The following is a 140755-nucleotide window of genomic DNA, read 5'->3' as shown; positions in this document are numbered from 1 at the left end:
GAACAGAACTTAAAAATCATATCAACTTACTAAGGGTAACGCGCTTTGCATGAATTGCGCAGAGCATTCCATCTTCAAACATAGTAACAAGATAGTCCTCCGCTGCCTGCAGGATTGTAAAATAAAACATCATGTCATATGCGAAATATGTTATGAATCATAACTCTTAAAGCAGCTACAATCATATTAAAATAATAAGAAAATCAGCAACACTGCTGACAAGGAGTCTACACGACATCCGGAATAACCAGCAGAGAAGTAGATATAGATGGTGGTCTTTTGGATGAGAGCTAACTTTGGGAGGAGGAGGAACGGCAGTGAAGTATGGGACGAGAGTAACTTCCCCAGCTCGGAGTTCAAAACTTATATTGTGGAAGGGAAGGTCATGTGAGGGGAACCATTTCTCCATGAACTCACTTTGTCCCCCTCCAACGTGGGAGTTAGTTAAGGGAAATAGATTTTATTTAAAAATTGCCATTTGCTATTTTACCTCATATACTTGTTTGCTTTAAAATGTTATGAGGGTTAGATTGAGAATTCAAAGTTATACCCCTCCTTTCCTCCCTCAATAATATTCCAAACACAGGGATAACAGCTCTTTTTCATTCCATCCTTTCCATTTTGATTTTATTCCATTTCCATTCAAAACATGGCCAAAGTTGTAGAAACAGATTCTCAAATAGATTATGTGAGTGGAATGATAGGAGAACAGAAGCCTTAGCTGCTATGTAAAGAAGCACACATAAATGTACTGCTCAACCCAATAGGTAGCAATAATAAAGTTCACTATCTTTATTATGGTTAAACAAATATAAACATTCTGAATTCAGTTTTTGATCTGACGTAATTTAAGTTCCCGTTAGGGTTCAGGGACATGCATGGAAAGTGCACAGTTTCAGCCTAGAATGCACTCCGGTCCTCATTCCCACTCTCCCTTCCTGTGGGATTCCCCCTTAGCCCAAAAAAAGTACTGATGAGTATGCTTATTTAAGGGTGGATATAAATTAGGTCTCAAGCTTTCTAAGGCTTGAGTGTATCATGTTTACCTAGAGACATTTTTTAATGCCTAACCTGACCTTTTGAAAAGTCTGTCCAAAAAGCCTATTTTATAAAAAAAATTAAAAAGATCATAAGTACATCACAAGCTTATAGGCTCAAATCTTTTTGTAGGTCAACACGCTTAAAATTTTTAAAAAGCCAATACCATAGTAGTCCATCTTGGATAGCAGCTGACCCCAAAAAATGCTATAGTGGTATAGTGTCCACTATTCTGAGTATTTTATACAGAGTACATAATTTGACTATACAGATATATAAATGCTCAAAACTGATACAAACTACTCAAAATTCATGGTACTCATTATTAAGAATAAAAAGTAATAGGTGTCTTAAACAAAACATACAGGAAGAGAAGTCAATGTAGCCCAGAAGTTTAAGCCTCTAATGCTTACTAAACTGCCTGAGAACATGAAAATTCAAATTAAAGTTTCCTAAACAAGAACCACCAATCATCCTCGTCTGAATCCAACTCTTCCTCTTTATCAACTACTATCACAGTTCTAGATGACTTCCTCAAACTGTACAAATTCAGTATGTTTCCGAAGCAAAGACCCTAAAATACCCCCCCCCCCCCCCCAACAATGCCTTATTTTAACTTTAAGAGGGCATTTTTTGGGGGATTTTATCAGTTCCACCAAATAGCGCTCTGCTATAGCGGCCGCAACAGCCGCTACTCTGAATTGCACCGCTACGCTCCAACAAGGAGCAAAAAAAGGCCGCTACGGCGCTATAGTGCACTATTAACAACTCTGGCCAATACGTAAATAATTTCAAGACCTTATAACCTAACATAATAGCAATAGTAATAGCGATTATGACTACAATGGTTAAAATGAATTTACTTTTCAATACAAATTCCCTTTGAACAAAAAAAGAAGAAGAAGAAGCATTTGCATGATAACCAAGACTATGGCCATTTGCAAGTTGCAAGCACACAAGTGATTACTAAAATGAACATGGAAAAAAGTTCATATACCTCCTGCAGAGCCACCACAGCTTCAGCTGTCCAGCGAGAAACCTCAAAAGATAACTGACGTGTAGTCTCTCTAACCTGCAGACAAAATTTAAAAAGAAAAAAAATGCACAACACAACACAACAGCAGTAAGAACAAACTTCCCACGAGATCTAATTCAGTCAAATCTTGGTTAATACAAAAAAAAACCACAATTCCACAAAGAGCATGATCTTAAAAACTAACAAAGGGTATGTGATATTGATGATCATTAAAAAGTTGTCGCCGACGCCACTATAGAAGTAAACAACTTACCAATCTCAGAAAGGGGGCAGCAGGGATAAGCAAGTCTACACTCTTCTGATAACGCCTGATCTCACGAAGCGCCACCGTTCCCGGCCTATTGCGCCTCTTCTTCTTCCCCTGAGTCCCAGGTGCTGCAATTTCCATTCCATTTTTCCAAAATCAACAAATGATAAAAAAAAATCAACTCAACACCACAAATCACCCTAATTCCACGAAACAACTTGAACACTCACACTGCGGTTCCCGTTGTTGTTCTCTACTCCTCTCTCGACGACCAGGCTTCACAAAATTGAAAACCCATCATTAAAATCTCTTAAAGATAAAAACTTTGGAAATAAATGCTGATGAAAACGGTTAATTGAACCCTCATTGCAGTGATTTAAACAAATTAATTCATGAAAAAACAAACTAAATCGATGATTATGAAACTCTTCCAAAGAGAGAAGAGAGAATGTGTTACTGATTGGGTTTGTTGTGGTGTTGCAGATGTGGATGGTGCTGCTGCGGTTGGTGCTTTCTTTCGAGCTGTGAAAGGGAAGAAGTGAGGGTTTTGCGAAAACGAAGAAGAATTGAAGAGAAAGAAGGGGTGAGAGTGGAAGTTACCGGTTCTACGAGCAGCAGGAACGTGCTTGATTCTCGCCATGGAAACGCTTGCAGAGAAGAAACGGCTTCGAATTTTGATTTTCCAATTTGCCTCCTTTTCGACCAAAACCGCACATATTTTATTATATATATATATATATATATATATCCAATTTTTGCTCCACTTTAGTTTTTGCTTCATAAAAAAACACTATTAGAAAAATAAATATAGGTTGTGATTATATGATCAAAGAGATAAAAAAAAAAAAACTACGAAAATCCACTAATTGAAAAGCTTTACATAAATCCAAACTCATAAATTCGACAGTAAATCTAACAAAAGCAACAACGACAACAAATTCGAAAATCTAAGTGCAGGAATTGTAAACGGCTGGTTCGGCAACATACTCCTCCATGATCACGTTAGGCTCGTTGAGTCTCTTTGATGCGGACATGAGAGCTTTGTAGTGATTTTTAAAGCTGAGTTGGGAACCTTTTTTCTGAATTGGATTCTCCTATTTATAGAGCTCCATGTCCCGTGTGTCCTTGGCGGTTTTCTTCCTTGCTGGATGGGTTAGCGGGTCTGATTCCCCCACGATCTGATGCTTGCCCCGGAAGTTCCATGCGTAGTGGTGAGGGTCGTGTTCTTCAACTGCTTCTTGGCCACGTAATGAGCCATCGTGGTGGGAAACACATGCTCTCCTAACTGACTCAGTCAATGCTGCACGTGTTAAATATGCCCGTGTTTGTAGCAACGGTTACCAGTGTACCTTTGTCGAATTCGACTACCTCTTTAACTTGGCGTTTTTTCGACTGCCTCATACGTTTTGGGCCAAACATTTTGGGCCAACAGATGCCCCCTAAAAATGTTGATTCTCGACTACCAGGCCTTGGAGGGATCAATCATTTTTTGAACTTGAATTTCGAACGGGACTGTCATTCGTCTGCAACCTCTGCCCTTTTGACTTCATGTCCAATCAGAAACCATAGCGTCTGACTTCACTCCAATCAGAAGCTTTAGCGTCTGACTTCGCCTGCCCATCCGCCGTCTCTACCCTAGAGTAATCATGGCTCCTTTTTAGCCTACATGTTAGGGCTCTACGGTTATATAATAAAATAACCGTTGGATTTCAAATTTTATGCAACATTACATAATGTGGCTTCACGTCCGTTTCTTTGTTTGCCTATAAATACGCCATTGTTGCTTCTTTGCAAGCTTTACAACCTCTGAATCGTCCAAGCTTCGTCTGGTTTTGCCCGTGGTCATCTGCAATCGACTGGTTTATGCTTCTTCCTTTCTCTCTGGTGAATTCTCTGACCGCTTTCATGGCTTCTGATTCTGACAATATCATTCCATTGGCTGCTGCTTTTGAAATGAATGAAGCCAAACAGGTCCCTATTCCAGACCCACCGTATGAAGCGGAGAAGAGGGCTATCTGGAAATCTCAGGTACTCATCCCTATCTCTGTTAATGGTACCTTACGTGCCATCTTAGGTCCTTTGAAGAAAGCGAAAAAGGATAGGCTTACTAGTCTTCCTGATGGTTATGAACAATTTCACCCCAGTATTCGTGGGGAAGAGCTTATTCTTGCTTTTCGACCTTCCTATCGCTTGCCCTTTCTGAAAGATCCCAAAAGGGCTTTTAGATCTGCCCCGCCCAATCCGACTGCTGGTGACGGAGCCTATTTGAAATGGCTTGATAGGGTGGAAGCCAGTAAGTCTGGGCATTGGAAGGTCACTGGGATTTTCGACCTAATTCAGTTGTCGAGGTCGCCAATCTCTTATAATCCTGCTATGCTCTTAAGCTCACTCTTCTTTTGGGAAAGGTCTACCAACAGCTTCCATGTTCCCTTTGGCATGATCACTCCCACTCTTCTCGATGTTGCTGCCATCACTGGCCTTTGGGTTGTGGGTGATGATTATCATTCCTCTGCTGTCCCAACGAAACCCATCGCCATTTCGACAGACAACATAGCTTTCAACAGATTCATTAAGGATCATTATGTCGAAGACGGTGAAGTTTCTGACGCTGAGCATGTCGCGTTTCTCTTATATTGGCTTTCTGCTTATGTATTCTGTACCAAGTCTTTGAGGATTCCAGCCAAACTTCTTCCTTTGGCTAACTTGTTGCATGAGGGTCGAAAAATTGCTATGGCTAGACTTGTGCTTGGTAACCTTTATCAGATGATTAATGAAGCAGTAGCCGATATCCGAGATCCCAAAGTTGTGTCTCTGAACGCAGCCGGTCCATTGTGGTTGCTTCAGCTTTGGATGAATGCGGTTTTCGAGTCGTTTCTTCTAGCCAAGAAACCTCCTTCCATGGTGTCCAACACAAGGATTGATGCTCACAGGCTTGAAACCCTAACCCCTCATTATGATGCTTCTACCTTTGAAGCCGATTTCAAAAAGTATTTCACCATGTTCTTCGAACTGAAGCGCTACTGTTCCAGTTTTGCACCATATAGTAAACCCTCTTATGGCCCTCGGTGGCTAAGAAACTCCTACCCCAACCTTCCTGGCTCAGAGGATCTCTCTCAACATCAGATCGAACTCTGGCAAACCATACTATCCCTTAGGGTGCTGACTATCAATTTTGCCAGTAACGACTTCACCTTGTGCGGTTATAATCCTCAGCTTGTTTCTCGACAATTTGGGCTGAGTCAAGATTTGCCCAACACATTGTTCGATCAATCTCTTGTCCTTTATCCTGGCGCCATCACCAAACGCAGTGCCTTTGACACCACCATCAACTACTACAATGAGGAGCTGTTTGGCCTTAGCCCTTTTAACTTTGCTCCATCCTTTTATGTCACCAAGGCGTTTAAAACATGGTGGTCTACTTATTGGAGCGACATTTCGATGCCGATTGAAGATTGTTTCCAGCGCATAACAGATGTTTTTCTTTTGCAGAAACAAGCTCCTAAGAAGACCAAAGGTATGCATACGTCTGAGATCAACGCCTTCAAGCAATTCTTCGGTGTAGTATATTTTCCGGGTCCTCGACTTCAAGAGACTGTTGCCAAAGCAGCTCAAGTTCTCAGGCAAATGTGGGAATCTAAAGCCAAGAAAACTCGATTGATCATCCCTTCTGATGAGGATGGTCTTTCTTTCATTATTCGAAAAACAGGCTTTAAATTCCCACCATTGCCTACTTGTAAGTATGCTTTGGCCCTTCCATTGGTCCTTCCTAAGTGGGTTGACCATGTAAGTATCAAGAACTTTTATCATAGCGCGTTGCCTCCTCGGAAGCGGGTGACCTGGACTAAGTGTTACTTATGGAATTTTCCTTTCCATGTGCCGGTCGAAATCTTCAACCACATATCGATAAGAACGCTTATTGGTCAAGGTAACTATTTCGACCTGACATTTTTGCGATATTTATGGCTTAACTCTTCTTTGCTCTTTTCTTGCAGCTGAGCCAATTCCTCGATCAACTTCTCAAGCCTCTCCCCGCGTGACTTCTGCTACTATTGAGATTGATGATGATGATGATGATGTTAGTCTGGCTGATAAGCTCAAAGTGCCCAAGGTAATATCTAGGCTGTGGAGCTTTGTTCTTTTTTTGATATATACCCTTTATGACCTTTTGCTTTTATCTCAGAGTCGAAAACGAGGGGCCACACCTACCACTTCTGCAAGCCAGAAGAGGGCCAAAGGTGCTGGTGGGTCTGCTGTGAGCAATCCTTCCTCGGTTAAGTCGGCTAGCTGTCATGAAGAGATCCAGCAAGGTGATGATCAACAGGTTTCCAGCCCTCCTCCTCAAGACACTACACCTATTATTGTCGAGATGGCTTCGGCCAAGAAGACCTACAGGAAGAAGTCTGGTCACAAATCTGGCAGCTCCTCTCCTCGCCATTCTAAGAGTTCGACGAGCTCCAGTCCTCTCAAAGAGTCTGCCCCTAAGGGAAGTTGTCGTGATTCACATCTCAACTCGATTTGTTTTCTTTTCTTCCCCCTCAACTATTTCCACTTTTTATTCTTCAGAGGGTTGGCATGTCTAAAATGGCTGTGCCTCGAGCCACATGGTTTTCTCCTAATCCCCCACCAGTTGTTCTGTCTAGCTCTTTGAGCAGTTTGGAATCCTCGAGCTCGAGTTTAGACTCTAATGAGTCGGACCCTGTGTGGGACAAGTTGACATTCTATTTTAACTCGAAACCAATCGCTTGGCAGCATCCTGGTTGCGAACCTTATTATACCAAAGAATGTCGAGATAATTTTTCTAATTTTCCTCCGCAGGATACCCAGAACGCGTCTTCCCCAGTTCGTGAAGGAAATATGCCACATGTCGGAGTACAGAGTGGCGAAGGTCAAGTGACCCCAGTCACTTAGCCTGACCGGGTGATTGGTGTCATGCCTCCCCCAAAGGCTGATGCTCTAGCCTCGACACAATCCGATCCTTCTCCCCAGCTTCAACGGGATGCTAGAGCCGCTTTGCTTTCTCTTCATGCCAAAGGAGGTTCGGCTTCTTCCAAGACAGCAGCTTCTTCTCACACTTCTGGTGAGAGGCTTAATGCCCTTTTGGTCCAAGACCCACTCGCCACCTTTCAAAGTTTCTTTGATGGCACTCTGGATCTCGATTCTCCGCCACATCACTGAGATCACTGAGATTGCTCAATCTAGCGGGGTAGTTAGTGCCGGCCAGATTGAAGAAGCTTAAGTAAGCTGAAGGGGTTAATCTTCGACGAGGGTTTCATCGACAGTGTCCGGGCTAACCCTCAACCAGGTCATGACGTCAAGGAGTTGCTTACTTTCCTGTTGGGCCAGCGGCTCGACCAAGTTCAGGCAGATGCTCTTGTCGAGCTTCAGACTTTCTTGGTTGACCTTTTGGCCACACTTGACAAGGCCAATACTGTGGAGCAGCTCATCAAGACTAAAAAGGCACAAGTGGCTTCTAACACCAATGGGCTCTTGCCTGCAAAAGATGAAATCCTCAAGCTGACTGCCAGGAAGACTCTTATAACAACTGATCTGTCAAGTGTTGATGCTCGACTGGATGAGCTTCAAAGGGAAATGGCAAGACTTGAGAAGGAGAAAGCAATGCTGATCGAAGAAGATCCAGTCGTGAATGCCCGGCTGAATACTCTAGCTGCTGAATGTGCAAGTGTGATGTTGTCGACATCTCAACTCTCCAAGGAGGTTGCAGCAGAGCAGGGTGTTAAGCAGAGCTTGGATGCCAGGATCGCTGCTGCCGATGTTCAACTTGAAGCCTTCAAATCGAGGACTTATGACTCTTTATTTTCCATTCATTGCCTTTGAGGTTGTAATGGCCATGTGTTTGTATGGCCTTTGTTGCCAATGTTTGTAATGCCCATACTTTATGATGTTGTTTGACAATGAATTTGCATTACTGATATCGACATGATTTGTCTTCTCATTGAGCTTTTATTGTCGAGTTCTCGTTATCTTGTTAAAATACTCTTTGCGTAGTATTTCTGAGTTTCATACCATTTAGCTTGGCACGTAATCTAACTTTTCATCTTCCAAACCATTAACCAACTTCTTGGAAAGTAGGGTAATTTATGACGCTCTTTTACCACGTTCTTGTTCAATGACGAAAGAACTTCCTCCACTCATGGTAGTGGCTGACGTGGCTAACTGTGCTTGGTTGACGATTTGGCAACTGCATGCCATGCATTAATGCGGCTGTTTATTTCATTTCTATTATAAATAAAGCCGTTTTTTACCCTTTCTCATCAGTAACTTCTCCTCTCCATTCTCATCTTCTTCCTGCCACTACAACTTTCATTTTTTATTATGGATAACAGACTTATCCTTCACCGCATTAGAGACATGGCCTTCCGCCATAACCTCTTTCATGGCCTGTATGAATCTTCTTCTCGCCTCGATGAGCTTTTAGGGCTCATTGATCAACTGCTCCAAAGGCCTATCGTTGCACGCGTTAGGATCCCTCTTCAGGAGTTCCGGGGGCTACTCTTAGAAGCCAAGCCTCTGTTTGAAGAATTCAGGGAGCTTTCAGTGATGGTGTTTTTCCAGGAGTATCAAATAGATGAGTTGAATGAGAAGTTCAATTTTCTCCAAGCCTCCTTGGACCAGCAAGACCCGGAAGGTCTCGTTCGATTGGCTGTCGAGATATCTGCGGTCTTTCTTGAAGATCTAGCTGCTCGTCAAAAGAAGGCTCGACTTGAGGGCCAGATGGCAGCGCTGGTGGATCGACTGGAACCTATGCAAGCTAGATATGATGGATATAAATCCAGTATTCCGTTCTAGGCTTTTATTTCTTTTATATATCGCCATACTTGTAATGTCTTATTTTGATTAATGAAACATTTTAATTTGGCAATTTTGACACTTTCTTTTATTCGATTGTGACTTCATGCAGCATTTGCTTATACGCTTTTAGGTACTTGTCATTTATTGTAACAAATTGACGTTGACCGCTTAATTCTTTAATCACGTAGGCATTATTAGATAGTACTTTCTTGACTTTAAACGGCCCTTCCCAATTGGGGGCCCATTTTCCGTAGGCCCTATCTTTCTTGTCAGTTGGGAGGATAACTTTCCACACGTAGTCCCCTGTGACAAAAGATCGATTTTTAACCTTCTTGTTGTATGCTTTAGCTATGCGATCCTTTTGCCTCGTTAAGACATCTAACGCCAAGACTCTTTCTTCGTCGAGATTTACCAATTCGTCTAGCATCATGTTCCAATAGACTTCGCTTGGGATATCTTCTTGTCTTTGAATTCTGAACGATTGCAAGTATACTTCTGCGGGTAGCACAGCTTCTTGGCCATAGGCCAGTCGAAAAGGTGTTGTTCCTGTCGCTTCCCTTGGTGAATTCCTGTAAGCCCACAGGACTTGGCTTAACGACTCATGCCAGCTTTTCGGCTTTCGACCCACGTGTTTTTTAATCAAGCTTATTAGAATTTTATTGGCGGCCTCTACTTGGCCGTTTGCCTGAGCATAGTAGGGGATCGAGGTTAGAAGCTTTATACCCCAGGATTCTGCAAAGGCTGCCACTTTTCGTCCTACGAACATTGTACCTTGGTCTGTTGTGAGTGACTCCGGCAATCCAAAACGATACACGATGTGATTCTGTATGAATTCGATTACCGTCTCTTGCGTCACGCTCTGTAGTGGAATGGCTTCGACCCATTTAATAAAATAGTCAATTGCTACAATTATATACTTGTGCTGCCTTGACAAGGCTGGGTGAATCTCGCCAATTAAATCTATTGCCCATCCCCTAAAGGGCCATGACTTGATAATAGAGTGTAACTCGCTAGCTGGCACGTGTTGGATTCCTGAATGTTTCTGACAATCTTGACAACCTTTTGCGTATTCGATGCAATCTTTCATGATAGTTGGCCAATACATCCCTTGCCTAAATAGAATCCATTTCATCTTTGCCCCTGCTTGGTGAGCGCCACATAGGCCGCCGTGAGCGGCTGATACAGCTATGAACGCATCGACCTCGCTTAAGCACTTCAACAACGTGCCGTCGACATTCTTTTTGAACAATTCATTGCCTATGATGGTATAATTTAGAGCCCTATACTTGACTTTTATGTCGGTTGACCCTACAGGGTTTTGCAAGTATTCGACGATTGGCTTTCTCCAATCATTGGGAGTAAGGTTATCGATAACCATAACTTCGAGATCCAAAGGACTCAATTTCTCCTTGATCCTAATCAACTCTTTCAATTTTTGTTTATCTATCATGTACCCAGAAGCAATTTGTGCTAACTCGTTAGCCTCTTGATTGCTTACCCTAGGTATGTAGCTAACTCCTGCTTGGTCAAAATTGGCTAGTAAACTCATGGCCTTTACGTAGTATTTTGCCAAATTTTTACTTATGCACTTATATTCCTTGGTAAGTTGCTTTACAACCAATTCTGAGTCACCTTTAACTTCGACGTTCTTTGCCCCCAAGGCCAACAGTATTTCGAGGCCTGAGACTAAAGCCTCATATTCAGATTCGTTATTGGAGCAACTTTCTCGAATGCGAAACATGAATTTGGTTGGGATGCCTTGTGGGGACACTATGAACATACCGATTCCTGATCCTTCCTTATGGCTTGAGTCGTCGAAGAACAACTTCCAAGGCTGTAATCCTACATAAGCTATCTCTTCAGGCAAAGTGTGATCTGCCAAGAAATCAGCTACTGCTTGCCCCTTAATTGTCTTTAAAGGGGCATAAGTGAGCGAATATTCGGTTAATGCTAAAGACCATTTACCAATTCGACTATGCAAAATAGGCTTGGACAACATGTGTTTTATTATATCAAAGTGAGAAAAAACCATTACATCAATTGGCTTTATATAATATTTCAGCTTGGTACAAGAAAAGTACAAACACAAACATAGTTTCTCGATCATAGTGTATCGAGTTTTAGCATCGTTTAACACACGACTCAAATAAAATACGGCTCTTTCGATGCCATCTTCATCTTCTTGTGCCAACATGCTGCCAATGGTTTCATCTGTAGCCGAAATATATAACCTCATTGGCTTCCCTTTTATAGGAGGAATCATCACCGGAGGGATTGCCAAATAGTTTTTGAGCTCATCAAATGCTTTTTGGTGCTATGCTTCCCAGCGAAAAATGTCTTCTCTCTTTAGTCGAAGAAGGGATGAGAACGGCTTAGTTTTGTCACTAAGGTTATCAATAAACCTTCTGAGGAAATTGACTTTGCCCAAAAGCGACTGGAGCTGCTTCTTGCTAGTTGGTGGGCTTGTGTCGAGAATGGCTTTGGCCTTGTTCTTGTTGATTTCGATGCCTTTCTTGTGCACCACAAAACCCAAAAAGTCACCTGCAATTACACCAAATGCACATTTAAGAGGGTTCATTTTTAAGCCATGTATCCTCATTCTCTCGAATGACTTCCTCAAATGCGACAAGTGTTCATCCCTGGATGGGGACTTGACCACTAAGTCATCAATGTAAACCTGCATAAAAGTTTCAATAAAGTCATGGAAGATAGTATTCATTACCCTCTGGTAGGTCGCGCCAGCGTTTTTCAAACCAAATGGCATGACCACCCACTCATATGTCCCTAAAGCACCAGAACATCGAAATGCTGTTTTCGACACATCCTCCTTGGCAATGAAAATCTGGTTGTAGCCAGAATATCCGTCTAAGAGACTTAAATATTCATGGCCTGCCGCTGAATCTACCATCATCTCGGCTATGGGCATGTGGTATTCATCCTTGGGTGTGGCAGCATTCAGATCTCGAAAATCTATGCAAACCCTCATCTTACCATTTTTCTTGATTACCGGGACTACATTGGCCAGCCACTCAACATATTTGGCAGCTCTGATGAACTTGCACCTTAGCAATCTTTCGATTTCTTCCTTGATCTTTACTAGAACGTCTGGGTGGAATCTCCTGGGTAGTTGTTTTACTAGCTTCTTGTCCTCTTTGATTGGCAGTTGTAATTCCACCAAGTCTCGACTCAAACCAGGCATCTCATCATTGTCCTAGGCAAAACAATCTTTGAATTCTTTCAACAACTCTATCATCCTACCTCTAAGCTCTGGGTCGATCAAGGAACTTATATAGGTTGGTCTTTTCTTCGAGCCATCTCCCAAGTCTACTTTCTCCAAGGGGTCCTGAGCCTCCATTTTCGTGGCGTCCACTAAAGGCTTTTCGAATCCCAACGGACCATCATCATAAATGCAATCCATCCTCAGATCATACATATCTTCTTTGGCCTCTTCACTTGGCTCATTTCCACGTGCACTATCCTTTTCATTCTGAGATAGCATCTCGACAGGTGAAACTGCAATTTTAATCTTTCCTTTAATGGCCATGTTTTTAGCCATTTTGTCGGCCTCTAGAGCCGTTTTCATCTTGTTTTCGGCCACGTAAGCCGAAATCCGAGCCAAGCTCGAATTAATCATCATTGTGCTGTGTTGCCACATTGGTGGCAGCCTCATCACTTGTCACTTCTTTAGCGGCAACTTCTTCTTCGTCACTGTGCCATCCACTCATAGCATCCGCCTTGCATGATTCATTGAGGTGCAATCCTCGAATTGGGTCTAGTGTCACTGAGTATTCTGAGTAAGGGTTGAAGTACTGATTGGCCACTGTTTCAAGTGGAGCAATTGTAGCCAAACTCTTCTCAAAATTCTTCTTGTCGACATAGCCCGCTTCTGCCAAATAGTAACTTTGGTCAGCTTGCACATTCTCGACAACTCCATCTGGTTTCCATATGGAGATTCTCTGATGTAGGGTAGAAGGCACTGCCCCTACTCCATGGATCCATTCTCTGCCCAATAAAAGGTTGTAGTTGGCCTTTGAAGGCACAACAATGAACAAGGTCGATCTACTTACTGTCCCCGCTGTTATATTCAGCATGATCGCACCCATGGAGGTGCTGGTCTTGCCTTCATAGTCTGATAAGACCATGTCATGGGGAATCAAATCTGTCTCTGTCTTGCCCAACCTCTTCATCATGAACCTGGGCATTAGGTTGATAGCAGCACCACCGTCGACAAGTATCTTATTGACCCCTTTGTCTTCCACTTTAGCCCACACAAACAAGGGCTTCAAGTGACTCTTCATATGCTCTGAAGGCCTTTGAAAAATGGCCTTGTCATCTTCGACAGCTCCCCTCTGCATGACATAATAGCATAAAGGGTTATCATCAGCCTCTTCCTCGACATAGTAATCTTCGTCGCCTTCAATGACCTCGGATACTCGGTCGAAATCAGCAGGGAGTATGGATACTATGCAGATGATGTTGAGGTCTTCCCCATCACTTTCGTCGAAGTCTTCTAGCATGTCTTCATCTTCATCTCTAGCAGCTACCTTTACCTTCTCTTGTGTGGGGTTTGGCAGGGTCATTCCTTGCTTGATGGCTTGGTCCAGATGATTGATGATGGACGCCACGCTTGACTTGTTTTCTGGGGCATCTAAAGGCTTGACATCCCACAGGGATCGAAATTTGCCACCTCTTTCCCGCTCCGCCTTTCTTTTCCTTAGGAAGCGTCGAAATTGGGTCCTGGTCATCTGCTCTGGCCCATAATAGTTCCTTGAGCCATAGGAGTAGTTTCTCGATACCTGAGAGTTATTAACGTACGAAGACCCTTGGCCCAAGTCGATTTTCTGCCACCTCTGCCTTGGCTTTGGTTTCGGCGGTGCTGACCTGAACCATTGGTTTTTTGGCGCCTCAGCATTGGGGAGATAGGTTTTGCTCTTCCCCTTTCGATCCTGACCCATATGGCTGTAGTGCTCTTGGGTGGCTATCTCTTCATGAGGGTAAGTCAATCTTTTGGCCACAGGCGCTTTCTGTTGATAGTGCCTCTTCATTTCAGAGTCTTAGTAAGCCTTTGCTGCTGACTTGTCGAAGACAGCACTGCATTTAGGGCACAACATGACTTCCTTTTCTCCATCTTGGCTTCGAGATAGGAACTCGACAAGAGTTTCTCCAGCTTTGGGGTAGACCTCCTCCAAGCTAGCTTCTCCACCTGGTGCTTCGACTGCCGCTTCTTTAGTTTCTGTTTCTCCCAGAACCAAACCCGAGTCGAGCTTCTCAGTGATGTCTACCATGCAAATGTGGAGGGGCTCCACATAATTGGCTTCGGCTTTCTGGAGTGGATCTGAGTCGACCTTTGCTTGGCCTTTAGTCTTTTCGCCGTACTTGAGCCTACTAGAATCCAGTGCTCCTTGAACAAGGTCCCTGAAACGAACACATTGTGAGGTCCAGTGGCCAAAAAAGTTGTGATACTTACAGTATTTTTTGCCTTTCTTCTGTTCAGGAGAAGGCAATTTTTGGTCTTTCGGTACCACAATTAAACCATCAGAGACAAGTATGTCATAAATTGCATCACATTTGGTCACATCAAAAGTATAAGTTTTGACAGTAGGAATACTATCTTTGGGAGATTCTTTTCCCAACTTGTTTTCATAAGGCTTTAGTGCCTTGCACACATAAGGGTCTCCTGGCTGGAGCTCAGCCAGATTGATGTCATTAATGTCGACTTCGGGGGTGACCTCGTGGTACGCGTACTGAGTTGGGCACACCAACTCTGTATCTATGTAGGTCACTTTCTCTTTTTTAGACCACTTGTGAGTTGTCTTAGCTTTCTCATTGTTCTTCTCCACTTTGAGTAATTCGACATGCCTTACTCTATCAGCGAGCTGAGACATATCTCGAATATACTGCGTGTCGAGTTTCTTCCTAATCGAATACTCTAAACCACCTGCGGCCAAAACAACCAATTCATGTTCTGGGACATGAGTAAAGGATCGAGATTTCAACATCCTGAATCTATTCAGGTAGTCATCAATAGATTCGGCATTCTTTCTTTTGACGCTAGCCAAATCCTTTAGACTCACTTTGCACTCCCCTGTAAAGAACTGCTCATGGAAAATTCTTTCCAATTGTGTCCAAGTGTGGACTGACTTAGGAGCAAGGGTTGTGAACCATGTGAACGCGTTCTTAGTTAAAGAACTTGGAAAATACTTCATTTTCAAATTTTCGTTAATGGCAAGGTCTCTAGCTTCAATCTAGTATCTCGCCACGTGTTCCACAGTAGACTCCACTGAGTCCCTAGAGAACTTAGTGAACTTTGGGACTTTCCAACCTCTAGGGAGTTCCACTTCGAGAACCTCTTCAGTGAAAGCTGAAACAAAATGGGGTCTATTCGCAAAACCCACATTAAAACCGTGTTGATTTAGCAATTGTTCGACAACAGCAGCAACATTTTGTTGCCCCCCAGCGTTTTGGTGTCGAATTCTGTCCAACACTCCATCAGCGTGCTCATTCCTATTTACCATGTATACGTTATGTGGCCCTGGTTGTCCCCCTTCATTTTCTTCGAATAAAGGGTTTTGTCCTACGTGTTGGTAGGGTTGTACGAGCCCGCGAGCTGGGATTGCGACCGGTGGGATTGGTTCAATCCTCGGCAGAGGTGCTATCTCGTTTTGTGCTCCTAACACTGTTGCCAGACGCCCCATCTGATGGGCTAACTCTTGGTTATTGGCATTGGTGTTCTGGATCAAGGGATTGAAGATCTCCCCCATTTGTCGAGATAACATATTCACCATCTCGTGCTGGCTATCGTCAAACTGTTGCCTGATAGCCTGAAGTGACCCTGAGTTCATGCCCGTGGGCAAGTACATTTGCCAACTTTGCCCCGTGGCAAAGCCGGGAGGGCTCACTCGATTTCCTAAGTTCATCATTGTGCCATTGGCCCCGAATGGGGGCATCCCAAAAGGGGGCACATTCTCGGAGAATGTCGAATGATTGCCCTGCAAGCCATGCATCAATGATGTAGGCATGCCAAAAGGCATATCTCTCACAGGCGGAGGAAGGTTCGGCATGAAGGATGTTTGGGCCACGTTGGCCACTCCCCTCGTCACAGTTGGCATCGTGACGGCCTGAGCCGTGGTAGAGATAGGTATCTCAGCCACGGCTGACATCATTACCCCCTGGGGTGGTGATATGACGCCAAGATTCGTCCCAGGAGGCAACTCCTCCTCATTGTTACTAATGCTCCCACCAGGGCTATTTTGATTCACCACGTTGGATCCCTGCGGGGAGGTTCTACCTCGACTGTTCGCCATACTTACTGTCCTACCGCTTCTCAAGTGCATAGAACTAACTCACGCAAGCAAGGACGAAAAACAAGTAGCAAAAACAATAAAACTTCACACAAAACGCTTCTGTAAAACTTGGTTTTCACAAAAACGGTCCCACTGGGCGTGCCAATTTGTTTACCGTGATATTTGGTAAACAAACATCTTCCGAGTTCGACTGGAAAAAGTTTAAGAGTTTTGCGAATTAAGGGTTCTTTTGGGAAAACGTCTTGCCAAAGCGCGTGTGAAATCGTGTTTTTCGACAACCGTGTGTCAAAGGATAAAATGAAATAAAAATTCGAAGACAAAACACAAGACAATCAAAAGTGCTTGAAGATAAAATTCACTAATTGAAAAGCTTTACATAAATCCAAACTCATAAATTCGACAGTAAATCTAACAAAAGCAACAACGACAACAAATTCGAAAATCTAAGTGCAGGAATTGCAAACGGCTGGTTCGGCAACATACTCCTCCATGATCACGTTAGGCTCGTTGAGTCTCTTTGATGCGGACATAAGAGCTTTGTAGTGATTTTTAGAGCTGAGTTGGGAACCTTTTTTCTGAATTGGATTCTCCTATTTATAGAGCTCCATGTCCCGCGTGTCCTTGGCGGTTCCTTGCTGGATGGGTTAGCGGGTCTGATTCCCCCACGATCTGATGCTTGCCCCGGAAGTTCCATGCGTAGTGGTGAGGGTCGTGTTCTTCAACTGCTTCAACTGCTTCTTGGCCACGTAATGAGCCATCGTGGTGGGAAACACATGCTCTCCTAACTGACTCAGTCAATGCTGCACGTGTTAAATATGCCCGTGTTTGTAGCAACGGTTACCAGTGTACCTTTGTCGAATTCGACTACCTCTTTAACTTGGCGTTTTTTCTTAATTCCTTTGGTCCATTTTCGACTGCCTCATACGTTTTGGGCCAAACATTTTGGGCCAACACAAGTTAACTGCAACATTGATTCAGTTGGGATATATTTAAAGTGCCAGATCATTCTTTGTTTGTCAAGAAGGTTAATAAAGCTTGCACTGAACTCTGTGATTATGTTGAGGATACAGTGCTAACTGGGAATGATCTACATTGTTGTTAAAAATATTTTGAATCATATTTTTAAGATCAAGGATCTGGGAGTTCTTAAGTATTTCTTAGAATTAGAGATTTTGCACCATCTTGCAAGGGTTTAATCATTAATGAAGTATTGTCTTGATCTAGTAAATGGGTGTGGTCCTTTTGAATGTAAACCTGTGACCTCACTTGTGTATTCTCTGTCATGATCTCCATGCTACTATGATAATGAGTCTCACATTCATTGCCCTCATGAAAGGACAAAACACATTGAAGTGGATTGCCATTTCATTAAGAAAAGCTTCAAATTGGGATTTTTCATTTTTTTTTTATGTCTCTTATACAAACCAGTTTGCAGATGTTTTGATAAAGGCCTTGCTCCTTAGCTAGCTAAAAGTTGGGTCTTGTTAACATTCATGCCCCAAATAGTTTTATGTTATGGGCTAGACATACATAAAGCTGTGTTCTTCATTTCCTAGTTTTCTATCCTTTCTATCAAACAGCAAGTTTCATTCCTAACCTTTTGGTTCCTTTAACCCAATTATGGATCTCCCTTAATCAAAATCAAACATGTGGATAATCACTCCAATAGTTAACCCAAACTCTTGCTAGGCTGGCTCACCAATTGAACTAGTAAGCTTAAGCCAAATCCACGTTTACTTGTTGGAAGATAGGAACATGTCCTTCACATCACACTTAATGTATAGACAATCAAATCAAGGGGAAATTAAGAAGATGTTTCTGATATTAATTAAAGAAATTAAATTATGGCATGAGAGCCAGGTAGCCCCATTATGCTATGAAGCACAGTGGATGTGAACGTTCAACAACAATGACAAAACAACTTGAAAGAATGTAACAACATTTTAAATGACCACTTCATAACACACCATAAAACTCATTAGGAAGGCCATTAGTTCAATGTAATTTTTCTGTTCTCAAACTCTTGGACCCAGATTTTAATTTCATTTGCCGGTGGATCCTGAAGACACTGGTCTTAAACCATGTTTGAGTGCTGCTTTCCACACAACATCAATCCTATCAACATCGATCGCTCCAACTTCGTGATGAGTCCATCCCTCAAGACTATGTACTACTCCTCCGGCGTGGCACGCGTGAACCACTCCTCTCTCCATCGTGTACTATATCAAACAAACAAAAATACATCAAGAAAAATACACCTACAATACCACATTGCATATTTTATCTAATTAGAGTGAAAGAGATTTATTGATGACTGCTCACCTCACAGGAACCAAGGCCTTCAACATCTTCTGGTAACCTCATAGCTGCAAGTTCACCATAAGTGCAGTCCCTTCTAAAGGGCAAGATTGGTGGGACAACAAATTGGTGGAAATGTGTTCCACGCGGAGCCCAGCTTTGCTCCCTTGGCGTGATCCACTTGCCAACAATCCAAGTCTGGATCACAAGTAATCACAATTGACTTATATGTTGTTTATGTGCTGGCCTTATTAAAGGCACATCATCATTGAAATTGAACTTATTGTAACATAGTTTATCTGGTTAAGGTTTTAATTTTTGTAGAAACTATATTAAGAATGAAGCCATGTGAACATTGGGAAAAAATGTTAGCATTTCTAGCATTTTGACTTTTGAGTTGTGAATAAAGAACCAATAACAAATGATTCCAGCATTTCTAGGGTGTTTGTTAAAAGCATGCATGGTATATACCTTGCAGTGTTGTGCAGCTTGGTATTTGGTCACTTGAACAAGGTAGCTTTGGTATTCTTGGGGGGCTTCCTTTTGAATCCTCTTAAATCTATCAGCTGAAAGAGTTAACATCTGCAGAGCAGTTTGTTGCATTAAGCTAATGGCATCATGATTCATCAAAATTATATGCATATTTGGAAATTTGTACAAAAATCACGGTGAAATCAAAATTATTGGACTAGCTTACGTCTGCCCACCATGATTTTAACTTAACTATGAAATTTCAATTTCAACCATGTGTATATGACGTCACTATAAATGGTTATGTAAATTGAGAATATGTGACACATTATAAGAGTCAGTGTTGCTCGGTGCATGTTTGGAAATCCGACTATTGTTGATTCTAAGACAAAAATCAATTCTGAAAAGAAACTTCTTTGAATAGCTTGTGGGGCAGGTGGAAGACTTACCAGTACTTTGACTTTCTTTTGGCAAAGGTAGAGAGCAATTGCTCTTCCAAGCTTGGAAGTTGCTCCTGTTAGGAACACTTCTTCAACATCTTTTGGGATTTCATCAATAATAACAGCAGCAGTTAAGGTGTTCCCATGAACAACCCTGACTCTGAGGTTTGGATGTTTGTCCACAAAGAGTTTTCCACCCCCATTTAGAGCTTCATTCTGTCCACAGTGTACATCAAGAATTGCAAACAATCAATTTTTCAACCAAACCCTGACATGGTACATTAAATTGACCCACTATGTAGTAAACTAATGATAATTGGACATCCTTTATGAACCACTAGAAAATATCATGAAATCCCATTACAATTCTATTTGATTTATCAAAATTCTACTAGTAACATGCACAAGTGCAGCCACATATGCTAATGTCTAGAGCTTGCCACAAAGATATTTGACATTCACCACGGACTCCGCGGATTGAAATTGCGAGAGCAGTTTATCACAAAAAAAAACATAAAATCTGATTTAATTTAATAAAAAATGGTTGAAAAATCGATGGAATTCAATGAAAATTAACTTTTTTTCTTCTTCCCATTTTACAGTTTTTAACTTTTTATTACCTTCTTCTTTAACAACCCCATAGTTAAAATCCTTAATGATCATGGAAAGTAACAAATATGTCTTTTCTGTTTATCATTTCTTTAGAACACCTTCTATTTAAACACAGCAAATGCTGGTTGAATGGAAAGTGCACTGTTTGTATAACCTCTTGAAGAATCTATGAAGCTAATGGGCCACCGTTGGTTTAGTTGAAATTGTGTCGTATGAGGCAATCATGACGTACCACCCTTTCTATGATTTTGTCAGGTATCAGAGATTCAGCCTCACCAGGCATTAAAACTCTCAACAACCATGTTCAGGTTCAGACAATACCACAGTTCAATAAATTGACCTTCATTTTTTTCCATTCAAATAATACTAGTACTATATTTGAATCAGTTTTTTTTTTTTACAGAATCAACTTTGGCACAGACAATACCTCTTTCTATGATAAAATTTAACTTTAGAATCAATAGAAAAGGATTCATTTTCATTAATGCTATAGAGACAAGTGGAAAAAAAAGTTCATCATGCCAAACCTTATTCAATGCTGCCAAGCTTATGACTTTAACACCAATTTTGTCAGCTGTGAGGATAGCCTCCTCGATTTTCTTATTGATGCCCTCAGCAGCAAATGGCAAGAAATACTGTCAAAACAACATAAAAAATACATGTTCAATACTTATTACTTTAATCACTTTGTCAATCGTGGAAAAAAATGGTTCATAAGTTCAAAGACTTCTCTGTAAATTAATTTTAATACATAAGAAACATAATATACCTAACATGTACTAAATGTTGGTTATAAAAACATGTTCCATGGGTGTACATTTTTTTAACATGATTCACTTATAGAATTGTCCTATGTGAAAACTCCAAAATACACTTTACCATTTCACTATGGAGCTTTAGAACCAAACATGCTCTAAATGGCATTCTTGGCATAGAAAAATATGAAGCAAAAAATTCTTAATACTATCATAGAGACTCACCTGAAAGCCACACCTGGGGACAACCCAGGTTTGGTGCAGTCTATCCCTGAGGTAGTAGAATGAAAATAAAAAGGCCTTGGACCTAACCCACATTGCTAGCAAAGTTGTTATGGCGATTGGCCAGAATGGTATCAAGAAGAACCTTGTTCTGAATGGCAAGGAAGCGAATGATCTGAGACAGAATTGAGCATGCATGGAGGATGTCACATCCACTATATGGGCCAGGAAAACAAAATCAGGTACCCTGCTGCATTTTCCTGCATAACAAAAAAATACAAAATTTCATCATAAATGTTGCTTGAATTAATAGACCAACATCACAGGGTTTGTAAAACTAGTGGTTACAAAGACATTACAAGTCCTTATATAAATTAATGCAAGTGTCTGTTGGCAGCTTAATTTTGGTAAGTGTCAACTCCCCCCTGATTAATTATGTCGATTTTAAGCATTATTTTAAGGCTTCATCTACCGCGGAACAAGACAATCTTGGTTCTCAAGTTAAGTTAAGAGGGTTTCTATGTATAACTTACTTCTATCGCATAAGAAGCATACTGTAAATAACATATACTAAATGTCATTAGTAAAAACATGGTTCATGAGTGAAACAGTTTTTACCTGAGCTGAATGATTCGTGTAATTCCCAGGATTTGGTGTTAAGCGTGTGGCCAAGGGCGTCAAAGAGTGGCATGAATAGGCAAAAGTTGGTATCCTTATTATCAGTGTGGTGTAGGCTGTGGTATCTGCAGAGAAAGAAATTAAGCAAGTGATCAATATATACAAAACACAACTACTTTATCGGAAATGAATGATAGCAAACCAAGTTTTGGCCAAGCATTTGAACTAGAAGATGGACCACTATCCATAAAATGCATATTTCCACACGTACCGTTTCCTAAGTAGATGCACTTTCTAAAGAAAATGAACCTAATAAATTGGAAATAAAAAGACTTCAAACCAAAACTTTTGGTGTGGTCCAGACTAACACAAGTTCAATTCATGTGAGTCATTTGTTAAAACTTAAATTGATTATAATATCTTAGGGTGTGGTTAATTATCTATGCAAACTAACGTTCAAACGAATGAATATTTGTTCACATTACACTTAACTGACATTGAAAAACACATTTAGAACATGTTTGTTTAAGGGATTTGTCTAGGAATGGTGTACCAGTACACTGATTATAACTTGTAAACATGAGATTTGTGACCATGTGAAATAAGGTTTATAACTTATAAAAATGACAGTAATATAATTGTCAAAAAATTAGTGTGAAATAGCTGTGAATTTGTCATTCACGCTAATTCACAGCAATTTAATAACAGTATCTACATCCACTATATAAACATATGGTGGACTTAAAGAGTCACCGAATAATTATTTCTTTTTTCTTTTCTACAAACATATATAGGCATTTTTTTCCTCTATGAACAATAGTCAAAGACATAACTCTCTTTAATGCCCTTATTTCCCCTTATATGTTTGGATGTTTTGAGAAAAAAACAAAATCGAAAAATTCAAAGAAAATTAAAGTAGATGGTGAAGCTATAAGATGTTCAAGAAAAGAGTAATTTTAAAGGACCATCACTCATTTCATAAAACTCTCAAAAGAATATTCAATTAACTAAGATATAGTCCATTTCTATTTTATTTACATCTTTGTTCAACAAAATCTGAATAAGAATTTTCAGATATGAAAATTTCACCTAATAAGACTACATGAAAATTTAGATTTTTTTGTTCTAAATATCAAACAAGTTTCCCCTGCAATTTATTGAGTGAACTTTACGATACTTGCCAATTAAACTCTATGCTGCATTTCTATTTTTGTTGGATGGTAAATGCTTTCACCAAAAAAGCAGAATGAAATCAATGCTTGGTTCTTCCTTTTGATTCATGTCAAGTCTGATAATTAATTGGGCATGCAATGACAGTAAAAGTGCTTTTGTATTAAGGACTCGTAGCAGCATAAAATTAACTCACGTTGGTGTGTAGAGAAGATATTTCATAAATGGGAATGTCTTGAACAGTCCGTGTGGAACAACCTCAACATTGCAATGCCCCAAACACCTCAGAAAATCAAAACCCAAAACGTATCCGTATACCAAGCTTGCTGATCCATATCCCATCACTGATGCTCCAAGGATAGGGATCCCAATTACTACACTAATAAATGCATGCTCCACAATTGTTGCGTGTCCCACTGCATCATCAAAGAAGCAACATTAGTAGCTTCAAATCAAATCATAGTAATTATTAAGTGTATCAATGCATAATGCGTGTATATATTTGTCCCCACAACTTAAAATTTCTGGATCCGTCACTTGCCTAAATGCGCGATGATGAGAGTATCTCCATCATTTGTGTTAAAACCATAATAAAATCTGAAATGGGTATTGGTGGTCCTTACTCACCAGTCAATGACTCTGGTACTGGAGATGAATGGTGAAGTGAGTGGTAATTGGTGAAAAGATAGTCTCCATGAAACTTTCTGTGCACCCAATAATAAAGTGGTTCTGAGATTCCCACATGCAGTACCAAGGCTACAATAACACCTTTAACATTCCAGGAAGGAAGGTTTTGAAGGAAGGGTAGCATGTAATAGGCCATGGAAGCAATTATTGTTTGAAGAATTAGGAAGTTGTCCCTGTTAATAAAAAACCAAGGAAAAAAATGAAACAGAACAATCATCAAACACATAAAGAAGCAATTTTATTTACTAAGTTAAGAAAAAAAATTCATTTCTTTACCAGTCCCATTCTTTGTCAATCTGCTTGAAATCTACCCCTTGTTGAAGAATCCTTCTGTTTCTTGTGAGAAAAAGCATGTTGCTGAAAGAGTTCCATAGGACATGAAGAAATCCTCTGAGACCACAGAGTAGGAGCAAATGAAAGCACCAGCTGAATTTGAGGTTGGAATCTTCAACATAAAACACTTCATACAGCACTTTCCACACAAAGGGACCATATAAAAGATACTATATATCCATAAAAAACAATTTTAAGATCACAAAACCCCATGTTAGTATCATCAAAATTACCACAATAATTAAAATATTGGAACAAGAAGCAAGAAGATGCATGTCAAACTATATAATAGCTAGTACCTTGAATAACCCCAAATTCTCCCATGGCCATGTTGATAATGGAGCACCCATTTTTCACTGGCCTAGATAGTAGATACTAGTAAACTTAAAATATTCTTCTATGTTCCAACACTTCTATAGGCTCTTGTACTAACTTGTATCAAGAAAAACACACAAAACCCAATAGAGTCCTATAGAATGGGAGCCCAAAATAGTAACCTGGAAGGATCCAAATACCCAAAAGGAGGGAACCAATCCCAGAATGAAAGTATAAATCTCTTTATACTAGAAACTCTGTTGCTGAGTTTGAGCCACCATTATTAAGCTGCCATGAAGCCATCTTCCCCATCACCTATTTATAGGGTCAATGAGCCAAGCGTTATTGCCAATGCGGTTAGTTTTCCTCTGTCAACCTCCAATGGTCTCTCTCTCTTTCACTGTGAAATGGAATTGACTAATTAATTAATTTCTGATTTGATATCAACCCACGATTCTTGTATTTTCAAATTTGGTAAGAGATGTTATCTTGAGTTAGTTAAGTGGTAGATGCTTTATTTATGTAGGGAATCTATTATTTTAAAAGTTCAAGTTTTTGCGTTAAATACATTTTTTTGGGTACAATTTTGCGTTAAATACATATGATTATCTTATATTATATTTTTAAAATGTTACTGTGGATATTTTTGACTCAAATTTTAATATCAAGGCACAATTTTTGTATTTTGAAATTTGGTAAGAGGTGCCGGTTAAGTGGTAGATGCTTAGTTAAATAGTTACCCAAAAGCTTAAATTATAACAGATAATTGTATATTATATTTCTAACTCAGTTTGTTTAAAAAAAAATAAAAAAATCTAACTCACTTGTAAGAAGTCACTTAGGCTTTGAAGCGTGGGCTATCATTGCTGAAATATAACTATTCCATTAGTTTTTAATTATAAGATTTAGACAATTACACTTATTAAGAAAACATATCTACTTAAGTTAATTGATGTATTGATTCTAAAATTTTTGATGCAATCAACCACATCCATCCTTAATTAATTATTGGGTAGTGTTGAAGAGAATTAATATCGCTAGTAATCACAGTTTTGAAATTACAAATTTTTAATAAATGCAAGAGCATATATGGAAAAGAGTGGTGAATTTTTCTAAAATATATAGTAGGTAGTCTTACATAGAAGGATATCGGAATTCCTGTAGCGGTCTTAATTAGGAACAGAGAGAGTAGTTTTTATTAGGATAATGCATCAGTAATTGTCGAAATTCATTTGGTCAGAGACTCTAATACATGTCATGCATGAATCAATTATCACAAAAACTTAAATTATTGATGTGCGTGAACCATTTAATTATCACAAATAAGATTTCGATGTTTGAGTCTTATCCATGAAAAAACCACAATGAGCTAGAAAGCTATATTATGATGTAAATATTTTCAACTTAAACAAAATTATCGTTCTCCAGAGCAATGGCGGAACTATGTAGAGACAGGGGAGCCCTCCCAAACTTTATACCTGTTATTATATATGTACTATTAATATGCTTCCTATAACAAGATACTCAATGTGCCCTAGTGGTTAGTGCTATTCCCTCTAACCTCAAGAAACCGGGTTCGAATCTTGGCTTGTTATTCTTTTTAATTATTTAAGATTTAACCAGTATATTTTTTGATCTAGTATTTGACAGCTTAGACAAGAGTATAGAAATTTAAAACTTGTTCATATACTTTTCTTTAAATATTTATTTTAAATTTCATACACATCTTTTTACTTGTCATTAATTTTGATTATAATTTTTATACTATTAGCTATTAGTACATCTATCATACCAATTTAAAATGGACTGCATTGACATTTTTTTCTTTTCATAAAAAGTTTAGAAATTTGAAATATTCCAATTTTAGAATTGAGAATTATATATTAATGCAATATGTTTAATTTTTACCAGAAAATAAATCATGAGAAGTAAAAGAATAATTTTCAAAAAAAATGTAAAAGAAATTTATTTCTTTCAAAAAAAGTCTTGTCAAAATAATTAAAAATGATGTTTAAAGGTAAAAAGAAAAAATCTGATGAATTTCTCTGAAAAATTAATAACTAAGAGTAAAAAATACATTCCGTTTTCAAATAAAAGAAGACTTGTGAGAACAGTTATAAAAATGTTATGTAAAGGTACAAGAATATAATTAAAATCACTATATTGTAATGAAAAAAACCTAAATATTCATGTATAATCTTTATTTTTATGTTATATATGAATAAATAAATAAATAAATAAATAAAAATATAAATAAATGAATTGGAATCTTATTTATTTTGGCCCCCTCAATTTTTATATCTAGTTCCGCCACTGCTCTAGGGCATTCGTGTATCAGATCAAATAAATTTGGTAAGTGATGGACCACCAGTGCTGTATGGCACAGGAAAACCAAATTTCAAAACAGTACACACACATTATAATTGGATTCTATGGCTCTAGCTGGAGCAATGAACCTAAATCCAAGTTAAAGTTAATGCGTTATATGGTTGGGAGGTTGCACGGTACGGCTTTCGTGTGGCTATTTCATCATGTCGGTTCAATGAGTACATCCCTATAACTGTCCTTATTTATGTCTCAGAATAACCCAAGGGAAATATATAGAGTTTTCTATATGATAGTAACAACAGCTAGCAATTTTAAAATTTAGTTTTTATCTTCATCACCTAACAATTGGTTCAGTATCCTTAAATGTTCTGTACCAAAAGCCAAAAAAAAGAAGTATCCTTAAATGTTCTAAAACAATCACATATTTCTATATTTATGTACATATATATATGAAGATAATAAAGTATTGTAAAAAAAAAAAGATAATAAAGTATTTTAAAGTTGTGGAATTGCGTTGGAGAGGAGGGGGGTTGGTTTGAAGAGAATATTTATAGGTAAATAAGAGATGGTGGTAGCACAATGTTCTGGGAGGATAAGTGGCTGGGAGAGGAACATATATAATTTGAAACAGCAGTTCAAAAGCTAGACTTAATGATATCTGTGTGTTTAGCAAAATACCAATATTCTAGAGTTGGGGGAAAGGAGAGATGGAAGGTAGGTATGGAGACTTAGGTGGAGGAGGAAGTTATTCTTATGGGAAAGCCATGCCTTGGATAGTATGATGCAGATTATTAATCCCTTTCGGCCAAGGATAGGAGTAAAAATGTTTTAAAATAAAGGATAGGAGTAAAGGATAATAAAAAACACCAATAAAATAAGTGGTGTAATTATACACCAAATAATTAGCTAGATAATAACTATAGTTAATTAGTTTTTGTTGTCGACAGCTAACTATAGATTATAGTTAGGAATTGGAAATGAAAATATTTCCATTAATAAATTCATAGCTAATTAGCCAATTAGGGATTTATCATATAGCCTAGTGTATCTAGACATAGTCAAGAAAAAAAAATATTATATGAGTAAAGTTTTTAGCATAAAATGAAATATCCAAAATTTAAAATTAATGATTCAAAGAGATATATTAATAAATTCACAATTATTGTGGATGTAGAGTTAGTTGGTGATTGTTTAAGGCGTTTTATTTTTTATTTTTTTTAAACTGTGTTTAAGGCGTTTTATAAGTTTAGTTTAAGTTCATTTAGTTTAGTAGTTGAGTAAAATTCATGTTTTGTTCTTTTATTCACTTGTTGCATCAATTTCTAAGAAGTTCATTCTAAATCTAAATCATCATAAATTAGTCTTTTTTTTACATAAAAACATCATAAATCTATATACTTTAGAAAAGAGGAAGGCTATGAGCCCCACCTCCATGACATGGCACTCCAAGACCCACTCTCCACCACCCCCTCTTTACGTGACAAGTGTCACCTCCTAATTATTTTGGACCTGAATTGTAAAAGCCCAATTACATATTTCAGTTTTTAGCCCATTAATCAAAGAATGAGATTTTTCATTTAATTGTTCAATGACTCTTAATTTGTTTCCAAGCTTCTGATGCAAAAACAATAAAAACGTAATAATTTTCACCTGTGCGTTTTAAATCAAATTGAATGCAAATTCTGTAAATGTATTGACCAAAACTTAATCAAAATAATAATTAAATGGTGTTGATTTGAACTATTTCCGTCAATTACATGGGCCCATATTATTTTAACTTCAAAAACTGAAATTGTTTTGCTACTCCCCATTTTTACGTTACTATTGATTTGGTAATAAATGCTTGACCTCACAATTCAATTCGGCCCATCTAATTTCATATAGTAATTTTTGCAATCATGAAAGTGTATATGGCCAATTCCATTCGGACCATTAAATTTCCTAAAATAAGTTTTGCAATCATTAAATTTTGAACCAATCAACGTGGGAATCATGGCCAGTGATTTATATTTTGAAAACGCTGATTTTATGTTGGTCTTTACAAACACATACCACCGGTGTAAAAGTGATATATAGTAGTAGAAATTGAAGGAATATTGAGTAAATCATTAAATGCATCCACGGTATTTGAATTGAAAACAAAACTGGTATTTACCTTAACTAGCTCATCAAAATTAAATTCCATTAAAGGACCATGCTATTATGAATCATAACAAATAATAGTGAGATTGACCAATATGATTTAAAAACAACTGATTTTGAATTTCTCCGTGTGTTGATTCAGGCCGCAGCAAATATGGAGGTGGACTGCCATTATTTTTTTTTCTTCCATTTTTAGAATGGAGTAACCCTAATTCTCAATTTCCAATATAAATAACCTCATGTTCATTCTTCAAATTCATCTTTTATTCCCACCAACCATTACCTTTGAAGATTTCTTTGTTCTAATGGCAATCGACGATCTCTCAACCATCGATGCCTCTAAAGAGAACTGGTGTATTGTCGCAAAGGTGAACCGGTTGTGGCTTAGTCCAAGCCTATATGGATCCAAGCTTCCATTTTCCATGGACATGATACTCATGGATGAGAAGGTAAATCACTTTTCACATAAACTATCTTTTTTTACGTCATTTTTGTTTAAATTATAAATTCTTACGTTATCCTTTAATTGAATTTCAGGGTTGTAAAATACATGCTTCCGTTCGGAAGACTCTGATATACCGATTCCAATCTTTACTAAGTGAGGGTCGTGTATATCAGATTTCGTTCTTCGGCGTTGGAGAAAGCGGTCGTGATTTCCGACCGACCTCGCATCCTTTCAAAATTAACTTTGATATTCATACATCTGTGCGCTTGGTTCCCAACAAGACCATTGACTTGAGCCCGTACAATTTTGTACCAATATCTGATATAATGTTCAAGGATCTTGATACGTCTTTTTTGATAGGTATGTGAGATTAATTTAGATTTAAATGCAAGACCATTGACTAGAACCCGTACAATTATTTTAGATTTAAATGTGAGATTTGCTTCCACGTTAGTCTAAAAAAAACCAAGATTTGCTTCATTAAACACCAATTTCGTATTATTTATATTAAATTTGTTTAATCACAGTTTGGCCTAGATATATTTTACGTTTAAAAATATACGGTTTGGTGTAATTTATGATTAAAAAAATAAACAAGCCTAAATTGGGACAATCTTAAGCCTCTTTTTTTTTCCATTTGTTTTTCAAAATTACTAATATGTTATTTGGATTAATGTTTCTATGATTGTACATATGTGATTGGAATTCTCACTGGTGCAAGTGCTGAACAAGAATTCGAAAAAGATGGTGGGAAGCAAAAAAGAATTACGATTGAACTTGATCAAGATGGGTACACCCAATATCATTCCTTATTCAAAGTTTCCGCGTGTTTAATTATTAAGTTTTTAAAAATTTATAATTTCTCATTTGTTTTGGTAGGGCTCGGGTTGAATGCGCCTTTTTTGGAAAGTATGTCGATGAGGTCGTTGGTTACCTTGGATCTGCTGATGCAACCAATGTCGTTGTTGTTGTGAGTTGTGTCAAAGTCAAGCCCTTTAAAGGTATTTTAAGGTTTCATCTGGTGTCAAATAATTAAAGTACATGACAAATTTGTAAATGCAAACATTCATAATTTGGATGCTACAGGTAAGACAAGTCTCCAAAATGTTTACGGAGCTACCAAGGTGATTTTTAATCCTCTCATAGAAGAAGCTGCCCCCCTCCGAACTAGGTCAGTTAAGCTCTGAAGGGTTTTAATTTACTCCCCTTTTTTCTATTTAGATAAAATAAATTAATCGTCTATCTGTTAGGTTTTTGGAATCACATGATAGTGCAGTGCATGTCATTAGTCCGCTGCAAGATTCTGCAAGAAAAACTGCCCCTGAAGATGATTTTTTAAAGCAGAATGATGGGAAAACCATTGAGCAACTAAAAGATCTTGCAGAGGTATGTATATGGGTTCAAATGTGTTTATTTTAAAAATTAGATTTTGCCCGTATCCAGTGCCTGCAATAAGAACCCACTCTAATTTGAAAGGGTTCATGTAATTTTGAAATAAATAAAATCTTTACATCTTGAAAAAGGAATAAGATATCATGTCCACTGATCGTTACATTAAAAACCGTTATTTGACTTCAGAAAATAAAATTATCATTACAGTGTAAAGAACTGAATCAGGGATGCCAATTTCAGAAAACCGTTATTTGACATGTAAGTTTTTATTTATCTTATAAGTAATTTCAATTTAAATGGTAGAAATATAAAAACTGATATGGGTATTATATTTATTGTTATACAGCAAAAAAGGATATCAAGCAAGTTATTGATCATCTAATTTGAAGGTATAATGACGTTTCTATATGGTTAGTTTACCACTTTCAAATTATACACAGTTTATATATTTGTATTAGTTACTGATTATTACACTAATAATTTTTTCTTCCTTTCTAGGTTCTATAGCACAAATTGACAACAAGCTCCGTTATGATGTCTTTAACATTAATCATGGACTACAAAGGCTATAGGGTTCATGTTGTTGTCATTGTTATGTTTATCTTATTTCAATTGTCATGTAATGCATTACTTAAAAATGTGTTTTTTATTACTATTCAAGTAATGACACTTTGAGGTATCTACAAACCTCATCGAATAAATATTTTTACTGTGGTCAATTCATCTACATGTTTGTGACATATGTTTTATCCCATATCTTTGATAATTACTCAAAAGAGACTAAACTAAGTTAAAAACACATTACTACTGATTTATCTTTATAATAAATTTAATCGCCGTGCAACGCACGGGTAAATAACACTAGTTAGTCTTAATTGAACAACGATTTGGAGCTCAATTAGGTGAAGTCTTATGAATTATGATGCTAAGAAGATTAATGAGATTAATCCCATGGAAATTTAACTAAAAAATGTATTGAAGACAAGCTTAGAAGTGGAGTAATTGAGTACAAACATGCCTATATTTACTGTAAGATCAAGATTTGGTCATGTGGTACAACTCTATGTTTTGATGATAACAAGTATTTATTTGTGGATGAACAACTATGATACTCTAATGTTTGTCTTGAGTGTTTTGACAAACAGGTTCTGATTCTGACACCAGAAGATATATTCGTCAGAAGTTCTGAAGATCAGAAGATCTGAAGATCAGAGGATCTGAGGATCAGAGGATCTGAAGATCAGAGGATCTGAGGATCAGAAGCTCTGAAGGTCCAGAAGCTCTGAAGGTCCAGAAGCAGAAGTTACGAAGGTCAGAGGATCCAAGCATCCCTCTGACTTTGATCACCAAGCTTCACAAGTTCCAATATGAAGCATTCCCCTGATCAGAAGTCTCCTAGGTTTAAAGGTCAAGTCGCTATCCAAGTACAAAAGCAACTGTACCTTCCTGACGACCTACCTAACAGTCTCAGACACAGCAGAAGCTGGATTTTCCAGAACTGCCCTCCAACGGTAGCATTTTCCATGCAACGCTCAACCCTAATCCTTGGAGTATATAAAGAGGCTGAAGACTGAAAGAAACGGCTAGAAGCATTCACATACGCGCAAGACAAACTTAAATTCTTCTAAACTTTCTTTCATCTGAAATTCATTGAGTTTACTATTAGCTTTTTAGAAGCAAATCTCTTGTAAACAATTCTTTGATAAACAGTTTGTTTAGTTCCTTTAGGAGATCAAGGTTGATCGGATCCTAGAGAAGACTAAGAGAGTGAATCTTAGTGATAGCTAAGTCAGTGTATTGTTAGTCACTTGTAGGTTTCAAGTGCAGTTGTAACAATTATCTGATTAGTGGATTGCCTTCATTCTAAGAAGGAAGAAATCACCTTAACGGGTGGACTGGATTAGCTTGAGGAATTTATCAAGTGAACCAGGATAAAATACTTGTGTGCTTTTCTATCTCTTATCTTTAGCACTTAAGTTCTCGAAAGATTTGTCAAAATCTTTAAGGTGGAAGTTTTATACTAAAAACGTTATTCAAACCCCCCCCCCTTTCTACCGTTTTTCATACCTTCAATTGGTATCAGAGCGCAAGTTCTGATTACCACACCTAACAGTGTTCAGTGATCCGGGCCGGTGTGAAAAACAATGGCTGCCACCACCAGTGAAACTCAAAGAGATGGTTACAATGCAAAGCCTCCTATGTTCGACGGTCAAAGGTTCGAATATTGGAAAGATAGACTGGAAAGTTTCTTTCTGGGTTTCGATGCAAATCTCTGGGATATTATTGTGGATGGCTACGAGCGTCCAGTTGATGCAGATGGCAAGAAAATCCCAAGGTCAGAGATGACTGCAGATCAAAAGAAGCTGTACTCACAACATCACAAAGCAAGAGCAATTCTTCTAAGTGCTATTTCCTATGAAGAGTACCAGAATATTACAGATCGTGAGTTTGCGAAAGGCATTTTCGAATCTCTGAAGATGTCTCATGAAGGAAACAAGAAAGTCAAAGAATCAAAGGCATTGTCTTTGATCCAAAAGTATGAATCCTTCATCATGGAGCCAAATGAGTCCATTGAAGAAATGTTCTCCAGATTTCAGTTGCTTGTAGCTGGCATACGACCTCTCAACAAGAGCTACACAACAAAAGATCATGTCATAAGGGTCATCAGGTGTCTTCCTGAAAGTTGGATGCCTTTAGTGACTTCAATAGAGCTCACGAGAGACGTTGAGAATATGAGTTTAGAAGAACTCATCAGCATTTTGAAATGCCATGAGCTGAAGCGCTCAGAGATGCAAGATCTGAGGAAAAAGTCCATAGCCTTGAAATCTAAATCTGAAAAGGCTAAGGTTGAGAAGTCAAAAGCTCTTCAAGCTGAAGAAGAGGAATCTGAAGAAGCATCAGAAGATTCTGATGAAGATGAGCTGACTCTGATCTCCAAGAGACTCAATCGCATCTGGAAGCACAGGCAGAGCAAATACAAAGGCTCTGGAAAGGCAAAAGGAAAGTCTGAATCCTCAGGTCAGAAGAAGTCCTCACTTAAGGAAGTCACATGCTTTGAGTGCAAAGAATCAGGGCACTACAAAAGTGACTGTCCAAAATTGAAGAAGGACAAGAAGCCAAAGAAGCACTTCAAGACAAAGAAGAGTCTGATGGTGACATTTGATGAATCAGAGTCAGAGGATGTTGACTCTGATGGTGAAGTCCAAGGACTCATGGCTATTGTCAAAGACAAGGAAGCAGAGTCAAAGGGAGCTGTTGACTCTGACTCAGAATCAGAAGGAAATCCTAACTCAGACGATGAAAATGAGGTATTCGCTTCTTTCTCTACCTCTGAACTGAAACATGCATTGTCTGATATTATGGATAAGTATAACTCCTTATTGTCTAAGCATAAAAAGCTGAAAAAGAACTTATCTGCTGTTTCTAAAACCCCTTCTGAAGATGAGAAAATCATATCTGATTTGAAAAATGATAACCATGCTTTAGTTAATTCTAACTCTGTGCTTAAGAACCAGATTGCTAAGTTAGAAGAAATAGTTGCTTGTGATGCCTCTGATTGTAGAAATGAATCTAAGTATGAAAAGTATTTTCAAAGATTCCTGGCTAAAAGCGTGGATAGAAGCTTAATGGCTTCAATGATCTATGGCGTAAGTAGAAATGGAATGCATGGCATTGGCTATTCTAAACCAATTAGAAATGAGCCCTCTGTGTCTAAAGCTAAATCCTTGTATGAATGCTTTGTTCCCTCTGGTACCATATTGCCTGATCCTTTACCTGCTGAAGTTGCTAAACCTCCTCTTAAAAAGGGATCTTTCTCTATGTCTAAATATCATGCAAAAATTCCTTTACATTATCATGTTGAGAAACCCAAAGTTGTCAGAACTTCTGGGTTAACTAACAAGAAAGGACCCAGAAAGTGGGTACCTAGGGATAAGATTATATATGTTGCAGATATCTTCAATAGGTCCATCGAAACTCCAACCATGGAACCTGGACAGTGGATGCAGGCAACACATGACGGGAGAAAGGCATATGTCCCAAGATCCAAAACTTGAATCTGAAGGTGAAGTTAATCTTGGAGGCATCGGTAGAGTAAGATTTGGTCAAGTCAAGCTAGCTGAAAAAGCTTGCAGAGATGAGCATGACCGTTTCAGAAAGAAACAAAGACTCAGAACTTGACAAACCAGAAGCAACAACATCAGAAGATGCTACTACAACTTCTGACTTGCGTCATCAGAAGAAGAGTAGGTTCATAGCTTCTCATTCTGAAGTATCTGAAGATGAAATTTTGTCCAGAACGGAGATGTCACCATAACCACACTTCTGCTCTCATAAGAAGATATACTAATCAGCAGCCAAGTATCCCTTGGTATTCCTTCTGAGGGGGAGTATTTCGTTTTATGCTCTTACTATTTTTTTTCCACCTTCATTCTTTTTGCTTATGACAAAAAGGGGGAGAACTTATAGTATCTTGACAACTCCTATATTATTTAGCTCAGAATCTAGATATTACTAACGTTGATATTAAGTATTAGATTCAGGGGGAGCTTAGCTCAGAATCAAGCACGAGTCTTGGATTCAGAAGGAGCAAGATAAACTATACACATCAGGATAAGTTTTAACTCTGATACCTTATACTCTGAGTGTATTCAGTTTATTTGTTTAGAGTTGTTCATCAAAATACATGGTTTTGTCATCATCAAAAAGGGGGAGATTGTAAGATCAAGATTTGGTCATGTGGTACAACTCTATGTTTTGATGATAACAAGTATTTATTTGTGGATGAACAACTATGATACTCTAATGTTTGTCTTGAGTGTTTTGACAAACAGGTTCTGATTCTGACACCAGAAGATATATTCGTCAGAAGTTCTGAAGATCAGAAGATCTGAAGATCAGAGGATCTGAGGATCAGAGGATCTGAAGATCAGAGGATCTGAGGATCAGAGGATCAGAAGCTCTGAAGGTCCAGAAGCTCTGAAGGTCCAGAAGCAGAAGTTACGAAGGTCAGAGGATCCAAGCATCCCTCTGACTCTGATCACCAAGCTTCACAAGTTCCAATATGAAGCATTCCCCTGATCAGAAGTCTCCTAGGTTTAAAGGTCAAGTCGCTATCCAAGTACAAAAGCAACTGTACCTTCCTGACGACCTACCTAACAGTCTCAGACACAGCAGAAGCTGGATTTTCCAGAACTGCCCTCCAACGGTAGCATTTTCCATGCAACGCTCAACCCTAATCCTTGGAGTATATAAAGAGGCTGAAGACTGAAAAAAACGGCTAGAAGCATTCACATACGCGCAAGACAAACTTAAATTCTTCTAAGCTTTCTTTCATCTGAAATTCATTGAGTTTACTATTAGCTTTTTAGAAGCAAATCTCTTGTAAACAATTCTTTGATAAACAGTTTGTTTAGTTCCTTTAGGAGATCAAGGTTGATCGGATCCTAGAGAAGACTAAGAGAGTGAATCTTAGTGATAGCTAAGTCAGTGTATTGTTAGTCACTTGTAGGTTTCAAGTGCAGTTGTAACAATTATCTGATTAGTGGATTGCCTTCATTCTAAGAAGGAAGAAATCACCTTAACGGGTGGACTGGATTAGCTTGAGGGATTTATCAAGTGAACCAGGATAAAATACTTGTGTGCTTTTCTATCTCTTATCTTTAGCACTTAAGTTCTCGAAAGATTTGTCAAAATCTTTAAGGTGGAAGTTTTATACTAAAAACGTTATTCAAACCCCCCATTTCTACCGTTTTTCATACCTTCATTTACTCGTGAAATGATCAGACACTAGCTAGCGTGTAAAAATGGGATCTTTTCGTATTTACACATGTTTGGACTTTTATATGCAAGAGGAAACAACTAGTGGATAATTAAGTATAGGCCTAACTTGGTTCTTTTGTTTTTTGAAAGTGCCTAACTTGGTTCTTAAAATACTTAATGTGAATCGACCAATCATAACATGATGTTAGAATTACGTTCATCAAGAAATTTTACTTATAACTTATGATATAGGGACTAGGGTAACATGTCAATTAGTTGCCAAAGAATAAGAACCAATAGTTGTGCGCTATATTTAGGATTCCAACACCTAATGTGAAGCATGTGAGTTTGTTGCACCTAAGAAATTAGGGCTTCTAATTTGGGGATTAGAGTTTGTCAGAAATACCATCTAAAATCTAAATTGATTTAGATAATCTAATCATCAAATGGGCATGCATTAATAATGAATGAAGAGAGTGATCAGAGGAAACATATTAAAGATTGGGACTTGGGAGGCATAAGATCTTTACCTACTTTGATAACTCGTTACTTTTAATTTGCGCTTTCATTTTTATGCATTATTTTCTTTATTTTTGCATTTGAATTACTTTGGCCCTTTCTCTTTTTTATTTAAAAGAAAAGTGGAACACTTTTATGGAATCAAACCGATGAAGAGTAACAACAAGGTGTAACACAACTGGTAGATAGTTGAACTCTTTAACCATTTAGTGCAGGGTTCAATTCCTGGGCAGAGCGTATGGAGAAGCATTTGTTGGGAGAGGCCTACCAATTTAACGTGATCTCAGAGCCTCGAAGGATTAACCTCATGGTTGTCAGTTGTGGAAATACCTTGGGAAATAAAAAAAACAGATGAAGAGTGTTTCCTTCAGCTTTTAAGAAGTAACCAAGGCCTAAAGGGCCCTTCTCAATCCATGTACAATTCGGAGAAGAAAATGATAACTTTGCAAGAATTATTACTTGTGTTCTCCTAGTAAAGAATAAATCAGCAATTGGGAATTCCAATGCCAAAGCATAATCCTTAAAGACTATCCAAATAAGACTTATTCAGATAACAAGGGTATATTTAATTGCAATATTTTAATTATTAGTTTTTAAAACAATTTTTAGAAACAATTTTTAAAACCAGTAGCAGATTAATAACTGACATTTGCTTATAAAAAAGTTGAAACAAAGAGCTAACAGACATGATATGAAAAAATCTATCTATCTATATCTATATATATATGTAAAGCTCACTTGAGCAAAAAGTATTAAATGCATTAATGATTAAACAATGAAGTTAAACAAATTTCTATTTAACTTTCAATATACATCCCCTTATTATTAATTATTAATTAGTAATGGTTAAATTTTTCAATTTCTCATATTTTAAATTAATTATTAATTATTATTTAAATTTTAATTATTAATTACAAATGAGTGAAAAATAGTAATAATATTTGAAATTGACTAACTTTACATTAATAACAATATTAGATAGTTAATATTAATCTTTTATACTTCTTTCTAATAGTAAAACTTTCTAATTTGTTATATATTAAAATTAAAATTAAAATTAATTTAATAATAATTATTCATCATAAGTTGAGGAATTTTTAAAAAATAACAAATAAAACTTATTACTATTTTTTACACTACGTACTAAAATGTAAAAGTTACTTTGACCCTTTGTATTAAAATTTTCCTTTGTATTAACTAAATTAAATTAAAATATTAGCTATTCAACTACTACTAAAATGTGCAACTCAATTGAAAAAAATGCTTTGTATTATATACATTAAACTAAACTAAAAACTTATCTATTTCCTACTGTAACAAAAAAACTGAAAACTTATCAATAAAATTTTCAAATCAATTATTTGTTAAACTACCAACTAATTTTCGTGTTTGTTGTTTAAGGTAGAATAGAACATGACAAACGACTCCTGAAACATAACACTTTAGTTCTCTAAAAAACAGTGAAAAAAAAAACGAAACAAGACACTCTAATAAATAAAATCTACACTTTTATTTGAAGTAGGAAGGTTAATACAAGTTAATAAAATAAATTAATAAAATATTTAATTAGATACACAATATTTCAAAAAAATATTCGTCATAAGTCATTTATTTTTTAATTTAATTATCATAAAAAATTAATTAAATAATTAAGCAGTAAAATCTTCCTACGTTTGTATTAAAATAAAGGAATCAATAACAAATTTCTTTGTAATTAATATATTAATAATAAAATTAAAAACTGAAAAAAATTGTATTGTCAAAAGTAATTCAACTACCTAAATTGAAAAATTGACTTGAATTTTGCATACGCAGAAAATAACAAAAATTAAACTTGATTAATGACAATATAATGTGATCAATAAATAATTTAGATAAGATAGTTTAAATTTAGAAATAATGCTATAAGTTATTTACCATTAACTATAACATATGTGTGTTTTACTTGAAGAAACAATCTCAATATAATTTTATGATCTTATTATATATTAGTAAAAACAATTTTGAGCAAGCTTAGTAGAAAAAAGTTATGACCAAAGTTGAATAAATATAAACTTACTACATAATACTTAATCTATTTAATTATATCTTATGATAGTTGAAAAAAATTAAATTACTTTATTTTTCTCGATTTTAACATTTGCAAACCTGTTTGGGAAATTGTGATTGCCCTTCCCAAAAAATTCCTTTCTCAGTAAAAAGTATAAAAAATGGTAAATCAACTTTTTTTTGATGGTATTAAAAACATATTGCTTAATTTTGTTTTTTCAAATGGATTGTATTATTTTTCACATTATTTAAAAAACAAATAATTAAATTTATAGAATGATGAAAGGCTGATTATTAAATATTAGTTATTAAATTTGAGTAATATTAATTATTTACAAAGAGAACTCATACTATTGAAAAGTCCTTTTTTTTGGAAATTATTGAAATGTTAAACTCAATTATTATTTTTATTTTAAAATAAAAACTATTTAATATTTATTTAATAATTTAAACTATAATCATTATTATATAATGTTAAAAAATGTTGTAAATAAACCCGTGCAACGCACGGGTATAATACCTAGTAAGAAAGTATAGTAGCAGCCCTCTTCATCAGTACCAATTGTAATGATAGGAGTCAATTTTACGTGTTTTTTAATATTATTTTAAGCACTTATTCTATTTGTGTATTTCATTTATTCATCATTTTTAAGCCTCATTTCAGTAGTTCAGTAAATATTTAAGTTTAAGTTAAATTTTAAAATATGTTACGTACCGGATTGAGATGGGATGTGACGATTAACTCGAAGTCATCCTTACCCTAAGCCAAGTTTAAAGTTGCACAACATTTTCTATCACATATTTCAAAGATGGGACTGAGTTCCCACCCGACCTTAAAAGCTTTGGGCCAGCCCGGGATGTTATTCAGAACTGTTCATCTAACAAATTTGATCCATAAGTCATAACCAACAGCCAACATCTCCATCTCTGTTTTTCAGGCCAGGAATTTTGCTAGAGGTTTAGAATTTCCTGACCCAAAACTCAAACTAAAGGAGGGTAGTACTGATCTGTTGAAGCATTTGACATCATCCTTAAAGCTAAGCTTTGTGTTTCATATATATACAGGTACTTATTTATGTAGCAAAGTCCCCTCTTCTATAAGAGGCCAGGGTCATACCCGATCCTTCTTCAGTAGAAGCAAATATCATGTGATGTGAGACACTCCAGTGTAGGAAAGTATGCATGGATGCTTATTGCTTAGGTAGAACATTTGCACATGATGAAGATCATGGTCCAAGTGGCTTAATTGTTGACACATTCAATCAATCACTAATCTACATTTTTCAAAACCAACAAAACCTGGTAGTACAAAATACAAATGTGCCGCATTTGTAACTTGGTAGTACATTGAATCAATTCATTCATTATAGAAGAGAGAAGATGAAAAAGACCACTTGAAACAAAACCTGTTCCTAGCTAGGGTCAAATTAAAGATTTCTGCTCAATCAATAATGATGTGTTTAATTATAAGAAAGAAACCGTTATTTCAGCTCCATTGGTACTCCATCTCAACAACCACCTCTGTTATTTCGATTGTTAGGCCAATGGTTAATTAGTTCTTATGCTATGATTAGCTTGCTTCTTCGACTACTTGTGTAGCTGTTACGGATTTTTGAGTCCCAACATAGAGAAATTGCCTTACCTTAATCGACCACCACTAATTGATATTTTTGTAAAAGTAGATTGATGGTTGATCCATAAGAGAGTTATAATAGATCAATGTAAATCAATTAACGAAAAAAATGAAACATAATGTAGTGTTTAGTGTTTTACTTAGTGACTTTTTAGGTTTTACATGCATGTGAGTTATAATCATTCATGCAATGTCATGAAAAAAGATATCGCAATCCATTCCAATTATGGAATTTTTATTAATTCTTAGAAATATCTCTCAAATTTTGTATTTCTCAAATTTTGTATTTCAATATTAGCTTGATTTTTTATTTTATTTTTGAAACAAAGTTTAACATGATGATCGCACAAGGATTTTTTTTCTACTTCCCTAATTTTCTTGGCGATCAAACAATGAAAACGAAGCATTTCTTGATTTTTCTCTCAACTAACTTCCGTCCTTCTAATTTATTAATACCTAATCTGAGTATTATCTATATATATTAGAAAAGAACAACTTCTAGCATTACGTGTCGCTCTCACAGGCCAAGTTAGTGACGTGTCACTCCGAGATTAATTCTCACTTAATTATTTACACGTCAGCTTTTCCACCTATTAATTCTCATTTAATAATTTACACATCAACTTTTCCACCTTGGCCCTATTTGCCACATGTGCCATGATTTTTCTTTACCTTATTTCTCCTTCGACATCAACCTTCTACTCTCTGAGGCTCACTCATTGCAGGGATTTGGGTTTGGCGCCCCACCCTTTAGGCTACGCGCCCCAGCCTTTTTTTTTATTTCAAAATTACCCATCGGTAAATGATATGCCGATGTCAAAATACCAATCGGTAATTCATTCCTCGTTATTGTTCCTCAGTATGAACACCTTTATCCCATTACCCAGAACACGAAGAACAATATCGGTTAATCATTAACCGATTCGTATATTGATATCGGTATATCATTTACCGATGGTAATCTGGCAGTTTGATCACCTTTTCACCATTACTCCTCCCTCCACCAACCCCTCCACCATTACTCCTCCCTCCAACAACCCCCCACCAACCCCCCATAACTCGCCCAAACTACCTTATTCTACCATTACTCCACTCCTCCCTCACATTTCACCTTCCCACCACCACCACCATCTCCACATTTCAACCACCACCACCACCAACACCACCACCACCAAGGGAAAGCTTTTAACTTCTGGTAAGTGTTGCTAGCTTTGGTACTTTATTTATAGTTAGTTTAAGTAGTTAGTTGTTAGTTTAAGTAGTTAGTTTAGTTAGTTAAGTTGGTAATTTAGGCTGCTGTATCGTGAACTGAATCGGTAAATGAATTTCCGTTAATGTATCGGATTATGATATTCCGTTATAGTACTGGAATTTTATTTACCGTTATAAGGTCGGTTATTGATTTACCGTTTTTGTTCCAGGGATGACAGAGTCCTTTTTTTTTTGTGAATCACAATTGATACATGCTGCTGGATTGGAAAATGATAATCCAGAGGAGCAACCATCACTATTTGAACCTCCGATTATATCTATAGATGTCTCTCATTTGTATCATACAAATCAGGTACTCATTGCACAAATTTTTGCATGTTTTGTTTATGCTTTGTTTATTATGCCTTGTTTTATGCCTTATGCCTTATTTATCCTGAAACAGCGTTTCCCTTTGAAAGATGATCTTATGAAATGGGTTCGCGACATTTCTATGGCAAATAATTTTGTTTTGGAGACAACAAAGTCTGATAGTGGTGCGAAGGGAAGAAAAGAATATGTCATTCTGGGGTGTGAGAGGCATGGTGCGTATATTCCCTACAGAGAACCGGATCTTGTTGAAGGAACGTCAACACAAAAGACAGGTTGTCCTTTTAGGCTAAAAGGACGACGTACAAAAGATGATAAAGGTTGGTGGTTGAAGGTGATGGACGGTAGACACATCCATCTCGCAGCTGAGTCACTACTTGGCCACAATTACGCTGGTCGACTGAATAGTGAGGCGAAGGAGGACGTGATAAATCATACTAAGACTTGGGTTCCACCTAGAAAGATGTTGGCGTCCTTGAAGGAAAAAGATCCTTCAAACTTGACTACCATCCAACAAATTTATGGTGTTTGCAAGCGGCTCAGACAATCCGTTCGTGGGTCACTGACAGAGATACAATACTTGCTGAAGAAGTTGGACGGTGAGAAGTATGTTCACTTCGAACGAAATGAACCCGGATCGGAAGTGATTAGAGATATATTTTGGGCTCATTCGAATGCCGTCAAACTTTTCAACACATTCCCATATGTAGTGATCATGGATTGCACATACAAGACCAGCAAATACAAACTACCGTTGCTCGAGATTGTTGGCCTGACCTCCACGGATAAAACATACTCAATAGCATTCTGTTACATTGGCAGTGAGACCACAGATGACTACATTTGGGCATTGGAGTGTATGAAGTCTCTGATTTCCGACCAATCCAGGTTGCCTAGAGTGATTGTGACGGACAAAGATCTTGCCTTATTGAGTGCTGCTTCACAAAGCCTTCCCACCACCACCCATTTACTATGCTTGTGGCACATCAACAAGCGTGTTTTGGCAAAGTGCAAAGAGTATGTTGGCACGGATGATTTTGCTCAAGAGGTTATGGACAAGTGGGCCGAATTGGTAGATGCTCCAACAGTTCCAGAATTTGAAGCTCATTGGATTGAATTGTTTAACATGTGCAAGCTTAAACACAAGTTAAAATTTGCCACTTATTGTTCTACTACATGGTTGGTCCACAAGCAGAAATTTGCCAAGGCATGGACAAATCATGTGATGCATTTTGGAACAACAACAAGTAACAGGTACAAAAATTATGTTATGACTTGTTATATGTATTTCATTTCATAGATTATTACAGTATTAATTCTTACATGTGCGTTGTTGGTTTGCAGGGCTGAAGGTGCACATGCCAGCTTGAAGTTGATGTTGCGGAACAGTAAGGGTGACCTGGCCACATCATGGGATGCGTCGCATAGTTTGACCACCAATCGTCACACTGAGATAGTAGCATCGTTTGAGCGCAGTATGAATAAAATTGATCACCTTTTCAAGACCCCTTTCTACACAAATATTAGGGGATTTGTGTCAATCAAATGCCTGAAACTCATTGATACTGAACTGACAAGAATGCGAGCCTACGGCGGCAGATGCGATTGCTTATTGAGAGGGACTCATGGACTACCTTGCGGTTGTCAACTTGCAGGTTACCGGTCAACCACTCTCCTGTCAACTACTTCCAATTATTTATATTTGTGATTCAATGTAACATGTCTGTGAACTTGCAGATTATGAGAGGATTCCGTACGAGGCCATTCATCCATTCTGGAAGAGCCTAAGTTGGGAGCATGTACCTGTTGCAGATACTGGCAGCTCAGATATTTGCGGATTAAACCATGGAGAGATGCACCCAGAAGTTGAGGCACTGACACGTTATTTCCATTCTTTGGATACTGGAGGGCAGAGTATGGTAAGGAGGAAGCTTCAGGCGATATATTGTCCTGAAAGGAGTACACTATGTACTCCTGAGCTTCGGATAAAGTCCAACCGCACTCCTAAGTTGAAGGAGAGCAAACAACCCAAGGGTCGAGCAATAGGATCCTTGACTCGTGATCCTTCAGCGTTTGAACTTACTGACAAGAAGATTAAAGAGGAAAAGAAGTCTTCACAACCAGCAAAGAGGAAGAAGCGTGTGAAGAAGTCTGATACAAGCCATTTCATGTGTAACTTTCCAACCTTTCTCCATCCATATATTGACACAATTACAGATGTTGAGGATGGTGGTAACTGTGGCTATAGATCCATTGCTGCATTACTGGGGCATTCCGCCGGTCAGGACGGTTGGCCTTGGGTTAGGGCTTCATTGATACAAGAACTTGAGACCAATGTGTTAATGTATAATAGGATGTGGGGCACAGATGTTGTTTATGGCTTACATGATCGTCTCACTCTTCCTCTTGGTGACCCGGCCACCCCTGACAAATGGTTTCAACTGCCAGAGATGGGATACCTTGTTGCCACAAAGTACCAATTGGTTCTCGTATCCTTATCCTCTATGGGTTGTAACACATACTTTCCACTGATAGGAGCCGGCCCACGAGATGAGCATACTGTTATAGCTATTGGACATGTGATAAATCACTGGGTACAGGTATATTTTGACCAAATACACTAATATTTTAGTTGCCTACTAGCTTGTCGATTAATTTTTGTATGTGGAAGTTATCTAATTTTATGGTTATTCTCTAAAATGCAGCTCCAATTAACTCCTGGACATCCTATGCCGACTATTGCTCCCCAATGGGATTGGCACGCTGATCTTGCCTCCAAATACTGGCGCAACCTATATGGTCCACGTTTAGGCATGTACGCTGCACAATTCCAAGCTTGGCTTGGTGCTTTTAGTGGTCATGCGGACTTTGTGGACATCACCACAGATTGAATGTTCTTGTATTGTGTAATATTAATTTGTAAACTCTCTGTAATTTGGTAGAATGTGGCCCTTATCACAGATTGTTGTTAATGATGAAAATCTAGACATCATCGTAGATTGGCAGGTTCATGCGTGTACTTTTGGTAATGTTAATTTGATGTACTTTTGGTAATGTTAATTTGATGTACTCTTGTCATTTTCATTTTCATTACCCTCCACCACCAACCCTGACATTACTCTCAACCACCAGCCCCAACCACTCTTCTACCATCCACCAGTACACCTTAAATGTTTTGACCGCACTCCTGAGCTATAAATCTCTGTTGTGTCTTGCCTCTTCTTCTTACTCTTCATTCCTCATCTTCCTGTCTATTGTGTCTTGCCTCTTCTTCTTACTCCTCATTCTACACAATGGAACAAGACCCAAATCCATTCCTCCGCCATTGCAAAGGTCAAGGCAGCTCTCGTCCTCTCATTCCTGGCCCGGCTGGCGCCATCCAGGCTGCCATGTATGCCCGTAGATCCACCCCTAACATACCACTCATTCCGACCCAGGAAATCGTGAGGCGTGTGCTAGATCATGGATCAACCGAAACCGATCATGATTTCAACTCACATGCTTGGCTATCAGCTCTGCAAGAGTGGGGAATTGCCACTCCGCTGGGCTCTCTGACAGCGAACGTTGAGAGGGTGGAGAATGTTGTTGCTGTTATCAAATCTTGCACTCCCAATGGGTTTGGAGATGCGAAAGTTACCCTCAAGGTATGTCTTGTCCTTGCTTTTGTAAGGCCTTGTTTTTTGTCCCCCTTGACTAACTGTTCTTATTTACTTCTCAAACGATTTCAAAAATTTAGGACCCCACGGGTGCTGTTGATGCTAGCATCCATCGCAAGGCCTTTACTCACAGTGAATTTGTGAATGACATAACTGTTGGATCTGTTCTCGTTCTCCAAAAGGTCTGAAACCTAAACATGAAACTTGCTTCATTTTTTGGACAGATAAGCATGGTTTAATTAAAGTATACATTTCACTTGCAGGTTGCTGTGTTTGCACCTAGAGGAACTGTTTGTTATCTTAATATAACATTGCCCAACCTAGTGAAGGTATTCCCAAAAGATTGCGGACCCCATGACTTCATCGATATCACAGAGGAATAATTTTGTTTTCGGTGTTTCTTATGTTTAATTTGGTTGTGTAACCGTTTAACTTATTGTCATGGATTACTACATGCTTTGAATTATTTATGTTGTCGTTGTTTCTGTTTTTTTCATTATAAGAGTCATAATATTAAGACTAAAAATATAACACATGTAAATAAAACGAGGCAAGAGTCATAACATAACATAAAAAGTCCTAACATATACATAATAATGGATCCCACATAACAAGTGTAATAAAATCACTCTCCCCGACCCCGCCCCCTGCGACCTCTGGGTCCACGAGCTCGACCTCCACGAACACCCTCTCCACGAGCTCTGCCTCCACGGGCTCCGCCTCCACGGGGTCTGCCTCCACGAGCTCTGCCTCCACGAGCTCTGCCTCCCGCAGCTGCGGCTCCTCGAATAGCAGAAAAGACAACTCCCTGGGTACCAACGAAGGAACTCCGTCGAAAGAGATCGAGCGCCCTCTCCGTGAGGATTCGGGGCTGTGTCCCTGGAGCATGAGCACCTGGCACCTCCAGTGACTGCTCCAACAACTCCACACCCCTACGTATAATAGACTGCATAAAAATAATATACAAAAAAAATTTCATTAACAAAAATCACAATTGAATGGATAAAAATAATATACAAGTTTAGAATCCAAACTTACCACGGCACTAAGCTCCTCCCTCCTATCCTCAGGGATGATGAACACATGGGACACTCTGCTATACCACCTCATGTAACCCTCCACCGCCTCTCCCGGATATGTAGCAGGTATCCCCTGAGGGCGGAGGTGCGGCTCAAACTCAGCATAGGTAGCATCTGCGGTCTCAGCAAGGGACCCCGTCGTCTGGATCTTAGAGGGGTGTCGATGGATGTCCTGTATGTAGCTAAACTGGCGCATAACCCGCTCTGGTAGATGTCGGCTCACAGACCGGCCGTAAGGTGTCCTGATGTAGCCGGAATAGAGGGCCTGGGATCCCGCGGTCGAACAGCTCGATGGTCCTCAAAAGGGGTCCATGTGATATCATCCACTGTAAGCTCATCGAGCATGACTCGTCTCTCATCGAGTCCGGAATGCGCGATCCGGGACGTGGACCACCGCTGCGCCCTAGGCTGGTCCTGTGTGTAGCCGGGGACCTCCGTCCTGATAATGACGCTGCTGGATATGTACTCATACGCCCATGACAGCAAGAGGGAGGTGAACCCACCGATCTGGGCTGTCTTCCTGCGGGAAGCACGACTCAGCTGTTCGTACAACGATGCCAGCGCAATCGCACCCCACGCGTACTCTGACACGCGACCGAGGTCCTCAAGCATCCCGATCCAGTAGACAGTAGTGTGGTAACCACCACTCTTGCTGGCAAAGAAGGTGGCACCAAGCTGGTTCACCAGCCAGATCCTAACAGCATCCTCATAGCGTCCCTCTACAATGAAATGAATTAAGTTAACAGTTATTAATAATACGCTAAAAATAAATACAACTTAATAAAGTAATGATTAAGACATACCATCCATAGCAGACGTGTACATGGTCTTTAGAGTAATGAACCGAATGTTCTGGCCACCCGCCGCCTCAAACTCAAGCAGATAATCAGCAACAGATCCTCCCAGGAGCTGGGCGCAGAGCGCTGCACACTCATCTCGCTCCCCTCTGCCCGGAGTGTAGAACCTCGACCCTGTGGGAAGATGGAGAAGAGCAGACACATCGTCCAGGGTGATAGTCATCTCCCCGAACGACATGTGGAAGCTACTCGTCTCCTCATGCCATCTCTCAACAAGGGCCAGTATGACAGCTGGGTCTGTCTCCGGTAACCTGCACCAAGGCAGGTGATACAAACCCGTCTGCTGCAGCAGCTGTCGCACATGTGTGTGGGCCTCTGAATCGCCATCACAGGGGAGGTTCCATACCTTCCCCCCAACAGTGGCCACCCTCAATGTCCGACGGTCCACGTACCGTGGGTCTGTGCGAAGAAGTGCCTGCCACGTCCAAGGAGCCTTGTGGTCAGGATAATGCGCAAGAAGCGACAGATCCTCAGGCCCCCCGGGAAACGGTGCCACCCTCTGGATGAGGTCGTCATCCGCACCGCCCTGTGCCCCCTCCTCTGGCACCACATCAGCAACATCAATCTCCTCCTGGAGAATAAGAGGCTCCTCCTCCTCACCATTGGCCTCAGAAGCAGTCTCAGAAGCAGACTCCTCGCCACTGGGCTCCGAAGAAGACTGCTCGCCAGATGTCTCCTCAGGAGGTAACTCAACCATCAGAGACACCGGAGTAGGATGAGGCTGAGGCTCAGCCGGAGTACCTGACGGAGCTGTAGCAGATGGACCACCTGACGGAGACGGAGCCCCGGTCGGAGTAGCAGACGGAGACGGGGCCGGGGCCGAAGCCTCAACCGCCTGACTAGCTGCTCGATGGTCGCCGCGCCGCGTAGAAGCATGCAAGCGCTCGTGGCGATCCTCTGCATCATCGTCTGTAGAAGATCGAGACCTCTTCCTCCCGCCCTTCATTCTCCTATGAAAAGCAAACAAATTTAACATCAAATTACAACTTGAGCAACTTTAACAGTTACAACTTGTACAAACATCTCTCATATAGAAACAAACATCTCTCATATAGCATCAACACCCTTTCTAATTTGTCAATCTAGATAACTAAAATGCAACATTAAGGAAGTTCCCTAGTTCTAATAAGCCGATACCATCAACACCCTTTCTCAGTGTCATGACACTAAAATATTTGAAAATTTGTACAAAATATTCAGCCCAATAGATGGAGGATTGGTTTAAAACTAAAAAATAAACTGGCTTAAAACAATCGGGAAATGTTTTTCCATTACAGAATCGGAAAATGTTTTTCCGATTTTACAGTAAACCCAGAACCAGAACTGGAAACGACCCACTCGTGCCCATGACCGTTTCATGCAATTTCAGTCAATAAAACCTACCTCTAATCATCAATCAACTACCCTAGTGTTCAACATTCACCTAATAATCCATCAACTACCTCTAATCATCAATCAATGTGAGAGAATCAATGAAAATCAAACTTACCTTTTGAATGTAATGGAATGGGAGTTCCGGTGCTTTGAGGAATTGATGATGATGGGACCGAAGCTTGGAGTGGTGGAACGCAAGTTTGGGAGAGATTTGAAGAGGGAGTGATTTGGGGAGGGAAATGGGTTTTGAAAATTATGTGTTTCAAAACCTATCTGATGTTGTTATATCAATACGAATCGGGAAATGATAAACCGATACGTATCGGAAAATCATTTACCGATATTAATCCGGAGGGTTTCCGGTAATTTCCCCACTTTAAGTGGGGCGGGAAGCCTAAGGGCTGGGGTGTTAAACCCAATTCCCTCACCCTCCTTGCACCGTCGCCGTCGCCGTCTCCGTCTCCGTCTACCGCAACCGTCGCCGACAGGTCTATCTCTCTCTCTCTTCCCTCCCCTATGTCCGACCATCTCAACCCTCCTCGCCGCGAGCCCATCCATTCACGGCCATCTCAACCCTCGCCTCTCATCCTCATTCTGAAGAAAGAAGCGATCAAATTAGCTTTCTAATTCACTTTTTTATGTAGGCATGGATTTCTTCTCAGAGATGGAGCCGGCTAGGGTGCAGATGAAGATAACTCCATTAAAGCCAAGCCAACATCCTCTAGGTTTGGATTTCTTCTTCTGATCTTCGATTGAGATTGAAAACCTTTCATCGACCCGTTGAGGTCTCTAATACCTTATCTGCTGAACCTGATTTGGTTTTTCGTTGAATCAATTCCTTACTATTGAATTTGAGGTCTTTTGAATTTTGGGTATCTAGAAAACCTAACCCATCACGCTGATAATGATATGTGAGCATGCTCACTGCCACCATTTAAAACTGATATGCCTTTTTGAACTGGGAATTTAATCATGATCTCTTGATAAAATTCATTTGCTGATTTCCAGCTTTAGGTTCATCTTTTGCTGAATTGTGGTATCTTTACCACTAATTGATCCATGGATTCTTTAAATTTCTACATTTATTTTTATAAATCTGCAGAACTCAGGAAGTGTTCCCCTTGCAACCTCAAAGCTCAAACCCCTTCCTCCTGAGCCTTATGATCGCGGAGCAACTATTGACATTCCTCTTGATACCACAAAGGTAGATAAATCAGATTATGAAAATGTCAAAACTACGATGTCATAGTGCTGTTGACCAAATATTCATTCATTATTTCATTTCAAACTTTAGGACATCAAGGCAAAGGAGAAAGAACTTCAAGCTAGAGAAGCTGAATTGAAAAGAAGGGAACAGGTTAGTCATCCTGATCTCCTTTTTTTGCGGTTCTATGTGAGCTGAATATTATATCTTTTGTACTAAGAAAGTAATTTATGATCTCTTGATATTTTGTAGGAGCTAAAACGAAAGGAAGATGCTATAGCCCGAGGTATTTTGAGTTCATCTATACTTCTTGAAGCCAATATGATTTACAGGAATTTGCTTTCAGTTTGGTGGTTTACATTGCGCTTTTTTCGTTTGCTGCTGGAATAGTTATAGAGGAAAAGAATTGGCCTCCTTTTTTCCCCATCATTCATCATGAAATTTCAAAAGAAATACCATTGCATCTTCAAAGGATCCAGTATGTTGCGTTTATAACATGGTTAGGTATGTTGAAGTTCCTCTTTTTTTCAAATGATTTGTAAGTCTTGATCTTGATAAATCTCATGCTAAAAGGAGTTTTGTTTTGATAAATTTCTATTTGTGATGTCGTGGCTAATGTTTTCCCTTATACTATCTATGTTTCAACCCCTGGATAGCTTCTGTTAAATTTTTATATTTTGATTTTTATGCAGTGGGTTGACTAATTCAAATTACACAGCTCAGCCAGTTGTATGAGAAATACAAATCAAAAGTTTTGTTTTCTGTTCTGTGTCCTTACTCCTTATGCAACTCAAGTTCTGAATTGCATATCACTAATAAGGCACAATGCTTGCTACTAATTTTTAATATTTTATAGCAACTTTGTTCTCATATCATTTTATTTGGTTCTTCTCATGTTTTCAAGGTTTAGGATGTGTAATGTTGCAAAATAGTATGATGATAGGGGACATGTTAAATCAATTATTTGAATTTGAATTCAGTATTTTTCTTCTCTCACATTGTTGAAGCTGATGAGCTTTAACATCAAATGTAGGTTCCATTTGGTGAATAATGGTTCTGGGAGATTTATGGAAAAACTGACAAAGATTTATCTAATAATGGTTCTGGAAGATTTAGGGTAAAACTTGAAGATTATGGTTCTTTGTGTTTTCAAGCAGAAAGGAATATCATGAGGTTATATGCATCCTGATGTTATAAGGCTAAATGCTTGCTGCTCAAGCAGCTGTAAGTCACATGTTAGGATGTAGCAAAAGGGTAAGTTACTTAGGGACTGCTAGGTTAGTTAGGGGTTATTAATGTATTTAGTTAGTACTAGGAGAAGATTAGCTATAAATAGAGGGAAATCAAATTAGAGGGGTGCATTATGTATCAATGTAATAAACAATAAAGCATAACACATTTCAGTAAAAAGAAGAAATTTTGAGGGAGGTGAATTCAATATGGCTGCACCTGTAAGCACCCCCTAGGAAAAAAAAATGACCAAACAATTGACTGGAAAAAGGATGATACCCCTTTGCACTTTGCAGCAAGGTTTCTATCCATGTAGAGTCAGAAGAGGAGCACAGCAGGTATGTAATTTACTAGCCCCTCAATTTCAATTTAATTAAGGTGTATAAATAGTTAAATCAATCCCTTGAATATATGTCAGTCATATTAGTCCCAAATTATACACGTTAGAAACACATGTTGAGGTTTGATCGAAATAGGTACAAGGGATACCATAAGACTTGATAAAAGCATTACATTCTCTACAGACTTGATAAAAGCATTTCATTCGCTACAACAACACAGTTTGCACTATTACATTCTCTATTTCCCTTACTCTATTTACTTTCTTAGTACTATGACATGTATAACATATATGGTTGATTTGATGTCGCAGGTTCCTTATCTGAATATTCTCATATCAAATATTAATCGGGGGGTTTCTTTCAGCTTCTGAGTTCATGACACATGCTGAATAATAAGGATTAGATTAAGAGAAGAAGGTGGATGATGGCAACAAAACAATAGACCAAGGTAGAAGTTCTGATTATTCATGTGAAAATTAAGATTAGAGCCGCAGAATCTGAGTTTAGTGTCTTATTAATCTTTAATCAATTATTTTGTGCTGGAATGGGAGAAAAATTTGTATTGGAGGTGTTTGATCCGGCAAACTATGTTAAGAATGGGACTACTTTCTACTTTCCTTTGATTCTGTAGGCTGTAACTGAAGAATAAACAGGAAGGGAATGATGCTGCTACTGTTGCAAAGGAGAAACACTCAGCAAAGGAAAAAAATCATAAAAGGAAAAAGGTGATAAAATGTATATGCAGTATACATTGAGATTTATTAGAAACATGAGATTAATACAGTATGTGAATAGTGCATATCTAATCATCTCAAACAACTTTTTCTCATTCATAGGGTTGGTTACTGTGTCTCTGGGTTTATATTGAATTTTTTTTGAACTACCTAATAGAACTAGAATTATGGGAGTTATATTCATGTCTTTTGGCCAAGATTTGGTTGTCTATAGTTATTTGTTCTTTTTTCTTTCAATGTTGATAACACTTATTATGTCCAGTATATTCTTATATATGCAACTTGATTATCATCTTTCTATGGTGTCTCACTTTTTATCTCCATTGGAAATTGGGAATGAGAACTTTCTTAGTATATTTTAACCATTTCTAGGTTTGGCATGCCTGCTCAAAGCATCATCAGTGCAAGCTTATTGTAGCTATTAGCTAAATCTTCTGATTTCTTTAGTTATCTTTATTTCAGGGCTTTTCCATGGGAGATGTATGATGGAGACCATAGTAATAGAAGATTTAAGGAAGATTTTGGTTTCATCTATTACAAGGCAGTGTTACAAGTAAGGTATATACTCTCTTTTTACAATCTTGATGTTGTGTTCCTGAGGAGTGAGGAAGAATACCACTGATATGTATCAACCTGAATAGAAGTAACTGCACAACACTTAAAAACTAATATTATAAGAAGTTTTAGGTGTAGAAGCTCAGATAAAGTGATTTGCTGATTCTAATGGATTTGATTAGAACTCTAGATTGTGTTTATGGTAAAAAAGAAAAGACAGGGTATTTTTGAATCTTTACATTCCCACTACTTTCTTTCCACCCCATGTGACAGTTACAACATTTTACTTCCAATTTCCAAACAGTTGCACCGGTTAAAATGCACCCCTTCATATTCTAGCTGCTTATTTCCAAGAAATTTTGTTTAAACAGTCCCATTATAAAAATTCAAATTAACAAAAATCCTTTTGTTTTTGCTTCTTCAATCTGCACAGCTCCTCTTTACATGGCTGTTTTTGCATACTTAAGAAATTGCCCTTTCTAGCTGCATATTGCAGCTTATCTTTTGCAGCCTATATTGAGCAATAATATAAATGAAATTATATACAGCTAAAAAGTAGAAAGTTGAATGTCTTGCAAGAATGTATAGTTGATAAGTACTCTAGGTTGGAGAAGCAAATGCAAGGATGATTAGCTTCTGTTGGGGTAATGATTTTAGTGTATATTGTATAACTTTGTGGGTAAAAATTCCAAGTTGCTCTCTTACATGGTATCTATAAAATTTCTTCTTTGATTACATGTGACCTGTCCAGATATTATAATGACTTTTTTTTTTGGTTTTGTGAAAGTGTGCTGGATAAAGAGTGCCATACTTGATTTGAACTGAGGATGATTGATCTACAGAATAAGCAAGGAACTGCAGATGAATTAGAGGATAGAAGGAGTTCTCAAAATTATTTGCTGGCTTGCAAAGACCATAGTGGATAAGCAAGTAATTTCAGGTGAATTAGAGGATATGAGTTCTCAAACTTATTTGCTGGCTTGCAAAGACCATGGATATTGTGGGATTCTTCATCTTTAAACATGTAATATATGTTTTAATAACGAGAACTTACAATGGTTGATTTAGTTGGGAAGCTGCTCATTCTCTTTTTTATATTGTGAACTGTACATGTATGATCTTATCTCAATCTTTTTGCAATGTGGGGAATTAGAAGGTGGCTGATATATTTATCCATGTCAGAACAGTTTTGGGATCTCATGGTTTCATTTGTTTGGGATTATAAGATTGTTAATGGTAAAGAGGGCAACACTCATTTGGTAGTGAAAAAATGTAGTATGAGAATTATAAAATATTTTAATTTGTGAACAGTTTTTGTTTATTTATGTTCAATTATAGGGAAATAAACTTAAAAGTTTGTACGGGAAGTAATATTTTCGCACTTTGGTTAAGACAAGTGCGTTTAATTAAATGTTTAATCTATCATGATTATGACTTTTTCCTTGACTTAAAAGTTTGTACGAGAAGTAATATTTTTTCCTTGATTTGTTCCCTGTTGGGTTTTTATGAATTTTATGTTTTGGTTTTCATTTCAAGCGGTTACCATTCTTACTCTTATTTATTTATGATTAGCAGTCAGCTTTATATTGTTGGCATTGGTATTAGAGCAGCAGTGGCATCAAGTTCCGGTTGTCTTATAAATGAAACTCTAAGAGCCTCTATTTCTTTAGTCTTTTTTTTCTTTTCTACATATTGATATATGCATGAATGATTTCTGTTAAAATCTCATTTACATAATAAAAGTCATATGATCATGGGGTACATGTGGTCTTGGAAATTATCTTTAGCTTTTATCTTTCCACACCTTTTAATATCTTCAGATTGTCAAGTCTTCATTTACATGTTTAGGCTTTACCTATCTCTGTAAAAAATGGCTCCCAAGGGGCGTACTTTCATGCTGATCTCTTTTCCCTTTTGAATTAGTTTCTTGCTGTAATTTTTTGACTTGAAAATCTTTGGATTATGTTCTACAATTCAAGAAGTCATGATAGAGGAGAAGGTTCACATTAACATTGTTACCATTGGAGATTTACCTTTATTTTATTCCCATTAAATAATGTATTCACTTTTATTTGTTCACTGTACAAGCTAATTTTTCTTTTAATGTTGTTTACAAAGAAGTTTTTGAGAATGTGTGAGCGGAAATTGATGCTCATGATCGCGGTCACTGCAGAGTAACTCAGCTACTGTTTATTAGACACCGTAAAACCGTCCCCTTTTATGTTTTGGTGAATTTGAGGTTTCGCTAACCAATCTTCTTATTAGTTAATCAGTCGTTTGCTTCGCATTTCAGACACTTCTATTTCATCTTTGTTTATTAGTTATTCTACGGCACGAATTTCAAACAAGTGATTCAATTTAAGACTTTTATGCCACTATGCTCAGCGTATCAGACTCTTCAATTTCATCCATTGTTTAATATATTTAAAATAATAAACGTATTGACTCACGTATAAAAAAAACGTATCGATTGATATATCAAATACGATAAATCCGTCCCCTTATATGTTTTGTAGAATTTCAGATTTCGTTAACCAATCTTTTTATTAGTTAATCATTCGTTTACATCGCATTTTAGACTCTTATATTTCATCTTTATTTATAATATTTTAAAAAATCAACGTATTAATTTACGTATAAAATGCGACATATGTATTCCCCGTGCATCGCACGGGTAAAAAAACACTAGTTAAGAAGAAATGTGCAAATTATTTAGTAGTTATACAACATCCAACCACTATCCGCGGCCAGAACCGAGAGTTAGCTAATAACAGCAGCATGTAGCAGCAACAATTAAGGAGATTAAGATGGTGATATCATATGGTTTCCCTTGTCCCTACAATACTGAATTATCAAACTCTCAAACTAAGTTTTGACGATTTGTCATGTCAAAACTACTCTTTAATTTTTTAAAAACATGGTGAGCATTTCTAGTCGATGAGAAGCGTTAACCAAAGGTTGAAGTGGGAGGCGGAGAAGGAGAATGAGATAACAGAGTAACTAAGGTTGGACGGAGTGAAAGGGGATACTGCGAAAGGAGAGGAGTCGGCGAGATTGAGAGTATTTTTCAACTTTTCATAATGATGCATCGATAAGCCGTTGTTTTACTCTAGACAACACCGATATGAAACTCCAATATCCCACAGTGTTAGGGGAAATGATTCTGTCCTAGCGACTCTACATCAACAACATTAATCTAATCTATCATAAGGTTAAAAATAACATACATGATGTAATGATGCGAAAAAATTCATTCATCTAGAAGCTTTAATTTCAACTTTAAACTTTATCAAGTTCATGAAAAGTGCGATTAAAAGAATATGTTGCTAGCATTTTTCTTTTTTTATTGGATCCCTTTGACACGGATTATCTATCGTATGTTTGTTTGATAAGGTTAATCCTCATTAACCATCCCTATCAATTAATTATGATCACATGATTAGGACTCTTTTTTAAAAAAATCTATCATATTTATTTTGTTCTTTATCTTTCATAGGCTATGTTTGGTACGTTTAGCTGATAAGCTAGCTGAAAGCTGAAAGCTGAAAGCTGAAAGCTGATAAGCTAGCTGATAGCTGAAAAACTACGTAATTTGAACAAAATTGTTTGGTAAAACTAGTCGTTGAACAAGCTGAAATTGTAAAATAACATAAAAAGACATATTTGTATAATTTTTTATATTTAACATTACTTTATTTTCACATTAATACCTATATGATATTAATATTAAAATCATTATAAATATTTTAATTTCACTCAAATTATTTATCATCTTAAAAATATAATATTAATTTTTACATATTTAATTTTCTATATTTTTATTAAATTAAATAGAATAAAATAAATAATTTGTAATATAAAATTATTTATTTTATTCTAAAGTAGTAATTATTTCTGTGCGGGAACGATGTATTTTGAGACAAGTGTGATAACTGATAAATAAATAAGTTTTTTTCTTGGTACATCGGAAAATGAGTAGGTAAATAGGTTTAGTAAAAAAAATATAAGGCTAAAGGTGAAATTTTGATAAAATAATAAGGATAAAAATGAGAATATATTTAATAAGCTATAAGCTTTAAGCTTTAAGCTACCTGAGATAGCTTATAGCTTAAAGCTTTAAGCTACTGAGATAGCTTTGTTGAGTGATGAAAATCTTAGAGAATACATGAAAGTGAGAGGCCTAAATAATTATGATAGAATGATAAAAAAAATGAAAAGACCAAGTTTTTTTTTCCAATAAAAAGTGTTAATCAATACCAACACATATTGACTTAGTTGGTAAGAACGAACAGTTTATCTTCAAAATATTTTGTGCTCAATTTCAATTGAAGACTGTATTGGTAGGCGATATGTAAATGTTTTTGTCAGTGACTAAAGGGTTCTTGAGGCATGTCCTGACTCATAGTAGTGATCGGAGCTGAATCTACCCGAACTTTTATTCATAAAAAATAAGTAAGTGTTGGGGTAGTTTATGAATGGAGCTTAAGTTGTGCAAGTTGGGTCAAGCCCAATCTCCAACAGTCAATTTCTTTTTTGGTGCGGGGTACTCAGATACTGGTGCTGTCGAAGAGAAGTGAGTTTGTGGATAATAATGTTGATAACGGTCAGACAAGCTTCATCTTCTCCCCTCTGTCTCTTCCTTGATCGCCTCACCGTCTCAAAACCCTCCTCTAAATCATTCAAAACTTCCATTTGCCAAGCTCACAGAACACCCTCACCCTCCCATTCATGGAGTTCTGGGAATCTCTCTACCAGGTAAATCAGTCAACCATTGCTTTCACATGATTTGTATTTCTTGGCTATTGTTATTTCTTGCTGTTACAAGTTAGGAGAGAGTTTAGCTAGAGAGGAAGATTCTGAATTTGTAATCTATTGAATGATTTCATTACTGAATCAATGTGCATGTATCTTGTTTATATACAAGCTGTCAAAGTGTGACAGTTATCACAACTGAAAGTATAACAGAAGTTAGTTACAGATATAACTAACTCAACAGAACCAACTAACACTACCAACACTTAACTAACAGAACCTAAAAATAGAGTCAACAGCTCAAAACACAAGAGCAATGTACAAAACATGTTCTAACGCGAGCAAATGTTAATTTTCCTCCAATCCACAGAAATGCATACACAAATTGCATGTTAGAAACATGACCATTCATTTACCCAACAGTTTAAGATTTTGGGATAATTGGTGTTGTACATAGTATCAGAGTCTCTATGACCAAGTGGTTTAGAGTTCGATCCTTGCCGCTCCTTTTTATTATTTGTCTCATAGTTTCTGTTTCAAAATTGTATGCAGCTATGAGGCTGCAAATTTTGATCCCTTGGGTATCAACCCAGATTTATCTTCTGGACTGAGTTCTACATGGAAAGATCTTGTGTGCTTGTTTTCGCAACCATTTGAGAGCACTTCAAGTACAGAAAAGGGGAAACCTAACTCGTCGCGAGGAGTAGCAGGTTTTACACTTCACTTTATCTTAATGAACTTGGGATGTTGTTTTTGTGTGTCCTAGCAAGTGATTGTTGTGTTTTGCCACTTGCAGCTGCAATTGAGGACAGTTCAATTGATTTTGGCGACTTCTTCAAAGGTCCACTGCCAGGGAAGTTTCTGAAGCTTTTGGGGTTTCTTGTCTTGTCACGGCTTGGTGTGTACATACCTCTAGGTGGGGTTAATAGGGAGGCTTTTATTGGGAATTTGGATCAGAACAGTTTGTTAAGCACTCTGGACTCATTTTCTGGTGGAGGTATTGGTAGACTTGGGCTGTGTTCCCTCGGTATTGTTCCCTTCATCAATGCGCAAATTGTTTTCCAGCTTCTTGCACAAGTATACCCCAAGTTGCAAGATCTTCAGAAACGAGAGGGTGAGGCTGGAAGAAAGAAAATTCTTCAGTACACTCGATATGCTTCAGTTGGATTTGCCATTGTACAGGTCAGGAATTCATACTGCAAAATTTGTGGTACACTTTTGTTTGGGATTTTTTTTTTTCAAAATAGAAAAGGCTCGGGACGCACTTTTGTGTCTTGGAAGACATATCATGGAGATTTATCCTTCCAGATCCACTCTAGTAACTATACCCTTATGAATATGCTACACTATGCCTATACTAATTGAGCTTTGCTTTCATAGTTTCCTTATTGTTCCTCATTTTTCATTTCAGGCGATTGGCCAAGTTCTTTTCCTACGCCCCTATGTCAATGACTTCTCAACAGAGTGGGTTATTTCCTCTGTTATCTTATTGACACTTGGTTCTGCGTTTACAACGTACATCGGCGAACGAATTACTGACCTAAAACTTGGGAATGGCACATCTCTTTTGATTTTCACAAACATTATCTCCTACTTGCCAGCTTCCTTTGGTCGAACATTCTCAGAAGCATTTAATGATGCTAACTATGTTGGACTTGCTACCATCATTGTGTCCTTCTTTTTGTTGGTAGTTGGTATTGTCTATGTTCAGGTAAATCTCGTTTTAATTGTTAATATATATGTGTTTGACCAAGCAGAGAGAAGTTGGTCTCAAGTCTCAACAATGATTTTCAGGAAGCGGAGAGAAAAATACCTCTTAATTATGCTTCTAGACTCACCAGAAGCAGTGGACTTGAAAAATCTGCTTACCTACCCTTTAAGGTTCTCTCTCTTTTGCCAGCTTTTTTATGTCACTGTATCCTTCGAGTTATCTGATTCTTTGTGAAATTCAGCACATCATTCCTCAAAGTTTGAGAATGTTGATCTTCTACTTTGGCAGGTAAATAGTTCAGGAGTGATGCCCATCATATTTTCTACTTCATCGTTAGCTCTTCCTGGTACTTTAGCACGCTTCACTGGTTTAAGTCCACTAAAGAGTGCGGCAATGGCTTTGAATCCTGGAGGTATATATTGATCTTTTGTATTTGATAAATATAAATATAGAACACGTGCATTTGGTATGCTATGAAACTCAAATTTAAGAAGTTTTGCTAAAAATGATGTGTGAAGAAATCAAGGCATTGCTATTGCTGATATGAAATCCTATCATGCTTGATTACCCTTATAGTTTTGTTTCTTCATAAATTGATTATGTTTACTTAACTGGATTTTTGTTGTAGGTTCCTTCTATCTTCCATTTAACATATTTTTGATAGCCTTCTTCAACTACTATTACACTTTCCTACAACTGGACCCTGATGATGTGAGTGAGCAATTGAAACGTCAAGGTGCTTCAATTCCACTTGTCAGACCAGGCAGAAGTACAGCTACATTTATCAAAACAGTAATTTTTTCCTTCTCTAGTTTTCTATTCCATGATTTTCTTATTGTTGGTACCCTGTCTTTTCACTCCTGAATATATTTTAGAATTCTACTTCAGTATGCCATCAACTTGCAAGTTTATGCTGATTACTCTTTCAAACATAACCATAAACTAATATAATTTATTAAAGTCATGCTTCTTCACTTTCGTTGTGAGGAGTGGTTGACCTGCTTATGATATCTTTCTACTTGAAATTGCTTATGTTAGTACCATTGTTGAATTCTCTTACACCAGCATATTTTATGGTACAGGTTCTTAGTCGAATATCAGTTCTGGGTTCAACATTTTTGGCGATCTTGGCTGCTGGTCCAGCAGTAGTTGAGCAAACCACACACTTGACTGCATTCCGGGGGTTTGCTGGAACATCTATTCTTATTCTTGTTGGTTGTGCAACAGACACAGCAAGGAAAGTTCAGGCTGAGATTATATCCCAAAAGTACAAGAACATTGAGTTCTATGACTTTGATAAAAAGTATTGATTTTGAAAAGATTGGTGGTTTGCAATATAGGAGATGCAGCTGGGTGATTCTTCTACGAGGGAGGCTCGAATGTGAACCCGAAGTTTCCTTTTTTCTGTAATACAGTACTGATCCGTTTTAATATCGGCCTGTATATAATGCTGTAGAGCAGTGATTTGTTTTATCTGTCATGGTCGCTAATATTCCAGTGTAATGATGTCGTCGAATGATCCATATAACATACCACACTTAATGGAAAAAGGTTTTTTGTTGTTATTGTTGTAGTTGAAATTATTAACTGGGAAATCCATCCAGATGCTTGCATAGTTACAGTTTTATCAACCAATGATGGTTTTACCTATTTTCCTTATTAAATATTATAATCAAACCTCATATGTAGGTTGTAGCAATCAATTAACGTTGTTCAGTTCTGGAAAGCCCTTCACAACAACATGGTAACTCTGCTCCATGCTAACTTGTGCTTGGTCAAAACACTTGTGGTTGGTCACAGCTGGACCCAACAAGTAAACTAACTAATCGCATACTAGGTCACAAGGTTATTTCTAAATACAATTTTCAGCTAAAGTCTCTTGAACCTTCACCATTTTGGAATCTTCAGGGAGCCTAACCTGGGTATTAGGGATATCAAACAGGATTGAGGAATACTTTACACAAAAAGGATTAAATCAACTTATCAACCTACTTAGATGAAGATTGCATACAAATATATGTTAGGGTACATGCAAGTGAGCATTAGAAAACCCACCACCACCACCCTTCTTTTGGCCCAGCTTTTTCCCCCCCTCACCTTTCCTCAGTAAAATATACATTAACATTTAACTACCACCAGCAATAAGAGTCATGGAAGAGATCATTTGCAGGATTTGAGTGACCTATAGAATCATCATCCACACTGAATGGAATGTAGGTTGCAGCTGAACATACCAAATGCCTCTGAATAAGTGCACTAGTCATCATCAGCTTCAGTGGAGAAGTCAGGTTCTTCAGGCTTCCGTAACTTAGGCAGGTCATCTTTAATCTTCAGAGCTCCTCTTCGTGTGTTAGCGGCAAACCTTGAAGCAAGAATTGTGACCCCAAGGTTCAACTTAGTCTGAGATGTGTTTGAACCAGCAGGCCTTTCCTCTTCATGTTCTCTCTCACTGGCCACGGTCTCATCCAAGGGAAGGGGTTCCCTCAAACTGAGGTCTTTGACAGATATCCTTTTCTTGTATCGACGCCAAGCGGCCTGAATAAAACAGGCTGCCCAAGTCCTCCAATGGTGGGAGTAAAATCTAAATGTGTGCTGCAGCTTCTTGCTGTGGAGGCGCCTAAATTGGTTGGCGACAAACTTGAGGTCTTCAGCCCGAAGAGCAAAAGCTTCAACCTCACTCAGGGCTTTAACTGTCCTGGTTGAAGAAGGCAAATTTACTGTTGATTTTGGGAGTAAAGCCCAAGAAAGTAGTTCCTCACCACAAAAATCTCCCGGTCTCAATATGATAGAGTTGAAGAAACCACTCCGACCACCATTTGTTGTGGAACTATCAAGTCTACCTCTAATAATGAAGAGCATTTCAGTTACAGGGTCTCCTTCGCGAACAATGTAGGTGCCTTGAGTGCTTAGAGAAGATATCAGCCGCTCACAAATTGCATCAAGAAGCTGATCATCCATTTGTGAGAAGAAGGGAACCTAGAAAACATAGAAAGGGAAATTTGTTAAATGCTTATTATAACAGTACATACTATACCCATTATCAGTACAACATTTACTGGCATTAATGGAGAGTCAATCTTCAAATCCAACTTCTGTTCATTGAACTTTCCCTAAGTTAAGAGAAGCCTACAGGTGCTAAAGCCATCTAAGATGCATGATAATAATTTGAAATGCAGATGGTACTAAAGATGTAAATCTTCAGGAGCCACAATGAATCATTTTGAGAACTAATTAATTGCAGAGCTCATATTACCAGTCATCACTAAATACCATCCATTGATAGAAATGCAAGTGTCAACTATACTCCAAATTATGGTAGAGCAGAGGAGGATTAATATAGACAGCACAAATTTAAGTGAACTGTCACAATTGCTATGAAAAAAGAAGAATCTTGTAAACCTAAAACAGACAGCAGAAATCATACTCGTCTAACAAGGTCTAAGCACAGGTGGCGTTGAATATCGCGGCGAAGATCAGCAGGCAATGCACGTAGAATGGTTTCTTCATCAACACCACGAGTTGCAAGCCATTTATATTGAACGAATCGTCTAACACGGAATCTCAAATCTTCAGGGAGTTGGCGATGCCTCATCCACTCCTCTGTGTCTCTTCGCTTAAGCCTCCACTCTTCAAGCCTTATAGTAATTGATTGCAAATATGTCTACACCAAAGAAGCAATCCCAAAGCAGAATCAAAATGTAAACAAAGCTTCTCATACAACTTTAGTGCTAATTATTCTGGACAAGATAGTCAGCTAACTGCATATTTGGCCTTGTGTATCAACAGAATACATAGCTTATATTACCATTATTCAAATACCAAGATGGAAAAAATCCCTAGAAAACAAGAAATTTTTCATTTTGTATTCTCTATATCTTAAGTTGGTAGAAGCTGTTTTCTTCTGAATGAAATATCTCTCAATGAAAGACATGAAAAAAAAAACCAATTGGATTGAGAAAAGACTGAACACTACTAACAAGGAATGTTACAAAATAAATATCATCCTAACAAGAAGCAAACAAATGAAACAAGAAAGAAAAGGGGTATAATCATATAAGCAAAGATGTATTCAATAGGAATAAAAGTCTAAAGAGAGAGAGGAGGAATTAGTTTACACTAGTGTAAGACTTTAAAATCCTTACACCATTCAATAATTTTATATTGGGTAGCTTCATCCCAATCTATAGTTGGATATATCATATTGATTATATCTATAAAAATTTAGATTAATCCAAAATTATTGAATACATCAAGACTAATGTTATATATTTTTAAAATATATGAAAATAAGAACTATTTGATTATATTCTAATTGTTATTATATTTAACAAGAGTTGACACATGACATATCATGGATGGTTATAATTAAACAGTTAGATTAACAAAAATCTGTAGTCGTAAATACCTGACCAGATCAGTCGATTCAATTGGTTGAGCTGGCAACCGGTCAAGTGGCTAGGTTGATCTCAAAACCGGTGAGAATTGGTCGAAACTCAACGAAATTCAATATTGAACCGGTTTAAACCAACGAAATTCAATTTTCTCACTTTTAGTAATTTTTATTTCTATCATTATTTTTTTATTTTTTTCTTATAATTTTGTCCTCTTATAAGACATAAATAATCATTTTATATTAATTTCAAAATTAATTTAACTTAATTTCTTAACACTTATTTTAATCTATTAATTGATATATTATTATGATATTAAAATATATGTTTAATTGTCATCGGTTCGCCCAATGCATTCATCTGTTCTATGACCAATCTGGTTTTAAAAACATTGCAAAAATCACATTCTATCAAAAATTATGAATGTAATAAGAGTTTGGAAAGTATTGAACCTGTGCAAACTAATCCTATATGCGTGTGTGTGTGTGTGTGGAAAAGTTTCAAATAATTTGGATACAAATTATAAAGGCTTAAAAGCACATTTGGTCCCTCACGATTGAGCTTCGTGCAAAATGAGTCCCTAAACTTTAAAAATAGCATTCTTGATCCCCAACGTTATACTCTGTTAATAGTATTGGTCCCTTACCCCTTTTCCGTTAGAAAATTAACGGTTTGTGCCTACATGGAATTTTTTATTAATATTTAAACTGACAAAATTAATTAAAATAAAAAAAATTTGAATCTTCATCTCCTTCCTCCTTCATTTTCATCATCTTCTCCATCATTGAAAACATAAAATCCAGAAAAAAGAATTCATCAACACAACCCCTTCTTCTATTTAATTTACCAAAAACCTTAAAATCAATGCTCAGAAACTCATGCTGAGAACCAAATCTAGGGTTTCCTCATCCCAAATCACAACCCCCAATTTGTGAAACTCATGCTCAGAACAATGAGACAGAAGACGCAAGAAAGACAAGGAAACAAAACAGCAAAAAAGAAAGGAAAAAAAACTGGCAATAAACCAGATGAAGGGCAACACAAACTCCCAAACTCTCCCTCTAACAAGAGAGATGATGCCAAGTGAGTTTGTCACCAAAAGCCATAACAGCAATTCATCGTCATGGAGCTCAAAACAAGACAGCAAGCATCCAAACCCAATCAGAAAACAAATCAGCAGAAACAGGAGTACTAAAATTGAGAACCCAGATCAAACCCTCCACACCAAACCCACCATCACTAGATCTGGAGAACCCAGATCTGGAAAGAAAACTCGAAAATAAACACCATTAATGAGAAAGAAGGAGAACCCGATGGCTGGCCGAGGTAGAACGCGCGATGGCTGCAGAATTTCTTGCCGTGAAGCTCGAGAGCAGTGGGTTGGTGGGGTTTGTCTGCTGGTTCGGCTAAGGTGATTTGAGGATGGTGAAGATGAAGAACATTTAACCTATGAAGATGAAGAAGCCAGATGAGGATTTGAGAAAGAAAAAAAATTGAACGTGATTTGAGAATTTTAATTGGGAGATTTTTACTAATTGAAAAAAATATTAATTGAGATTTTTAAAAAAATTGAAGAGTCAGCACTCAACATGTGCAACTCTCTCTCCTAATGTCCTACTTCTCTCTCCTGTTAACTTTCTTCTCTCTCCTCCAAGTCATTAAAAAAACTCCACCAAAGCAAAAACCGTTTAAAATCTAACAGAAGGACTAAGTGTAGTAACAGGAGATAACGTGAGGGACTAATAATGCTAAAAAAATAGTTTAGGGACTCATTTTGCACGAAGCTCAATCGTGGGGGACCAAATGTGCTTTTAAGCCAATTATAAATAAAAATAGACAGAAAGCAAATTATCTGCAAAATACCTGCATGTTCCCAATCAAATGAGAAAATAGTACAAGACCAAGGATGGCAATGACAATGGCAAATGATGTTTCTCCAATAAAAGTGCTTGTGTCTAAGTTCTGTCCATAAGAACTGAAACAAACAAAATTAAAAAGAATGAGGAACAACAAACAATAACACCTATGACTAACAAACATTAAATTTAAGAGATAACTACCCATTCCCTGCCACAAACAAGGTTTTACACAATTTCAGCCTTCTTTTGACAGGTTTTAAAGTTCTGAAATTTGCTAAATGCTTGGTTCAAGTTTTTTTCCATTAATTGCGACTCTCTTTTGAAACCTTATCAAAAGTTTTTCCATATGCTTATAGAAACCTAGGCCAGGAAACCAGAGTTATATGGATGCAGACTAATCTGAATAATTCATTCAGTTTAGTTTCCTAACTTGATTGAAAATTTTGAGAGGTAGCTTCAGACGCCATCTTCTTCGAAAAATAGGGGGAGTTACTGTAGGAACGACTTTATAAGGAGAGGGAGAGAGAAACAACTGCACACTGAAATGGAAGCAGGAACACACCAGCAACAAGTAGAATAGCACTGTTTTTGTGACGAACAGCTACAAAAAAGGCGGCTCGTGAACACAAGTTTACTGATGAAACCACTTCAAGGACTGGCTTTTTGATGGTTTTTTGGACTAATCAACAACTCCCTTTGATGGTGGGCCAGATACTGCTGTTGCTGGACTAGATGCAGAATCACAAGACAGAGAGACAAAAAAGAAGCGGGAAACCTTGGAAGAGAGACCCTTCTCCTTGTTCTGTTAATTTTCAGTCAAGCAATAAAATCACTATTTTCTTTATCTATTTCCATCATGGTTTCCTAACATTATCATTTCATCAGTAAGATGACACCAAAACTAATACCACCCATAACCAAGAACCACTTGAAATCATTCTTTGTCGTAGACTAGCTAAAATATGAAGGTCAAGCCAATGTGGGAGGACCTCTTATCTCTGTTTCTCCATATTGATGGTTTTGTAAGGGGAGACCTTTGGACAAGAGATCTTTCTCCTTGTTTTGTTAATTTTTCATCAAGCAATAAAATCACTATTTTTCTTTCTCTATTTCCATCACGGATTCCTAAAATTATCATGTCATCAGCAAGTTGACACTATTACTAAACTGACAGAGCCAACCCATAACCAAGCACCTCCTGAAATAATTCTTTCTTGTGAACTAGATAATAATGAAAGTGAAGCCAAGGTTGGAGTAGCTCTTATCTTTGTTTCCAGTGCCATATTGATGGTTTAGTATGATAGTCCAGCATTGATCTAATGTAGAAAATTGGATCACATAACACATAAAATACATATCATAGGCCATTCAACTAACCATTGAGGTGCCCCTATCATGCAAAAAAAATGCAAACCTACGTATCAAGTCTCTCATAATTCCCAAATTCAAATTTGAGACCATTTTTATTTGAGGATTCCAAATGCTGTTTGGATTAAGTTTGGGTCGTGCGGCATATGATTGCTTGATCAAAAGTTTACGCTGCAAATATTTGTAGCAGTGCCTCTTCCTTTGCGTCAAGGCAACATTCCAACCAGCTCATTCCAGCCATCTTGTTGGGTTATCTTCACGGCATTGCTCATCGTGCACATTGCCTAACAGCCTTAACTTTCTTTCCAGCTATGATTCTTGAAGGCTACACTGTATTTTGTTTATTTTCTTGAGAGTTTATTTATTTGTACCAAGCATAAAGCTTAGCAGGCTTTAAGTTGAGTATGAAATATATTGATTTTTTATTATGTTAGAATCTTAGTAAATTAGTAAGTGCCATAAGGCTTGGCTAATATAGCAGTACTGCAGTAGTACTTGATCTAGCTTATTAGTAATATATGTGGGTCAGGAATTTAGGGTTCTGTATTATAACACACATCTCATATCAATATAATCTCATATTATTCAGAGTATCTATATTCTCTTTCTCTCCTTTTCCACCTTAAACCTATAATTTCATCAGTAATATTGCAGCAAGCATCATCTTCTCAAAGTGAAGCAAGTCAAAACGTGAACCTTGAATTGAATTAATCAAATGCACCATTTATAAAATCAAACTTTAGTACCTACAGAATGGAAGTCCCGAGTCATACCTTAATTGCTGCAATCCCCACCATAAACAATACAAGTATTTCGGGATAAAGTCTGTAGACACAACGTGCTTCTTTACTGCATTTTCAAATATCCCAAACTTAAAGTCATTATCTTTACTACTGGGATCACAGCTGTTAAATACATTTGTACTGTTTGCCCATATCTCGCGCTGCAGAAGATTAACATAATTGCAGTCCAGGTAACGAAAGCAATTCTCAGGGCTGGTTTCCTTTTTGCAAAAGGATTTCCAACAATGAGTATATCGGTCCACAGAAAGAAGATACCAAGCTGCCCCTAAAACCTGCAACAACCAAATAGACCCGTATAATTTTATAGCAGAAAATTAGACTTGAACCAATAAGTTTAAAAGAGTTCACCTAACAATGAGCCTATGCTTGTGCGTGTGTGAGAGAGATAAAGTTATAAATGGTAGCATAAAACCAATTAAAACAACATACATGACTAGCCAACATGTACAATAGCAGATTATACGCAGCTCCTGCCCAGGCAGTCTTTGTAACCACTCCGGTTGCTTTGATTATTTGAGAACTTAGTGGAAACATCAAATATAACCTTGGAACATATTGGAGCAAAACAATCAATGCAAGAGCATTATTATTGTGATATCTCTGAGGGCTTCTTGTTGCCGGTATAATAAACCATATGACCATCTGAAAAAAAAAAGTTCAATCAGCTATGATCTATATGTTACACCTTCAAAAAAGACTTCTTAAAATTTAAACTAACAAAACAATGATGTTTATACAACTTATGTACAGTACAGAAATTAGAAACAGAAAAGTTCTACATATTATACTGGCCTCACATTGACATATCATCTAAGTAATCATATTTCAGACTCATATACCAACCTATGAAGGTGTGTATCGTATGCATTACTGTATAATGATGCCAAATCAGATTGAGATTTCTTAGACTCGGGAGATTGGCTCGAGCTTTAAGTATCGGAAAGCCAGAGCCACCAATAGAAGTATCACACTTACATTTTCAGGGCCATGAAAAGGAGGTCAACACACAGAAGATAAATGAGAAGGCTGTAACTATGGTCTATGAGTATCAAACAGAAGCCTGAGCTCGTCTTGTTACAGCTCAAGCAAATCCTAAGCTTGACTGAGTTACTTGAAAGGTCTAAACATGCTCATTTCATTACGTCCTTAGTTTTGGATGTTAGTCCTGGATGGATAAAGAGCTAAAACCAATAAAGCTAGCTTTGTCTATTACATCACTGCATGTATGGTGGATTATCAGATCATGCACAAAATTCCAGAGAAGTAAAATTCCATCCATTTTTCCCTAAGATAACTTTCCTGCTAATTATTTTTCTCAATTTAATTTATCTCCATTTTTATTGCAGGAATTAAAATCAAACTCATATTACACATAAGATTAAGTGATGCCATAATAGAACAACACACCTGTGGTAGAGGTAGTGTGGCAATTAAATCAATGAAGAAATCAGATCTGATATATTTCCTTGCGATTTTCTTTGGGTCCATGACAAGTTCACCCCTGCCAAATACCCGTGAGCTTGGGGCCACATAAGCTGTCCTGAACTTAATTATCATGTGTAACAGATAAAAAATATCTGCTATAGTGCGAAGAAAGGTCACAATAATCCGTAATGTTAGGTCCGTCCTCATACATGAAGACCTTGAGCTGTCTGTTACACTGGGCAAATAAAAGTACAACGGATCAACAAAAAGAGCCACCAAGCATGAAACAATGAAGACCCGGTTCCATTTTAACACAATCTCGCTACCCGGGTCAAGTATTCTTTTTCGCCACGGCTCATGATCCTCCGGGAATACCTTAGGTCCTCCAATTCTAGTTTTCCCTAATGGAACAGCATTGCTCGTTTTAAGCAAAGAAGACGACGGAACCTTGTATCTGGACGATGACCTTTCAAGCCCCGGCGGTTCAGCTGCTCTCCATAGTGGCTCTTTATGCTTCTTGCCATCCGAGTAGAATCTAAAATCATAAATTCTGAGAATATACATCACCATGATTTCAAAATGAAAAGATAACAGTTGTTTAAGAAGCAAAATTCACATACAACAAATGAATAAGCTTGACTAGTAGTCTCAGACCCAAAGAGTGTGACTTATTGAAACAACTTGGCAACAACCAAATTATTCAATAAATGAAATGTATGCACTATAATCCACAGAGGAAGCTTCAAGCTTTCAGGTTTCACTACAACCAAATTAGACCTAATATACAAGCTACTTGAACCCAAAATTCCAATAACTTGATATGCATAGATTCTCAGGTGCCCATGAATCAAAATTCAATTTTTTTGCAATGAAAATGAAGCAATGAAAGAAATGACCACTGGAAAACAAAGGGGTACAGAACATACCTGACAAGCTTGTCCTTTTTCAACTCCATGAAGCAGATGAAGCTGGATCAAGACCCTGACATGGGAGAGAGGTGAATGATTGCTGGGGATCAGAGAGGAACAACAACAGAGTGGGGATCTTTTCACTGAGGATGTTGTTGTGTTGAAACCGTAACCTCGGTTCAGAGCTCAAAATGACAGCACCGCATGATGACAAAACAAGTCAACATGTGTTGACCTGAGATTTAACGTTGATTAAGGAAAGTTTAGTGTGTAATCATGATTATTAAGGATAAAACGGCGTCGTTGCCAATTATATATGTGCTCTGCTAATCTCTGTGTGTGTGCCCTTTCGTGGGCCCAACTCGGTGGGTGACCTTTGGCCCGACCAAGATTAAGAATGGAATCACTTTTGTGAGTGTGATTGTGAGAATGGAAGATATTTTTAATGTTTTAATGTTTTACTAGTGTTCTTTACCCGTGCGTTGCACGGCGATTAAATTTATTGTAAAGATAAATCAGTAGTAATGTGTTTTAATTTAGTTTAGGCTCTTTTCAATAAGTATAAAAGATATGGAACCGAACATATGTTACAAACATGTAGATGAATATAGCACAGTAAATAGATTAATTTGATGAGGTTGTAGATACCTGACTATGTCAACACTTGAATAGTAATAAAAAACAACTTTTTAAGTAATGCATTACATTGAAATTAAAATAAGATAAACATAACAATGACAGCAACATGAACCCTTATTCAAAATTGTAGTCCATGATTAATGATATAAACTTCATAATCGAGCTTGTTGTCAATAAGCATATTTGAGCTATAGAACCTAGAAAGGAAAAAAAATTATAAGTGTAATAATCAGTAACCAATACAAATATAAACAGTGTATAATTTCAAGTTGCTTGATATATTTTTATGCTGCCAACAATAAAGAGAATAACCATATCAGTTTTCCTATTTCTAAAATTTAAATTCAAATTAATTGTAAGATAAATCAGCACTTACATGTCAAATATTATCGAAGACTTCTTGATACACTACGTTGCGTGTAGTGTTAGATACAACTCCTTCGTCATCAATGATGAGCATCTTCAACATTTTTCTAGATTTAACTCTAGAAAGTGCAACATATAGCTGCCCGTGAGTAAAGACAGGCCTTGGCAAATACAATCCAACATGAGATAAAGATTGTTCCTGACTTTTATTTATAGTCATCACAAAACATAAAGTAACAGAGAATTGTCTGCGCTGGAATTTGAATGGAATGTCAGAATTAGATGGAGTTAAGCTCATCCTTGGAATAAATGTTGTTTCACCCATCTTGTTTCCATTTAAAACAGTAGCAACAATTATATATTTAGTCAATGCGTTGACTATCATTCGAGTGCCATTACACAACCCTGCAGCTTGGTCTATGTTTCGAATGAGCATGATAGAGACACCAACTTTCAATTTAATTGCATGGTTTGGTATTTCAGAGCATTTGAAATCATTTAAGAATTCAGATGTAAATTATTTCGCATTGTCACCTGAATCTTCGTCTGACTTGCACGGAGTATCACAGCTCAAATATTCTGTTTCATCACCAGGAATCATTGCTAACATAAAGTTGTTGATTTCCTCTAAACTTTCAAGTGTTGGTGCAAGGATCACTCTTTCTTGAAAGAATGAACTTTTTTGCAAATTATGTGCAAGTTTCGGATATGCAAAATTAACTAATTCAAGCAACGGTTCCTTACACTGTTCAATAAGAAGATCTGGAGGAATCTCAATAAGTGTTTCTTCCTTATCAATCGTTTTAACTGTACCATCTCCCACTTGAAGCAACCAATCTGCAAACTCTTTTATTTTTGCTGCTGAAGAAGTTGATGTAGCATTTTGCAATCTCATATTAACAGTCAACTTCATTACCTTGCAATGCTTCCACAGATATGAAGAATTGATAGCTGAACCGACAATTTCAGAACGGCTTCCTTTGGAAATAACTGGAAGTATTTGTCTAAAGTCGTCTCCCAGTACCACAACTTTACCTCTGAATGGAATGTCATAACCATGGGTAGACTGAGTCTTCATAATGTCATTTAGAGATCTGTCTAAAGCTTCAAAGCAATGTTTGTTTAACATAGGTGCCACATCCCAAATAATTAGGCTTGCTTTTTTCAATAATTCAGCTTCTGGGGAACCTTGACGAAGATTACAGGTTGATATCTCATTTATTGAAATAGGAATAGAAAACCTTGAATGAGCAGTTCTATCTCCAGGTAACAATAGCGATGCAAATCCGCTAGATGCGACATTTAAGACGATAAGGCCCCTTGAACACAAAGCAGCATATAATATATTCCAAACAAATGTTTTTCCAGTTCCTCCAAAACCATATAGAAAAAAGAATCAACTGTTATCAGACAAAACATCGTCCAAAACATTCTTATAAAAAATATCTTGCTCTGAAGTAAGTGAACTGACCAATTCATCATGAATCTTTACCATTTCAGCCATATTATAATTCAACTCACCTGCAACGAATCTATCTTCAAAATTATGAATTTCTGAAAATTTAGGGTATGGTAAACATGGAAATTCCTTGAGTGACCTTTCATTGCCTTGCAATATTTTTTCAATCTCAATCATACATAAGTTCTGTAATTCTTCATCCTCTATACGAAGATATGAAGGAAATTAAATGAAATAAGGAAAATAAATTAAATAAGAAAATTAAATTAAATGAGAAATATTGAGTTTTAATTTTTCCATTTTGAGAAAGAAAATGCATTTACACAACTTAAATTTTTCCTTCTAATAAGACTCGCCATATTTTGATAATGTCAAATTTGGAATATTTTTTAAAAAATTGTATTATTTTTAACGTGATACTCACATATAAAACTTTAAAAAAAAAATTGACACATTTATTTAGACAATAGAAGCTCTGATATAGATTTTTTCTGAATTTTTTTTTTAACCTGCAACAAATAACAGTGAGATTTGTAGGTGAATCTTTGTTTTTTTCTATTGGGAAAACTAATTATAGGTTAATTTGAGTATAAGAACAAAATATCTCTATAAAAATTAGAAAATAGATATGGTATATAATTATGATATAGTAGCTGTCCAATCTCTTAGGTTGTGGCGTACTTTCTAAAATACGGTAAATACTGTTGGGTTCAATTAACATATGGAAATAAATAGTAATAGCCATGGACAATTATACATGTGAAAAAATAAACGCATACTAATTCATAAGGGAGAAAAAAGTAAATATTACTAATTGTGTCCAAAAAATTAATTTGATGAAATACCTGGAATGTTGAGTGCTTTTCTTATGTCATATAAAATCCCATCACTTAAAAGAGTCCAAGACTTTCTCCAAACTTCTTGTGGCCTGGAAATCAAGTTTGTCATCAGCATTCTAGTAAATAATTTCCTTAGCTGAGATCCGGAACCAAGTTCACTTACAATTGAAATTCCATCAACATACTCCCGGTCATCCTCCATTAATCCCATCGCTTCGCATGCATCGCAGAATGTGGGATAAACAACACCCTTAATAGTTCTTATGCTTTTAAAACTGTCACAATCTTTTTGCCTAGTTAATAAAACCCGCATGTAGTAATTTTCTCCCATTCCAGGAGCAATAAATTGCAATCGACCAAGAGAAAGGTCTCTTTTCCTAGGAACCCATATTGTTGATTTTTTGTTTTACACAAACTTGGAATCAAATTCTGCATATGTGAGATTTCAGCTCAATGTTATGTATAACAATTAATTAATATGGACCAAATTTGAAGGCTGCACGTGAATTACTCATCAGAATTTCCTATTATAGGAAAATAGGATATACAATTAACATGATCTTAATACAGTTAAATAGGAAATTAATTAATATGTTAAAATCGTCGTTGCAACCTTGATGGTAAATAACACTAAGTTCATTAGGTTTGACTTGTTTTGCAAACAACATTAACATGGTGTTAATGCTTGAATGAAATTCAACCGTGACTTTCTCAACAAAATTAACACCATTTTAATTCTTGACTTTTTTTAAGCAAAATTAACACTATTTTTTTGCAATTTGAGTTAAACCTTTTTAATGAATGGCCTGACTTTTTCTCCTTAATTAAACACCAATTTTCGTGGTTTTTATATTTTATAAAAAAATCTGAATTAATACATTTTTTTTTTCAAATTCTGATCTTTGCTTGATTTATTTCAAATAAAAAAAAACTGAAAAATTGTTAAAAATAGAGCTAATTGAATTAATTCCTCCATATCTTTTAAAAATCCATAACCGCAAAATTGTTGGAGATTTTAAATAAGGAATGTTTTAAAAACCTATAATGGAATTTTTTGCTCCTAATAAATGGTTTATACAAAAAAATATCCGTTTTAAAAACATAATGAAAATTCAGTTTCAAAAACTTGAATGGCTTTGAATAATGGGCCTAAAAAAACTGAAATCAAAATGGGCTTATACTATATTGGTCCAAAATAATAAGACGGTGACACTTGTCAAGTAAAGAGGGGAGGTGGGTGAGAGCCATTCTTGGAGTGCCAAATCATGAAGGTGGGGCTCACAACCTTCCTCTTTTCTAAAGTATATAGATAGTCATTAAATAATTGATTCATGCTCTTTTATATTCTTCAATTGTTTAACTAGTATTTTTATATAAACCAAACTATAGAAATAGTGGTTTAACATTTCGTCCCCTAAATAAATGGTTGGACATTTGATTCTCAACTTTTATAAATGGAAAAAAGAAGAAGAAGTTATTAAACAGTTTTCTGTCGCTTAGCACAGTGTAAGTGAGACCGTAAAATTAGCCACAGTGTTGTTAGTTGTGTAAATATCTTGTTTAGAACTAGAAAAAATTGTTATTTATATAGGTAAATTAATTATATGACATATCAGGTAGAGAAAAGTGGTTAAATTTTTTCGTGGACTCTCCCTTTGAAAAAGTAAATTATATTTTTAAGAGTTAAATATGTTCGGGGTTCCTGAACTATAGCGAGAAATTGGTATTCGTCCATCAACTAAATTTCCATTGTTTTCCATCATTTAACTTATAAAACTGTTTGGTTTCCATCCCTTTACCGGTTGCCATGCTGACATGGCATGCCAACTAGGAGGTAAGTGGTGGCATGTCTTTCCACTTAACATTTATAATTACATTTTTCCCCTTTTTCCATTTCTTATACATAGAAAAAAAAATTCCAAAAGGGTTTTCTATCAAAACAAACAAAATTATATACACTCATTTTTTTTTATAAGCAAGAGACATATATATTGAAATGAAGTATAAGAGGTACTTCAACCCAATACAAGTAGAGATAGAATGAGAAATAAGTCAAATGCGACATAATTACAAGGAACTTGAGGAAAAAACTTTAGAAAAATGTATCGTTAAAACCTTACTAAGAAAATCCCATTAAGAAAACCCAGTGAAGGTAAAAAATATAAATTTCTAAAATCCAAAGAGACGCCTCCAAAAAGAATTAGAAACAAATCAAAGAAATCAAAGCCAACTTTCAGTGCTCTAATGCTCCACCACTCATTCAAGTATATCCAATGAGACTTGCTGCCACATAAATTGGAATAAAAAACAACTTGAAGTCCTGCACCAAAAAGCTCGCCTCCCTCTCAACCAAACCGGAGCAATAGCAGTACCGGCGGAGCCAATGAACCAGCAAGAAGCTTCCAATCCAACACAATAAACCAGCCTCCCAATGATACGGCAATCCAATAAACAAGTTCTCACAAAATAAAGAAATTGTGAGCATAAAATCTAGAACCCGCATATAGGATTACAATGCATATAAAGCATGAATTACAATACAACAAAACACAAAATTGGTTCACTATACCACTTAGGAATTGCATGAGAAAAGTCCTTATTTTTTACCTTCAACCATGACCAAACCTTTAGTCGAACCTGCTCAAACACCTCACATGGATCAGACTCCTCCTCCTTAAAAACCTTGCAATTTCGAGCAATCCAAAGTTGTCAAATTACTGCAACCCAGATTGCGAATAGCCCCTTAGTTTTATGTGCACTCCTGCCCCTTACAAATTGCCTCAAATGATCCTTGGCAGCACCAGGGAAAACGCAACACCAGCCAAGTCACTTCACAACCTTGCCCAGACATGCCAGGCAGTAGACTCCAGTGAGGCCGCACAAAGGAGCAAACTGCACTAGGGGGAGGGACATGTCTTTTCACGAAATTTACCTACCTTCGACATAACTATAATACATGTAATTATATTAACACGTGTTAATTGGAGTTAGTTAGGATCAGTTAGGTGTTGTTTAGAGTTAGTTTTAGTTTAGTTAGAACCAGTTAGAGAATCAATTATTTTCTTTCCTTGATCAATGAAATCACTCACCGATTCAGAAGTCAACAATTTCACATTCAATATGGCATCAGAGCAATTGAATGTGAAATTGTTGATTTATGAATCAGTGAGTAGTTTCATTGGTTAATTGTTGAATATATACATTAGCTAAGAGGAAAGAAAATAACCAGTTCTCTAACTGATTCTAACAAAGCTAAAACTAACTTAACCAACACCTAACTGATCCTAACTAACTCTAATTAACACGTGTTTAAGTCACTGTACACGTGTTAATATAATTACATGTATTACTTCCCTCAAGATGGAACATAAATATTATGAATGTCCATCTTGCTTAATATGTCTGTAACATATGGAAGCGGGAGAGGCTTGGTAAAAATATCAGCAAGTTGTTGTTGAGTGTGAACTGGAACTAAACGTAGCAAGCCTGTCTCAACCTTTTCTCTAACAAAATGGCAATCGAGCTCAATGTGTTTGGTTCGTTCATGGAATTGTGGGTTAGAAGTTATGTGAATAGCAACCAAATTGTCACAATAGACAGTTGTGGAACCAGGATGCACTTGGAAGTCAGCAAGCAAATAATGAAGCCAAGTAAGTTCAGATGCTACAGCTGCCAAGTCCCTCTGCAGAAGATTTGCTCACGGTACCTTGCTTCTTTGACTTCCAAGACACAAGAGAATCATCTTCTTCCCTAAACACACTATGTTCTTTTTGGACTTTGTTTAATTTTTTTAAAATTTTCTATGTATAGGAAATGGAAAAGAGGAAAAATATATAATTATAAATTTTAGGGGGGGGAAATTAAAAATAATTCAAGAGTACTTCATGAGAAATCGAAGGAAAAGTCTAAATTAGAAAGCAAAACTCAAATAACTCAAGAGTACTTCATCATAAATCGAAGCGGGTCAAATCAGAAAGTAAAACCCAAATAACTCAACAGTACTTTTGAAATCGCAAGAAAGAGTCTAAATCAGAAAGCAAAATTAAACTTGAAGCAATCAAAACCAAAATTTACTAAAGCTAATTAACTATAGAATTCAAACAAAAGTCACCAAAAATAGAAAAGAAAAAAAAGAGTTTTGGATCAATAAGACGTTGAAAACTTCCTCTCGGTTCCACTTTTTGTTGAAGGAGAATCAATTCTTACCTGTGTTGAACTTGTGACACTTGAAAGCTCTTTTCTCTGTTGTTGGGTACACATTTCCGCACATAGTCACATGCAAACTCGCGGAGAGCTGCCTCCGCAACTTGTTCGCGGAGCTCATCCCTCCTATCAACGATCTCTTGGTTCTTGGCGGCGTGGTTGGCCTTTCACCGGCACACCTCAACGTCCGTGTAGTACATAGGCCCACACGGTTGCAACGACATGTTTTTGGAGGGTTGGGGTTATGAATGGGGTTCCTTATGATAAGATAAGAGTTGAGCTGAAGTTATGGGTATTTGTGTTATTTTAGGTTAAATGGATATGTTCATGTCTCTAACACTAATATTACTAATGATTTTTTGTTTGTTTTGTTTTTCAGCCATTAACACTCTAGATATGTATTTTCATTTGTTTTTTTTAATTATTTAAAACTATTATTTTATTGAAAAATGTCGGAGCAAATCATTATAAACTAATCATCACAGGTGGGGAAAAAAATCTAAGAATTGAAGCAAATCATAAAAGTGGCAATGTTGGGTTGAGGGGTTGAATCTTCAAGTAATTTATATCAAGACCCTCAACATAGTTAGAATGAACTATTATTGTACCTAGTACCTGACTAATACTAGTGGCAACTCTTAATTGGCACTCAAGTTGTGTGAAACACCTAGTGATATCTTTGACCGAATGCTCACTATGTGCGACCATACTTTTAGCATTTTTCCATCTCACCTTAATAGCAAACGACACATCGTCACTACCAGGGCTAACGGAAGCCCAAGACTCTTCAATCTGTAAGATTACACCGACTCATATGTTTGAAGTCATGACTCATTAAATAGAACATTAGTCACAAGCCTTGCCCCAATAACACCATTCCATATCTTAAACTCAATGGCTTCATTTATGACATGGATCTCGATGGTGGAGTCCTCACCAATCTAAGTATAGGATTCTTTTAGCTTAACTTAATATTGTAACCAATAAAAAGGAAAAAAAAACAAATAAAATTGTATTTCAAAAACTTGAGCTAGTAGATGCTCTTGATCTTCAGCCATGGTGTTTAGTCCTAGATGAATTTTCCATTCATTAAAATGCTTGTGACAATTTTTTAAAATGCTTCACAAGCCCATTAAGCACACATGTGACCCCCTTTCGAAGCCTTCATTGGGCTTTTACAGGGAGGGTTAACGAGCCCACTCTCCCTTGGGCCCAAGACCGATCTAGCGAGGGTACAGGCACACAAAGGTTCACGTTTCACCCTGAGTCACTCATCATCAAGGATTAGAAGCAAAATGATAAAACATAATAGGCAGAGACTATTTGCGCCGCCCTGTTTTGCTAAGTCCGCCATCTCCTTTTTTAAAAATTTCAACAATGCCCTTAGTAAAAAAAACATAAAAAGGTAATATTTAATTTTTACTTCCCACACACCATCTCCTTCTTCCTCCTCACCCTCCTCCTCACTCTCCTCTTAATCCTCCACTCCTCCACTCCTCCACCCCCAAGCTCTTTTGGGTGATCTCAAGTCAAGAATAGAAGCTTACCCATGTAAGTTTTTACCTTTTTCCGAGCTTTTTTTCAGCTTTTTTTAGCTTCCATCGCGATTTCGCGACTTTCTGACGTAACTGGATAGTCCCGCCCTTAAAACTGCGGGAATGAAACAAATTACACGCTCCCGTTAACATACGTGCGGACGTGTTAAATTTATACCTTCCGCTAACTTGTTAGCGGAAGTCAAAAAAACTTAGTCATTTCAATCGTCTTAAGTTCTGGTACTGCTACTATCTAAATAAAATTGATTTTCCCGTTAACATACGTGCGGAAAGTGATATGTTGGAATAATAGGTCCGCCAGTTAAACTGCGGAAGGCAAATATGTGCTGCCGCATATTAAAGTGCGGACAGAACAAAGTTTTTTAGATTGATTGAGCTTATTTTGTTGATTGCAGCATAATGATACCTGAGGAAGTAAATAGGCCCAATATGGAGATTGTGCCTTCTGTGGATCTTACAAAAGCTTTCACCACTAGCCAAGTAAGTTTTGTTCAATTTAACAAGTTAGGCACTATGTGTAGGTCATGCGATGTATACTTAATTGAGTTTTTAAATGTTGTAGGCTTTTGAATCCTCCAAAGATCTTGTTAATTGGGCCAAAGCTGTAGGTAAAGAGCATGGCTATGTTATTATTATTCAGAAGTCGGACTATGGATCTGACAAAAGGAGGGCCGTGATGACACTAGGATGTGAGCGTGGCGGCAAATATAAACCATCCACATCGGTGTTAAAGCGAAATCGGATTGGAACTAAGAAGTGTAATTGTCCATTCAGGCTAAGGGCAAGGCGTAGCAATAAAGATAAAATGTGGACGGTGCTTGTGCATAGTGGGATCCATAATCATGACACTGCTGAGGTTTTGCAGGGTCACTCATATGTTGGCCGTCTAAATCCAGAGGAAAAGGCGATGGTGGGAGAAATGATTGAAGAAAGGGTCAAGGCCAGTGATATTTTGATTGCTATAAGGAAACACAACCCAACCAACTTGACTAGAATTAAACAGATTTACAATGAGAAGCAAGCATACAACAGGTTGAAGAGGGGATCGTTGACCGAGATGCAACACTTGATGAAGTTGTTGGAAGAACACAAATACGCACATTGGTCCAGGGTGTAGGATGGTACTGATGTGGTCAGATCTTTGTTTTGGGCACACCCTGATTCCATTCACTTATTCAATGAGTTTCCTCATGTTGTGATTCTGGATAGTACATACAAGACCAATAGGTACAGGATCCCTTTACTTGAGATGGTGGGGGTTACGTCGACAAATTTGACATACTCAATTGCTTTTGCGTACATGCAGAATGAGCAAAAGGATGAGGTTGTTTGGGCTGTGAATAGATTAAAAGACTTGATCATTAATGAGGACAATCTGTCGAAGGTCTTTGTTACAGACAAAGACCAAGTTTTGATGGAAGCATTGGAAATTGTTTTTCCCGCAGCTCGCTGTCTTTTATGTCAGTTTCATGTACTTAAGAGTGTAAGTGGCGAGATGAAGAAACTTGTGAAAGACATTGAGACACGTGAAGACATTACTGATAGATGGAATCGATTGATGTATGCTGCCAACGAGGTTGAGTATGATAAAGCTGTGGGTGCTATGTCGAATACCGGTGAGCTCTGGACTTACATTGAGACTAATTGGTTGCCTTTGAGAAGCAAGTTTGTGAAGTTTGAGATTGATACTTGTATGCGCATGGGGTGCACGACAACAAACAGGTAATTTGTTGCTATCCTTCACTTTTTTTACTTCAACTGTAAAATGTTTGGCAAAATGTTTTCTGTTTTTTTTATTTCATGTTTATACCATGCGCAGAGTTGAGGGGGCACACTCAAAGCTGAAGAAACTATTGTCCGACAGTAAGGGTGACTTGGTCATTGCGTGGACTGCGATGAACAAGCTTATTATCATGCAGCATGACAAGATAAAGGAGTCCTTCCAGCTCAGCATATTTGTCACAGAGCATTCTTTGAATGACCCGTTCTATAAGCATTTGCGCGGGTTTGTATCTAGAGCCGCATTGCACATTATTGTTAAAGAGAAGACTCAAATTGGCATGATTGGGGTTGGTGGTATATACTGTGAATGTGTACTTAGGAGAACCCATGGACTACCATGTGCTTGTGAGCTCATGAAGTTTGAATCTGTCCCATTACTTGCAATTCATCCACATTGGAGGAAATTGACTTGGGATTCTTCGGACCGTGACATGGATCCAACATTGGGTTTGAGTTTTGAGTCTGAATTTGATAAATTACGAACCAAGTTCGAGGAGTCTTCTCACGGAGTTAGAATGTCGATCATTGAGAGCCTTAGAATGATTACTTATCCAGAAACGACTTCTATGTGCGCTCCAACAAAGAAGAAAACAAGGGGTAGGCCAATGGGATCCACTAACAAGCCCAAGAAGTTTGCCAAGGGATGTGGTGAGACCTCTACAAAGCGCATTCCTTGTAGATGGGAGACTATTGACAAGGAGTATCCGGGCTCATGGCGTGATAGCAACACGACACCATTACAGGAACCTTCTCCAAAGGTTAGGTCTCAAAAGGCTTCTAAGGCTTCGAAGGCTTCTAAGGCTTCTAAGGTTTCTACGGCTTCTAAGGCTTCTAAGGTACAAAGTCCTCTGATTCGGATGGTGTGTACAAAGAATAAGAAGCCTGTGAGTAGTTACCTACGTCGGCGCTACCTTAAACAAATCCCTGGTGAGTTTCATCCATTCGTTGTTGACTTTATAAATGTAAAGGGAGATGGCCACTGTGGATATAGATGTGTTGCATCGTTGAAGGGTCTTGCAGAAGACGATTGGCCACTTATACGTAGGGAACTTCTGACGGAGATTGATTCGGATGCTAATATGTACATAAACATGTTTGGAGCCAGCGAGGTTAACCAAATGTGTTTAGCTCTAACAGTTAAGGATACTAAGCCCGTAGGTGAAGACAAGTGGATGATGATACCAAATATGGCCTACCTTATTTCCACAACATATAAGTTCATAGTGTTGACTATTGCTAATACCGGATGCAACACTTTTTATCCGTTAAAGGGAAAGGCGGACCTAGTGGAAGAACACAAATTCATGCCGATTGTGCTTGTCAATAAAGATCATTTCGTTGGGGTAAATCCTTATCCTTTATCCTTCATAATACGTATATGTAAAACCTTATACTTTTATGCTTATACTCTTCTTTGCTTGTAGGTTACTCTTCGTGAAGGCCATCCAATGCCGACCACAGCTCACTTGTGGGCATACAACTGTCACCCGGATGCAAGAAAATGGGAAGAGCCTTACAAAGAGCGCATTGAAGAATACGCGGCTTATCTGAAACAAAAAAATGGAGGATGTAGTGATGATATTATTGACCTTAGTGATGATTAATTATGTTGGATCATTAAGTTGTTTTGTAACGAATTGCTTGTAATTTATATGCGTGTAACGGATGATTACTTTGAACTTTATAACTGTCTCCTTAAAAAGCTTGTGATGCCTCTGGATTGTTATAACTGTCAGGAAATCAGTCTGTGCATGCCTCTGTTATAACTGTCATTAATTTTCATCCTGTCCGCACTTATAACTGCGGTAGGTCATGACGCATCTGTAAGAGGTACTGTAAGCCTCATTAATAGAACCAATTTCCCGTGGTTATAACTGCGGAGGTGTTTTTATTTTCATCCTGTCCGCACTTATAACTGCGGTAGGTCATGACGCATCTGTAAGAGGTACTGTAAGCCTCATTAATAGAACCAATTTCCCGTGGTTATAACTGCGGAGGTGTTTTTATTTTCATCCTGTCCGCACTTATAACTGCGGTAGGTCATGACGCATCTGTAAGAGGTACTGTAAGCCTCATTAATAGAACCAATTTCCCGTGGTTATAACTGCGGAGGTGTTTTTATTTTCATCCTGTCCGCACTTATAACTGCGGTAGGTGATGACGCATCTGTAAGAGGTACTGTAAGCCTCATTAATAGAACCAATTTCCCGTGGTTATAACTGCGGAGGTGTTTATATTTTCACCCTGTCCGCACTTATAACTGCGGTAGGTGATTTTTTGGCAGAAAACTTTTGGTTCATATAACCATTCCCAATTTTGGTTCATATAACCATTCCCCATTAATAGAACCAATGTATCTCACTATATTTCTAACCATAACATTTGGGCCAGTGATAACATGAATGTATGATGCTAAACAAATTATCCAACAACACATAACAAAATATCTGAAATTATCCAACAAACACATAGTTGCACTATCCAACTAAACATAACAGAAGATCCGAAATTATCCAACAAACACACATAGATGCTTTATCCAACAAAACACATAACAAAAGACCCGAAATTAAACAACATTAAACAACATCATTATCCAACAAAATAAAAGTACAAAGGTCCCTAAATCTAACGCCCAGAATTTGAAGGCCCAGCTCCCGAGTCCCGTCCCCTAATCTTTCTTCCCCTCCCGTGCACTGCTCCCTCGATGATGGTATGCATATTGTGCACCACATCCCACATCGGTGAACCCGGCGGGGGCGATCCATCTGTCGTCGGATCAACCGCAATGCCAGAGTACAACGCAAGCTCCGCAAACTGGTTCTGAAATGACAATAAATAAGGTCAATATACACATAGGCATACACATAATCGTAATGTAAGCCACATGGCAAAAACAAGTGTCAGTACCTCTAGAAATGCGAAGCGGTCGCCTTTGTACTCATCTGGGACCATGTAAGGGTGTGAGACCTTGATATACCAAGGAGTGTATTCGCCAGTGGTCTGAAAAGGGAAAGCAGCTTCTTCCGACAGATGGCAAATGTGATCATTCCAGTGCGCAAATCTACGATCACACTCCCGGCACGTAACTGACGATGGTGGGGGATCTGGCACATACTGGATCCGGCCAAACTGCCTGATGACTCGATTTGGGAGGTATGGGAATATCATCCCGGCATGCCTGATAAATCCCCTATACAAGGCAACCTGAGGGAAGGGCCAGTGATCATAGTGCTATACATAAGGTCTCCAAATCACAGAACTGGCCGGAAACGTATCCAGGTTCATCCTCTTCTGCGCAACCTCAGTAGTCCCTCGAAGCGCCTCCCAAGTTAGTGCAACAGGCCTGTCTGGTGTGTAGGCAGGGTTGTCCCTGCGCTCAAACACTGATCCGGGGAAGTGGGCAAACACCCATGACTGCAAAAGAGAAAATGCCAAAGTATGATGCTAATTATTTAACAACAAACGTTTTAACAATAATTAGAAAGAAATAACAATACCTGCAGAAGAGATAAATAACCAGCAACAGACTTAGCACCATTCCTACTGGCCTCCCCGAGCTGACCATACAAGTAAGCCAAAGTGGCAGCTCCCCAATTCCACCTTGATGCATTCTCAACATCTTCAAACAGAGACAAATACACAGCACCAATATATGTGTTGCTCTTGTCACAGAAAAGGGTCATGCCAATCAACCGCAGCATATAAGCTCGGCATGCAGGAACTTCATTGTTGGCCTCTACGTGTTTCTCCACAATAGCTTGGAGAAAGCTAAAGCGAAGAGATGGACCCCTACAAGCATCAAACTCCTCCATCACAAGCTCAATGTCCACATCAAGTAACTGAGCAACCGCAGGAGCCGCCTCTTCCCTAGTCGGGTTACCAAAGGAGAAGAACTCACCCTCTACGGGCAAGTGGAGTAATGCTGAGACATCTTCAAGTGTGATCGTCATTTCCCCCCAGGGTAAGTGGAAAGATGACGTCTCAGGATGCCATCGCTCAACAAAAGCAGAAATAATGCTCTGGTCAACACTCGGGCTTGTGCATTTCATCACCCACCGCAAACCTGCATTATGCACCGCACCCCTTATGTGCCGAGCATGATGGACTACAGGATGACACATCCTCCCATGATTATAGGTCTTGAGCACACCTCTAGTCTCATAATTTGGCCGCTTGTATGACCTCCATATGTCACGAGCTATATGTTCGTCATACTTAGTCAACAAGCAAAGGTCAAACGGACCTCCCTCATACCACAACCTGTTCTCATCGTCCTCATCACCAGACTCCTCATCAAACTCCGCCTCGAGGTCAGCACCGACATCCTCCTCAGCCTCCTCCTCACCACTAGTCTCCTCCTCACCACTAGTCTCCTCCTCCGCCTCAGTGTCATCATCCGGCTGATCAGCCATAATCTCATCATCCTGCTGATCCTGTACAGCAGGCTCTTGTTCAGCATTCCTACCCCTTCCTCTACCCCTTCCTCGACCCCTTCCTCTACCCCTTCCTCTATTAGCCTCTTCTGACCGTTTGCGGTTAGAAGCATGAGTGGAGCTACGATCCCGTGGAGCAGTAGGTTCAGTAGAAGGACCAACAACACGGGCAGTTTTCCTAGGAGGCCTGAAAATTAAAAATACAAAAATTAATACTCATGCACAACAATTTATTAACATAAACAACAGTTTATTAACATAAACAACAGTTTGCTAACATAAAAAATAATTTATAAACATTCAGAGAAAATTCAGAGAGAATTAAAAAAAAATTGACAAGCTAACCGCACTTAAACTTGCGGTAGGTATAAAAGATTTGACAGGCTAACCGCACTTAAACTTGCGGTAGGTATAAAAGATTTGACAGGCGTACCGCACTTAAACATGCGGTAGGTATAAAAGATTTGACAGGCGTACCGCACTTAAACATGCGGTAGCCATAAAACCTGTCCGCGGTTTAGAGTGCGGGAAAGTCACGAAACCTCCTCCCATTGCAGAATCAAATCGAGGGACTGAAATTTAACACGAAATACAACCTAAGCCTCGAAAACTTGTAAGAAATAACTTACATTGTTGTTCTTCTTGTGGGTTATGGGTTGTTGTTGTATTTTGTGGGTTACTCCTTCTTGACTTGGTCTCCTTCTTCCTCTTCTACTTCAACTTCTTCTTCTTACTTCTTCTTCTTACTGGTTGTCCTCCTTTCTCTTCCTCTTCTTGACTTGGTTGTGGGTTTGAGATACTTGATTTTGTGAGGGTTGAAACTTTTGAAATTGGGTGGGAGAGGAAGATGGTATACGGTTGAAAGAGGGGGGAGGGTTTGTAGAGATAAGGTAGTTTTTTTTTTTTTTTTAAATTTAAATTACTGAAGGGTATTTTAGTCTTTTCGCGTGTTTGGGGATGGCGGACTTAGCAAAAAAGGGGGCGCAAATAGTCTCTGCCAACATAATAACACATTAATGAAGAACATTCATATTCCAAAGACTAATGAATTGCCCGTCATAACCGCCCAACAATCAAGGATATCAGTTACTGTTATTTCGTGTAACATGATTACACACCCGCCCCTGCAACTGAAGGGTCAAGGAAGATGAGGAGCCACAAAGCCGACCTTAGGACTAGGGGTGTACAAGACCCGACCCTACCCGCCAATCCGTCCCGGCCCAAGCCTTTAGGGCCGGGTTGAACCCTGCCCTATCGTTAAAAGTGACCGGGTTCGGGTTGATCATTGAGTTGTCCGACTTCGGGTAAGGTCAGGTTCGGGTTGACACTCGGGTCACCCGGCCCGTCCCACATATATATTTTATAAAATTTTAATTTGTGATCAAAATGTGATAGATGGTGCTCAAATTTATCTTACCATGTGAATGAGATGAAAATGTTTAACATCTGTCTTATGAATTAAATAAACGTTGGTCAAAATATGGACACTTTCATGCTCCCACAAGAGAAAATCATGCAATTGTGAGACATGTGAAAAGAGATCAAACAAAGTGAGCGGCGCTTGCATATAGATCAAACAAAATGTAAACCTCTCAAGTAAGTACAATAGATTATGCAAGAATTTGATCCTTTCAAGTTCTTTCTTCTAAAAAATAGTTCCAACTTATAAGTCTTTATGTATGTTATTATCTTTAAATTTTACAATTAGTATCAAATAGTCTTAGACTTATTGTCCCTCGGCCAACTCGGTCTCGTCCTACATAGACTCGTCCTAAATTGGACCGCATATTGTCAGGTTGTTTCGGGTCTAAAAACAGGTTAAGATCTATAAATTGACCTGGTCAATATTTAGAGCTGGATTAGGGTTAACCAAAACCCGTCCCAACTCGTTCGTCCCTTGTACACCCCTACTTAGGACCACTAGAGTTTATGGGTCTTTGATATAATGCTTGAAGTAGATCGGCCATATCATATTGTCCTTTTCAAGTAGCATTCAACTTGGAAATGTTAATGATTAGTAGTATATCCTTTGAATTTTTATTATTTCCTAAATCTCAACTTGGAACTGTTGGTGGCTACCTCCACCATGGCACCAGTACATGTTATTCTCTCTAGTTTTTTTTGACAGAGATATTCTCTCTAGTTATTCAAAGAAGAATGTTCGATAAAAGCTATGGCACCAAATTACATACACTTAACCTGAAAAGTGAAAACAGAAAAAACAAAATACAAATTATCAAAACAGTAAAAAAAAAAATTCCAAAAAATTACAGTGAGGATCCAACCAAAACACTACCCTCACAATCATCATCTTCTTCCACTTGAGGTTCTCTAATTGCATGACGTTTCCTACTATCACAGTAAAACACAGTGGTAATCACATAACTCAAAAGCACCACTAACCCATACCAACAAATCAGAACCGTCCGATCCCAAACACTAATCGAATCCTCACCCTCCAACAACTCCTCCACCCTACGATTAATCAAACCCGAAACCAAAACAAACAGACCCGACAAAACCCACCCGCAAACCCGCCTCCCCCGCATCAAACCCGACCCGACAGTTACAGCTTCCCATCCTAGCCTCTCCTCCGCGACGGAGACGACAATTCCGAGGCTCATCACCGCCATCAGGTAAACCTCCACGACCGACCCGACGGCGAGGATCGGTAACCTCGCCGCGGGGAAGACGAACGCGAGGACACGCGGCACGGGGGAGAACGCGAAGAGGATCGTGTATGCGAAGATGGCGGTTACCGAAGGGCGCTTCCAGGTTGTTTTAACGGCGGTGATCGCGGAGGAAACAGATGCGTGCTTGCCGTTGAATGATGAGATTGTGGCGTGTACGGCGGAGACAGAGGCGGCGAGGGAGAGAGGGAAGGAGAGGAGCGAGAAGACGCCTCTGGTGCGGATGAGCGAGATGGCGTTGACACGGGACTCTTCTAAGACGTGGCCAGACTCGACGCGCGTGGAGACGACGCGAGCGAGGGCTTGGAGGTGGTAGATCTGGTAGCGGAGGGAGTGGGTGGAGATTGTGAGGGTGAAGAAGAGGAAGGAGAGAGGGAGAGTGGTGAGGAGGAAGATGGAGCAGAAGAGAAGCTTGTTGTGGAGGAGGATTCTGAGAGAGTCGAAGAGGATTTTCAGTGGTGAAATGAAAGAGTAGAGGAATTCGTTTGGTGTCACCATTTTTCTAGGGTTTTGTGGGATGGTGATGATCACAGATGGAAGACACAGCCATTTGTGACTGGGACTGAGGATTCGAGGGAGAAAGAAGAGAAGCGAGTGGAAGACACAGTCATTATTATATTATATTAGTAATATAATTATTTTGTTTATAATCAATTAATTGATATATGAGTGGTTCCTATTTGGGAATTAGATCCAGTTTGGAAGAGCTTATTTGAGCTTATCTGACAGCATAAGCTCTTATGTAAGTGTTTGGGAGGGCTTATGCAAACAGCTTATGGTCTGCCATAAGCTCTTTTCAGGCCATAAGCTCTTTTCAGCTTATTATCATAAGCTACTCAGGATAGCTTATGAAAAACAGCTTATACTTATATACAACTTATTTTTTATTTATTTCAATAAATTTTAAAAAATAACTTATGAATAAGCACTTATGTCATAAGCGCTTATAGTCATAAGCGCTTAATTAAGCTGTTTTTTCAAACGGAGCCTTATTATAGCGGGAAGCGCGAGAGGGATAAGGGCGTTAACAATGTTCTTGTGAAATTGTCAACATGACATGGAGAATCTCTATATTTCTCTACACTGTTCTTCAATGCCAAGGGAAGCTAAGACAGTTTTTAACTTTTTATTCAATGTCTGATTTCCTCTTACGGATACTATCTATATGATGTTGATTTGTTTGGATCATTTGCCTTTTTCGTCCTCTTCCTATGATCAATTTTGGGTGCCACTACCTGCTGATTAGATTTTTTTGCATGCTTCCGTGATCATTGATCACTTGTAAAAGTTGTTATAAATCGTCCACCAACACAAACTTCACAATGGTAACGTGATTCGAACACAATCTTCTAAGGAGAAGTGATTTATCTTTACCAAATGAGCCATCATGTGTTAGTTCCTTAACTAGTTTGCATCATTTTTGTTAAGAAATAACAAACTAAATGATACAATATGCGATTAATTAATTATAAATTACATGAGATGATTTGAAGTAAGAATTTGATACAATCGAATCACCGCAAATTGACAAGACTCATTTCTTATTATAGTGAGGGTTTGATGTAATCAAATCTCCTCCTATTAGAATGACACGCTCCCTAAAAAGTGCGGTGTCGTCAACAATAGCAATTTTGGACCATAAAGACTGAAAATGTGCTCGATGTAACGTCTTTGTGAATAGATCAGCAAGTTCATATGTTGTATTGATGTGCAAAACTGTGATGAGACCCTTGACAACTATGTCCCGAACAAAGTGGATGTCGAGGGAGATGCGTTTCATGCGAAATCCATGACAAGATCAACATGGAGAGATAGATGTGTGTCTCATATGTTGTCATAATAAAAAGCTGGAGAGCAATGAAGCATAAGTCTTAACTCATGAAACAAGTTTTGAATTCATCAAGCTTTTGAAGTGGTAGTTGCAAGGGAGTGATATTCAGCCTTTGTAAATGATCGTGTAGTTGCATGCTACTTGCGAGAGCTCCAAGAAATCAGATTATCACATAAGAAGATAAGAAACGCCGAAGTAGATTCATTTAACATGTGGGCATGCTACATAGGATCTTCGAGACACTTAACAAACAGGTCAAGCTCTGACAATAACTAAATCTGAACTATTTTCTAAAACAAACTAATAGAGAGATGATTTTTCTAACTTTATGTGGACGAAAAAGTAAAATAAAAACTCGGGACCAAAAACAAAAACATAGCTAACCCTTGTCTTTATTATATCTCATTTCCATTAGTATGCATTTTTTGCGATCAATTATGGAAATGATCTACAAATTAAAGATACGATTTAGTCCACAACCTTTCAAGTTTCAACACATAGCTTGGCAACATATTTTTTTAATCTTAAACCGCCACTAATATTTGCAGAGTGACTACAAAATTAGATGTCAATTAAAAGTATATCATTACTCTAGCAATCAATTAATATGGTTTTTCTCTTTACCTACCTCTTGAAAGAAGAAAGTGGTAAATGTTGGCGCATTGACATGTGTTGGAGGCAAATGTTGCATGGCAACTAACGCCACAAAAAGACAAATTAAAACATTATGTAACCTCCCTTCGTCGTGCCCCTTTGCTTGTCCAGGCCAGCAATCACCACCACCTTCATTCCATTCAAACTATTCACAACAAACCAAACCAAACCAAACCAAACCATACAATTCAATTCCTTCATCTTTCTCTTCTCTCACATTCATTCATATTTCATATATTATACATACAATTCAATCATACATCTATTCTTTCTTATTCAGCAAATCATTGTAATAAATTAGGCTATGGTTCATACCAAATAAAATAGTGCATTCTCACGATTCGGATCAGACACTGCGGCCGGAAACGATGAACTCGCCGTCATCATCGTCCTCGTCCACGGGAGACGCTAGATCGATAGCGGTAAAGTCCACGATCGTGGAGTCGATTCGAGGATGCGGAATGTCTGGCGTCCGCGTCGACAAGGAGGAGCTCAGGCAGAAACTCACCATGCCACAGTACCTCCGTTTTGCAATGCGTGATTCCATCTGCCTCCAGGACCCCTCCGCCGGCGAGAGCCGCTTTATTTCCGCCAGAGACGACGACAACTACGCTGACAATGCAGTCGTGCCATCGACACCGATGGTGGTGTTCATTAATCCCCGCAGCGGTGGCCGCCATGGCCCTGTCCTTAAGGAGAGGCTTCAGCATCTCATGAGTGAGGAGCAGGTCGTTTATTAACTTCTCTTCCTTATTCATAATTGAAATGTGTGTGCTAAGTTGAGTATTTATCAAATATGGTTTTCAATGAAATTGATTGGTTAAATGTGGTTTGAGAATGTGTGATTTATGTTTGGATTTTATGCATTTTGAATACAAAAAGCTAAATCTGAGTTGATTCTACTAAAACTACGATTTTACTTTAAACCATGTTTGAAAATTTTAGTGAAACATGTTTGGTAGCATCTTCAAAGCAGTGTTGTCAAATAGCAGTTATAGCAGCACTATAGTTTAGCGCTCTGAGGGCTCACCGCTATTCTGCTATTTTCCATTATGAGGACTTGGAATAGCGGATTTTTGGCTTTTTTTCTATTTTCCGCGATCCGCGATTAACAACACTGCTTCAAACTTTAAAGTTTGATGCATTAGTATTTATCACTACAGAAATGTAGTCTTGTTTTCCTTGCTAGTTACTGTGATAGAAAGCTAACTAGATTCGATTGAAAGAAACTGAATAATCTTTGTATTTTCATCTTAGTTCAATAATACAAGATGATGCCATAAATATAACAATCATAAGCTTCTCCTAGAAGCTAAATGCTGTTACAACTGAAGGCTGAGTCTGCGTAACGGAAAGCTTACTCTCAGCATTACAGAAACTAAACTTCCCTATACAAAACAATGAATACAACTGCTATATAGAAATAACAGAATCATATACATATACAATATAAAAACTAAATTCTAACATACTGAAAAAATGCATAAAGATGCTTGATTTGCCTTATATTTTTAGAATTCATTTATTCATGCTTTGATTGATGTGAAGTTGTACCGCAGGTTTTTGATATATTAGATGTGAAGCCTCATGAATTTATACGGTATGGGTTAGGTTGCCTGGAGATGTTGGCTGGTATTGGTGATTCTTGTGCCAAAGAAACTCGTGAAAGAATAAGGATTGTTGTAAGTTCAATATGTTGATCATGGCTGGCACTACATTTTACTTCACATGCTCATAAATTACATTATGTAAATGCACGGTTGATGGTTTCGTGGACCTCATATTATAAAATAAAAACTCTGTTTTGTATCTTCTAGTATGCATAACTTTCACTTAGAAAATTAGGAACTAGTTGTAATTCAAAAGACTACTTATTGTGTTTCTTTTTCCTGAGCAAACATCCAATTCTTTCATGAAAAGTGTTGGAGGGTATATATAAATATATGTTAATCATTGACATTTATGATTCTTAATAATAAGGTGAAGTTTTCACATTACCATAAACTAATTTGTCAATCATGTAGGTAGTAGTGCATACTTAATTCACATATATTACTATATTCGCAGTCATATTGGATGAATCTGGTTGACTTAATAGGTTGCTGGAGGTGATGGTACAGTTGGCTGGGTATTAGGATGTCTCACAGAACTTCATGAACAAGGTCGGCTACCTGTTCCCCCAGTAGCGATTGTACCACTTGGTACGGGCAATGATCTGTCTAGGAGTTTTGGTTGGGTAAGAATTCATGTCTTGAGACAATGATAAAGGAATGTTGGCTACTCAGCTAATGTTCATTTTGGATTTTTTACCAGGGCGGCTCATTTCCATTTTCCTGGAAGGCAGCTATTAAAAGAACTCTTTATAAGGCTAGTACTGGTCCAATTTGCCGTTTGGATAGGTAATCATTATGTTACAATTTTTATATTGAAGCGTGGTACCTAGACTTATTCAAGTTGGTGTCTGCAAGTATTTTTTTCAAAATGTCATCAAAATCCAATTTGTAGTTCGCACTAGGACTGGAGAAATCGGGATTTCTATGAGGCAATTAATAATAATTCGGGAAATGAAGAAACAGAGAATGAGCTATAATACAAAGTGGAGAATTAGGGGTGTGAAAAATCATGGTTGTTTCTAGAATTTATATTTTCATTCTGTTCATGGATATGAAATCACTGATTTAAATGAATCTAGCTTCTGTTTATACGTTCTTGTATTTTCATGGAAGGAAAGAATGACAACAAATTAATTCATTTGTGTCATCCATATTAACACTAATGACTTCTGTAGCCATGTTTGATTTTTATTTATATATTCTATTCAGGTTCTCTTTTGCTATAATATCCCCATCGTTGTAAGCTTGAAATTCAGACATCAATTTGGCATAACTTGTGTTGTAATTTTTTAATGCAGTTGGCGAATTTCTCTTTCAATGCCAGAGGGCGCAATAGTGGAAGCACCGAATTCTTTGAAGCGGACAGAGGAGTTCAATCTTGATGAGGTTACGGTCTCATTTCAGAATAGTATACTAACTTTAGCTAGCTATACTAGCTTTCTTTTCTAATTGGTTTGGCCACTGACAATGTTGCCATAAGCATATGACTTTGGCAATACACACCTAGATATTGAATGATTTAGTCATTGTCTTTTGCAATGTCTCAAGTATGGAGTAAACTCATCACTACTTAACAAAATAGTTCGTGCCAATATGTTTTTGAAGAAACTTTTTAGTTAGTTATGTTTATTGTGTTGATTCTGGATATGTTCATATTTATCTTGGGCTTAACGAATATTTATGGTATATAATAAAGAGATACTATTATTTTCTCTAGGAGTTTGGGGGTAGTATTTTTTTCCAATTTGCAGCATTTGAACCATGCATTTGAAGCTTATGTTACCCTAAATCCAACCATTGAGCTATGTTGGGCGATAACTACTGAGAGATAATTTTGTCATGTACATTTCCCTTTATATAATGGGCCATGACAAGACCTTTCTAGTCATTATGGGTGTATTTGATCCCTACCTTATTGAATAGATTCTTGAATTTGAAATTACTCTCAGATAGTTTATGTAATTGTAAATGTAGCATAAGGGCAGTATTAATTTGCTTCTTGAGGTAACTGGCAAATAATTTGAAGAACTATTAATTGGTAAGAAGTTATTTTAAGAGCCATTTGTACTCGAGGTAACTGTTACAGAAGTGGTTAGAGCTGATCCATGATGGAATTGGCTCGTTAGTGTGTTCTATTTGTATCTGTGTTTCGTTGCAGTTAGTGTTCAACTTAAATACTTTCTTGTCGATCTATGGGACATTTCATTAAACTCATCCAATCGAAGTAAACATAATTTGTTGGTGCAAGAGAATAACATAAGTTTTACTTCTATTCTTGTGAAATTCACTTGTGAGCTTTAAATGATCATTTCCAGTGCACAGCTTTTCTATCATGAGTACTGATGCAAAAAATCATTGTTTTCAGGATTATTATTTTTTTGTCATTCAAGATTTCTTTACTTAATATATTGATACATTTTTTTAATATATAAAGTTTCATGTGTTTGCAGGGCTTAGAAGTGGAGGGAGAACTGCCTGAGGAAGTTGTATGTTATGAAGGCGTGTTTTACAATTACTTCAGCATAGGTACTTTGAGTTTCAAATTGGTAGTGTAATATTATGCTGCTAAATTGGATCTTTCACAAAAAATGAGTTTAGTATATCTTGTATCCCTAATTAGAGTAAACATTGGGAGCTGAACATTTTTGGATACAAGAAGAATTATTATATTTATATTTTTGACACATGCTAATATTTGATATACCTAAGTTAATTTAGGAACATGGCTTTTGACTTATGATGCATGTTATCTGCATTTTTTTATATACTTTTTAACCCTACAATTTCTTAATACAATGGCTTCAAAAACTTAACGGACTGTGATCTTGCTGCTGGGGTTACTTCGCTGAAGAAAAACAATGATTTCCTTATGCCTCAAATATTTTGTTATCTTAAATATATCCATTTGTACTTATAGTAAGGAAACTAAAAAGGCTATGAGGCACCCTTGGAACTATCAGAATTTGTCTCTTCAATTGTCTGTTTTCATCAACATAATTCCAGGAGTTGTCCCCCATTTTGTTTGAAACACTGCCCATCCCTCTAAAATTTTCTAATACAATGGCTATAGAACTGAAATCTGTACTTCCATTGGCGTTGCATCACTAAAGAGAAACTAGAGTTTATTTCTGCCTCAGACTTCATGTCCTTCTTTTCCAAATGTGCTTATACCAATTTGCATATTATATTGAAACAAAAAAGGCCACGGGGTACTGTTAGAAGTCTCACATTGGCTAGAGATATGATATAGATAGTCTTGAGCTAGCTTTTGGGTGGAGTTAGGCCTCCCAAATTCTAATAGGTACTATTTATCGTTGTCCATCTTCATCCCTATTCATCTCATAGTTGTCATTCGTTTTGTCATAAACTCTTAATATCCTGCCTCATTTTCATCCCTCTAATGCTTCACTTGTCTCACGGTCATCAGAAATCCCCATTGCATTCTGCCTCATCTCCATCCTTTCTTGTTGTAGGTCCTTGTTAGAAGAATTTTTGGGGGGAGGGGGTGATGGTTTTGAGGGGTAGCAGGCATGAATTTATATTTTTTTTTGCACATAACAACTTCATCCAAATGAACTTTGATTATATTGATATTAAAAAGAATTAGTGAACATTACATGAAAACTGTTCTTCAGAAACAAAAAAATGCAAGAATTCTTCCAAATTCCTGGATTAGGCTTGGCTGTTGATTTGGGATGGGAACATTTTAATGACATCTTTCCTAAATCTATAATTTGTATCTGTGATCATTTCTAGAGTTTTTAATATTTTACAGGAATGGACGCCCAAGTCGCTTATGGCTTTCATCATCTACGCAATGAAAAACCTTACCTTGCCCAGGGTCCAATTACAAATAAGGTATTGGCTATTAAACCTCTTGACTAGTTCAATGTTTTTTAGATTATGTTCTTTACTTACTTCTGTTCTTTAAGGTGGACAAGAAAATAGAGGCATGTGCATGTTAGGATATAGAAAGATATTTTATAATAACCTCATCATAACTTGAAGTAATTTACATTATTCTTTAGGATATGTTTTTTTTTCCTTATGTATTTTGATTTGTTTCCTTATTTAACTAAAATTAGGGGTCCTAATTATGTTTTCTAGAATTAGAGTTCTTAATTAATTATATCATAGATTTTAATCATACTAATACAAATTGTGATCAGTCTGCATTTTCTTTTGGTTGTAGATTATATACTCTGGTTACACTTGCACACAAGGTTGGTTCTTCACACCTTGCTCAAGTGAGCCAAGCTTAAGGTGAGATCTTTCAACTGAAGCAGTTCATCCTTATGATAAATTAGCAAAGGAAATAAAAGTTCCTATCACATACTCATATATGGGATAAATCCTCAGTTTTCAGTAGTAAAGCACATTGATTGGTCTAACAACTACTTCCTCTGTTCCTAACGACTAAATTCTTGAAAAAATACTTTATTTCCATAGGGGACTTAAGAACATTCTGCGGATGCATGTAAAAAAATTCAATGACTCAGAATGGGAGCCGGTTCTAGTTCCCACAAGGTATATTTCTTATTTTTTCACTGGTGTGTATTATTAACAAGTAATATATAAAAGCTTTATTTTCAAAGTATGCATTGTTACTTCTACCATTATTCCAGTTGCTAATGATTTGCTTATTTCTCTCGTATTCAAAGTTCTGAGTTTTTAATTTTTGTTCTTTTAATTATACTCTTGAATTTTGCACTTGTGAATAGCAGTCTTTCTTGCGCTATAGTTTTTGGTTACATGAGGTTATGTCATTTGCTTTCAGCGTAAGAGCAGTAGTTGCACTAAATCTTCATAGTTATGGAAGCGGAAGAAATCCATGGGGTAATCTTAAACCAGAATATTTGGAAAAGGTAATCTGGGATCCATGTACTAAATCATTCATTCTTTTTAACTTTTTGTCAAGTTTGTTGGACATTTAAGCATGTTTAAAAGGAAAGGCTTTTTAATGTGCTTCCAGAGAGGCTTTGTTGAAGCACAAGTTGATGATGGACTTTTGGAAATATTTGGTCTAAAACAAGGTTGGCATGCATCATTTGTGATGGTTGAGCTGATCTCTGCAAAGCACCTTGCACAGGTTACCCCACGTTATCTCTTATATACTCTTCAACACTTTCACTTTCCAATCCAACGTGCGATCTCAAACTCACTTGATTTTCTCAACATAAAGTTCCGCTTCTATATCTTTCAGGCAGCGGCTATCCGATTGGAGGTAAGAGGTGGGGAATGGAAAGATGGGTATATGCAAATGGATGGAGAACCGTGGAAACAACCATTGAGCAAGGATTACTCCACATTCGTGGAAATAAAGAGGGAACCTTTCCAGTCACTTCTGATTAATGGAGAGTGATTCTTTGAAAATTTTGATTGTTCTGTAGATGCCGTGGTTAAATGCAATATGTGTATATTATGTGTAACTAATGTAATCTTATGTATTAGACACACTGATACTTTACTTCTCACTTTGAAATAGATTACTCATAAGATAAATCAGAGTAGACACACACCATTTTACGTGTCCGCGTCCTTTCTTTGTCAAATGTTTTTTCAACTTGTAGTTTTTGCTTGGAAAGAAACCCAGCTCAACCTCTTTAATAGCAGGAGCATCGTTTTTTCACGCAAAGTATTGACCAAACTGTATCCATAAAAACGCTGTGTTTTGTTCAGCCTTAAACTTGTTCATAATGACTGATTAACTATCTACCAAGACAAGAAACAGACAACCCCACTACGCAGCATTTATGGAGCAAACATAGCAACCTTTACAATAATTCAAATTGTATAATGTCTCAAAGTATCAAAAAGTGGATTGTATTTTTTTTTACTGTTTGTTATGATTCATTACAGATACTTATTTTTATTCAAAAAGAATAAGTATTTTTTGAAGTGAATTTATTTTTAATGTGAGCTAATAAAAATGCATCCATCCTCACATTTTTGTAAGCTAAGATGGAATTTAAACCAAATGAAAATGGATGCAGTGTTACTTTCTTACGTTAGAGATGATTTTACTGAGTGTTGGATTGGTAATGGTTCCTTGTATGAACACGTGATGGTGTCTAATGTGTATCGCTATCTCACCAATGATGCAACAGACACTTTGCATATCCGTAGTTCCATGTAGTAAATAAAGGGAATGACCACATTGAAAAGCCAGTGGAGTTGTTCCACAGAACAGGTCAATTTCCTAAAGTGTCAAATACAAAGACAAAATCAGAAAGTGTGATAAAATTCAAACTTGTGGGGAAGATGTATAAAGTTTGGAAGTGTTTCACATTCTCACAATAGACTTTCAAGCAAAAGGGAAAGGGTGACTATTACTATTAGTCCATAGGCACAAAGTTTTCAAAGGAAGTTCAAACCCCTGCTGAACTGTGGCGTGGTCTCACTTCACTTTGTCCAATTCTCTTCACTCTTTAGGAGGGAAGGGACAATGGAGAAGGTGAGAAAACAGAAGAAACACCACGTTGCAGCGTTCAAAACTCCAAGGTTTATGCATCAATGTTGCTTTTTTCTCTTCCTCTTCACCCTTTTGGCTACAACAACTCAAGCTTTTGATTATGCTGATGCACTCTCAAAGAGCCTCCTCTACTTTGAAGCACAACGCTCAGGGAGGCTACCATACAACCAGCGAGTCACATGGCGTGACCATTCTGGCCTCACAGATGGACTAGAACAAGGGGTGAGCTCAAATTCTGAACACTATTTGCCACAACATTAGTTCAAGATTTTAGCTTCATCTATCTTGGTTTGTGAATTTCTTGTTTCATAGTTAAGAAATTTTTGTGTAGGTGGACTTGGTGGGAGGGTACTATGATGCAGGTGATCATGTGAAGTTTGGTTTACCAATGGCATTCACAGTGACCATGCTCTCATGGGGTGCTATAGATTTTTGGGAACAAATTGCAGATGCAGGTGAACTAGAACACACAATGGAGGCAATCAAATGGGGTACTGATTACTTCATCAAAGCTCACACTAGCCCAAATGTGTTGTGGGCAGAGGTAGTTCAGTGATTTCTTTCCACTGCCTTCTTGGTAATAGCATGTCTTGGATCAACTTATTTTCCTCGGAATAAAATCATCCAGAAGCTTCTCTCCATAATCGATTTCGCCTTTAGAATCAATTATTATAGATGAATTTCCAGACATGCTATGCTAGACCACTATTGCTGTTTTTGTGAAAGTTCTCAATAGTTGTGTGCTTTTCACTTAGGTGGGTGATGGAGACACAGACCACTATTGCTGGCAACGAGCGGAGGACATGACAACTTCAAGGCAAGCATTCAAGATAGATGAGAGCAATCCAGGTTCTGATTTGGCCGGAGAGACAGCTGCAGCTATGGCAGCTGCCTCCATTGTGTTCAAGAAAACTAACCCACATTACTCTCACCTACTTTTACACCATGCTCAGCAGGTAAACTCTAATGTGCTCAATTCAGCAGTAATTTTGCTTATAGCAAGTTTGGATTAGCTTTTCTTTCCTAATAATCAATTATGGAATCCAAAAACTACTCACATAAGCTAAACATGCACTTAGTAATTTTGTTTATAAAAGGAACCATAGTTAATTATGCATGGAGCAAGTTTATACACTTTCCTATATCAAGTACATTTAGGAAACTAGCAAAGGGTGCAGGAAAGTGTTCTTAAGTAGTGTAAGGCTATGTTTGGATACTCAATTGCCAGTGTAAATGGATGTTAGCGGTCACTTAGAGAGAAAAAGTGAAGGAACCCTTCTTATGGATTGAGATGAAACACATCTGAATATCTGATACCCAAACACACTCAGAAAATTATTAGAAATAATTCAACAAAAAATTTGTCTTAATGTAAAGGCAATTGTGGGGGTATATATGAAACTATGAATTGGAAAGTAGTTAAACTACACATTTATTTAAAAAATTAATAACATTGGTAAGTTGAAATTGAATTCAGGTAGTGGAAAGTAATATTTTGTTGTGTGTGATTGTGTAGTTGTTTGAGTTTGGGGACAAGTACAGAGGAAAGTATGATGCTAGTATTGGAGTGGTGAAGAAGTACTATGCGTCGGTGAGCGGTTACATGGATGAGTTATTGTGGGGAGCCATGTGGTTGTACAAGGCCACCGACAAGGAAGAGTATTTTGAGTATGTGATTTCAACAGCTCATAGCTTTGGTGGCACTGGTTGGGCCATGACAGAATTCAGCTGGGATGTTAAGTATGCTGGCCTCCAAGTCTTAGCATCAAAGGTAAAAAACACAAAGCTTCTTTCTTTCAATCACTCTTTATTGTCTAATCTCACGTTTCTCTATGCCTTGAAAGAGGTCAAGTTTAATATCATGGTCTAAAATGCTTTTTGCTTTTATATGTTATTGAATGGCATATTTGTCGAGGTTTGCTTTTCTAATCTGAATTCCAAATTTAAATGATGGATGAAGACTTAATTCTCATTGCTTTCCCTTTTAAAAGTAATCCACTGGTTAATCAATATTTAAGGTGTGTACTGTGGACGAACTTTCAACCAAGTTTATTAGAAGAGTTTCGTTCAGTTTTTATGTTAAAGTGTAGCATAGTTTTTATGTTAAAGTGTTGCATTGCGTTCACTCAGTGGCTATGCAAACATAGAGTATATCAAGCACAATACCATGTGCAGCTCATGCAGTCTTTCACTGTAAAGTGTTGTGGCTGATGGTAGAGCCAAATGTGTTGAAATTTGAAAGGTGGAAACATTGAACATCTTTCTGTCTTTCAATATTACTGCTTCAATTCTGTCACTTTTTTTTTCTTATAAGGGAAAGTTACATAAATATATATAGGCATAGACAGTCAAAAAGATAATAATGGACTGCATTGATTGCTTATCTGATTGAAATGTCTCAACCCTTCTTCAACTCATGAAGTAAGAGATTGCAGATGTGTGCCCCACTTTCAGGGTTCAATTAAATCAGTTGAACATGGCAAAATTGCATGAGCACTTGTAAAGAGTTTGGGTTATATTTACATTTCCTTATTTGCAACACATGTGGGAGACAATAAATGGGAAAGTGATCTATAAGTTTTGGAGTGCGACCCATATACTTGATGACTCCACATGATTTTCAAACAATAAAAGAGTATGTGTTGGAAAGAATGCGTCAAAACAGTGTTTCTAGCGTTTCTCATGATAGAGTAAAAGTAATTAAGATCTTGTATCTTTTGCAGTTTTTGATGGAAGAAAAACACAAGAAGCATGTCAATATACTCAAAAAGTACAGATCAAAAGCAGAGTTCTACATATGTTCATGTCTCAACAAAAACAATGGCAGCAATGTGGCAAGAACACCAGCAGGATTGCTATATGTCAGACAATGGAACAACATGCAATACGTTTCAACAGCAGCATTTCTTCTCACAGTATACTCTGACTTCCTCCAAAGCAAAAATCAGAAGCTAAACTGCCATGATGGTATTGTCAGCCATGAAGAAATTCTCAGTTTTGCCAAGTCACAAGTTGATTACATTCTGGGCCTAAACCCACTTAACATGAGCTACTTAGTGGGCTTTGGGCCTAGGTACCCCAAAATGGTCCATCATAGAGGGGCATCCATTGTGCCATATAGAGAGAGTAAAGGGTTCATAGGGTGCACTCAAGGCTATGATAATTGGTACAGCATGCAAGGACCAAATCCTAATGTTCTAGTTGGGGCTTTGGTTGGAGGGCCAGATCATGAAGACAATTTTGAGGATCAAAGGAATAACTATGTGCAGACTGAGGCATGTACATATAATACAGCACCATTAGTTGGTGCTTTTGCAAAATTCTTGCAATTAGAGAACAAAATGTTGGTTCATGATTCTGATTCCCTTCAAGTTGCTTCCTTTTAAATTCTACAGTGAAAGTACTAAAGTAATGTTTGTAGAAGCCAATATTATTTTAATTTTTGTATAAATGTTATTGTTTCTATTAGATAAGTGATATTTTGCTTACCTAAGATGTTTGACAACATAAGTATTTTCTCTATTAACATACTCGATACATGTAATAAGGATGTTGGATCGTAATACAATGACAATTTTTAATATGCTATGCATGAAAGTGGGTTAAATTTTAAATGAAAGCATCAGTGTTTGGGGTAAAATTATTAAAATACTCTTAACTTAGAAGTTAGAATACAAATTCTAGGCTCAATACACTTTCACTTTACTCACATAAATTTCAAGTATGATTTAGAGTCACTAACAAATTTCATAAGCCAAATTGAACTAGTGCTTGTTTAAATTTCCAATATTTGAAAATCTGGGAACTACAATAGGTACACCACGGGCCTTCTCGAGAGCAAAACTAATCCTCAATGGTCTACCTAACAATGCCTGCAGAGAAAACATCACCATAAGAAGGAACATAAATAGGCAATGATGTAGTGCATGTTTGAATACAAGACGAAAAAACCACCGTGAAGCCAAAATCACGGTGAACAGCCTCAAAAGGTAAAGGAATCCACTGTGATTTTTCATTATGTATCCAAACATACATACTTGATATTCATAACATCTGACCTTTCCATTCATTGAATCCTTTGCAGATTTGGCATCATCTTCAGCTGAAAAGATGACAAATCCAAAGCCTCTAGACCTTCCACTGTCTTTATCATACACGATCCTCACTACAAGAAAAGGACCCCATTGATTTAGACCATATGGTTGAGACAATAGCTGAATCAAACATAATTGTTTGTACCTTGAATGAACGTGAACCCATGAAAAGGGTGTTCCATGAGTTTACAAAATAACTTAATGGCAACTACAAGCTCATCATTTATAGACCATATGCAATGCCCAAACATAGCAAGAGTTATACGGTGGAATTGTCAGATGTGTATGGATTAAACAATACTGAACTGGATAGATATTTTCTTTTATTACAAGCATCCAAAGCACAGAAGATGCCAGAACTTGCAACATACCCAAGGTAGAGCAAGAACTTAATATTTCTTTTAATAATAAATATTTACAACAGCTATAATATCCTCTTATACCAGTAATTTTGATCTACTGCTATTTATATGTTAATTCCTTACTTCCACCATTTGTTGAGATAGCTCAACAACACCATTGGATTTGGAAGTGAGAAAACATCCTTCAGATAAACTATTAAAATGCACTTCAAACATAATATGAAACTAATCCTCTATAGGAGGGTGTTAAGCTTTCTTGCTTCATTATTCTGTAACATATTTTACTTTGCATAATTCATTCAGACAATAATAAGTTTCTAGTAATCTAGTTTATCCATTTCTGGAATAACTCCAACCAAATTTTCACCTAAGATAAAATTTCAACTAACTACTTTCATAGTGAGTTAGGACTCCCTTGCAGGTTTCAATAAAAACACTGCCATCAAAGCAACATTTCTACAAGATAGATAGATATCCTTCCAAAATGACACTTCTACTGTTCTACACATATTCATTGGTTCCAATTTCTCAAAAACAACTCATTGAGACATAACGTCGAACACATAGCAGCATATCAGAAACTTGCGAAAATGGGCAAGAGAACAAAGACCCAGAAAGCTATTCAGAGTCACATTACCTTCAGTGACTTGTCCGAACGAAGAGAAAGCGTCTTGGAGGGACTTCTCGTCAACTGACCATGACAGCCCTGAAACAATGTCAGTGTTAACAATGGAGATTGAGCATAACAGGCGAGGAAGAAAGAGAGTGAGGTACCTCCGACAAAGAGCTTGTTGGACGAAGGAGAAGAGGGAGGCGAGGTTGGAGAACAGTAGAATCGAGGAGGAACGTTGAACTTGGCCGAAATGGTTGTGGCAAGAAACGTGAGAGGCTTTTTGTTCATATTGATGATCCTCCAATGTGAGTCAACACTCAACAATCAACAACAAAAAAATGATAGTCAACATATGTTACTCCTATTAGATTAGTGACAAGGTGAATTTACTCTTTAGGTCCTTTTTCAATTAGGTTTTGATTCCAATTTAACCCTTTCACTTCAAAATGGTTTTGGGGTCCAACTTCTCTAAAGTGAGTTATGGGGTAACATTGATCATCACACCAATGATTGAGTTATGTTCATTGACTTTTTGGATTAGATGATCACTATTAATGATGTAATGACTTACTTTACATTCTAAAGTGAGAAGATAAATTCCAAGTTAGATATGTTCAAACTATCACTCTCTTCCTTTCTTACTTTTTTTTTCAACCCCATCATATATTATATTTCATATTTTCCCTCTTCTACTCATATATTCCATTAAGTTTCTACTCTCATTAAGCGATGTGTATTTCAAGTTGTATGGATTATTTTTTATTTCAAAAAACAGAGACAAATTTAGGATTATTGCATGTAGCTCTGATTCATGTAATAATAATACACATGCAATTTGCAGCGATTTTTCTCCATAAATTTTAAAATTTCTTTTATGGTGGTCAGAAACTGTCACAAATTATAAGTGTACGGTGAATGTCACCCTATTTTAATGTACACAAATAAGTTTTGATTGCATTCGCTATGCGCTATGAGAACATTTGTCTAGATAAATGTTAGCATTATCATAAGATCTAACAAACATTTTTATTAATAATATTTCACTTACATTGATATCAAATATGTAATAGAAAATCATGCTACTTGCTAAAACCTATTGATATACTATAATTCCAAGGTTTTTCTTCACAACAGTGACCCGCTTCCGATGTTGTTTGCTGGGCTCACCTTTGCTTGTTGTAGCTTCCGAATCATCATCTCCATCATCACTATCTTCACTCTCAGACTCTGGCATCTGAACTTTCCCTGGAAACAGAGATTCTAATCCACCACCACCACCACCCTTAGGCTTGTTCTGAATCCTCATGCTCCTTCCATTGGTGGCTCCTCCAACACTACCTTGATTGCTATTACTGTTATAATTACTAGCTTTAGCACAATGAGGACACAAGTTTGGTGTCCAATGCCCATTTTTTGAAACTTTATCAAACATCTCAAATAAATCAGTAGCAGGGTGAAGAATTGGTCCCTCCAATTTCAAACAATCTCCATCACCCCCTCGCATTTTCGCCACCACAGAGAACCCAGCTTTTGTTTTTCCTAAACTTGCAAAATAGTGTGACACAATCACTTCGAATGGACTCTCTTCCATTCTCATCTTCTTCACCTCAATCACCACAAGACCCTTTTGTTTGTCATTACCTTGAACCCTGTAGAAGTTAAGGTAAGTGAAAGTGACACTACCATCTGCAGCAACCATTTTCATTGGATTGTTGAGAGCATTCTTGTCGTACAAATTCAAAGGATTTGAAACACCACCCTTGTACCATGCCGCTACAAGGACCCATAAAACATCAACATCTTGGATCACTCCTGTTTTTGCATGACTCACATTCAGGTATTGGTTTTGTTGTGTGGTTTCTACCACCATTTCGAATCTGTAAGGCCAAACCCGCCATGATTTGACCTTTTGATCACTGTCTGTGATCGTGATCACGAACCTCTCGACGCGGTTGCTGCTTGGTTTCTTGAATTTCCTGATTGATGATGTGGTGGTTCTGTCATCTACATGGAAGGTTGCACTCATTTCTTCATGGTTGTAGGACTCTGCTCCGAAGTAGCCATTGCCATGGCTTCTGCTCACTGCCATGGATGCAGATTTTCCCAGTTGGATTGTGGAAGAGCCACTAGGTGTATTTCCCATGTTGGTTTTCCTTGTTGAGTTTCAATGTTTCTTGTGATTTTTGTTTCTGGTTCTGAGAATTTATGTGGATAGAGTGATGGGCCCTGTTTCTCTGTTCATGTTGCATCTTCATGGGATAATGGTGGCGGTCTTCTCACGCTACCAAGAGAATTTGGTGTTCAATAAGCATATTTGGAAGGAAAATTCTGTTTTGGCATAATCTTTTTGCATATTTCACTTTCACCCACTAAAATCAGAATATCTTTAGGAAATTGAGTTTGACTAGTGATTATCAGAAAATGGATGGTGTTAATGCTTTGGAAGTGAAAGAACATTTTCTAAGGTATTCTCACACAGTGACAGTGACAGTGACAGATCAAGAAATTTATTATTGTGGGGGCAATATACACACATAAATTAGTAACATAAAAAATATAGAATATTAATATGAAAAGTTTGTAAATACATCATATTATGGGACATTTTCTACTCAGTGGGGGCATTTTCTACAATATGGTAACATAATAACACTTATTATATTAATACTCTAATATGCCCTTACTATATTTTTTAAAATCAAGTGGGGGCAAATGCCCCCACCACTCTTAACCTGCCTGCTCTCACATCCAGTTGCTATAAGATAATGATACTAACTCTTAAGCCTCATACATCATCTTAAATGCTTATGAGTTATAACTCTTCTAACAAATCATTCTCCATACATACCATTTAAGGGGTTGTCTAAATGACTCATGATAAGGTTTGGGTTAAATAACTCACCATCCAATCATATTGGAGATAAATGAGTTGGAAATAAATTAATAAATAAAATATAGAAATTTCAACTCATTTATCTCCAATGTGATTGGATGATGGGTTATTTAACCAAAACTTTATCATGAGTCATTTAGACACCCCACCATTTAAATATTGAAATATCATAAATTAAAAGAGTTAAACTATTTACTTACTGTGAGTTGGGGATGATTGGTAAGAATCCATTCTTTGAAGATGGCTTCCACATATAAAGAATATATCTTAAAAATATCCATCTTCAAATGAATTTGATTGATGGTTACATGCATTTTCTAATAAGATTCTTCGAAAATTGTATGTTTATGATCATCACTTTAAATGTTTAATAGGTAAAATTAATAATGAATTTTTATTGCCAATAATTGGAATAATTGGATAAGGACTTTTTTGGTTAGATAGGAAGATGGATATATAGACTCTTGCAGTTGAAGAACTTCGTTACTTATCGTATAAATTAAAATGAAAAATGTATTAATTAAATGAGTAAAGATGTACTTTTCTCTTATATGGGGGGCAGCTATCTCTACTAGAGTAGATATGCTAAGCCAATTTTTATTCCTTAAGATTGTGGATGCATTTTTTTATTGATTAGTCTAACCTAGTTATGTCCCTTTTGAGCTCCTTATCTTCATCTCAGACTTCGCAAATTGCAATGTGCATACATTGAAAGATGATTCTTCTTTCCAAACATATGGCATATAATCCATATATACTTGCTGGTACATTATCCATTTTTAATACATTTCAACAGCAAATTTATAATGTCAAAAAAAAAACAGCAAATTTATGTTATACTATATTTCTAATTAAAGAAAGTAGTGTATATAAAAGATCAATTTAAAATCAGAACATCATGAAAAGTAAGGAAAAAAAAACTTTGACTTACAACAATTATTGGAAAGTAATCTACAATTTGGAATTGTACCTGATTGTTAACCTCTATTTGGAATTGAGAGAACCTATTTCTTTGGAATAGAGGTACTTACCCGTTTGGATATAAATAAATAGCACTTTTAAGAGTTTATTTAGTACATTTTTTAATAAATAAACTTCAATAAATTCCGATGAGCCTATATTCAAATAAGTAAGACCCTAGCACAGTAGGCAACACTCATTAGATATTCAGCGAAAAAAATTGCAGCATTAGGATGTAGGTGTCACAAACCATCCCCAAAATCATTTCCTGCAATTTTTTTTTCACACACCAGTGAAAACATTACTCATTTCTTTACTATTTATTCAACATATTTCGAATATAAGCCTTCGGTTCTTATTATTATCCTTTTCCGATTGAATTAGTTCTCTTGTTGCCATTGTTTATTCCTTATGTTCAATTCAAAATTCATTATGCATACATGATTTGATAGTTGATAGTGATACCCACTTTAACTTATTCGATCATGAAAGGACTTTTGAAGGATAATTCGTTTCACAAATGTGGAAATAAAAAATGATAATTTTTAGTAATGTATGACACTAGACATATGTGTTTAGTAGCGGTTTTTAACATCCGTTAAATGCTAAATAAAACATAATTTAACTCTCAAAAAGTTTGCATTCCTAAACACATGCATTTAGTGGTGGTCGAAAACTCTCGCTATACATGTTTTATGTATTTTTTACTATTTTACACATGTTTACATATTAGTTTTCAAAGACTATTTTTAGTTAATTGTATTTTAGTAAATTTATCTTTATAAAAGTCTAAAAGAGATCGGATTTTATTTAATTTTATCCGAACAACATTAATTTTTTAAATTTTACTTTTACACATCACTGTCAAATACAAACTCATTCTTTTAAATTTCTTTTTATCAAACTTAATTATTTTTAACTGAGTTCTATTAAACATAATTTTATCGTGTAACAAAAAAAAACATAATTTTATCGAACTGCAAAACAAAAATTTGCTAAGGATTTAACCAGTGTTAAAGTAAATTCCTGATACGCCATTAATTTAGACAGTTTGTTTTGCTATCTACTAGCTAATTTTAGCCATAATGCATAGGTAATTTGCGTGATATCATTTTTCATATAGGGACCCTAGACAAAACCAAGCTACAAATCTTACTACATATAGTTACATATCAATTAATACTTACATGTTACAAACGATGTACCCGTAAACTACCTATTTGGTAGTGTACTTAATTAACAAAGTCAATTAAGATCACCATTTCATTGGTTGCTGTAATTATTGCAAACAGGGAAGCAAACCTAAGTTCTCTTTTCTACAGGACAACAGCACTAAGCTAATAAAACTGCATGCATAACTTCGATCTATAACATGCTTTATTTATTATACGTCCAAGGACCATGTTGTTCATTAAGGTATGGTTATTATATTAATCATTCAAGAAGGCTACTAAACCATTGTTGGTTTGGCCTGGTTTTTTCACCATTTCTGGGTTGCGACATGGTGATAACTGGGCTTTGATTGGGAGGAAACACTTGTTGGTCTTGCTTTCTGCTTTCACCATTAGGTGAAATGGTAACTTGACTTTGATTTGGAGGAAACACTTGTTGGTTTCTCTTGCTACTTTCACCATTATTCGGTGACATTGTTGTAACTTCACTTTGTTTGGTAGCAGCATTGTTGTTGTTACAAGCAGCACAGTGAGGGCACGCGTTTGGCGTCCAGCTTCCACTTCTCAAAACATTATCAAACATCTCAAACAACGCAGTGGCGGGGTGAAAAACCGGTCCCTCCAGTTTCAAAGCTCCAGGTCCATCTTCCCCTCGAATCCTCGCCACCACGGAGAATCCGGTATTGTTTCCTTGCAAGCTTGCAAAGTAGTGTGAAACAACAACCTCGTATGGGTTCTGATTCCACACCTTCTTCTTCCACTCGATCACCACCAGACCCTTTTGCCTGTCACGGCCCACGACCCTATAAGGGTTGAGGGCCGTCTCAATAATGCCACCGTCTGGGGTGGTTGTCATCTTCCTATTCTTGGTAGCATCCTTCTCGTAGATATTTAGACGCGGAAACGTGATTCCTACCCTAGCAAGTGTTGTTAGCCATATCATGTAGTCCTTATCATGAACAACTTTTGTCTTGGCGTAATTCACCTATGGTAGAAATAAAATTAGTAACAATTAGAAATTAAAAGTAGCATGAATGCATAATTACAAACATGAAATTTTCTGAGTAACTTTGTATATTTTTTATTTTTTATTTTTCTAACATCACCTTGACATGATTTCCTTCTTCTTTTTCCACCATCATTTCAAACCTGTAAGGCCAGAAGCGGAAGGATATAACATTTGCTTTGTCACTGTCTGTGATTGAGATGAGGAACTTGCCGTTGGGTCTCTTGTCTGGTCCTTTGAGGACCTTGATTGAAACTTCTGCAATTCTCTCATCAGCACGGAATGACACGCTCCGCATCTCATAGTGTTCACCGTTTGCCTGCCCTTCTAAGATGTTGATGGAAGCGAAATTTCCCAGTTGGACAACGTAAGGAGGACTGTTTCCCATGTGATGAATAATCTAAGGTTTTTTAGGTTGTGTAGTTGTGGACACTGCAAAAACTTTGATGTTGCTGCAATTGTGATTGTAGACTGCAGTTTAAGATGTCAGTGTATGTTGTGCGAGGGATCACTTGTGTCATGCTATGAGCAACTATGCTTTTACTTTTGCAAATTTATATGAGTGTGGCGTTTATAGGATCGGTGAGCATAGATTCAATTCGTTCTGCATTGTCAGTGAGTAATGTTCTTTGGACTTATTCAAAGGTGAAGTGACTTGTTTGTTCAAAGGTGAAGTGACTTGTTTGTTCAACTCTGGATTTTTTTTATGCCCTTTGGACTTATTCAAAGGTGAAGTGACTTGTTTGTTCTATTATCATTTCATCCACACATATCGAACATATAATTTCTTCCTAGCACACTCCTTTTGAAAACAAGGAGAAATATGTTATTAAGCCTCTTTAGAAAGTTTTTAAAAATTAATCCACTTATTCTAGTATTAATTTGATGATAATTTAAATTTATAAACATCTCAGTTCAAAGCTTTTAAAAAGAGATACAAATATAACATGATAATCTCATATGATAGGAGATCATATTACATATAAGAAGGACGAGATCGATCGGAAAAAGAAAAAAGAAAGATACCTTTATAAGAAAGATATGTGTAATATATTTATGTGAAGTGTGTGATATGATGTAATGAAACCCAGATAATATGGGTGGACTAATTTACACAATGATAACAACAAATTAGTAATAAATGAGGAAGCATCTCAGCAGAAGACAATGAATTCACATCTTTAAAGATCGGATGCGATAATGATTTGCCAAACAGCAATATTTTCCTCTAATCTTTTAATCATGAATGGCTTGAGTGTCCGTTTTGCTGCAGGAATATGACAGGAGCAAGGTATATCCTGTCGTATATCCATCGAATTGTTTAATGATAATTATGCCTTTCAACAAGACACTGAATTTCTGGATCAAGCGAAACCCAAAACATCTGCAACCTGCATTTATAAACAGAATTGTGGAGTCTAGTTTAATGCAGGAGACTAACAAAAGCATATAGGATTGTAGTGATAACTGATAAGGCGACAACAAGATAAAACTAACCTTCAATCTTGAGCCCGACTTGGAGTGCAACCAACAACCCTGAAGATGAAAACAAACCAGACAGTAGCAATAATAACATTGGCGCATGACTCATTAGTATATCCATTCATGGATGGATAGCATAGAGTGGTGCTGAAGCAGCTGCTGCCTCAGCTATTAAGGAAATAGGTTGGCGTGCCTGGATGCAGGCACCAATGTCAAACGGATGCAACTCAGAACCATCAAAAATAATATTTACTCCGGGAAGAATTACTTCTTTACTATCATTTTCATCTGGTTCAGCTTTTATCGTGCTGGCTGGTGGAGAGGCTTCTTCAATAGGCCTCGTGGCAGCTTCATAAACCGGACTTAAGGCATAAGACCTGCATGCATCATTCAAAAGCGTAATTGGAATGACTAGAAACCAAAATTCCGAATAATGAACATATGTAAGGAGCTACACAATGTTCCTAATCAAATAAGAGCAGTCGCTGCAAAATCTAACTTTTAGCTTCACCACACAATGCAGTATGCAATTGCTAATTTCACCCTCCACTAGATTTAGAATGTATCAGAAAATGGGTTTTCATCATTGGATCAGATTATAGAAGAAGGTGGGTGATTATTTAGCCCAAAGTAATCAATTTTATGCTTGCCGAGACAATGCTCAAAGAATTCATTCATTTCTCTGATAAGACATCAGCAATCATCAACAGTTGAAGGGATAGAAGTTTACGAACCTAAGAATGCTGCCGTCAAAGCTTAAAACTTCAGTCCGGCAACGTTGTCGGTTTGCAAGTTTTAACCTTTGATGCTCACTTGATGCCCCTGAAATGGGAGAAGAAGGGTCTATAAGTGGATTCCATCTTCCACTAGCGTAGTTCAGAAGTTGTTTTGAGGATTCCTTAGCTTGCTCCTTCTGGTAAAGTATCTTTGCAGCAGGACCTGTTGCTTGGTACTCAGCACAAATGTCACGCAATTTTTTCCTTAAGCTTTGCATTGCACAATGGTGTTCACCAAATGAGTCAGATTGGAGCAATTCTGATGAAACCACCCTTCTACATATATTATTACACAGCTTTGGACTGAATAGCGGCATCCCAAATTCAACACTCAATGGAACCCAATCATATTTCTCTTCAGGTGAGAACTGGTCTGATTCTCTTCCATTAAATAATCTAACTAAGCGAATATATCCAACAGTCCACAGTTCCATTTTGTTTGCCAGATCATTCAAGAGAAACTTCAGCGTTGAACTTTCCTCTTCACATATTCCTAACTCTTTTCCAACAGGAGTAACTGAGCCATCAGAGTTCTTTAAGGGCAGAGGGATATCCATTGTAATCAATTTTCCAGACTCATCAAGATCAAACTTACTGAGAGGCTGCACCAGGACAGCTGAATGTTTAAGAAGTGAATTTAAGCAATGCAGGAGTATACTTCCCTTCACTAAATTTCCTTCAAGCTTCCCTCCCAACCCTCCTACTGTGGAACCATCCCAAGACCATATGAGAGCTTTCTCACAACCAGCCAATGGAGCAGGAAGTAAGCGCAAACACTGTCCTTTCATCAGAACAACTGATAGAGGCCCATTAGCTACAGTTGAATATAATACCAATTTCATCCAAGGAGACATGAAAGAATAAGAGGGGGGACCAAAATGAACTGGACCTGTGGGTCCAGGAAGAACTGATGAATGAGGAAGAGGCACTATGGACACAACTACGTCATAGTCACGAAGAAACAAACGGTCAAGGGTTGCCGGTGCAAGAGAAGCCAAGCTTTCGCAGCGAAGAATATCTACGCGGTATTTCTTTTTTCTCTTCAGCATTTCTGCTCCAACATCTGACCCTTCAACCAGTATTTTCTCATCATTCTGGAGACTTTCGTCTTTGCTGGCTTCCTGTATGTGACTGTTGTCAACACCTTCCAAAGTAATAGAACATGTTTTATTACTAGAATCAGCTTCAGAGGAAACAGAGGCCACTGCAGGCTTCTCTAAATCTAAACTTACTAAATCGTCATCATTCATCCCACCTTCTGGAATACCAGAGTCTCCTGAGCTGTCAGCCAAAGTGATTTCAGCTATTAGAGAACCTGATTCATCATTGCTTGAAATAGCCATATCCATCTTATCAAAACCTTCCTCCACTTTTACATCAGAAGCAACTCCACCTGATTGTAAACATTCTAATACACAACGCAGGCTAAATGCATGATTTGCAAATTCCTGCAATTCACCCTCAAATTTTGCACCTTCCAGAGTGCTAAGATCATTGCAAAGATCAGAAATGCTGGCATGACCCAATTTACCCGCTTCATAGAGTGTAACAGCATGAGATTTCAGGCCTGAAAGAGTTCAGCAGGAAGAATGATTTTGGTCAGACTAATCACATATAGTCATACAAACCAATTCTCAGGCACGCATGGCAGAAGACAAACGAACTCTGAATGAATAGGCAAAAAGAATAATTTTACTGATTTGCCATATAAATAAAACACACAAGGATTTATTAATCAAAAACCAAACAATTGTAATCCCATATGCTTGGATGTCATGTTTTGGCTCAATTTGATCCTCTTCGCAAGCTTCAAGACAAAACAAATTGGTTTCTTCTGGCCATTTATATCAGTATAATAGAATTTACAACAACATTGAGAACATATTTCAAAAAACTATGGCAGATGAATTTAAGCTTCAGGAAGTGGGGAAGTGAAAGGTATATACCTGGTGAAACAGAACCCATCATAAGATATGATGTGATATTAGCATCAACTATGAATGCAACACGAGTATAGGCAGAACGAGGACCGCAGTTCCCTGAAGAATCCCCGTGACTGGTATCATTATCGATAAGTGTATTGTCAAAACCATGACTGGCAAGAGAAGCATCTTCATCACTGACTGCACTTCTAGGAGACCCCGGAATGTTTGTGTCTTGAAGAATAGATGATGGATCAATGACTTTTGTTGCCCATCCCAATCGACAAACAAAAGAAGCAGCAGCCTGCAGTTGTGACAAGTCAGCCTGAAGGGTTGTTGCCAATTCAGCAACAGATGTATTTTCATTTGAAACAACAAAAACTGCATATAATAACCTGGAAGAGAAGATACAATGTAACTTAGTCACAGTTTGTAAAAACGACATTAGAAAAATAGGATGGGAACAAAATGAAAGAAATGCATTACTCTTCAATAGGATCTTCATAAGACTGCTCCCTGTTAGAAACAAAACCTTCAAGCCTTGAAACTGAATCACAATATTCATAACAATTACTTAAGTCAATTAAACAGACGGAGCTTTCAAAATGAATGCAGTACATATAATTCTGTTGGAAAGAAATCCCAAAAATCATGTAAGACATACAGCATCTAGTGATTAATGGGACTATGGGAGTATTGTCAGTTACTTATTATTAGACATTTCACTTACAAATGGATGATCTACTGGTGTACAAAACTGATTCTGAAGCAAAATATTCAACCATATTGAAACCAATCAACTAAAAACCAACGTCCAATTATGTTTGGTTTTGTTCAGTTGTTAAACAATAAACAAAACTGTTTAGTTTCAAGTCAACTTCAGGGGAACCAGCATGATCAGCTGGGTCAGTGAGAATACAGATGCCTGAAAACAGACCAAGCTGAATTGATAAAAAACTCTACTTTGTAACCCATTACCCCAAGGCAAGCCTTCAGATTATAATGCACTATGGATATGAAACTTTGAACTTAAATGCTAAGAAACCATGCCTCAATGATATTTGGAACATTAAATCTAGCAGGACAAAAATATAGAACAAGACTCTAACACATAAGCACACCTTTAAACCGATCTTCTGGATATACAGGAACATCAAAGTAAATCAATCCACGTTTAAAGAGACCCTTTACAACGTCAGGATCAAACAGGATAAAAGAATTTGCTTCTTCCTTACACACTTTGTCTATTGTGGCCATTTCCTCTTCTGAGAGTTTCTATAGATGCAGAAAACAAGAAAAGAAATATCAACAAAAATTATTAGACAAGGGCATACCAAAATTACTTCTCATTAGCAAATAAGACAATGAACAGCATTGGTAGAAGTGAACCCTTCTCCATTTAATAACGTTGAAATACAAACCTCACCTTAAATTCTTCCAAAGTGAAGTTCACAAGACAAACTCCCCACCAAGGTTCAATAGAAAAATCCACAGGCTGTGTAGGTAAAAGTTCTTTTGCAATTGATTTGTTTATTTTCCACATGATTTTCTGAATACTCCAAGATAAGAAATGAAGGGTGAGAAAAGAATGATATAAACTATAAAGTCAGTTGAAAATAACAGAGAAATTGTTTGTGGCTTAATTGCTATCAGCAGATGTGCACACAGCCACACATACGGAAAAATACAATCATATCCCTTGATAATAAATATTCCATTAAATTTGAATCAAAAGCCAAATAATATATATACAGCGAGTGTCAAACATGAGGAGGTTAATGATATTCGATAAGAATCATTATCCAGTTCAAGACAAGGGGAAGCAAAGTCAGTGAAACAAAATTTAAATTAATGAGGAACAAAATGAAAGTTTGGTGGTCAGAGGCACATGATTGCAGTCAAGATTTCTCCTACAAGGCTATTACTCTTTCCTAAAAAAATCTCTTAATCAGTTTCATCTTTTCCCTTTACTACTTTCCTAACTGTCGAGGTTTGCAATTAAACAACAAATTAAAGAAAGTTATAGACGAAACTTCCTAAGTAATGTCATAGAAATTTGATGATTGTCAGTGTTACATAGCCTTCAAACTTATTGACAGCTTTTTTTTTTATCATAACAGCCATTTTGAGAAGTATCAAATGAAGAGGATAGTCATTAAGACACACTTAGCTTGACAATTCTAGAATCAGTGCCTTGTCTGCTTATTATAGGGTAATATTGGTACTATGATTGCAACAGGTAATTAAACAAACAAAGATATGCACATAATATTATGCTTATACATGAAATTTAAGTATCAAATATAAATTATTTTAAACTATACAAGAAAATCTAATCAGTACCTTAGATCTGCACTTGTTCATTATATCAATAAATTCATTTCTACCAATTCCTGTAAGTCTTAAAGCATCTGCTGCACTAAAGTTTGGGATGCTGTCATAAGGTTGCTCTGCAAATAATTATATTAAGCAGGAAATTGTAAGGGCAGCTTATTAGCAAGCAAACGTTTATCAGTCTACATATAAATCAACCTTAAAGCACACAAGAGGACATTTACACGCACAAGATGGAGTTCTTTTATCAGTAAAATATTCCTATAGACTAAGCATCTATATGATGTAAATGCAACAATTAAAAATTACACCAAACAACAACAGTCAAAGCATTTTTCTACTTGATGGGATCGGCTACATGGATCAAAGGATGCAATCATGGCCTATCATGAATCACGCCTAATGATGCCAATTGAAGTTAAAACAAATAATGGGAATATCATCCTCTAGATTACCACAACTGTGTAAATTAAGAAAAAACCTAATGGCATAAGCTGGTAGAATATCAAGAATATTTCACATAATATTATTATCGTATCAGAAAGTGTATATCAGATTATCTCTTATCAGTGGTTTCATGTTTCATTATATCTCATGATTTGTTCCCAATTTAATTAGGTATCCAAGTATTAGCATAAATTAATATCAGTGCTTAATATTTCATATCACCCCATATAACACCAAATCAATATGAATTTCAATTTCTTCAGTCTCTATTTTCTCATTTCCTTCTTCTGTAGCTTAAAAAACCATATAATTTCAAGATAACGTCTCAGTAGTACCATGCTCCGTGATTAATCCAATCATTACTCCACTGCTACCTAAAATCTGAAGCACCACTTTAAATCCATGATTATTTTTGTGATTCCAATTCGTCATCTCTCTTGCAATGTCCTTCCTCCAACACATTTCTATCTCTTCATCACACATTCACACCTATCCATGTATCATCTCTCGCATCAGTGTGCCTACCTTACTGCCAGTCTGCCACTGGCATCAGCTCCAGTGTGTCCAGATTGACTAGTACCCATCAGAGCACTTACATGCTCTCAAAAGTTCCAACATTCGCCAGCTTCTTACAGTTTGTAACGTAAGGGTGCATCCAGCATCCACCAATGTTTGTAAGGTAAGGGTGCATCCACCAATGTTTATCCATATATATCCACCGTAATGCAAGTATGCACACTCAATTTAGTCTATGAAGCACCACATACGACCAGGGAGAAAAAGAGATTTACCATTTCAAAAATTAATTTCCTCACTTTTCAAGTGCTTATGGATATAATTCTATCCTACAGAGGAGTCTGTAGTCAACATTTTACTAGCTATGTCTCACACTCACACTATCAATCTGTATTATGAGAACAGTTTTCAATTAACAACAAAATAAATGTCCAACTCTTAATTTCCCAGCCATTCAAGTTACAAGATGAAACCAAAGTCAGAAATATTTATACAGACGGTATGCATCCTGTAATCAACAACCTGGTTAGGATGGAATGATGTTACACGGAGAAATCAAGCTGTTGAAATTTGAAAGTTACAGACAGCAAAAAATTTCAGGACCATCATGGAGAAATTAGGACATGGAGAATGCAAAAGCAAGTGACAACTTACCATTCTTCATTACTTCAAAAATCATATCACAATAATATCTGAAAGGCGATACCCTCATCACACGGCAAACATACTCCGCCAGATGATAAGGAAATAGCTGCAAGTAAAATAAATAAGCACATTAAATACAGATTATCTTGCAAAAAAAGCAAAAGATGAGGTTACTCCCCAACATCAAGGAAGCAGTCCTGTAGTAGTTACATCGGGCATTCATTAATCTAGGTATGTAGATGATAATATTATTTTTTTCATCAACAAGTTAATATGGTTAGATTATTTTATTTATTATCAAAACTGCTCCTACTACAAAATAGAAACAAAGTCCAGTATTTAATTACAATATTGCAATTTCCTTTTTAAAGAATTAAAACTTTCTACCGTTAAATAATGTAATAATGTATTTGATAGACAATTTCAGAAAAGAAGAGCCACACAGCATTCTGAGCAGTACATACAGCAAGATTCTTCCGCAAGTAACGCATCATATCTTCATAATATTCGCTTTCTTTACAAATTTTACGCGCAAAACAATTATTCCATTGGAGTCTCTTCTTAATGCAGCATTCAATTACCCTGCACGAAATTTCCATGGCCAAGAAAAAGAATTAGCATCAAAAGAGGATGTATTAAAAAACAAATATTTAACGCATTGACACATTTGCCGTGACATAAGTGGGAACATAGCACATTGTGAAAATCTACTAAATGAAAACAAAAAATACATTCTATATCAGAATCAGCTCGGAGAAGTTATTTTTTGTAGGGATATATGATGGTTTCCCAAGGTTTCCCCACAGCCGGCAGCTATGAGAGTATGAGACTAATCCCCTTGAGGCTGGAAGATCACATTAAGTGGGTAGGCCTCTCCAAACAAACCCTTCTCCATACACCCCCTGAACTAGATGCTTAAGGAGCCGAGCGATCTACCAATTGTGCTAGACCTTGTTGGTTATGGTTTCCTTTTTAAATACACTATAGCCTCTCAAAATCATAGTTATACTTCCTACCACTTCGAAGCTTATCGCATACTCTAGAACCAATCCCAATATAGAACTAGTTCAAATTGCTAAAACTTGGTTGCAATGATGACACCAGAGCATCCTTCACTAGATTCCCTATCCTCTTCACTTAACTACGCTTTCGCTTAAAGAGGGCATAAGAATTAAGACCACATACATCCAGATCATCAAAGGGTCATGAAATGCATACTAACTCTAGTGCAAACTTCATTAATTGAGCATTCCAGTGAACTTCTCAGTAAAGCATATGAAGCTAGGTACACTAACCTTCTGTGCCATTCCTCTCTGGAAGAAATCGTAGCTTGAATTCGCTTGGGAAGGCTCTCCCATGGACACTCTTCCTTAATCGCTTTCAGCAACAACTGTTCCTCAACTGTCACGGAAGCACGCTGCATATTTCGTACTTCCCGAGCAACTACCTCGCCGCTTTCTCCAAACAGTACCAAATGTCAACTGAAAACTCCACCAACAATGCGAGATCGCGGGCGGAAACGAGAAAATCCGAACGATCCGAGACGAAGAACCACCACGATTGCTTGCTGCAACGGCCGGAGAGAACGCGAGGATGTGGATCGAATGGTCAGAAGCTGATCTGGAGTGAGAACTAGGGTTTCGGAGGGTTAAGCGCCGGAGAGCGAGAGAGAGAGAGAGAGAGATCTGGTGGAGAGTGAGAATTGTCTGAGATCGTCGTTATGGTGCTGCCAGTTTTCTTCCCAGACGTTACGGTTCCGTTGGTTTTTTACTTGACCCGGTTCGGATCCGATAAGAGGTAGAACAAAAACTTTTATTTTACAAAACTTACCTTTTTTTATTGCACTTACAAAGCTAGCAATTCTAAACACACACAATAGAAGATAGTAAATGAAGGGACTAAGGCTTTTTTTGGATTGGGGGAGGGGATGGAGTGGAGTGGAGTGGAGTGGAGTGGAGTGGAGTGGTGGGGAAGGAGGGAGTGATCCATTGTTTGTTTTATTTAAAATATGATGGAAGGGAGTGGTAAGTAGTGGTTCAAGACCCATCATGCTCCATTACTTTCCTTCATATTTGCTCCCCCCAAATTGGATGGAAAAGAATGGAAAGAAAAACTCATCACTTAATTAAATTATAAAAATACTATTCTACCCATGGTAACCTCCATACATAACTTCTCCTAGTTTGTGGCCCTAATTTTCTCCAATCACGTAACAATTGAAATACTTCTGGGCAGAATCTCTGCAACTTCACGTTATTGTGCTAGTGATAATAAATTTGAAAGTTATTTGAAGATGGATATTGAGGATGATTATTTTCTAACTTATTTGAAGATGATGGTTTGTATTTAATTCTGACTATTTGGAAGGGAAAGAATTCTAATTATTCTGATGTTTGGCCTACTTATTGGGTACGCGTGTTTGCTTCTCTGAAGACGGAAGGAACCCACATGATTTGGTGATAACTTAGAAGGGTCCTTGCTTTTGTTTTATGTTACTATCCCATGTTCCTCTCTTTGTTTCTTGTTTCACTAGTATTATACCCGTTTGTCCGTGCGATGCACGGATAATTTTTTTATGAATTCTACTGTTAATCACAATTATTGAGTATTTTAGACTCCCTCTGTTCTTATTTAACTGTCCACTTTGGGTGGAGGCACACATATTAAGGGTGTAATTAATTTTTTTGTTTTTTAGAAAAAGTGAGGATTGTTTTCCTAGTTTACCCTTTAAAGTGTGTGTTATCTCTCCTCATTTATTGTTCTGTTAAGGGCATTATATGTAAAAGCATCATTTAATGCTTTCTTGAAATGCTAAGTGGACAGTTAAATATGAACAAAAAAATTTCTTCAAAATGGACAGTTAAATAGGAACGGAGGGAGTATATGTGAACAATATAATGTTGTATTTACTAAGACATACACCCATTAGTCCGTGCGATGCACGGATAATTTTTTACGAACTCCAATGTTAATTACTATTATTGAGTATTTGATATATGTGGAATAATACAATGATGTATTTACTAAGACATACAATTTTAATTAGTCAAACACTTATATGTCGTTATTATCTTATGTTTATGTTTAAATGTTTATCTTTCTTATAGATATGAATTAGATGAGTTTCAAATGTTCATTGTGTTTGACCCCCTCTTGACTTGTTCTTTGGCGCATATCAAGGCGAATAAAAAAAATAGTATAGAAAAATTATTCAAAAATATAGCTTTAATGTTGTAATGGTTAATACTTTAGTACAACGTGGAGGCAAAAATGGAATTAAATAGCTTCAAGATAAACACTTGTGGTAGGGAGAAACCCAACCAAGCAAAATCAAAGAAAGAAAATGAAAACAAAATTAAGAGAAGAAGATAAAATGAAGGCTTTTGCCAAATTTCTCGTCAACATTTCACCATGGAAGCAATACAACTTATACTACCTATCCTCTTAAGGAATGAAAGGTGACCTTACATGTGGCACCATCCTAGGAAATAGAATATTCTAGATCATAAGGTATAATAAAATACTAGAACTATTAAACTAATATTCATAAAAGAGCAATATAATGAAACTAGCTATTTTTGGCCCAACTAATAGAAGTCCATTGAGGATGCAACCCTCTACCATTACCATCCCCTTGAAAACATCCTTGTCCTCAAGGATGAGTTGGAAGGATGAATCCAAATAAGCAGAACACAGGAGTAGCCATGCAATGATGAGAATCCAAGTAAGAAGAGAACAATATGTGTCATTATGAAGCACTGAAGCAAGCGGTGACGGTAAGAATTTAATTCCCTGGTGCCCAAGCCACATGGTTTGTGCTGCAAAGCTAGACCAATCGAATAGCTTAGGTGCTGCCACATTTAATGACAAAGAGTAAGCAGACACTATTTGTGGTTGCAAGTCTTCAAAGAAGATAAAATGAGACATGAGAAAAACAATGAGGCATAAATGTTCAAAGTTAATGATGCTAGGGTCAAATATCACAGGGAGTGAATCATGCAACTCAAGTCCGCTAGGTATATTTGCATAAGAACTATATAATGAATTGCCATAGTTAGTAACACAAATGAGCTCATGCATTTCCTCAAACATATGGTGTGAGATACTAGAGACATGGTTGGTGGAGTAAAAATCTGTCTCAAAGTTCACTTTAGGGATACTACCATCAGAAACCTCTTGAGTAGGATTCTGAGAAGTTAAGTCTTCAGATAATGGGGTTTGAGGCTCAACCTCTGCTGTTGCCTGGAATCCCATATTAACTGCATAAATTACCTCAGCTGTGAATTGATGTGATGCTTCTAATGAAACCTCAGTGTTGGAATGAGGTCCAATGACCAGTGTAGTAGCATATGACCAATCAATAGTGTCACTCACAGTGTGTTCAGATCTGATTCTGGTATGATTCTCAACCATGGATGTCTCAATTAGATTTACCCCTGACTCTATAAAAACAAACTCAGATTTGGTAGCACAACAATGAGATTTGAATTCTGTCTTGAATTCCTCACAAGTATGAAACTGTGGTAGCAAGTTGCTGAACCAGGATAGAGCATTTGTGGCATCACATTTCAGTTCTTTATTTGTAGAATACTTAGCAATAGTTGGCAACAAAGTAGGACCTAGGTAACTCAACCTTGAATCTCCAAAAATACATTTAGAGAAGTCACCATGGGATAGAGAAAAAACAGCATTGTAAATACCAGGATCAAAGGAAGTAATAATGAAGCCAAGTAAAGCCGGTAGAGAAGTTTCAACAATTATAGATGCCAGGACCAATGAATCAAGTTGAGGAGTCCCAGGCATGATGAAATGCCTTAGAAATTTTTCAATGTTAACCTGCTGCTCTTCATAATTCCTCTCAGAGCTGTTGTCAAACACATGGTGGAAAATACCAGGATCAAATAGCTTATGAGCAATATCTAGTAGATCAGGTTTAGCAAGTACGAATGTAGGAAGGGATTTAAGCATTTTCCAAGCAACAAGGCTAGAATTCAAAAATTGGATTGGCAACTTTTCAATATGACCAGTAACATGCTTTTCAATAGAATCCCCAACAGTTTCCTGCATAAGCTCTTTCTCAAGCAATGCCTCAAACACTTGGTGGCTTAATATGAAATCTTCATCCACACATTTAGTCAAGCCCCCATATGCTAGCTTAGGAGTGTGAGTACAAATTCCAGGAGCAAAAGAGATTATGAACAAGCCTGATTTAGTCAAGGACTTAAATAACAGAGAGTTAAGAACATAAGTAGAGCCAACTTGTTTCTCATGATCTTCCAACTCATGCAATTTGTCAAATAGGTTTCTCTCATGCATTTTAGCAAACAGTTGGGGTACGGTTGTTGCCACTGCTGTCAGTGTGGGTAAAGGGATAATAGCATTTGGGCATGGAATAGATGCTAAGTGAGATCGTACCTCTAGTGAAATTTCTTCAGATATAACCTTAGGTACTACAGTAGAAGTAGCATCAGATTCCAATGTGAAAGCCTGGTTATATTCATCTTGAGACATGGCTTTTGCAGTAGCTTGTTCCTCTTCGACAATAACCTCTTGTACAACCACCATCGGCTCAATGATTCTCTCAGAGGTGCTTGTAGTTGGAACCACGTTTGCAGATTGGAACAGGTCAGTAAATGACTGTGCGGCAGAGGTCTTTGATCGGTTGCTTCCAGTTTTGTAGACAACACTATTTGTTATAAATTGCCACTTGAAGTCATCCCGGAATTTCTCCCATGAATCAATCTGATCTTGCATTACCTGAAACCATGTTAAAGCTTGTCCTCTCATGCACTGAGCAAGCAGTTGGAAACGGGTTTCCCATGGGTAGGGATTCTGAAGAAAGTATAATCCAACCTCCAATAGCCAAGAACTTGGGTTTGCTCCATCGAATGAGGGAAGTTTTGAGCTATCCTTGGTCTTGTGCGTCTGAACTCGTGAAATATGTGGGTTATGGTGTGGGTAATAATATGGAGTAGGTTGTGGGTTGTACTGGTTAATCTGGGGGTAAGGGTCTGTAACCGGTTGGGGGTAGTGTGAGTAATAGGGTGGGAAAGGTGAAGCATATTCAGAGTTTGGGTTTGGATGGGTGTAGTGGTATGGTTGGTAGTGGGTACTGTTTTGTGATACGTGGGAGAGGGAAAGTGGATTGGGGTTGTAGGAATAGTGTGTGGCAGATTGGGTGTAGGAAGAGGTTTGGTAATGAGGATATGGTGGGGGTTGTGGTGGAATTGAAGGTTGCTTGTTGTGCTGGTAGGCAACTGGATATGTGAACCCAGAATCAGCAGAATGTTGCTCAGAAAATCCACCATTATGAAGCACCTCCGAGTGAAACGGTGCAAGATGAAAATCTGGAGAAAACATCACTGGATTTAACCGTGTGGGAAGCAAGAGATCAACCATGAAAGCACCAATTTGGTAGGGAGAAACCCAACCAAGCAAAATCAAAGAAAGAAAATGAAAACAAAATTAAGAGAAGAAGATAAAATGAAGGCTTTTGCCAAATTTCTCGTCAACATTTCACCATGGAAGCAATACAACTTATACTACCTATCCTCTTAAGGAATGAAAGGTGACCTTACATGTGGCACCATCCTAGGAAATAGAATATTCTAGATCATAAGGTATAATAAAATACTAGAACTATTAAACTAATATTCATAAAAGAGCAATATAATGAAACTAGCTATTTTTGGCCCAACTAATAGAAGTCCATTGAGGATGCAACCCTCTACCAACTTGTTAGTTGTTACATTCTCAACTTTGCAGAATTTCTTTTCCATTAGAGTAAACTTTTTCATCTAGCCACACTTTCTTCCAAACTTGTTCAGCCAATACCTAAACATCATTTAAGTAAATAGGAAACAGTTTGATTAAAATCAAGTAAGATTTCCAACACAAAAAAATGATACATGCATAAGCACTGAAAAGTATACGAAAATCAAATCTATTTCAAGAAGCTTGCAGGAAACTTTTGGATTTGAATCCAAACATACTCAAGGTGTCTAACAAATGTATTGAACAATCTATGCTTAAAAAATATTTAGAGGATATAGAGCTTAGATACATAGCTTGAAAAATCATACACATATAAGGATCATATATAGCATGATCTGGTACAAGGTAGCCAAGAGTGCCCTTAAGTGTTGTAGTCAAATGCATCCAACCTTAAGAGCTGGTTTTAAGTTCATCAAGAGTATCCAAGTATAAATCTAAAGAACCATTGTCACAAAATGTTAATTGCTCAAATTAATGAATCACCATGTCTGCAACTTATTCATTCACACCGAGACTGATATAGTATAGAAGTTATTTCTCAAGGTCAAGATTCTGTTGACTTGAAGAAGCCATCATCATCCCAGGTTTAGAAACATCTGATCTCAATATCTCTTTCTTGTCTTTCACTTACTTGGGTTATGGGGTGGTGAATCTTTCATTAATTTGGTTCGCTGAACACAGATTCACATTGCTTCAAATAGACATGTCTATATGGGCAAATTTCGCTTGAGCATAAGCTTGCAAAAAAAATAAGAAGTATTCGGTGTCGACTCAAGAATGACCTGCATAACAAATAAATTGAACTCGAACTTTAAAGCAAGAAGGTAATTCAGCAGACACATTCAATTCGTTTTGAACCCATATATAACAAAACCTTATGGGTCAATTAGAAGTTGGGAGTAGAACTTAAACCATTCAAGAACTTAATACATACCGAAATATTTTAGGGATCATGAATATAAGGACACTTCCCACATCCCTGTTACATTTACCAAATCTTGTGAACAATAATCCCTCCATCCTTATGAATATATTGAACAGATGTATAATTCTAAAAATCAATTCTTCCGGTTCCTGAATTCATGATCGACACCTCGACGTTTAGTCACCACCAAAAGCTCTACTTTGCAAACTTTAGCATATTTCCTCTTCCAACCTTTTTGAGGTATCTCCTGAAAAGGTGCAAACAAATATACATAAAAAGAAAGCAAAGTTCACTATCATTACTAATTAGAGAATGTTCTAATATAAAAATTAAATGACCCAGCCACATATGAACAATCCATATTAAATGTTTGATGCTGATAGTTAAGAGAAAGATGAATCAGAACTTTTAGAAAATTAGAGAAAAGACCCAATGAGTGAAGGTGGACTATAAATACCTGTCATCTGTTAGCTCAACCTGTATAACCTGGTAACTTTGGAACCCAAAAAAACACAGTCAAGCATAAAGGAAAGCAGTTAGCTAGATGAGATTGACTTTTGGGGAGTTTGATTAATACTATAGGTTGTTAAGGAGATGCCCTGTGTACCGAGCAGCAACCAAGGAGAAGTCACCGCTTCTCCAAATAGTGGAGTTGTTAAGTTGAGATATCCATTAGAAATAGATTTTAGAGTCATATACAGCTATAAGGAATAAAAGCTAAGATCCAAATATATTCAATTTGAACAATTCAGAACTTGAAGTAAACAAATAAATCATAAATCATAATTGCCCATTAAGAAAAATAAAATGATCAAGTACATAGAAGGTGAAGTAAAAGAACTAAATATAATTTAAAATCAAGTGGATGAAAATTAATAAATTGGTAAACACCAATTAAAACTTTACTCATTCTAATTTCAATGTGAAAAGCAGCAAAGACCAGCAAATAACACTTTCTTCAAGTGAGAGAAGTCAACCCTTAGGAATGACTAACCTAAAATCAGTCTTTACATAATTTTTTCCTACCTACCCTTCTTCCCTCCCTTTTTTTAATATTTTCAACCAATAAAAGTTAAACCTCAAAATATTAGTAACCATAGTGGGCAAACAAAATGTTTAGCAAGTGTATTCACGTTCTCTAAAGTAATGATCTTATATAGACATGGAATAAAATGGTACATGACATGAGGTGTAACTTCTCCTAATCAGTCAATTACTCATCTTACACACATTTGGAAAAAATAATGCAACAGGGAAATAACAACACTTTCAACTACAAAACATAAAAAGCAGTTTGTCTTACACACTAACACCAACTAACTCTTGTTAGTATGACTAAGAAATAGACAAACATACCAATAGGAAAACAGAGTGGAGATGCCGGGACAACTTGTGCCATCTTCCCCTCCTTGTACTTCTGAAGTATAAAAGTTAACTTCCCATCACAACAGAGTCAATAATACTGTTCTTGCATTGTTTGAAAAATCAAGAATGAAAAATCAAAATTTCTCTAAGTGAAATGGGATTTTAGAGTTTAATCAAGAAGAAAACGATGAGAATTTTGCAGGGGAAAATAAATTCAGCTTCAAGTGTATTTCCTTTCTTTGATTTAAAGTGAAACCAGTCACATGAAAAACATCATAAAACAAATGAAGCAGCAGAACAACCTCACCTTTAGGAAAGGTCCTATCTTTTGAACAGCTGAAAAATGAGATTAAAAAACAATCTTACAAAATAAACTCACCTTAGACTTATATAAACACATAGATTAGCAGTGGTTCCACTTTAATTTCCTCCTTGTTTAGCCTTAGATTTTTCTCATTCCTGCTGAGCCTATAACATATCTTCTCTAGTGGGTATTAGATAGAATAGAATCCCAAAAACACATGATCACAAACAAATTGGCTTTACAAAAAATCTGTCATTTCCATTCTGATTTGGCCAAAAAGCTTTCTTGACAGCATAAGCTAGGACCCAAGAATTCAATAACATAAGCCAACACCAAGGGTAACCAAAGCCAATAAAATAACCTGTGCATTTCATGACCACAACGTCTAGGAACATATTCATTGACCAAGGCTTGTTATGCCACAATAACTTAGCATCTCCTATGACAACAGCAAGATACAAAGGGTTTTTCTACACAAAATCACCTAGATACAGAAGCAATGATCATTTCCTACACAGCCAAATACACCAATTTGCAACTATGGAGCTCCCTTTCTGATCAACCTTGCTCTGATCTTTCATGCTTCTCTTCCAGGGCATAAGCTTTGAATGGAATCTGCATATAAAGGAGAAATAAGAGAATATGAGAATTCAAACAGAACAAACAAATCAATGAAATTAGTGGAAATAAAGGGGATTTCAAACAGAAGGAGAGGGGAAATGTGTTGAACGGAAGTTCACAGCAAGGGGTATTTATAGCAAAAATTCAAAACTACACTGACAGGACCACACCTCTAGCAGATGTAGGCAACCAGACTACAAAAGTGTAAACAAATATCCAAATCTCAATAAACAAATTCTATAATAAACATAAAGCTTGCAGAAGTATGAAAATTAATTGAGATTGGGATTGATACTGACCATTTGATCACAAAATCAACCTTCGAAGATGCATTTTTCCCTAAAAGTTCGGCAACTGAGAAGAGGGAATGACAGATGAACAGCAACCGGCGACGAAAACAAAGGCGACATCAGATCAATCGAAAAGACGAAGTTGATGGATTGGTGAGAAGTGGATGGAAAGAGCAACTTAAACACGGAAACACATCTAGGGTTTGGATGGATTTGGAGAAGAGGAAAGCTAGCTAGGGTTGATTTCAGAAGAGAAATCAATGAAAAAGAAGATGACGAAGGGTACAACGGAGTGGGTGAAGAGGGAGAGGCAACACGCGATTGCTAGCTAGTGTACGACGGAGTGGGTGGAGAGCAGAGGCAACACGCGATTGAGATGGGGATGATGACTGGTTAGTCGTATCCCAGAGGCCATTGGAAAAAATGAAAACTAAAGGAAAGAAAGCCAGATGGCGGAAGCTGATTGGAGGTTTTGTAGGAATAGTGAATTGCAAACTTGAGAATAAGAAGTAGTAGATTTCGTGTACATTTTCTCTATCTGTTCTATGTTTTTTGCTTTTCTATTACTCTGTGTAAGGTTGACACCCCTTGTGCCTCTCTATTAGTATTAATTCATTGCTTATCTGAAAAAATAAATTTGAAACTTGTTGGTACTTGGTATGCTCATGTCTTCAATACTCGATCGGAATATATAAGCATTCATGTTCCAGTTGTTAGACACACCATATTATAAGATATTGAATGTTGGCTACCAATTTTTTTCAATTGGTTTTTCAGCTTGTCTTTTATTTTAAAATAAGGGTAATATAGGAATAACAAAAATTATAACTCATTCCTTCCCGTCCATTATCCAAACAATGGAGTGGTAACTTTGTTCCGCTCCGTCATAAAATATCCAAACAATGGAATGAAATTTTTATTTCATTCCGCTCCGCTCCATTCCATTCCATTATATTCCATTCTGCTTCGCTTCATTATGTTCCATCAATCCAAACATAGCCTTAGATTTGCTCCCCCGAAATTGGGTGGAAAGGAATGGAAAGAAAAACTGACTATGTTGTTAAATTATGAAAATACTAATTTACCCATGGTAACCTCCTTTATAACTTCCCACTTTCACTTGCAGTTATTATTCCATCCTTCTTTCACCCATTCTCAAGAGGTCCAACGTTGTGAATTGGGTGCTGGATGAGTCAATTATTTTTATCTAGAAAGTGAACTATATATGGATACTTCGTGTAAAGGTTAACTAAATCACTTCAGCCCTGCATGTTAAGTTCTAAGGACCCAAAGTTTTAATTCTCTTTGTGAGCAATAACGTCATTTGCCCTTAAACAATCAGCAAATAATGCTATGGTGAAGAACTTTATGTTTCAAAAAAAATGTCATAGAACCACTATACTCATCTTATTTTTGATACAAGTCATGTCTTGGTAATCTTTCTACTGTACACTCTAAAAGGATAATAGCATAACGATAATTTCTTTTGAGTAAGGGTAATATAGGAAAAAAATAACAATAACTCATACCCTCCGTCCATTACCAAACAATAGAATGGTAAATTTCCTCCGCTTCATCATAAAATACCCCAAACAATGGAATAAGAATTTTACTCCATTTCGTTCCACTCTTTTCCGTTCCGTTGTGTTCCATTCCGTTCTATTCCATTACGTTTCATCAATCCAAACATACCCTAAGGGAGGATTTCTAAATACACATAAGAGACTCTTCTCGCAAAATTTGTCAAGTTAAAGTATCAACAACGGTGTTCTACTCACACAAAAGAGTACCTCCTGCTGAAGGATAGCTTAGAAGTGCCTTAGTTTTCTTTCCTTTGTGTTATTTGTTTGTTAATTTTCCGAAGCAACAAAAAAAAGAAACATGTAAGAAACTGAAATTTCAATCTTAATTTAGTGTGAATAAGAAACTCAAGAATGAGTTCTAAAGCTTACGTGGAGTCATATGGCTTTAATACTTGCATTTATCACTGATTTCCTTTATAAACATCTACCTAACAAACTTTGGCCATGTATTTTTCGCGTATTTCGTTTCGTAAGATATAGCAATCCTCTTCAGCATATCTCTCATTCTCACAATATCATTCATCAACCAGTGAGGCAATGATTACGCGCATCAGCATTGCTGCTAAGCAAATCCACAACATTCTTGCAATCTGACGTGCAAGTAACTTTTTTGTGTCTCAATTCCCAAACACAGAGAAGACTTCACTCTATCGTTAAAAGCTCCACATATAAAAGGCATACCTCACTAGGATAAGCTGGCAAACCTGTCAACCAACGCCCAATAGAATCACAAAGAACATCACCTGTACTCATTCTACTATGCTCCGGGAGCCAAGTCCATACCTACAATTCTATTGGTACTATTTTTAATATTTTCTAATCACAATTTGACACGTGTTTTAAAAATATGTGGAAGGGAGAAAAGTTAAAGTTAATAAATTATTAAAAATTGGGTCACTTAGATTTTTACAAAACTGTAATAAAATTTATAATTTTTTTCCTTAGATATTTTTCTAGTCCCTTATAAAGCAAACTCGTTTTTTTATGCTTAACGAGAAAGAAATAACAAAACAGGAAGACAGACAAAAGAGAGAAAGCGCCCTACAACCTCACAAAGGCTGTGCCTAGAGAATCAACTAACAACAAAAGCTCTAATTAAGTCAGGAGGGGGTCCTGAACAAGGAGAAAGTTTAAGTCTTGTCGAGCTCTCATCTTAACTAGAAAATCAACACTAGAGTTTCCCTCACGCAACGTATGCATTACACGCACCTCCCAGGGACGATGAAGCAGGTCAACAATATTGTAGATTATAACGACTAGCACATGATAGCTAGAAGGAAGGTCATTTACAAGCTCAACAGTCAAGGAGGAGTCAGAATAGCAAAACATTTTCCTGAAACCACGCTCCCACGCAATCACTAAGCCATGAAAAAGCGCAAGAAGCTCCATACACGCTTGAGTTCCATACCCAACGAACCATGTGATCCAAGCACCATGCGCATCTCGCAGACAACCGCAAAAAACAGGCTCGTTTTGATTTCCCTCCATTTTAAAATGGCACATTTTAATTCATTGAGTTTAAAAATAGGGTGACTTTGCAGAAGCTGACATGGTTAACGAAAGTACAAGTCAGCATTTGCCACATATACTTATGTGATGAAGTGGTATACGACCTCAATGGGGAATTGAGCTATTAAATTTAGTTTAAATGTCTTTTTTGCTATTTTAAATGATATAAGAGCATTTGCATCCATCATACTACTCACTAAAATATCTACACTTCATTTTTTACAATCCTCCATAATGCTACATCATATATACCACTTTACTAACTTTTTACTTCAACCAACAACTCTTAAAAGTTTCTATAGTGAATCCCACCATCAACATTACATTTGTAATTTGATTATTTATATACAATTATATTAATTGTAAGTGCTTGTAATAAATATAAGCTCATTTTTCAAGTCTAGTGTAGAGTATCTATTTTCACATGCTTATCTTTGTCATGTTGGAATTGAATATGTACTTCAATGGTAATTTAATACTCATATGAGTATGTATTTAACATTAGATACTATCATTGGAGATACTCTAATAATTTATTTTAAATGGATCAGGTAGGGTTAGTAATATTAATTCCCTTTAAGCTTTCATGTACCAAAAAAAAAATCCCTTTGAATATCAATTTCCAATGTTTAAAATCTCGATTGAACGCTTATTTGAAGAGTAATGAAACCTCCTTAAAGTACAAACTATGTAGATAATAATGCTAACTATAATTAATATATGTAAATTCTGTGGTACCCTGAATTCTTTTTGGGTGTGGTATCCACATTAAGTAATTTAATAGACTACAATCATGTTATTCAAGGTAAATACTACATCTTTAGATTTTATCTCACTTATCAATTAACTTTATCTCAAGAAATTCATTTTTTAATGAAAAATGGACGAGTGGTGGAAACGAATGATGATGATGAAGATGCGCTTAAAATCACTACTACAAAAACATTGTTTTGGGACGGACGAATCCGTCGCACAACAGTTGAAATTTCCGTCCCTAAATAATTTTGGGACGGAATGTGCGACTAAAATATTTCGTCGCAATTTGGCTCGTCGCAAAGCTTTTGGGACGGAATTTATTATTCCGTCTCGCTTTTGGGACGGAAATAAGGACGGAATATAATAAATGCGTGATGGAATTGGCGACGGAAGAAATAAACTTTTTGGGACGGATCATATTAATCCGTCCCAAGTTTGGGACGGAATATAATTACTTATATTTTTTTAATAATAATTTCGTGACAGAGTTGGTGACAAAAATAATGATTTTTATTATGACGGAAATAAAAATAACAAATCTGTCCCAAATTTTGCGACGGTTTTGGTGACGGAAATATTAATTTTTGTTACGACAGAAATGAAAATAAGATAGTCCGTCCCAAATATTGCGACGGATATATTCCGTCACTGATTTGTGACGATTTGAAAAAAAATTCTGGTACTAGTTGGGGACGAAATTGCTCCAACGCAAATGTATAATTTTGGTACGGAAATCTCAAATGAGATTTCATTACAAATATATTTACAAATTCCAATGAATATCATAAATTTTAAAACAAAAATGAGCTGAACCATAAAACAATTATCATATTCAAATAATTTCATCAATAGATACAATATCCAACTTAAACATATCTATCTTGTCATAAGTATAATTAAGTATCAAAATGATTTAAAATATAAAATAATTCATCAATACATAAACCATGATCTATAATAATATCTATCCATTTAGCCATCAAATTTGTTCATCACTTCCTGGAACATCATGAGGAGTAGATGAAACAAAAACCTGCTATCGTGTTGATATGACATATGAGCACTTTAACAAAGGCATTTGCAGAGGAGCAGACGAAATACTATCTACAGGCAAGTTGTATGCTCAGTGCACCTTAAGTGTAATGGTATAGTAGTGAAACAAAGCTCTGGTCATGGTTGGAAATCTATCAGATCTAATAACGACGATGGTCTCTACATATGTTAAAAATTTGTCAAGTATGTGTAAAAGATAAATTTGGTAATATGATCATGGTTGTCACTCAACATCATTTGCTGGATAGTGGAAACACAGACTTCTAGCCTTCTGTATGTTGTTTTACTAAGGTTGTGGAAGGATGCATATGGAGTGTATAAGTGTATAACTAGTGGAATTGTGCATTCTAGGATCCTGTAAGAATAAAATCTTGTCTTGGTCAAGCCACTTGCAAAAAACCATGAAATACATTTGATTTCTAAAAAAGAACTAATGAAGAGCATGTATCAGGAAGCATACTAGTGATAATGAAACTAGCTTAGAAAAGGTACCACTATCTACCCTTAGATATTATCTATCAATAGACAGTTAAAAATATTAGCAAAATTCAAATTCGAAACCGAAGTACAAAGCCTACAAATCAACCTGTATTCCTTCTCCAATGTAACACCCCTAGCTTGAAACCTCACTAGACATAATGTTGCTTATTAGTGAAACAATAGCCTTATTCTATCCAGTTCAAAATTTGACCTTTCATCCAAAATGTGGGAGGAAAGCTAAGAATCCTATGATATACCAAAAAATAATCAATTCGTGACATCAAGAAAATACAAGTCAGATCCCTCCAACTGATTTACAACATTTTTAGCAGTTCTTGATTTTTGCTCTGAGCCACAACCAAGACTTAAATTATCATAGCAAGGGATAAATTCACTATTTGATTTTGATTTTGTGTTTATATCAGTGCTATATATTTCGTTGAGGAAGGAGAAAAGAAAAAAGAAAAGACAAACCTGACGAGAGAGAACGAATTGAGATTAAGGAACCAGGAAATAAAGCACCGCCTCAGTGAGGGACAGGGTGTGCTCCACAAAGAGGTCTTCAGCCTTTCTTTTGAATTTGGGGTGTTCCTTCAACTGAAGCACAAACACGATATCCCTACAACTAAAAATAATCAAAAACGAAGAAAAGGAAAACATGAGAAAGCAACCTTTTCAGGATCACCACCCTTATCGGTGTGATTCTTAATGGCGGCTTTCTTGTAAGCTTTCTTCAAATCATCTTGCGAAGCGGTCTTGGAGACACCTAAGATGTCATATTACCTGGTGATGTCGCTCTTCTTCGGCGGCGCTCTGCCACCAAACATCTTTTTCGTCGCCGCACGGATTGATGATCGGAAACCCTAGTTATTCGAATAGAAGAGTTACGTTCTATTTTTTTTAAGGGAATTTTTGTTTCCCATTTGCTCGGAGAGAAAGAAGGGGGTTTGGGGGTTAAGGAAATAAGGGAATTTTTGTATTTTATGTGGTTAAGAGATTTTTTTTAAAGCTCATAAAGAAAAAAGAAAACAAGAGAATCGAAAACTAAGGCCTCAAGGACGCGACTCCTGACACATCAGCAAGCAACAACAAGCTCATGCCATCTAGAGGAGCCTCCACTCACTTGAACGCTTCATCTTGAAGGTTCCTCAACCAGACCTCTGCATCCTCACCACAAAACAGGGGACTACTGATGTCAAACCCGCGGCACTGCCAAATGGCCCTGGCCTGAGCGTAGTCGCGGAGGCTGTGATAGATTGATTCAGGACCATCATGACAGATAACGCACTCTCCCGACGAAGCCACGCCGAAATCGGAGATCATTCGTCGCCACTCAATTCACTATGATCCACTCATACCCAGAAGCCGTAGAATAAACACTAGAGAGGTTCCCTTCCATCTGTACCCATCTTGAACGCGATCATTGTGGCGAGCCTTAAAGAACACCATGAATCCCAATAAGGTTAGATGAGTCTCTAAAATCAACACGAAATATAATTAGGGCAAACAAACCTTCAAGGTCAACATGAAGCTTTATTGGGCCTGATGGTTATTGGATATCAACTAGATATCTCATCTTAATTGAGCTTGAAATAAAAATCTGATCAAATAAGATAGAACATTTTGAGAAATAAAAAAAGTTATCTTATTTTTCTGGATCAAAATAGTAAAGTATGAGCTTATATTTATTGATCAAATACATATTTATTTGTGGACCGACCCGAGGCCCATATACCCACCTATAATAAAATGTGCAGTATATTGATTATAAAATAATTAAGTTTAGTAAATAACATTTTAAATAAAAATCACCAAAATGATTATTTTATTTTTCAATAGCATATGTGATGAAAAATTATTGCTATGCCCGTCAGAATTCGGTACCGAATAATTTTATAATTTCATCCTAATGTTTGCGCAATGATTCTCTTCAATTATAAATGTTCAAGTGGGGACGGAATATCAAATTTCGTCCCAATACTGCAACGGATAATTTCAAACCGTCCCTAAATTGTGACAAAATGTACATTTTGTCCTAAATTAGTACATATATAGTTAAATAACCCTTATGACGGAATGCTATTGCAAATGTTGTCACAAGTTGGGACGAAATAATTACGAAACTCTGTCACAAAATTTAGCGCCATGATTCCCACAAAAAATTAATAAAACAATTGGGACGGTATTTATATTCCATCCCTGAATCGCGACAAACAGTATATTTCCGTCCCAAGATTTCGACATAATTAAAATTCCGTCCCGCAATAACAAATATATTTTAAATATTATTTGTGACAGAATGTAATCATTTATTCCGTCACACATTGGGACGGAATAATTAAACAATTTCGTCCCTAATGTTGGCGCCTAGGTTTCCCACCAAAACTAAATATTCAAATTGGGACGGAAAATAAATGTCGTCTCAACATTGTGAAGGTTTCTCTAAATTTCGTCCCGCAAAAAATATATTTTTTAAATATCATTTGTGACGGAAATTATTGCTAACTCTGTCACAAATTGGGATGAAATAACTAAATTATTGCGTCCCTAAAGTTGGCGCCTTGCTTCCCTCCAAAAAAAATACTCCAATTGGGACGGAAATGTATTGTCCGTCGCAAATTTGCGACGAGTTACAAAATTCTGTCCCTAAATTGTGACGAAATTTATATTTTGTCCCAAAATGTTAAATTAATGTTTTAAAAGATCTTAGCGACAAGAAAATGTCGCTAAATCCGTCACGAATTAATTATTTTGGGACGGAATTTGTTTCCGTCGTAATTTGAGTATTTTCTAGTAGTGAATGATAATGGTTGATGAATGAACAAAGCTCAGAAAACGCAAATCACATATCTCACGTCCCTAAGAATGGAACACAACATTACTATGATAGAACAAAATTAAAACTTTAATCGATATATGAGTCTTTATTATTGAACTAACTCATTTTATGTATCACACCTTAATCTGGCTTAAGGTACCACATCAAGCCCCTAATGCATATTTTCCACTAATTTAGCTAAGACCTAAGATGATAAATTTCAAAGCCTATGTTGTCTTCCTAATCACTATATAGCTAGCTAAGCTACGCCAACTTCTAGTTCTAGTACCTTTCACAGTTTCACATTTAAAATGCAAAAATTAAACGCAAAGATTCCATCTATAATATACTAGCTAGTAGCTACTCTACTAATAATCTATTAAATCGCATCTTAATCCAATCGTATTATTTATTTTGTTCCAAAATCGGGGAAACAAGTGTGGTTGTTGTTTGCACGCAAGCGTACTTGTTCCTTGAATATCAAACTGTTACCTTTCAACCATCCAACTCCTAAACAGAGCCCCAACATATAGAGATCAAAGAAATCCTTGCAGTGGAATTTGCACAAGATAAAATTAATTTGCGTTTAACCCATGGCCTTACTTCAAACGTTTTTTTTTCCATAGCAAATATATGATGAGATCATGAGATAATGAGAGTTTTGCCAAATGATGAGCAACAAAATTAGCATTTCTACATGGGTTAAAGAAATACTAAGAAAAGAAGCTATTTGCAGCTGGAAGATGTTCCAGAATAGTGTGCAAGTATGAGTTCCTTTATATAGAAAATGATTGAGTTCCTTTTTGTCACTAAAACTAGTATGATGTTCAAACGCTTTACCAATACTTAGTTTTTCTCCCAATACATAGTGTGTAAGTGTATATTGAGTGTATACATTGTGAATTTGTGATGTCTACATATACCTAAGAATGATTGGCCAAGCCCCTGATTTGTACTCACAGAAATCCAGCAGATCACTAAAAGCATATCGGAATCCTTTGAAAAGAAGTCACTTGCAAAAAGAAGTTTTTCTAATTTCCTGTCTTTGTTTGACATGTACCAACACTTAAAATGTCTTTTATTAATTTTGTGGCATTAAGAATACAATTTTTTTATAAACAAATGTTAGTTGTTAGTAATGTTAGTAAATTAGTCCTCCTTAGGGTTCGAACCCTGAACCCTTCATCTCACCCAACGATTATGTTTCTAACTCTTATTACTTAACTATCATTCGGGGACATTAAGAAAACAACTTAAAGATTTAATATGATCCCAACTCCCAAGATGGTTAATAATAGTGGTAGAGTCAATGATTAGATTTAGAAGAATCTATAGGTTTCTCAAGACAGAAATCAAATTAATTACCCATAACCACAAATATATATAGAGTAAACCCCTATGCAATATGTGCCTCTGCCAACCCTGTATATACATGAAAAGAACTTCACATAACGTAAGCCGAAATGTTCACGTTCTTCTTAATTGCACTGTGGTCCTTTTCTTCTTCCTATCCAATGAAGTCACTAACACAATCACATTAGTAGAAAAATGAAATGCATTATGGCCCCTAAAGATTGTGCACTCTTTCTGTGTCAGTGATAGGGTGAATATATATATGTGACCTTCACTTCAAGATTCCATTTGCCCTGATCAGATTGCTTCTTCTTTACTTGGAAAAAGATCTTGGTATTTTAATTTTTGTTTTCTCCCCGTGATCAACTTTAATAATTTCTATGCTTCAGGGTGTGTTTATTCTGAGCTTTTAATTTGTTTATAATGGGAAAATTGTGTATTACTAATTGTAATATGACAAAGTTTGAATCTATGATATATTATATTAATTCAATCCTGGTTAATATAATGCTTAATAAAATGACCATTAATTTGCTTGCAATATATGAGTTAATATTGCAATATACTTCATACAAATATTCAACGGTAAATATATATACAACATTACTTGCTCACTTTATGATTTGTAACAATTATATATGCACATGGGTACAGAGAGTGTCAGGAGCATATGGCTGATCAATTCCAGTGGAGGAGCTTCATTCAATCACTAAGTCGTGATCGTTTACAAAATGGGCACTTGATATGATCAGAAAGATCCATCCTCTCCATCTTCCAAGAAACACTCTTTCATACTAGTAGCTAGTGACTACTTTACTAAAATGAGTGGAAAGTCAACCTTTAAAAAATGTCACTCATCAATGTGAATCTGCATCTACCGTGAAACTGACACACGGTGCTTCAGTTACTATTCTCCATGTATATTACAAAATTACCCATTTTAATTATAAAATTTCTTTCTTCCTCTTTACTCTTGCTGGCTCTCCGACGAGCCATGCTGCCGGCTTGATCCAGGTTGCTGACTTTCCCCACCATTTGTCCATCTCCTCTTCCTTAGAACCTGGCACTGCCACCACACTACATCTTCCTTCTTTGAAATCTAGATCCAATGGTACTGCTAGCTTCTTCTTTTTTTGTTAAAAGAAAAATCATTGAACATAAAAGTGAATTTAAAACATAAATTGTTACACATCTCAACAAGTAGTTACATTGCAGAACAACAAGGAAAGTACTACCTATAATCCAATACATAAAACTGCAACTAATTTCTTTCTCTACCCTACGAACACCACCAACAATCTATCAAACCCAGGACCCCCAATTCTTTCATTTTTTTCTTGACAACAAGGTTTTTCCTCACCCACAAATTTACAGAAGATGATAAGAGGGATGATTTGGTGGAGAAGAACATAAGATAATGTGGTGGTTGTGGACCTATGGACGGGGAGAGCTGGTCCCGAGGCCGGTGGGTCTTGCTGGCTGGGAGATTTGGTGGCAGATCTGGATGTTTTGGTTGTAGATCTGGAATTCTTGTTGGCTCTGTTTTTGTGGTTCTGGTTGGGCTCAAAACAAAGGTTGAAGGAGGCTGAGGAGAGGAGGGGCACAGTGTTGGGTCAGAGGAGCGGTGGAGGGGAAGGGGGAGAGAAAGAAGGACGATCTGAGGAGGTAGATGATGAGAAGGAGGGAGGAGGAAGAGGTGGCGGTGGAGGAGCAGTAGGCGGAGGCTCGTTCTCCGGCAATGGCTATGGTTTTTCCAAGTTGAACAGTTAGGAGAAATGGGGAAGATAAATCACGGGTGTTTTGGTCATTGCATAATTTTTGTATTTTAAATCTGAACCATTGAATATTTTAATATTATATCAAAGGGTGATAATTAAACTGAAGTACCATGGGTCAGTTTTGAACTGACCCACGGTAGATGAAACCGTAATTCACTTGATAAAGAATCGGATAGTTTTATATGTTTGAAATCTATCCCTCAAACCTTAACAACCGTTCAAGGCACAACCTAGTAAGGTTGTGACATATATGTCCAACAATTTGGGATTGAGTTGATGCATTTTTCACTCTACATATTATGCACAAACTAATGGGCAAAAAAAAGCAACTAGTTATAAGATTATCATCAACTTAATTAGGAAAACTATTGAAGATAAGTCAATAGTGTGACATGGAATGTTGCTTGAAGCCTTATGGGCTAAAAAGAATTGAAAGAACAATGATACCGAAAATACCCTTATCGAGTCACTACGGACGTACATAATATTGTTTTGCCATTGGAAATTAACATACAACCATTAAGGTTGACGAAACAAAATGATTTACAAATGGATGAATTCCACCAGACCATATATATAAAATTAGATTCATTAGATGAAGATCACCTCATGACATTTGAGAAAAAGCAAAGGGTTGATAATGCTTAAAACAAGTATGTTAAAATTAAGCAAGGTCTTTGGCAAAGGAGATTTAGTTTGGAAATTCATTTTTCCTATTCGGATTAAAGATCCTAAGTATGGTGAGTGATCAACAATTGGGAAATGCTTTTATAATGTTAGTTGAGTCATCTCAGGCGATGCATATCGATTAGCGCATATAGAGGCTAATAAGTTTGGAATAAGTATAAGCATCAAATACTTAAAACACTACTATCATTCCCTATGGGAGGATTTAAATTAAAAAAACATGTTCATGGTTGACACAAGTTGATTGC

The 140755-nt window shown here is 37.1% G+C and overlaps 17 protein-coding genes and 3 long non-coding RNA genes across 24 annotated transcripts in view; 8 read left to right on the top strand and 12 right to left on the bottom strand.

The window, feature by feature from the left end:
• LOC130726862 (histone H3-like centromeric protein CENH3) overlaps positions 1–3018 on the bottom strand; it is a 4381-nt gene extending 1363 nt beyond the window's left edge. The window contains exons 1-6 of the mRNA XM_057578183.1: positions 2922–3018; positions 2779–2843; positions 2552–2597; positions 2328–2449; positions 2036–2110; positions 31–106 (exon numbers count right to left, since the gene is read on the bottom strand). Of these exons, the coding sequence (XP_057434166.1) occupies positions 31–106; positions 2036–2110; positions 2328–2449; positions 2552–2597; positions 2779–2843; positions 2922–2961 (424 nt within the window). The 5' untranslated portion in view covers positions 2962–3018. The remainder of the gene's footprint in view (positions 1–30; positions 107–2035; positions 2111–2327; positions 2450–2551; positions 2598–2778; positions 2844–2921) is intronic.
• Positions 3019–9216: 6198 nt separating this feature from the next.
• Positions 9217–9561, bottom strand: LOC130725487 (uncharacterized). Its single transcript, XM_057576710.1, has one exon. The coding sequence runs from the start codon at positions 9559–9561 to the stop codon at positions 9217–9219; it is 345 nt and encodes a 114-aa protein (XP_057432693.1).
• Positions 9562–18239: 8678 nt separating this feature from the next.
• LOC130723932 (very-long-chain aldehyde decarbonylase CER3-like) lies at positions 18240–24728 on the bottom strand. Its single transcript, XM_057575083.1, has 11 exons — positions 24341–24728; positions 23985–24211; positions 23649–23881; positions 23218–23437; positions 21852–21976; positions 21237–21493; positions 20784–20891; positions 19654–19860; positions 19205–19315; positions 18758–18931; positions 18240–18654 (listed from the first exon to the last, which is right to left on the bottom strand). The coding sequence occupies exons 1-11, from the start codon at positions 24389–24391 to the stop codon at positions 18478–18480; spliced, it is 1890 nt and encodes a 629-aa protein (XP_057431066.1). The 5' UTR covers positions 24392–24728; the 3' UTR covers positions 18240–18477.
• Positions 24729–29131: 4403 nt separating this feature from the next.
• Positions 29132–31045, top strand: LOC130725486 (uncharacterized). The gene is made up of 7 exons (XM_057576709.1): positions 29132–29275; positions 29364–29631; positions 30004–30061; positions 30151–30272; positions 30358–30442; positions 30522–30657; positions 31010–31045. The coding sequence occupies exons 1-7, from the start codon at positions 29132–29134 to the stop codon at positions 31043–31045; spliced, it is 849 nt and encodes a 282-aa protein (XP_057432692.1).
• An 18769-nt stretch (positions 31046–49814) lies between these two features.
• On the top strand, positions 49815–51072 carry LOC130725485 (secretory carrier-associated membrane protein 1-like). Its single transcript, XM_057576708.1, has 6 exons — positions 49815–49847; positions 50271–50372; positions 50463–50525; positions 50625–50667; positions 50763–50876; positions 51065–51072. The coding sequence occupies exons 1-6, from the start codon at positions 49815–49817 to the stop codon at positions 51070–51072; spliced, it is 363 nt and encodes a 120-aa protein (XP_057432691.1).
• Positions 51073–52274: 1202 nt separating this feature from the next.
• Positions 52275–53580, top strand: LOC130725863 (uncharacterized). The gene is made up of 3 exons (XR_009014630.1): positions 52275–52391; positions 52575–52668; positions 53140–53580. It is a non-coding gene; the product is annotated as an uncharacterized LOC130725863 (long non-coding RNA).
• Positions 53581–57738: 4158 nt separating this feature from the next.
• On the top strand, positions 57739–61260 carry LOC130724209 (preprotein translocase subunit SECY, chloroplastic). The gene is made up of 8 exons (XM_057575398.1): positions 57739–57987; positions 58537–58694; positions 58781–59166; positions 59396–59695; positions 59779–59865; positions 59984–60107; positions 60324–60487; positions 60778–61260. The coding sequence occupies exons 1-8, from the start codon at positions 57824–57826 to the stop codon at positions 61003–61005; spliced, it is 1611 nt and encodes a 536-aa protein (XP_057431381.1). The 5' UTR covers positions 57739–57823; the 3' UTR covers positions 61006–61260.
• A 405-nt stretch (positions 61261–61665) lies between these two features.
• LOC130724208 (cyclic nucleotide-gated ion channel 17-like) lies at positions 61666–70678 on the bottom strand. Of its 2 annotated transcripts, none has more exons than XM_057575396.1 (7): positions 70468–70678; positions 69524–70091; positions 68546–68758; positions 68087–68388; positions 65950–66061; positions 63120–63356; positions 61666–62671 (listed from the first exon to the last, which is right to left on the bottom strand). In XM_057575396.1, the coding sequence occupies exons 1-7, from the start codon at positions 70494–70496 to the stop codon at positions 61952–61954; spliced, it is 2181 nt and encodes a 726-aa protein (XP_057431379.1). In that variant the 5' UTR covers positions 70497–70678; the 3' UTR covers positions 61666–61951. The 2 variants fall into 2 exon arrangements, with proteins under 2 accessions (XP_057431379.1, XP_057431380.1); XM_057575397.1 differs by having other exon boundaries at positions 69524–70076.
• A 9232-nt stretch (positions 70679–79910) lies between these two features.
• LOC130725483 (uncharacterized) lies at positions 79911–80628 on the top strand. The gene is made up of 2 exons (XM_057576707.1): positions 79911–79991; positions 80074–80628. Exons 1-2 carry the CDS (start codon positions 79911–79913, stop codon positions 80626–80628), a joined length of 636 nt encoding a protein of 211 aa, XP_057432690.1.
• A 1748-nt stretch (positions 80629–82376) lies between these two features.
• Positions 82377–83416, top strand: LOC130724334 (uncharacterized). The gene is made up of 2 exons (XM_057575538.1): positions 82377–82636; positions 82718–83416. The coding sequence occupies exons 1-2, from the start codon at positions 82385–82387 to the stop codon at positions 82895–82897; spliced, it is 432 nt and encodes a 143-aa protein (XP_057431521.1). The 5' UTR covers positions 82377–82384; the 3' UTR covers positions 82898–83416.
• A 326-nt stretch (positions 83417–83742) lies between these two features.
• Positions 83743–84473, bottom strand: LOC130721910 (uncharacterized). Its single transcript, XM_057572498.1, has 2 exons — positions 84204–84473; positions 83743–84116 (listed from the first exon to the last, which is right to left on the bottom strand). Exons 1-2 carry the CDS (start codon positions 84462–84464, stop codon positions 83922–83924), a joined length of 456 nt encoding a protein of 151 aa, XP_057428481.1. The 5' UTR covers positions 84465–84473; the 3' UTR covers positions 83743–83921.
• A 38-nt stretch (positions 84474–84511) lies between these two features.
• Positions 84512–86828, bottom strand: LOC130721909 (protein MAIN-LIKE 1-like). The gene is made up of 3 exons (XM_057572497.1): positions 86359–86828; positions 84794–85916; positions 84512–84710 (listed from the first exon to the last, which is right to left on the bottom strand). Coding segments are annotated over exons 1-3 (1308 nt in total). The 5' UTR covers positions 86361–86828; the 3' UTR covers positions 84512–84527.
• A 1044-nt stretch (positions 86829–87872) lies between these two features.
• On the bottom strand, positions 87873–89021 carry LOC130726744 (uncharacterized). The gene has a single exon (XM_057578047.1). It carries the CDS (start codon positions 88915–88917, stop codon positions 87997–87999), a length of 921 nt encoding a protein of 306 aa, XP_057434030.1. The 5' UTR covers positions 88918–89021; the 3' UTR covers positions 87873–87996.
• Positions 89022–90916: 1895 nt separating this feature from the next.
• On the top strand, positions 90917–98044 carry LOC130723516 (diacylglycerol kinase 4-like). Its single transcript, XM_057574594.1, has 12 exons — positions 90917–91632; positions 92464–92586; positions 93003–93140; positions 93218–93303; positions 93816–93903; positions 94968–95043; positions 96293–96375; positions 96710–96780; positions 96967–97044; positions 97295–97382; positions 97490–97606; positions 97721–98044. Exons 1-12 carry the CDS (start codon positions 91273–91275, stop codon positions 97877–97879), a joined length of 1467 nt encoding a protein of 488 aa, XP_057430577.1. The 5' UTR covers positions 90917–91272; the 3' UTR covers positions 97880–98044.
• A 674-nt stretch (positions 98045–98718) lies between these two features.
• On the top strand, positions 98719–102526 carry LOC130726024 (endoglucanase 11-like). The gene is made up of 5 exons (XM_057577230.1): positions 98719–99211; positions 99321–99533; positions 99745–99945; positions 100506–100760; positions 101713–102526. Exons 1-5 carry the CDS (start codon positions 98963–98965, stop codon positions 102373–102375), a joined length of 1581 nt encoding a protein of 526 aa, XP_057433213.1. The 5' UTR covers positions 98719–98962; the 3' UTR covers positions 102376–102526.
• A 91-nt stretch (positions 102527–102617) lies between these two features.
• On the bottom strand, positions 102618–104484 carry LOC130726025 (glycine-rich RNA-binding protein 4, mitochondrial-like). The gene is made up of 4 exons (XM_057577231.1): positions 104220–104484; positions 104083–104151; positions 103048–103154; positions 102618–102861 (listed from the first exon to the last, which is right to left on the bottom strand). The coding sequence occupies exons 1-4, from the start codon at positions 104344–104346 to the stop codon at positions 102754–102756; spliced, it is 411 nt and encodes a 136-aa protein (XP_057433214.1). The 5' UTR covers positions 104347–104484; the 3' UTR covers positions 102618–102753.
• A 4561-nt stretch (positions 104485–109045) lies between these two features.
• LOC130726641 (uncharacterized) lies at positions 109046–110634 on the bottom strand. The gene is made up of 2 exons (XM_057577944.1): positions 110190–110634; positions 109046–110068 (listed from the first exon to the last, which is right to left on the bottom strand). The coding sequence occupies exons 1-2, from the start codon at positions 110475–110477 to the stop codon at positions 109346–109348; spliced, it is 1011 nt and encodes a 336-aa protein (XP_057433927.1). The 5' UTR covers positions 110478–110634; the 3' UTR covers positions 109046–109345.
• Positions 110635–111003: 369 nt separating this feature from the next.
• Positions 111004–120040, bottom strand: LOC130726640 (uncharacterized). The gene is made up of 11 exons (XM_057577943.1): positions 119507–120040; positions 118676–118793; positions 118221–118317; positions 116613–116719; positions 115696–115818; positions 115391–115544; positions 114756–114816; positions 114294–114664; positions 112306–113914; positions 111587–111948; positions 111004–111480 (listed from the first exon to the last, which is right to left on the bottom strand). The coding sequence occupies exons 1-10, from the start codon at positions 119632–119634 to the stop codon at positions 111693–111695; spliced, it is 3024 nt and encodes a 1007-aa protein (XP_057433926.1). The 5' UTR covers positions 119635–120040; the 3' UTR covers positions 111004–111480; positions 111587–111692.
• A 4655-nt stretch (positions 120041–124695) lies between these two features.
• Positions 124696–128402, bottom strand: LOC130726858 (uncharacterized). 3 transcript variants are annotated; one of them, XR_009015030.1, is made up of 4 exons: positions 126368–128398; positions 125920–126157; positions 125617–125767; positions 124696–125045 (listed from the first exon to the last, which is right to left on the bottom strand). It is a non-coding gene; the product is annotated as an uncharacterized LOC130726858 (long non-coding RNA). The 3 variants fall into 3 exon arrangements; XR_009015029.1 differs by lacking the exon at positions 124696–125045 and having other exon boundaries at positions 125133–125767; positions 126368–127327; positions 127655–128402; XR_009015028.1 differs by lacking the exon at positions 124696–125045 and having other exon boundaries at positions 125133–125767; positions 126368–127428.
• Positions 128403–133146: 4744 nt separating this feature from the next.
• LOC130723755 (uncharacterized) lies at positions 133147–134832 on the bottom strand. Of its 2 annotated transcripts, XR_009014345.1 has the most exons (3): positions 134655–134832; positions 134346–134490; positions 133147–133746 (listed from the first exon to the last, which is right to left on the bottom strand). It is a non-coding gene; the product is annotated as an uncharacterized LOC130723755 (long non-coding RNA). The 2 variants fall into 2 exon arrangements; XR_009014344.1 differs by having other exon boundaries at positions 133147–134490.
• Positions 134833–140755: the final 5923 nt, after the last annotated feature.

The sequence above is a fragment of the Lotus japonicus genome, chromosome 6 (assembly GCF_012489685.1).
Source record: "Lotus japonicus ecotype B-129 chromosome 6, LjGifu_v1.2".
In the NCBI taxonomy this organism is placed as follows: domain Eukaryota; kingdom Viridiplantae; phylum Streptophyta; class Magnoliopsida; order Fabales; family Fabaceae; genus Lotus; species Lotus japonicus.
This window is presented reverse-complemented; position numbering and strand designations above follow the sequence as displayed.

Excerpts from the sequence above, each read along its gene's own strand:
- LOC130726744 (XM_057578047.1), bottom strand. The coding sequence starts at position 88,917 with ATGGTGACACCAAACGAATTCCTCTACTCTTTCATTTCACCACTGAAA.
- LOC130721910 (XM_057572498.1), bottom strand. The coding sequence starts at position 84,464 with ATGATATTCCCATACCTCCCAAATCGAGTCATCAGGCAGTTTGGCCGG. Across the intron at positions 84,117-84,203 it reads ACCGCTTCGCATTTCTAGAG|AACCAGTTTGCGGAGCTTGC; the intron begins GTACTGACACTT and ends TTGTCATTTCAG.
- LOC130725486 (XM_057576709.1), top strand. The coding sequence starts at position 29,132 with ATGGCAATCGACGATCTCTCAACCATCGATGCCTCTAAAGAGAACTGG. Across the intron at positions 29,276-29,363 it reads TGATACTCATGGATGAGAAG|GGTTGTAAAATACATGCTTC; the intron begins GTAAATCACTTT and ends ATTGAATTTCAG. Across the intron at positions 30,443-30,521 it reads GCTGCCCCCCTCCGAACTAG|GTTTTTGGAATCACATGATA; the intron begins GTCAGTTAAGCT and ends TCTATCTGTTAG.
- LOC130725485 (XM_057576708.1), top strand. The coding sequence starts at position 49,815 with ATGGATTTCTTCTCAGAGATGGAGCCGGCTAGG. Across the intron at positions 50,526-50,624 it reads AATTGAAAAGAAGGGAACAG|GAGCTAAAACGAAAGGAAGA; the intron begins GTTAGTCATCCT and ends GATATTTTGTAG. Across the intron at positions 50,668-50,762 it reads TATAGCCCGAGGTATTTTGA|TTATAGAGGAAAAGAATTGG; the intron begins GTTCATCTATAC and ends CTGCTGGAATAG.
- LOC130726640 (XM_057577943.1), bottom strand. The coding sequence starts at position 119,634 with ATGCAGCGTGCTTCCGTGACAGTTGAGGAACAGTTGTTGCTGAAAGCG. Across the intron at positions 118,794-119,506 it reads AGAGAGGAATGGCACAGAAG|GGTAATTGAATGCTGCATTA; the intron begins GTTAGTGTACCT and ends AATTTCGTGCAG. Across the intron at positions 118,318-118,675 it reads ACTTGCGGAAGAATCTTGCT|CTATTTCCTTATCATCTGGC; the intron begins GTATGTACTGCT and ends TTTTACTTGCAG.
- LOC130724208 (XM_057575396.1), bottom strand. The coding sequence starts at position 70,496 with ATGGAGTTGAAAAAGGACAAGCTTGTCAG. Across the intron at positions 68,389-68,545 it reads TGTACATGTTGGCTAGTCAT|GTTTTAGGGGCAGCTTGGTA; the intron begins GTATGTTGTTTT and ends TGGTTGTTGCAG. Across the intron at positions 63,357-65,949 it reads ATTTGATTGGGAACATGCAG|ACATATTTGCAATCAATTAC; the intron begins GTATTTTGCAGA and ends TCTTTGGTGTAG.
- LOC130724334 (XM_057575538.1), top strand. The coding sequence starts at position 82,385 with ATGTTTGGAGCCAGCGAGGTTAACCAAATGTGTTTAGCTCTAACAGTT. Across the intron at positions 82,637-82,717 it reads ATAAAGATCATTTCGTTGGG|GTTACTCTTCGTGAAGGCCA; the intron begins GTAAATCCTTAT and ends CTTTGCTTGTAG.
- LOC130725487 (XM_057576710.1), bottom strand. The coding sequence starts at position 9,561 with ATGATGCTAGACGAATTGGTAAATCTCGACGAAGAAAGAGTCTTGGCG.
- LOC130726641 (XM_057577944.1), bottom strand. The coding sequence starts at position 110,477 with ATGGGAAACAGTCCTCCTTACGTTGTCCAACTGGGAAATTTCGCTTCC. Across the intron at positions 110,069-110,189 it reads AAGAAGGAAATCATGTCAAG|GTGAATTACGCCAAGACAAA; the intron begins GTGATGTTAGAA and ends TTTCTACCATAG.
- LOC130725483 (XM_057576707.1), top strand. The coding sequence starts at position 79,911 with ATGATACCTGAGGAAGTAAATAGGCCCAATATGGAGATTGTGCCTTCT. Across the intron at positions 79,992-80,073 it reads AAGCTTTCACCACTAGCCAA|GCTTTTGAATCCTCCAAAGA; the intron begins GTAAGTTTTGTT and ends TAAATGTTGTAG.
- LOC130723932 (XM_057575083.1), bottom strand. The coding sequence starts at position 24,391 with ATGGGTGCTCCATTATCAACATGGCCATGGGAGAATTTGGGGTTATTC. Across the intron at positions 24,212-24,340 it reads AGAATTTGGGGTTATTCAAG|TATCTTTTATATGGTCCCTT; the intron begins GTACTAGCTATT and ends ATGGATATATAG. Across the intron at positions 18,932-19,204 it reads AAGCTGCACAACACTGCAAG|ACTTGGATTGTTGGCAAGTG; the intron begins GTATATACCATG and ends CTTGTGATCCAG.
- LOC130723516 (XM_057574594.1), top strand. The coding sequence starts at position 91,273 with ATGAACTCGCCGTCATCATCGTCCTCGTCCACGGGAGACGCTAGATCG. Across the intron at positions 96,376-96,709 it reads AGGGTCCAATTACAAATAAG|ATTATATACTCTGGTTACAC; the intron begins GTATTGGCTATT and ends TTTTGGTTGTAG. Across the intron at positions 97,607-97,720 it reads CTGCAAAGCACCTTGCACAG|GCAGCGGCTATCCGATTGGA; the intron begins GTTACCCCACGT and ends TATATCTTTCAG.
- LOC130721909 (XM_057572497.1), bottom strand. Across the intron at positions 84,711-84,793 it reads GTTATTTATCTCTTCTGCAG|TCATGGGTGTTTGCCCACTT; the intron begins GTATTGTTATTT and ends TCTCTTTTGCAG.
- LOC130726024 (XM_057577230.1), top strand. The coding sequence starts at position 98,963 with ATGGAGAAGGTGAGAAAACAGAAGAAACACCACGTTGCAGCGTTCAAA. Across the intron at positions 99,534-99,744 it reads CAAATGTGTTGTGGGCAGAG|GTGGGTGATGGAGACACAGA; the intron begins GTAGTTCAGTGA and ends CTTTTCACTTAG. Across the intron at positions 99,946-100,505 it reads TTTTACACCATGCTCAGCAG|TTGTTTGAGTTTGGGGACAA; the intron begins GTAAACTCTAAT and ends GTGATTGTGTAG.
- LOC130726025 (XM_057577231.1), bottom strand. The coding sequence starts at position 104,346 with ATGAACAAAAAGCCTCTCACGTTTCTTGCCACAACCATTTCGGCCAAG. Across the intron at positions 103,155-104,082 it reads GTTCGGACAAGTCACTGAAG|TGAGGATCGTGTATGATAAA; the intron begins GTAATGTGACTC and ends CTTTTCTTGTAG. Across the intron at positions 102,862-103,047 it reads AGGATTCAATGAATGGAAAG|GCATTGTTAGGTAGACCATT; the intron begins GTCAGATGTTAT and ends TTTTCTCTGCAG.
- LOC130724209 (XM_057575398.1), top strand. The coding sequence starts at position 57,824 with ATGTTGATAACGGTCAGACAAGCTTCATCTTCTCCCCTCTGTCTCTTC. Across the intron at positions 58,695-58,780 it reads CTCGTCGCGAGGAGTAGCAG|CTGCAATTGAGGACAGTTCA; the intron begins GTTTTACACTTC and ends TGCCACTTGCAG. Across the intron at positions 60,488-60,777 it reads CAGCTACATTTATCAAAACA|GTTCTTAGTCGAATATCAGT; the intron begins GTAATTTTTTCC and ends TTTATGGTACAG.